The sequence below is a fragment of the Sphaeramia orbicularis genome, chromosome 17, assembly GCF_902148855.1.
Source record: "Sphaeramia orbicularis chromosome 17, fSphaOr1.1, whole genome shotgun sequence".
NCBI classification, from domain to species: Eukaryota; Metazoa; Chordata; class Actinopteri; order Kurtiformes; family Apogonidae; genus Sphaeramia; species Sphaeramia orbicularis.
In genome coordinates, this window is record NC_043973.1 from 14,403,009 (window position 1) to 14,547,187 (window position 144,179).

Sequence of the window (144,179 nt, forward strand, 5' to 3'; positions counted from 1 at the left end):
TTGATGGTTGGCTAACGTTAGCCATACTAGCCGGCTTTGAGCCTCCGAGGCTAACCAGGGCCTGTGTCTCACACTGACGCCTGGTGGTGGCGCTGTCGGGCTCCAGGCGGGTGTGTTGTGGATGGTTTAGGTAATTTTCGACTAATCCCTAATTTTGCTTTTCTGATTCATGCTGCTCTGTCAGTTGGCTTTTTGTGGAGTAGATTTTTTCCGTTTTTTCCTCCCGTGATGAAGAGTTTTTTTTTTTTTTCTTTCTGATTTTGGACTGCCAGTGCTGAAGGATACAATGCTGACATATAATTAAAGGCTTATCAATCTGAAAAAGAATGGTGGCTGTTTATCTGTATTAAACTCACCTTCACTTTTTAGGCCGCAGGTTGTAAGCCTTACATTATTATCCATATAGTAGATTGAATCTATTTTGTACAAAACATCCACATTCTCTACAACATAATGTGCATAAATACACTCATAAAAATGAACATGGCTTTTTCTTTTGACTTGGTGGAGATTAATTTTCTTATGTTTACACAATTTGATTATGATGCCAAACATCCTAATTGCAGAGGTTTTTGTTTTGGGTATGCAGATATACAAATATGATAGAGAAATCATACCCATCTTTTTATTCTAGGCTGCCCCTGTGTTTCTGAATTATAAGATAAATCCAAATGTCCCAAATCTAAATCACTTCATGATCAAGGTCAAGGCTCCGTCATTAAATTTTGCCTATGGAATTTAGTCTTGGACAACTCTCCTATAATTTTGCTTTTACATGCCTTTGCCCCACTTTGTTTTTGAGCAGTAACATGTTTTTGCAGCTCACTTAGTTCCATCACAAATTTGCCTAGCTTTTAATATATAAATGAACTCAGAGTTTATACAAACATATGTGGGGTACCTTGAGCCAAATCAGTATATATTTCTGCCCAGTCAAAGATGTGAATCTAATGATGTCCCACAGGCATACTGTCTGTTTGCACAATCCCTCACACATTAGGTAGGGTAGGTTTATTAGGATGCCCTGGAGACCCCTGCCTTTTAGAGCTGTGTTATTATGTTGTCCTCGTCACTGACTCTGTACACATTCCCACCAGGTAAGCCTTGGTACATATAACCCTGCTCAGCTTGACTGAGGTGTGTTTTCTGTCACCTCAGTATAAATCGCGAGGGGCGAAGGTGAAGGTCAAGACACCAGCCCAAACTGAACCCAGCCCACAGTGTCAAACATCAGACAGACGGCAACCCTGCACACAGACGCTATGGAGTGAGTGATGACTGTTCCAGCCCCCTGTCCGCCGGGGGTTACTGTTGATGCCACTACTGTTTTCATGTTTCTGTATCAGCACTCTGGGCTTTTATTCAATTCACTAGGTGCACTGACTGTAGGACCAGGATAGAAAAGTATATAATGGTGTCGGCACTTAAGTTATTCAAACTCAAGTGGCCTTTGTTCACTATGAAATGAATGGAGAGAATGGGACTGGGTATCGAATGGAGTTTGTATCGATTTAATATGAAGCTGTCTTGGTTTTAAAGGTTACAGCTTGACATAAACTGTAGACCTGTAGCCATTAAGCAAAACTGAGTTGATAAACTATAATTATAGTTGAATTATTTTACACTTTTTATAGTACCAATTGCAGCATTTGCACTAAAACAGTACACTTAAGTATTTGCATGTTGCCTTGCAAAAAAAGCCAATTTCATTATAAAGTCTTGGGCTATAAAAGCTAAATACTGCCAAATTTGGCTATTTTTAGACATAGGCAACCAAATATAATAATTATCGTGTGTTACATCTCTCTTTCATGTACAATATCCACTAAAACCATCTACTTTTTGGAAGCACCAACAGATAACAATTAAGTTATTATTGTTAAATAAAATTGTTCTCATCCTGATATTTATTGCCATACCATGCATAAAATTCTGAACAGCAGTACATTATTGTACAGGATGATTAAAATATAATCCTGACAATTCCCAGGCCTTATCTGTAATAAAGTATCAAAGATCTAACTGTTGACACGCTGTGTTTGTTGCATTGATGTTGGAGTGTAGGGGGTGTTGCATATTGATCAACTGAGGATTACTGAATGGTTTCTGGCAAACTCTGGGAAAAAGACCTTAAGACTTTTATGTATTTTTTTTATATATATATATAAACACACGCACATGTATATGGCTGGGCCTTACCCCTCTATTCTCAAGATCCTGATGCAAATCCATTAACATCCTGTGGGAAACATAAGTGATGGATATTCGTGTTGGTGCAGATTAGTAGGGATGTGATGATAAAACGGAGGCTGAACTGTAAGTGAGGATGTCTTACAGTTTCCATTTAAAACATAACCTGGTTTCTGTGGAGTGTCTGAATTAATCTAACAGACCACTGAACATGTGCTTTTGGTTTTCTTCATCAGGATGTGGTTTATTCTGCTGAAATAATTGTACACCCAAACATGAAGTTTACTTTTCATTTTTGAAAATTTAATTTACTTAAATTTACTTGCTGCTTTAGTTTTTCATATTTTTCTTTGTCTTAAGAATTTAAGCATAATAATTATGTGCAATAGGGTCATTTTAGTGGCAGTCCTGCTGTTTTACATGAATGTAAGTGATTTGTTATAGTCTCATGGAGTTTGTTATAATGATGCAAAATTAAGTTTAAGTTCAGCTGCTGTATTTGGTTTCAGTTGAATTTTCTTCTCCCCATTTTCATTAGACAAAGGAAATCCGTGGTCATTGAATTTGATGGGAGTATTATGTTTATGTAGCTGATATCAGTCTAGTCAAAGTGATACAGATTCAAAGTAAATTTTCAAGTGAAATCAACACAGTTTAAGTTATATGCCTCCTGCCGGTACATAAACAGGAAGTAGCCTTACATTAACCCATTACTTCCTGCTTTTGAGTGCTGTGTCAGCTGTGTGTTTTTTGATGTGAACCCTTTGATTTCCCAGGGTAAGCCTGCGGAGCATTTATGCAGCAGTAAGGGTCTCCACATGCTTCACAGATGAGTATTATTCACTGTGTCATCAAACATGAGGGTTGTGTATCTGTGTGTCTCCCCACCAGTCGCTCACCCACCACCTCCAGCCTCATGGCCAGCAGCAACGTCACCAACAAGACCGACCCACGCTCCCTCAACTCACGGGTCTTTATCGGCAACCTCAACACCCTGCTGGTCACCAAGGCAGATGTGGAAGCCATCTTCTCCAAATATGGGAAGATCGTAGGCTGCTCTGTCCACAAGGGCTATGCCTTCGTTCAGTACGCCAATGAGAGGAACGCCCGGTCCGCTGTATCCGGGGAGGACGGCCGCATGATTGTCGGACAAGTACTTGGTAAGAATTTAGATTGTACTCCCTGAAGTAGTTGTGGCAGCATTAAAACAAAGAGGAAGAACTTAGTGTCATTTACTGCTGAAAAATGTATTGAACTATGATGTTTCGGTCTGTCTGGCCTTTAATCTGAAATCAAAGCATCAGTTCATGATAAATAATGTGGAATCTTCTGATATCCACTTTAAGAACGGCCTTTAATATTAAGGACATTGGTCAGCTTTTTTTTTTTTTTACCAGTTTTAAGAGCAGGAAAAGTGTCCTGGTCGGTTGTAAAGACCTGTGATGTGTTTCTGGACAGATATCAACTTGGCTGGAGAACCCAAACCCCACAGGTCAAAAACTACCAAACGCTCAGCTGGAGACATGTACAGGTCAGTTATGGTGATGGCGGCACTAGGAACGGAAGTATTGTGAAAATAAAAACATTAATGCGTCAGCTGACTTTAATAACGAGGAAGAGTTTCAGAGTGCAGGAAACATTCCATTGTTTTCTCATACGAATGCTTTGTTTTTCTTCAGCAGTTCCTCATTTGACCTCGACTATGACTTTCAGAGAGATTATTATGACAGGTGAGTCACATTCTTTCATTCTTCTCAAAACACACTCATTGACGATGAGATAAATTGCCTTTTGTCTGTCTTTTGCCCCCTTTTTATTGCTTTCCCGTTGCAAAATATTTCTTTTACACTGTCTCTTTGCCTGTGTTTGATGTAACAGCTGTAAAAATGAACGCCTAAGTATATTATCTTTTTAAACTTCTGAATTGTATTAAAAGGTCCATACTTGAGCACAAACCAGAGACGGGTTCTAAATATTTTTCTGCTCTCCTTGTGTCTGATCCCAGAATGTACTCGTACCCGTCCCGCGTCCCTGCTCCGCCTCCCCCCTTGTCGCGGGCCGTGATCCCGTCTAAGCGCCCGCGGGTCAGTCTGAGCGGCGGAGGAAGCAGCCGGCGAACCAAGAGCAGCTTCTCCTCTTCCTCTAAGAGCAGCCAGAGGACTTCATCATCCAGAACAAGTAAGGGGAGGGTCTAAACGGGTATCCGTCTGGTAGGGTAAATTAGGGTGGTCCAGGTTTACCCTGTGCCTTTCTGTTGATGAAAAAGAGAATATTGTTTTAGTGTCGGATTTAAACTGAAGTCATTATTTAAATGGAAAATACACTTGCGTGTCTTCTCAGCTGCCACACAGGCTGCAGAAGGATTTAGTTGTTCCTCTTTTACTGATGACTACTATAACTAGAGTGGAAATAGTTAATTTTACAAACATTCTCAGCATTGAAATAGTTTGATTCTGATAACAACAAATATTAGGCTTCTCATCTGGAATTGTTGACTTGAAGTGAAAATAACAGGATTGTTTCCACATTAATTGATTCATGATATTGAATTTGATGGTGTGATTAGACCTATGTATTTGTTGATTTACGTATATATTACTTGTACATTTTTTAGTTCAATCATCTAATTTCTGACACAGCTAAAAATGGTACATTTCCTTTTTTTTTTTTTTTTTTTTTTTCCATGCGTGACAACAGGTACATCTGCTGTCAGGTTTTTGATGGAAACTGTATGTGACTATCTGGTGCATATCTGACTGCATTTATTTGCATTAAAGTAATGAAAAGGTTTGAGATTTGTGTATCAGTGCAGGTACCCAAGAGCTGCCACTGATGTTTGTATTCAAATGACTTTGACTTCTTTGTGAAGAAATCAAGTCTTAGTTCTCTGTTAATACCTCTCCTCTTTACTTTTCACCTTGCAGTGAAAGTGGACGAGCTGCAAAGCATCAAACGGGAGTTGTCCCAAATTAAAAGCAAAGTGGATGACCTGTTGGACAGTCTGGAACGCATGGAGAAGGACCACAGCAAGAAATCAGGTAGGAGGGCACGAGTCATACACCAGAGATGAACCACATCTAGAGTTACTGGTTTTATTTATCCATAATCACAACTTAGGTTCAATTTTTTGGTTAAACACAGCGTTACACATGTGTATATTATATATTTAATAGAAAAGATACAAAAAAACACACCACACTGAAAAATTACTTTGAACTGCTTTAGAGTTGTTGTTTTTTTTTTTTTTAACGTGTGCATTTGTGTCTGGCAGAGGCTAAGAGTTCAAAGACTGAGCCAGGAGAGGTGACCTCACCTCCACACTCCAGCAACAAGAAGGATGATGGCATGAAGAGGGAGAGAGAAAGCCAAGACTCAGATGAAGAGGAGGAGGAAGAGGAGGGAGACCTGCTGGAGGAGGAGGAGGTGAAATGGGGTTAAAGGCTCATTCATGCTCACTTTACATACGTAAATACAGGGTTCCTGTGAGGTCTTAAAAGGCTAGAATTAGCACTTAATTCCTTAAAAAAGTCTTTAAAAGGTATTAAATTTGGTATGGTAGGTCTTAAGTTATGTTGCTATAAACTGGTTGGCTGTATTGTGTTTAAACGTGTCTGGGAAATGTCCAAACTGCAAAGAAAGTAACGTTAGTCAACTCAGTTCCACCCGTTCCAACCCAACAATTTATACTGAATTTAGGAACCAGTTATCGCTAACTTTACAGCCCCCAGTGAGAAATGACTCAGAACGGTGGGAATCAAGGCATTGGTGTAAATAAATACATTTTCGTAAATTCTAGGAGTCATGAATTGTTGCCCAGTAAAGCTTTGAAATGGGCATTAAATTCTGTTCTAAGTAGTCTTAAAAAGGTCTTAAATTTAACTTGTAGGAACCCTGTAAATAGGTATGTCCTTTTCAAACAGTGTCAAGCGTCACTGCCTGAAAACTCAGATGCATCCATTGAGTTGGAATGAGTGTTTATTAATCAATCCACCAGAGGGCGCAGCTTTTGATTAACATACTGGCCATATAACACAAGGAAGAGGAATGTTTGTTTTTTTTTTTTTAGAAGAAACGGAAGAAGTAGGAAGTCAATAACAAACATGGCGACGACAGAGGAGGTTTTACTATTGTGGAAAATAATGTGGACACTGAGAAGGGTACTTGTCATAAATATGTCAGTAGTTTTTCACTAACTCACACAGTTGCTCTTTGAAAAGTTCTGCCATTTCTGGTAATTCTTCTCTTCAAATCTCAGCGCTGCCTCCACAGTTCTTGGTAGTACTGTTCTGTATTCTCTGTTGGGGTTCACGTCTGCAAACTTCCAGGGAACGGACAGAATTATGGACATAATGAACGCAGAGGACAGACAGAGCGCTACATCCGTATATATCTGCATCTAACGTAGAGCATAAATGGGCCTTAAGTCTAACTAAAACCACCAGCAAATATCTTTAAAACGCCATCCAAATGAGTGAAAGACAGTTTATATACATACTGGATTAGTGATTTGTTGACTTTTTCACTATTATTTTCAGATGGGAGGATTTGTTACTGCTTGTTGTTCTGTTTTTAGATGACATCATTGGATTTTGTGTTGTCACCACGATGGTTTGTTCCTAGAAAAGTACTCAGCAGCTTTTACCAGTTCATCATTTCCAGACTTTTCACAAACAAACGAAGATTATGAGCAGGTTGACGGCTTTTAATGGTAGCCTGTTCAAACACTGCAGCTCCATCTTTTTTCACTAGCACTGGAAAAATATGAGCGCAGTCTTCAAAATGAGTGCCTTCATATCGTTGTAGATGTGAGCTTTGATGTCATGGTGGCTCATTTTCCACTAATGTTGCCTAGGCTTACAGTAACAGCCATCAAGCTGGTGTCTGGCGGTACATTTTGTTCCTGCTCAGCCCTCATTCATTGTTTTTTTTTTTTTTTTTTTTGCTCTGTTTTATCACCACATTATGATTTTCTTATGCTGCAGGTAAAGAGTCAAGAGAGGGAGGAGGAGGAGGAGGAAGAGGAAGAGGAGGAAGGTGAGCATGTGGAAGGAGATGACGATGCTGACAGTGTCAACGGTGAAGAGGACTCCTAGGCATTGGCGAGACGGACGCATGCGGCGTACTCACAGCTTCCATAGGGAACTCGGACTTCTGTTTTAACACTCACATTGTAGATACGAATCATAAACATGTGCGCACACAAACTCACAAAGCATGGTGCCCCGACTCTGTTGTCCATTGTCCCACAAACCGCTGTTTTTGTCATTTCGGCCAGTTGTCCGGTATCACTGTAACAGGAATAACTAGCTGTAGATTTCGGTTTGTGTTTTTTACCACGTCGTTACTTGTCTTCACAAGTAGGCAGAAACATGGACTGGAATGTTCTCAGAGACGACAGCTCGACGGACATGTCTTAAAATAAGGATGAAATTGAGTTACAGAAGACGGAGTACGTTTTTAGGTTACATGTATTTGTTTTCCTCATTGGTGAGTTTGTTTGACCTTGTGTGTCTGTATGTTAATGTCAGTTTTTTATACTTTTCAGTTTAACTGTAAAGGATTAAATTGCAATAAAATATTAAAATTGGATTCTGTGCTTTGTTTTTCTTTCTTTTTTCGGGGGGGGGGGGTGAGAAAACAATTGATTTTACCAGTGTTGTTAAGTCTTGTACTACTTCAGTTCCTACTTCATGAGTTCTCCTTAGCCCTCAAAGATCTAGAACTAGTTTGGTCACTTCCAAATGATTTTCCTGCTACACAAACTTTTCTAAATGATTCATCACTATTATTTTTATCCTTTGCATTTTGCAGTGAAAATCAGTTATTTTCCTATGAATAATTTCTTAATGTAGATGTTCCTAAAGGCATAAAGGTTATATCAAAAATGAAGCTAAAACAGGGGTGTCAAACTCATTTTAGTTCAGGGGCCACATTCAGCTAAATTAGATCTGCAGTGGGCCGAACCAGTAAAATAATATATAAAATGTCAACTCTGAACTTTACTCTGTTTAAGAGTGAAAAAAGTTAATTTACATTATGAAAAGGTTTACGTCTACAAACTATCCTTTCAAACAATGTAACATTAACTGAGAAAAATAAGTGTAATTTTAACAATATTCTGCCTCAGTTTATCATTTACACATGTGCATTATAACTTACAGATCACAGTGGATCTACAAATACACAAAACATTTAACAGGCAGAATCTTGTTAAAATTGTATTTACTTCTCTTGAGATGTTTCAGGTTCATATTTGTTTAGGTTATTTACATTTTTTGTGAAATTATACTTTGTTTTAGTGTAAATACATGAAAATGTTTACATTTACGAAGATAAAAATTTGGAGTTGGTATTATTTATATGTTATTATGGTGGTATTTTACTGGTCCTGCCCACTTGAGATTGAATTAGTCTGAATGTGGAACCTGAACTAAAAGGATTGTTAACATCTTAGTGTAATTTTTGCATTTCACAAATTCATCCCCGGGGCCAGACTGGACCCTTTGGCGGGCTGGATTTGCCCCCGGGCCGAATGTTTGACACCTGTGAGCTAAAATGACTTTCAACAAAAATATATCATTAACCAAATGTAAAAACAAACATTTGCAACATCTTAAATTGGTAAATCTACATGGCTTTTATCAATGAATTATTACTGCAGAAAAGGATGTGTGTCCATGTTCACAACAGAGCATCTGAATGTCCTAATAAGACACACCTGATGTCAGTGGGAAAAATGAGAATCTGCATTTTACCTGAATTATTTAAGAAGTATTGATACCATTAGTGGCTCTAAAGTTATGGATTATTTCAGATCAGTAGATGCTTTTGGGTGCTGGCAACAGTTTAGATCTTTGAGAGTTCATAAACTGGATAATCTGAATTTTGGTTCTGGACAGTAATGTGGTGACTTCCACTGGACTGCAGAGCTGTTTATCTCTAGGAACTGGACCTGGTTAGTGACCTCATTTGTTATATGTGATATAATAAGATGACTTTTGTTCTTGATTAAATTAAATATTGTTTGCATGTAACACAAATAAGGTTCCAAACTTAAAAAAAAAACTGACTAGAATATTAACCCTTCATGCATAAATTATGAGAACCTTGGCCAATATTTTTTTCTTGAGTGTTTTTATTCCTCTTTAGGCATGAAAAAAACAATGCAATTGAAATTTTTTTTATGAACCTATTTTTCATGGAGTTACCAAAATGTCCACTCAACTGGACACCATGCGTTTAATTTTTGAAGCAAAGAAACATGTATTTAAAACTCATCATCAGAAAGTGATATACTGTGTGAAAACTATGAAATAAAAACATTTTTAATGCAGCTAATCTGATGTTTTCTCACATTTTATCATACTCTAATACTAGTTGTTACTCATTTCATGAAGATAATATCCTCCTGAGACCCAGGAAATTGACAATTTTAGCTTTTTTACACTAAAAAAATTATCTTGTTTGGAAACTGCATAATGCAACAGTTTTTTCAGATACATTTTTAAAATCATTTTTATTTATTGATTGATTTTTTTAATAGAATGTCCTTTGCAATGGGCAGCATTTAAGTTAAACTGTCAAACTTTTGTCCCCTATAGAGGACAAAATGCATTGCTGGGTCTCAGGAGGATATGCAAAAAAACCCCAAAAAAACAACTTTTTGTTACAGTACTTTTAATTACAGTCTAATAACCATTAGCAATTGATTTACACTCAAACATGTTACTGCAGATCAGGTTTATCAAGGACAGCAAAGTTACAGTAATTGTATGAATTGCAGTGTTTGAGATGATGCATAAGTGTCCACTGTGTTGGCTGATATGAAACTAAAATAACAAAATCCATGAATATACAAGAGAACAGTTGTAGAATAACTGTCCACTGTAGTGACCAGTATGCATGAAAGGGTTAAAGAAAACTCAGAGGATTAAAGCTTGAAGATGTAAATGAAAAAAAAAGTGAATGATAAACACAAAATAACTAGTAATTGTATTTTTTCATACATATTTATATGAACTCAAACATAGTTGACGGGGATAGGAGGTGATTTTAGTCACATACACTTGAATAGAAAAAAACATGAAAAAAAAAACAAAAAACCTAAAGGTAGGAGTACTTGAGTACCTTAACTAAGCAGAGTTCATGAATTTCTTTAATCTTTGCATAAAGTTTTAACAGAAAATCATATTCATACCAAGTTTTCCAACATTTGTTACATTTTTCTTGTTCCAGTCTTAGAATCAATATTAGTTTCTCCCAAACAACAAAAATATCATGACTCACTTCAATCCAGTCCTCAACTGTAGGATTTTCAAATGTCATCCATTTCCTTGTCAGTGCTTTCTTACTTGCTATCGAGAGTAGATTAACCCTTTCATACATTGATTATTAATAAACTAGTGACATTTTTGACATAAAACATAGACTTACGGATTTCTACACTGCTATTCATTTTAGTGAATTCGATGCATCATCAGTTTAACATGTAATTTTTTTTATGCATTAACACATCCATAAAACTCTGTCCAGAAACAGAATATATCACTGATTTAAGAAAACATATCATTTCAGTGTAAAATATAACTGTCCTCAGTGATCATATTCTGGGAAACTTCAGTCACTGAAACAAAATGACAAAAACCATTAGGATTAAACTGTGAACAAACTATTGCCTAAACTGCAGAAAAAGAAATATTAGAAAACACAATGGCATAATTAAGAATTAGAATCATTAATGTAAATAATGTAGCTTTAATTAAAGACTGAATATCTGTCCACTGCAGTGATGTCATGCATGAAAGGGTTAAAAATGTATCCCTTCTAGTGTCAGGTCTCAAAACCAAGTAAAAGTGTCATTTCAGGTAAAATAAACCACATGGAGAGTCAATTAAATAATACCAAAGACAAGAGTTAAATATAGTAGACAGTTTATTTATCAAAGTATAACAGCATATAATCATATAATCAAAGTATTTTTCCCTGCACCATTAAATATTACATTCACAGATTATTAACAAAAGAATATGGTTTAGTTGCTGCATGCTAAGATGTTGTACGTAACACTTTTGCCTGTTTGTATTTAATTGCTTTTGGAGAAACTGGTGCTAACCAGTGTTGGGAGTACTGTGTTCCAAAAGTAATGCTTTACAGTAATGAATTACTTTTTGCTGTAATGAAGTAGTGTAAGGCAATACAAATCAATTTTCAGTAATATTTTACTTGATGCATGTTCAATAGTGCTTGCGTTACAACACACTTTTCGGCCATAATTTAATTGCTCAAATGAAAAAAACAAACAAAAAAACCCCATCAAGACTGCAAGACCATAACAAATCACAAAAGTTCTAGGCTATTTCCTGTTGGTGGCCAGCCACTGGGTAAATATGACAGAGGACAGTACATTTAGAGATAAGGACAGGAAGAATGTAATAGTCAAATGCAACCTTTGACTAAAACTAAAAGAACTATCGACGTCGAGAAATAGCACTAGCAATTAAAAAGCAACATCCATCTGGTACAGTGTCATGTGACCACTCCACTGACTGAGAAGAGAAAGAAAACAGACGACGACGACAGCGATCAGATAAAGCGACAGAAATTCAGTTTGTCTTTCATCCTTTCTTTCATTGCCTTGAGCCTTGACTTTGCCAAAAATAAACTACAGTATATTGTTAGAACCTGGATAGAACACAGTCATTATGCTTCACCATGTCATCCTCTACTTGATCTAAAATGCCCTGAAGTACATCTTGTCATTTTAGAATGTTCAGTTGTTAAGTTGCTGTAGATATTATGGTGAAAGTAACTCAAAAGTAATACAGGAATCATATAACGCATCACAGTTCTGAGACAGTAATATTGTAAGGTAAGGAAATACTTTTAAATAACAGCAACAAGTAATCTGTAATGTATTACAGTTTGGAAGTAACTTGCACAAACAACACTGGCGGAGTAGAGCAGCAGCACTAAACCATTCCTGTTGTTCCAGGCCAGACTGGTAAATTCCCAGTGTTAGAGTGCATCTCAGGTACGAACTGTAGTGTAAAGTTCTATTAAAAAAATATGTCATTCCATTTTTATTGACACTCCTACATGTGTAAATCCAGTGCATTATTAGTCTTCATTGTGTCCGTCAGACCTTAAATGTTGCCTGGAGTCTTTTTAGTTCCTCAACATGATGGACAGTACGAGGACACTGAGCAGGAGCAGAGCTGGAAGGAAACACATGAGGCATTTATTAGAAAATGTCCTAGTCTGCACATGTAAACAATACATATTTTTACTGTGGGAATGTAATAGAATAGCTTTGTTTAATACTCAGTGTCTCTAACCTGCTAAGTTGTAAATTTGTAGAACTTTTATAATGCATCACTTTTTCATTTCACATCTTCATTCGGACTCACTCCCAAAAAGTCTATTCTTACCGGCTAAGCGTACAACATAACCTGCTTAGCAACATTTTTTAGTACCACACCTTACTCTTCTGTTGGCTCTGAAACAAACAACTGTAGAAGAATTTAATCTTTTTCCTTGTTCCTTATTGGAAATGGAAACTTAACCCTTTTATGCATGAATTATGAGAACCTTAATCAAGTTTTTTTTTTTTCCTGAGTGTTTTTATTCCTCTTTAGGCATAAAAAAAAAAAAAACAATGTGATTTTTTTTTTTTTTTTTTTTTTTTTGAACGTATTTTTCATGACACTACAAAAATGTCCACTCAGCTGAACACTATGCGTTTAATTTTTGAAGTAAAGAAACATGCATTTACTAACATACTGTGTGAAAACTATGAAATAAAAACATTTTATCCTCCTGAGACCCAGCAATGCATTTTTGTCCTCTGCAGGGGACAAAAGTATTACAGTTTCACTTAAAAAATAAATAAATAAATAAATAAATAAATGTATTTGAGAAGACAAAAAAAAACTGTTGCATTATGCAGTTTCCAATCAAGACAATTGTTTAATGGAAAAAAGCTAAAATGTTCACTTTCCTGGGTCTCAGGAGGTTAATGCTGCTAAACTGATGTTTTCTCACATTTGAACTTACTATAATACTAGTTATTACTTGCTCAGATAATATGCAAAAAAAAAAAACTCTGTAAATTACAGTCTAATAACAATTAGCAGTTGATTTAGATAAAAGAACAGCAAAGTTACTGTAATGGTATGAATGTCAGTGTATGAGATGATGCATTAGTGTCCACTGTGTTGGCTGATATGGAACTAAAACAACAAAACCCATGAATATAGAAGAGAACAGCTGTAGAATAACTGTCCACTGGAGTGACCACTGTGCATGAAAGGGTTAAGCACATTTCGAAAGTCAGAACCTGAATCTAATCTGGATCAAGAGAGTAACATGAACAGCCGGACGTTATTGTTAAATAATTCTTTACCATGGTAACTGTGTGAGAAAGCAGTGGACCATAGCTATATTTAGTGTTATGAACTGGGATACGTGGAGGAAATGTGCAAACCTTTGCATGTGTGCAATTTGTGGAGCAGAACCATTTATGTGACAAGATACTGTTGGCAAAAGTGCAGAAAACCCACTAAGGACCAGTTTATAAAGCATCGCAAAATGCAAAGTTCCTGAAGGGCAATAATCCTCTAAATTTCCACATTATAGCTACAATAATTGCCCCAAATAAACGTTAATTTTAGACACGATTTAGACTATATAATGTAAATTTTTATTCATAAGTTTAAATTTTTTTTATAAATTATCAGAAATTTCAGGCAACCCCAGACATTCAAAACAGAGACATTTTTTTTTGGCTAAAATTAATTTGTTTTTGATCGCGTAATAGTTTGCTTTAATATGTTGCAAATAAATATTAATTTTAGACAACATTTAGACTATATATTGTAAATTTTTATTAGTAAGTTTTATTTATTTATTTATTTATTGAAATTATTAGAAATTTCAGGCGACCCCAGACATTCAAAACAGAGACATTTTATTTGCTAAAATTAATTTGTTTTTGATCATGTAATAGTTTGCTATAATATGTTGCAAATAAACAATAATTTTAGGCAATATTTAAGCAACATTTAGGCTATATAATGGAAATTTTTATTAGTAAATTTTAATTTTTTATCAATTACTAGAAATTTCAGGCGATCCTATTTGAATTCCGGGCGACCCCACGTGGGGTCCCGACTCCAAGGTTGAAAAACACTGGGCTATAATATTTCCTTTTATAGATAAACTCAATGAGAGGCAAAATTGGGAATGGAAAAGTGAAATGTGAGTGTTCAACAGCTGTGTGTTACCATGAGGATAGGAGGACTCAGCGCCACATGTAGTGGGAGGAACCTGTGTGGTGACGTTGCTCGGCGCTGGTGTGGTCTGTGTGTCGTTGCTGCCCTGGGTGGGGTCTGCCAGGTTCAGAGTTCTGTTCAGGGCGACATTGAAGGTACCGAGGGTACCTAAAGAAGAAAACCAGGGAACAGCAAGTTTCTACAAGACACTGAGGGAAAAGTACATAATGATGTATGATGACTGTACATAAAGTCTGTGTTCACTTACTGCCGTTGACAGATCCACTTCCAAGGAGAACAGTGAAGGTAGTGTCAGCGTTCCTTCGCCGGGCGGTGGAGTTGACATTAGGGACCGTGAAGACACATCTGATGACATTACCAGTCACCTCACCTCGGGTGTTACTCACAGGCTGGAAAGAGAAGATCAAATAAGTCCAACAAGATCCTTTGGTTTCAAGGATGTGTTTTAGTACATTAGTTATTGGAAAATGGATAATAAATGACAGAACAGAAGGGAAAACACAGCAACATATACTGTATATTTCATGTTAAATTAAATGTTTAAATATAAACTTGAACATGAACAATAGTGACCATTTTTGAAGCAACACATTAACAGTATGTGTGCAATTCAAACAAGAGGACTTTATGCTGATTATGCAGTCAAATAAAAAGAACATACTAAGATTAAAAGAAAATTAATGCTTTGAGCTGAATTTATTCACACTGACGGTCCAGCTTATTTTTCAATTTGAAATTTAGAATCGGAGTTTGCATCTCATATTTTACACTTGACTTTGAGTTTGGAATGTTGCAAAAAAAAAAAAAAAAAAAACTAAAAAAGTATGGATTTGATTTTCTGAATTTATAGTGTTGAATTGGGAATTTTATTGTTAGAAGTGAATTTGAATTAGGAATGTTGCATTGGAATATGGATTTAAAAAAAATTGAATTTTGAATTTCGATAGAACTTTTGCATTTAAAGCCTGGATATGTGCTTTTATATCAAACCACAATTCAAATTTTGCTAATTTAAATCTTTTATACAGGCCCTCCAAAATAATTTGGACTCATTTTGTCACTGTGCTATAGAGTGTCTATGGATGTGAATTTAGAATGTTGTTGTTAGATTAGAATCTGGAATTTTACACTGGAACTGGAATTTACATTTCACATTTTAAATCTGAATTTGGATTGTTGTAATGGAATTTGGGATTGAATTTTTGAATGAAAATCTTCGGATTTATGCAACCACTAGAGGGAGTACTGAGTCACTTTATCAGTCTCTGATGATGAGGAACCCCCCCCCCCCCCCCCCCCCGAGGCCTATGACAATAGTAACAGAAAGTGACAACATGGGATGAGAACCGCTAAGAGCACTGTTGTTGTTTTCACCACTGGGACACAGCCCTAAATGAAAACTACTGGAGTTTTTTTTTTTCCCCGAAACATCTGCATTTCATCTATGAAGGTATGAAGTTATTATGTGATGTTATCTTTGCTAAGTTGCCATTTGTTGATCCATGGTTCGGACTAAACTATGACAGTTCTGACCTTGTTTGGATGATTCCAACAGATCTTTAGTTCAGCTACTGACAACACAAACCGTCCAGAAATCAGAGGTGATTTATGGTTTTATTAACCAGCCTATAATGTAACATATTGTCTAATGCAGTAACACACCTAAAAATGATAAGATACAGTATTACCTTGCAAGGTTATAATAGTTTTGAATTTTTCATTATACTTTAGTTTTATTTAGTTTTGACTTTTTCCTCTCTAATTCAGTTCGCTTTAATTTGTTTTTAGAGCAGGTTTGCTAGTTTTTATTAGTGTTCATTTTTTTTCTAAATGCTTAGTTTTAGTTTAGTTTTTTTCATATCTTTTCTCTTCTTCTTCGTCATATTCAAATAAATCCCAGACAGGACTCTGTTGCTTTCTCCCAACTTTAGTCTCCATGTTTCCAGGTAGAGTGGGGACCAGAAGACGACTGGAAACCACAAGTGACGGGCTGTTAAGTGTCACATGGTGCTGCTAGACAAAACTGCTAGGGCGAAATAAATCGATTTCGTATCAATCCGACATTGACAAAGACAAAAACGAAGGGAATTTTATCCAGCATTTTTATCCGTTTTAGTTAGTTTTGTAAACACACAATACAGTTTCAGTTAGTTATCGTTTTTTTCTTTTAATTGTAGTTTTTATGTATTTCAGTTAACGAAAATGTTTTTTCAATTCTAGTTTTCATCATTTCGTTAGTTTTTGTTAACGATAATAACCTTGTTACCTTGATTGTCTCTCAAAATAACTAGTTTTGAGTTTTAGTCTGAAGAAGAAAATTTGATGATACGATAATACAGAGTACATAATTACAGAGTAAATCTGAGGCCTCACCCTGTCTACTGCAGCAAGTGCAGCACTGGGGTTAGTGTTGTTTCTCTGAAATGTGCCGAAGAAGAAGCTTCCATTGTTGGAGCTGTTCTGAGCACAGACGAAAACCATGGCCGTTTCCTGAAGAAAGAAACAGTGGTCAAAGTGAACACAGTGACGAGTCATGGAGGTGATGTGACAGTCAGACAACTGCAGTGACCAAGTATGTGTGTTACCTTCATATTCCTCTTTTACTGATCAAACATTGATTTCATTCTAACAATATTCTCAATCATTATAGTATGAACTCACGTTTGCTTAATAACACCTGTTTGTCCAGCCACACTAAGAAAACATCATATAATAAGTCAGAATTCAGGAGTTGAATCCTCTAAAGCAGGGGTGTCAAACTCATTTTAGTTCAGGGGCCAAATTCAGCCCAATATGATCTCCAGTGGGCCGGACCAGTAAAATAATAAGTGAAAAAAGTAAAATTAAATTATGATAATTTTAACATCTATGAAAATCTGAATAAGATGAACAACTGGAAACGTCTTAAGAAAAACAAGTGCAATTTTAACAATATTATGCCTCAGATTATCAGTTTATCATTTACACATGTGCGTTACAACTTACATTACAATTACAAATGCACAAAACATTTAATAACAGGCAGAATATTGGTAAAATTACATTTACTTATCTTAAGATATTTCAGGTTATTCCCATTTTTTTGTAAAGCAACAGTTTTTTAATATAAATATTTTCATGTAATTTTACTTTTTTACACTAAAACAAAGATAAAATGTGCTGTTTTCATTATTTATAGGTTTAATATGATAGTATTTTACTGGTCTGACCTACATGATATCTAATTGGTCTGTATGTGGAATCTGAATTAATATGATTTTGGCATCCTCAATTGTCATTATCTTCAGTGTAATTTTTGCATCGACAAATTCATCCCATGGGCCAGATTGGATCCTTTGGTGGGCCGGTTTTGGCCCCTGGGCTGCATGTTTGACACCTGTGCTCTAAAGTCTGTATTACCGGAGATGCAGTCGAAGTAAGTCCCAGTGCTATGTATCCTTCGGAGTCTCCTCGCAGTTCGATCAACAGATTAACTCCATTGGGAGGCATTGAGTTGTTGACGATGAAAGACGTGAACAGACACATGCTGTTTCCAGCTGGATTACAGTTACCTGGTGTCTCCACACACAGTTTATTTGTTCCACAGCCAGTACGAGCGATGATCAACTGGTCAACAAACACAGACATGAACACGTTTAACAGTGTGAATTTCAGGTTCATGAAATATTGTACACAGTGAAAATGAAAAAGTTAAAGAATAATACAGCTGGTGTGGGGGTAGTTGTTGGTGCTGGGGTGGTGGGGTTGCTGCTTCCAAGAGCGGGGTTGGCCAGGTTCAGAGATCTGTTCAGGGCGACATTGAAGGTACCGATAGTACCTAAAGAAGAAAACCAGGGAACAGCAAGTTTCTACAAGACACTGAGGGAAAAGTACATAATGATGTATGATGACTGTACATAGAGTCTGTGTTCACTTACCACCACTGATAGATCCACTTCCAAGGAGAACAGCGAAGGTAGTGTCAGCGTTCCTTCGCCGGGCGGTGGAGTTGACATTAGGGACCGTGAAGACACATCTGATGACATTACCAGTCACCTCACCTCGGGTGTTACTCACAGTCTGGAAAGAGAAGATCAAATAAGTCCAACAAGATCCTTTGGTTTCAAGGATGTGTTTTAGTACGTTAGTTATTGGAAAATGGATAAGAAATGACATAACACAAGGGAAAACACTGCAACATATACTGTATATTTCATGTGAAAAAAGGTAAAATGTCATTTAAATTAAAGGATTGAAAGGGACTGATAATGGACAATTTTGAAGCAACACAGTATTTGTGCAATTAAAACAACAAGAGGATGTCTTGTTGATTGTATAGTCGAATGAATTAAAAGAAATACAAGAAAGAATTAAAAGAAAAACAAATAAACCAAACAGAAATGTAAAATGTACAATGTTAGGACTGGTTAGGTAATTAATGCATAGGCTTTCAACTAAACTGATCTAATTACTAAAATCTATTCATAAAAGTCATTTTAGAACAGTGATTATCAAATGGTTGTGACCCAAAAGTGGGTCATAAACCTGTTTTCAGTGGGTCATGAGCCTTTGTCTGGGCAAACAATAATGTTAAGAAACCAATCTTGTGCTTTATTTTTTAAGGAGCTGAGCACCATCCATTCACACTCCCCAACAGTAGGTGACAACAATGTGCTGTAATGCTAATTAACACCAGACATTTTACAAACCCAATCATGGTGAACCAACCTATAATGTAACATATTGTCTACTGCAGTAACATACCTAAAAATGATAAGACACAGTGTTACCTTGATTGTCTCTCAAAATAACTAACTATGAGTTTTAGTTTGAAGAAGAAAACTTGATGATACGATAATACAGAGTACATAATTACAGAGTAAATCTGAGGCCTCACCCTGTCTACTGCAGCAAGTGGAGCGCTGGGGTTAGTGTTGTTTCTCTGAAATGTGCCGAAGAAGAAGCTTCCATTGTTGGAGCTGTTCTGAGCACAGACGAAAACCATGGCCGTTTCCTGAAGAAAGAAACAGTGGTCAAAGTGAACACAGTGACGAGTCATGGAGGTGATGTGACAGTCAGACAACTGCAGTGACCAAGTATGTGTGGGACTCTTTGGGTGGTTTTCCTTTTCTTCTGACCTGCAACTTTGACCTCACAAAATTACCAGCAAAGTTGTCTAAGTTTTACCAGCAAGCTCTCTTGGCCTGGAAATGATGTTATAATCACAATTTTTCGCCTCATAAGACTATTATTTGGAATAATGGAGACATTTCTGTTGGGAAGAAATCTATTTTCAAGCAAAAGTGGTTTGATAAAGGTATTATTTATGTGTGTGATCTTTTCGACAACAATGGCTTAATTATTTGTTATGAACTTCTTCTTCTTACTGAATATTTTCTTATAACAAATAAGGAATTTAGTCGGGTAGCCAAAGCCATCCCTCATGGGCTGCGCTTTCTTATGAGAAGTCAGAAGAATAGAGTCTTGTTTAATGATTAATGATATTGACATTTTGGATTCTAAATGCAAGAATAAACATATAAGAAACACATTCTATGAAAGGTGGAAAAAAACTCCAAGAGAGAAGGCTTTTTGGGACAATATATTTTTACATATTGATTAGCAAAGAGCATGGCTGTTATCATACAAATATTGCATTAACAATAAGATAAGAGAGATTCATGTCAAGATTTCACACAATATATATACCACTAATGCATATCTTTCAAAATTTTTATATCTAGAAAATAAATGTAACTCATCTGATAATGAGCCTGAAACTTTAATACACTTATTTTATCAATGCACCCACTCTATTACCCTCTGGACTAAATTGGAAAGATACATATTGTGTAAAGTCAGACACCCCATTTTAATTGATTGTAAGTCTGTTATTATATGTTTTATTCACCAAGAGAGCAGCATTAAGTACATTGTTAATGTATTAATATTGTTTGGTAAATTCCATATCCATAAATGTAAAATGTTGAAAATGACCCCCAGTTTTCAGACTCCTAGCTGAATTTGAAGAGTACATTTGCAGTATTAAACTTATAGACTCCCCCAAATGTGATAAGTCTCAAATTATATGAAGAACTTTTTACAGAAAATAATGTTTAAGAATTATTTGTGTATTTGTTTTTGTTTGTATGTTAAGAATGTCGCAAGTTCTTATGGCCTTGTTGATTGTATGTTTGATCTTTGCTAACTTTAATCTTTGAAATAAAGGTTTAAAAAAAAAAAAAGCATGTGTGTTACCCTCATATCCCTCTTTTACTGATCAAACATTGATTTCATTCTAATAATTTTCTCAATCATTACAGTATGAACTCATGTTTGCTTAATAACACCTGTTTGTCCAGCCACACTAAGAAAACATCATATAATAAGTCAGAATTCAGGAGTTGAATCCTCTAAAGTCTGTATTACCGGAGATGCAGTCGAAGTAAGTCCCAGTGCTATGTATCCTTGGGAGTCTCCTCGCAGTTCGATCATCAGATTAACTCCATTGGGAGGCATTGGGCTGCTGACGACTACAGATGTGAACAGACACATGCCGCTTCCAGCTGGATCACAGTTACCTGGTGTCTCCACACACAGTTTTCTTGTTCCACAGCCATCACGAGTGATGGTCAACTGGTCAACAAACACAGACATGAACACGTTTAACAGTGTGAATTTCAGGTTCATGAAATATTGTACACAGTGAAAATGAAAAAGTTAATGAATAATACAGGTGGTGTGGGGGTAGTTGTTGGTGCTGGGGCTGGGGCGGTAGTTGGTGGTGGGCTAGTGGGGTTGCTGCTGCCCCTAGTGGGGTCTGTCAGGTTTAGTGGACCTCTTGTCAGCCTCACGTCGAAGCGATCGAGGGAACCTGAAGGAGAAAACCAGATAGAAGGGCAAGTTAAGACTTCCTTGGACAAGCCCTCAGTGACTGATAAAAGAATAAAATGGTGTTTTCTGACCAATTGTTTGGATTTTTTTTTTTGTCTTAATTTTCTCAACACTGACCAACAAGTAACTTCTTCAGTATCTTTGAAGGCATTTTGAACTTGTCATTGTGGTGAGTTTCATTTTTTTCCTATGGGGTCAGAATAAATGTTTGACGCCTGTGGTCTCCTGTCCAAAATGTACAGTTTATGAAAATTATCAGATGGGAAAAGAGGTTGTTTTAAGTCATGTTTCACCACTTTAATTTCAAATGAAACAATTCACAAATCTTTTTCCCAGACAACTCATCCTGATTACTTTTGTCATCATTAAAACTACTTCACTGGGTTTACATTTGATGTTTTTTAACCAAATACATAAACTGAACTCAGGACATTTACATCAGCCACAGTTTTTATTTTTGTGCCATCATTACCAGTGGAAGCTGCTCATCTTTCAGACAGGAGAAGCTCACTGTCGGCTTACATCAAAAAATTGTCAAGTTATTCAAACATAAATTCAGCCCTCCGTTCCTTGTGATTTGTATATTTGTGTATTTACAGTGCAAGAAATGAACAAGTAATTTCGTAGTGGTTTCTCTCTCGATTTCACAGCAGAATGCGCGACGGTATTAAACTGAACTCTGTCAGTGAAGGAGTAGATCTCAAAATAGCTGTCAATCAAACGGGATTCAGCCTTTCAACCGATCCTCCAATCAGCACGTGGAAGCCCAGTGTCCAGCCCGGCCGAGCTCCACCCACAGCTCCATTCACCCCCAGAGATGCTGAGCGTCCGGGGGTGGGACAACATCGTGGCATTTATCCAATTACCGTCCAGTTTTGAGGCAATGAAAAAAACTGTTCCACTCAGTCCCACTGAAGTGCATGGACGCCGAGCGTCTACGGGCAAATGCACTGAGCAGAGATTGAATGAGAAAACAGTGCAACGGGAATGTATGAGAAGTGAACAACATCAAGTCTGTTGATTTGTGATAAAGCTGATTCTTTTTTGTCTTTGAGATGAACGTGTTCTAACACATGTGTAGTCAATGAAATGTCAACACAACCGTACATATTTGACCATTTAATTTTCATAATTTTAGGGGAAACCGGGCTTCCCTTGCTGTCTGTGAGAAATCACCTTTGATCATTACATGTGTCCAGATCTGTAAATTTTGGTTCAGTTTTGTAAGAATCCACATTCCTAGAAACACTGAGCTCTCCATAAATTCCATCTAAACTCTGTGTGCTTGAGGGAAAACAATCAGCCTAGCAAGAAGAAAGTCACACACCATAATATTTTTTTGGGCCACCTTTAGCTTTGCTTATAGCACAGATCCATCGAACATTGTTGCTATAACCTTATGCAACATCAGAACATTTATCATTTTCTGGACACATAATGTTGCTGAACCTAGAATTAACCAAATGAACCAACCCCAGATTATAACACTGCCCCTACAGACTTGGACTGTAGGCACTAGGCATGATGGGTAATCACTTCATCCACCTCTCTCCTCACCTTGATGTTCCCATCACTCTGGAACAGGGTCAGTCTGGATTCATCAGACCACATGACCTTTTTCCATTAAAACACAAACTGATGGTTGTTTCAGAAATGAGAAGGTTTTGTCTGCATCAGCAACACACGGGGATTTTCTTTTGGCCAGACTGTGTATGTCCATAATGACTGTATGTAAACTGTTTGTGTCCACTTACCTTCGGTCACATTCCCGACTCCAAGAAGAACAGTGTAATTAATGTTGGTGAAGTTCAAGTCAGGGACATTGAACTCGCATCTGATGATGTTGCCATTCACCACGCCTCTGATTTCTGTCGTATTCTGGATAGAAAAATTTAAAAAACATGCAATGAGGTAATGTGATGAAAAGCAGCAAAAATAATATACTTTGAATTTATGCCAGCCAGCCAGCCAGCCAGATAGATAGATAGATAGATAGATAGATAGATAGATAGATAGATAGATAGATAGATAGATAGATAGATAGATAGATGGTCTGAGGTCTCACCCTTTCTGTCGGCATGGGCGGATCGTTGACGCCAGTCCTCATTGCCGTGCGGAAGAAAAAACTCCCATTGTTTGAGCTGTTTTGAGCGCATGCAAAAATCATGGCCCTAGGCTGAGGAAAGAATCGGCAATGAAGCACGAAAAGGTGAAAGGACAGTGAGTCAGTAAAGGGATGTGATTGTCTGACAACACTTCTGTCTCCAGATCTTGTTGGTTCAACTGTAATGAGTAATGTTTCTGAAATTACCTTGATTGTGTTTGGGTGTTTTTCATGTTTATCTCAGTAATACACAACAATGTGTTCACTTTGTTTTTTTCTTATCCCACACCAAACAAAAAAAAACAAAACAAAACAAAAAAAAAACAGCAATAGACTTTCATTAACAAAATAGTTTGATGGACCATTTACCATTTTGCAGGTATTGTCAGTTATACATACTGAATGGAAATATATCTAGTGCATTGATCTGTGGGGATCCACGGGTTCTAGATGTGGTAGTTTTTACGCTGTTGTGTATTCATGCATGCAGTACCACATTTGTCCAGCAGTCACCGCCAAAGTGTTCTAGGCATAGCAACGTGTTTGTAAGGCTAATGTATTCCAAAATGACTAATTTATCCCAAAATACTGGTCCTATCAACTTGCCATTTTCGCTGCTGTCTTCCTTGGCCAAAATACCTAAATAAGCCAAACTGCAGCAGTCAGCTTTTTACGGGTTTTGTGTGATTCCCAAGACACACACGCATGCACATAGAGGCCACTTGGCTTTTACCCTTTATCTATAGAAATACTAAAGCAGTGCTTCCACATTTCCCATTATGAGACTTGAGGTCCAGCACCCCAAAAATGTATTTAAAATCAACATGGCTACCTTTAAAACCAAAATCCACTCTAAATTTAATCATTGCACTTGGATTTCTTCTTATTATTTATTATCTGCACAAGTTTTTTCTACAATTTTGTATGCAGATATTTGTTACTTGCTACACTTGCTACTTGTCTTTTTCTATACACTGATGCCAGTGGATGTGTGTTACCTGTGATGCGTTCATGGTCAGTCCCATTGCGATGTAACCCTCTGAGTATCCTCTCAGTTCGAAGGTCAGTATAGAGTCATTGGTAGATGTTAAAACAATGAGGTCAGAGGACATGAACAGGCACATGGAGCTGTTTAGAGTGGGATCACAGCCGTTTGGTTCATCCAAACACAGTTTTTCAGTTCCGCAGCCATTACGTGTAATGTCCACCTGGTAGGCAAACACATAAAGCAGACCAGAACACATTTAATTTCCTGAGCCAAAGTTATAGAAATGTTGTGCACCTGTTCATTTTCTTTTGTCAGTTTATTTGTTTATTGATTCAGGAATGGAACACAAGGAACACAACAATATTGTGAATGTAATAAGATAGGTGATTGAAATGAACACTAAATGATGAACCCAGAGCCACCAAAATGGATTGAAAGAGTCAGGGAAATCTATTATACGGAACAAATGACATATAATATTTCCCTAAAGATGGGCCCCCACGTTTGCCTCATTAATACAACGAATCCTTCTTGCCTTTTATATCATTAAATTAAACACACACACATATACACGCACACACACACTTCCAGAACAACACACTATCTCTCAATATATTGATTGTGTAAAATCATCTGCTTCCTTGACTGTGACTATGTTATTTGAAGTTAAAATCGCACCTATTGTTCTTCTCTGTGCTCAACATTAAATGAATCTAGTAGAGCAAGGTGTTTTTTTTTTAAGGAAGTTACTCTGATAAGGATCATACCTTGCGGGAAAAGTTATAAAACAGGTTTAATAAGATTCACAACAACTTCTCAAACAACTCGTCTACAAACACCCAAACCCTGCCAAATGTGGATTCTTATCATTCCAATAGTGTGAGCAGGCGAGTCTTTTGGGGGTAAAATTAAGTTCGCCAGAGATGATCATGTAAAATATCCCAAGGTCACAACTTATGTTAAAAAGTGTGAATGTCAGAGAAGGATTTAAGGATTTAAGAAGGCAAATCCAACCTGGCTTCTGTTGGTGGCGAATGACAGATGATGAGTTCCAGTGACTGCAGGAAGAAAAAGCATCAAGGCAGCAAGGGACAGGAACAATTTTCCTTTCATGTCTACAGGGAAGTAGGGAGAATAAATGGACAAAGAAGAATTTATGTTAGAAAAATCTAATAGAAAAGAAAACAAAAAGGAGGAGAAGTAACATGATACATTTACCCACTTAGATTATTTTTTATGTTACTTATCTGCTGTTCCTTATGTTTTTACCACTGTACACAGCATGTTATATTTCTTTGTATATACACGATGTACATATTATAGCGTGATGATATTTTATCTTGTTTTTTTGTATTTAACTTGCACTTTACCTGTAAACTACCTGTCTAAATTTCGTTATGTGTACACAAAATTACAATAAAAATTCTTGGATCTTCAGAAGTTAACTTTAATTTTCCAAGCAGAAAAACCACAGGTTGTCAAACTCTGTCACAAGTCTGCCTTTATCTGACATTGAGAATCTTTGTGTCTGTTGATGTAGTTTATTGCCTAATTCTTTCAGCCACATGTTAGATGTTGGGGGCTTCTTAGTTTTCTGGCTTCATACTGATCTGTCACTAAATCTGTCTGGACCACCACACTGATCAGCCCCATTCGAGGTGCACAGGGGGAAGAGAAAAGCCAAATATATGATCCCAAAGGGTCTGATCCTGTAGCAAAAAAAAAGAGTTCTTTGTGTCTCTGAATGTTTCCACACAGAGCGATGAAGTATCCGTGTAATTAAAGTAAAATTTTGAATGTTTTATATCACTTCATCTGTAGTATCAGCATCATTTCCTTGTGCAGGTCTTATCTCGTCTGCATTTTACGACAGTTTCTGTTATAAAATCCGAACGTATGACATCAAAGTTGCTCTGAACATCATTCAGCAAATAGTTTCTTTATTTACTGTAAGTATTTCATAAATTAAAGCATAATCATAACAATATTTGAATTCCAGTTTTTCTGAAAAAAAAAAAAAAAAGTCATGGAAAATGTTCATTGTACAAAAATAGAATTCATGAATGACCTCTTTTGTCTAATTTGAGACTAAAAAATTAACAGACACCAATTATATAAATCAAACAAAATACACTGACACCCATAAAGTTGGAATCATTTTGTTTACAGGCACATTCCTTTTTTTATTTCTATTTCTACACATCAGGATTCACCTGCAATAATCACCCAGTTACACTTTATCACTTTATCAAGAATAAATCCCATCAATAATCCTTTCATAAAATGAGGTAAAAACATTTTAATCTAACTTTATAGGCAACAGTGTACATTCAGACCAGTTAGTTGAGAGCGACTTACCTGAGCTGTGATAGTAAGATCTTAAAGGAATAGAAATGTCCACTGTGCTGGTGTTTGTACTCCTCTTTGTGTGTGTGTCGATCCTTGCAGAAACCGTTTAAATCAGCCAACGTCAGCAGTGATGCTCCCGCAGCATCCTGCATAGGGTGGAGCTTAGACACATTCACCTGATGGGAAGGTGTACATTTCATCTCAGTCTTGTCCCCTTTTGTCAACAATGTCATAGCAAACAGCTGTGTCATTGTTAAGGGGAAATACATGTTGAAAGAAACATTTTGTTGCTTCTTTTTGCTTCTTCAGTGTCTTACTTCAAAATAAAATGTATAAGATTACACACAGATTTCAATGAGGATTGCTACAAGAACACTGATATCTATTATTATTAAAGTTAATGATATGTTTCAGGTCTGTTCTTTGTGTCTACATCCAGAAAACACACACACACAATTAAAACAACACTAAAACCTCCAATGACAAATACATGTAAAATAGAGACACACAATAGCAGTATATGTACAGAGTAGTACATACAGTACATCATGTAGTTGTATACAGTCTTGCAAAATTCTCCAAATTCAACAAAGTATAGCATGTTGAGAGTAAAATTCTTCACTTATAGGTCTACATTTTAGGTTGAACATTTGTTTTATACAGTGTAAGACATAATGCATCTGCCATATCTTAGTAAATAAGTTTTGTTTCACTAAGGCCATTTCTCAGACTAGGGTTGGAGATAATTAAGTGATAAAATGTGGTGAAACCAGATTGTGGCATAACACTCCTATCAGCGCACATTTATTGTTGTTTTTTTTTTCCGTCTCCAGTTCTTGTAAGGAAGTTTCGATGAGTTTGATCTGTAATCTGTTACCCAATACATGACCATGTAAAACACCGGGAAAATGAGACATGCAACAGCTTTTTAATCTTCATTCAGTAGTTTTTTTTTTATCCTGCTTTCTTCTGTTGATTTCTCTATTATTTCCTTTACATAGAAGTGACCATTTTTATTAGTATCACCAAAACTGACTCTTGTATCTTGCACAGAAATGCCAGAATTCATTCTCTCGCTCATAATTTCACTCCGGTTTCTGAAACTGTGTTCAGACCTCTTGGGATCTGAAACTTTTCATAGTGTGACCCTCACCGATCAGATTTCCTTTGTTGTAGCCAGGTCGTTAAAGGCAGGGTGGTACGTGAGGTTCAGTAACAGGAGACACTGTGTAAAATGAACACTTAATTGTTCCAAAACTTCCCCCGAAAAAGATAAATTCGTGTTTCAGGCACTCAGGCAAAGATGGAGATCAGGCATTTTGTACTGTCACACTGAGTTAACCCTGAAAGGCCCAGACCGGTGTTTTGGACCTCTGCCTCTCTGCTTCTTCTGTACTTTTCTAATTTTGTCCCAGTTGACATCATGTGCGAACCCAATGATTCACTGTTAAAAAAAAATCCTGTTGTTTTTACAGGAAAAAAACTAGCAACTGTGGTTTCCAGAACAATACTGTAAAAAACACATCCAACAGTAAACATATTTATGGAGTAACATGTAGATTTAACATTTTAAACATGTAGATTTAACTGGTAAATGAACTGCACTTATTTAGCACATTTTCTCCACCTTAATGGTGTCCAAAGCACTTTCCAAAACCACCAGGTCCAACTGGGACCAGTTTAGGGTTCAGTGTCTTCCATGGACACTTTGACATATGAACAGTCTGAGCCAGGATTCAAACCACCAACCCTTTGGTTACTGGACGAGCCGCTCTACCAACTCTACCAACCCATTAATTTACAAGTTTAAAATGTCACATTGTTAAATGTTTACTTATATATATATATATATATATATATATATATATATATATATATATATATATATATATATATATATATATATATATATATATATATATATATATATACATATATATATATATATACAGGGTGGGGAAGCAAAATTTACAATGAACATTTAGTTGTTTTTTCTCAGCAGGCACTACGTCAGTTGTTTTGAAACCAAACATATATTGATGTCATAATCATACCTAACACTATTATCCATACATTTTCAGAAACTTTTGCCCATATGAGTAATCAGGAAAGCAAACGTCAAAGAGTGTGTGATTTGTTGAATGCACTCGTCACACCAAAGGAGATTTCAAAAATAGTTGGAGTGTCCATAAAGACTGTTTATAATGGAAAGAAGAGAATGACTATGAGCAAAACTATTACGAGAAAGTCTGGAAGATACTATTAAAGAAGAATGGGAGAAGTTGTCACCTGAATATTTGAGGAACACTTGTGCAAGTTTCAGGAAGCGTGTGAAGGCAGTTATTGAGAAAGAAGGAGGACACATAGAATAAAAACATTTCCTATTATGTCAATTTTCTTGTGGCAAATAAATTCTCATGACTTTCAATAAACTAATTGGTCATACACTGTCTTTCAATCCCTGCCTCAAAATATTATAAATTTTGCTTCCCCACCCTGTATATATATATATATATATATATATATATATATATATATATATATATATATATATATATATATATATATATATATATATAAATAAAACAAATACGCCGTTATTTCAACATTATGGTCTTGCAGTTTAAACAGCACCACATTGTATTTCAATTTACAGTTTTATTTTCTAAAAACAATAGAAATACATAATTTCTACATACAAATCTAGTTTTGTTCACATACTCTTCCTGTAAAAACTACAGCTATATTTGATTCAATCGTTAACACAAAAATCTTTTCAAATAAACAACTTCGCATTGTATTGTCACTTGTTTTTTTATGTTGCAATTTTACAACTTTTTGGTGTTAATTCTACAGTCATTTTTTACAGTGTTCATCTGGTTTTTCCGTCCACATGTTACATATTCTTTGTCTGAGAATGGAGAATTTTATGTAAATTCCTAAAACATAAATACAAAGATAAGTCGTTTTTATTGTGAACTGTGACAGAACCTCAGGACATTTGTGTGTTTTTTTGTCAGTATTTTCAGCTTCCAAATATTTTTGCTCATCCACATAAAAAACATTATCATAAATGACATTATTGTGGTTGTTTTTCAAGGTATTTATTTATATTAATCCCCTGGCAATGTACATGTGCCCAAAACGAATTATATTATTAATTGAACAAATTCAAACAATGACAACAAATTATCATTTTTTATTTATTTATTGATTTATTACACACATTTAATGACTTTACAAAACACATTGATATGATTAGGGTTCAGTTCAGCAGTTATTTTACAGGAAAATATATGATCATTTCCAGCTTCTGAGGGTTAATACAGGAGACACTGTGTCAAATAAACATTTAATTGTCCTAAAACTTCCCCCGACAAAGATAAATGCGTGTTTTAGGCACTCAGGCAAAGATGGAGATCAGGCATTTTGTACTGTTACACTGAGTTAACCCTTAAAGGCCCAGACCGGTGTTTTGGACCTCTGCTTCTCTGCTTCTTCTGTACTTCTCTAATTTTGCCCCAGTTGACATCATGTGTGGACCCAATGACTCATCTGGTTCTTTTTCCGTCCACGTTACATATTTTTTGTCTGAAAGTGGAGAATTTTATGCAAATTTCTAAAACATAAACACAAAGATAAGTCATTTTTACTGTGAACTGTGACAGAACCTCATGATGTTTGTGTGTTTTTTATCAGTATTTTCAGCTTCCAAATTTTTTTGCTCATCCACATAAAAAACATTATCATAAATGACATTATTGTGGTTGTTTATCAAGGTATTTATTTATATTAATCCCCTGGCAATGTACATGTGCCCCCAGCTCTTCCGAGAGCACCTTCTGTCCTAGCACTTTCAAACATTCCATTTTACATATATTATTATGGCTATTCTGTCGTTTTACTTGGTATTTTTATTTCACTGTTTTAATTGTACAGCTGTTTTTATGTCTTCTTAACCTATTCTTGTATTTTTAGTCTATAATTTTTGCTTTTTAATCTTCTATACGACACTGTTTTTAATTGTACAGCTGTTTTATGTCTTTAATCTATTCTTGTATTTTATTTTATTTTATTTTTATTATTATTATTATTTTTTTAATTTTGGTTTTCCCTTGTAAGTCGCTTTGGAAAAAAGCATCTGCCAAATGCATAAATGTAACGTAAATGTAAAAAGACTTATATTATCAGTTGAACAAATTCAAACAATGACAAAAAATTATTATCTTTTTTTTATTTATTACACACATTTGATGACTTTACAAAATGCATTGATATGATTAGGGTTCAGCGCCAGCAGTTATTTATTAAAATATATGATCATTTCCAGCTTCTGAGGGTTAATACAGTCGAAGAGGCACGATAAGATGCTGCGCACTTTTAATACTCCTCGGCCAAATAGAGTGTAAGATTCTGTTGAAAGTTACTGCCCTATTCAGGTTTTGCACATACGTCACATGATCACGTGGTTTTCTGTTTACAACGCCATATTGGTAGGCAAGCTTTCCTTGGATCGTACAACTGGCCATTGTCGGTGATATTTATCTGTCTCTTGTGTAGATCTACAATAACATAAAGCTTTAAGCAGTGTGATCATGGTAACCACATGTGTTGTGGTTGGTTGCAATAATCGGCAAGAAAAAAACACGGGTAAATCCTTCAATAGATTTCCGAAGGATCCAGAATGGAGGGGCTGTGGATTGCAGCCATAAAACGTGAAGGCAGGCAACCATCCAGCACCAGCCGAGTATGCAGCGACCACTTTATTGAGGGCAAGTGAATGCATTAAAACACAAATTAGTTTATTGCTACATAGACATTACCAGTATTTAGTTCAATAAACATGTACTATAGGCACCCCACCCCCACCCCCTACCGTTCTAAGTTTGGGTTTATTTTTAGATGTTTGTTCAGATGTTTAGACTTCCTTTATTCTTGTTCCAGGAAAAAAGTGGCAATCCTATGTCCCCTGATTACGTGCCTTTGTTGTTTTCATACCTGATATACCAGATAGTTGTAAATATCTGAGTAGCTAACTACCGGGTACCTCTGAGCACTGACAATAGCACAGAGTTTATCCAAGGTCAAGCTATAGCAGTGGCGGCTGCTCGTCTTTCAGAGAGGGGAAGCTGATGTCGGCTTACATCAAAAAAATTGTCAAGTTATTTAAACATACATTTGGCCCTCCGTTCCTTTTTAAGAAAATGGTCAGTGGCCTTATCATACCAAGTAGGCGTCTTTTCCAGGGAACTGATAGCTAGTTCACTCCGACCGACAGTATGATTGATTTAACTATCTACAAAACGATATTAAACTCGAACAAGAAATGATTAAATTATGTAACTGAAACAAGAAAACGTTGAAATTATGTAAAATTGAAACAAGGAAGTAAAATGAGTGTGTTTTATTTACAGTGCAAGAAATGAACGAGTAATTTCATAGTGGTTTCTCTCATGATTTCACAGCAGAATGTGTGACGGTATTAAACTGAACTGTGTCAGTGAAGGAGGAGATCTCAAAATAGCTGTCAATCAAACGGGATTCAGCCTTTCAACTGATCCTCCAATCAGCACGTGGAAGCCCAGTGTCCAGCCCGGCCGAGCTCTGCCCACATCTCCATTCACCCCCAGAGACGCCAGGCGTCCGGGGGCGGGACAACATTGTGGCATTTATCCAATTACCGTCCAGTTTTGAGGCAATGAAAAAAACTGTTCCACTCAGTCCCACTGAAGTGCATGGACGCCGAGCGTCTACGGGCAAATGCACTGAGCAGAGATGGATGAGAAAACAGCACAACAGGAATGTATGAGAAGTGAACAACATCGCATCCATTGATTTGTGATAAAGCTGATTCTGAACGAACTCGTCTGTGAGATGAACGTGTTCTAACACATTTGTAGTCAATGAAATGTCAACACAACCGAACATATTTGACCATTTAATTTTCATAATTTTAGTGGAAGCCGGGCCTCCCTTGCAGTCTATGAGAAATCGCCTCTGAGCTGTAGGGGTCCACGGCAATAGATCTTATCTTTTCCACATAACGAACCTTGGAGGTGCTATCAAGGGCTCTGGCAATATCGGACAGCACAATGGTGCCTTTATCACAAGCAGACACACTCGCAAATAACAAAACACACAAACACGAGTCCAAAGAAAAACATGATATAAAGCAACAGTTCTGACTTTCTGGGTCCAGATAGCGTGCCTACCAATATAGCGGTGTAAACAACAATCACATGACCAGTGACGTCAGCTGCAAGTCCTGAATTGGTCCTACCTGTTCACCTAACACTGGTGATTCCAATAATTATCCATCTACCTGGATGAGGAGTTAGGCTCATCAACATGGACTGGTTCAGTGAATGGTTGGAACAAAATATGTTGGACTCTCTGGAGAGAGATTCAAGAGAGGTGGGTACCTCTGCTCCAGAGAGAAGAAGTCCTACCCACATATTTGTTCCAACCAAATAGTTCACCTATTTTCAACAGGCTTCTGGTCCATGCAAAGATGCATCCACTGTGTAAATTTGGTGCAGATCTCTCAATGCATTCTTCAGATAATGCGATTACATTGTTGAATGGACAGACAAACAGACGACTAAACAATAACAATAGTAAAAACTCAAGCTAGTTAAAGTATAATAGTAGCTTTGATTATTTAAGATCTGATCCATATAAATTATGTTTAATAATATTAATCAGTCAGACTGGTCTCCTGACTGCTGTTGGAGATGTTGGATGGTTACTGGAGAAAACAGCAGGCTTGTGATCAAAAGCTCATGAAATTAGATGTTTCTTTTATGTATATTACATTGGTTTATAAACAAAATGCTTCCAGAAAAAGTTGTGAAACTTGGCCAAATTTGGGTCACTTTCCATGATAAAGTATAAGATCAAAATGTGAAATTGGATGAATTAATGAGAATATGAGATTTATTCAAAAGGAGCGTCTCTAACAAATAAATAACAACTACAGTAGAAGCACTCGGAGAGCGCAGACCTCTGCCAAGGCAGATCAGTGCCCCGGATTTGGATGAAAATTTCAGGAAATGTTGATACTGGCACAAGGAACAAATGATTAAATTTTGGTGGTGATTGGGGGGGGGTCACTGATCTGCCTTGGTGGAGGTCTGTCCTGTCTTGTAGAAAAGCACTCAGAGAGCACAGACCTCCGCCAAGGGAGGTCAGGTCTATACTTTTACAAAAAATGTGAATAACCTGAACAAATATGAACAAACAGAAAAGTCTTAAGAAAAGTAGATGCAATTTTACCAATATTCTGCCTTGTACTAAATGTTTTGTGCAGTTGTAACGCTCATGTGTAAATGATAAACTGATAAACCGAGGCAGAATATTGTTAAAATTGCACTTGTTTTTCTTAAGACAATTCAAGTTGTTCATATTATTCAGATTTGTAAGGAAACTTTGTAGATGTAAACCTAATCATAATATAATTTTACTTTTTTCACTGTTATTATTTTACTGGTCTGGCCCACTTGAGATCAAATTGGGCTGAATATGGCCCCTGAACTATAATGAGTTTGACACCCCTGTTGTAAACAGTGCAGAGAGGCATGGTTAAGTCCAACATACAGTGTTGCAGTAGTCCAATCATGAGTTTATAAAGGCATGAATAGTTTTCTCAAGGTCACAGCGGCTGATGAAAGGTTTCACTTTTGCTAAAAGGCAGAGTGGAACAAAAGCTTGCCCTGACAGCTGAGTTGATTTGTTTGTTCTAGAATGTGGTGAAACCGGCAGACAGATTTGAAGGTCATCTGCATAGAGATGGAAGGAGATATTGTGTCTGGAAATCACCGAACCTAAGGTCCAACATTAAAATACATTCGCTTCACAGATTTACATATGTATAAATGTACATAATCCTATTTATATATTAATCAATACTTTATCATAGCATCTCTCAAACATCAGCAAACCTGTACTTTTGCAGTTTGTTTTCCAATTCCTCTTACTAAAGTATGTAAGTCTGTAAACATGTAGCCTTCCTGCTGTAAACAACAGGAACAAACTGCCTGTAGAACTCAGACTGGACCAAATACAGACATTTTTACATCCAGGATGAAAACATTTCTCTTTCCATGTTCCCAGGAAGGAACTCTAAAGCTTATACTTTACTGTTAGCGTACATTTTTTTGTACTTTATTTTTTATTGTTTTAATATAAGGCACAAAACAAACAGAGATGGTCACAGGTACATTCAGACATTTACATACTGTTTACTGCCCACAGATTGAATGAAAAAGTCCTATTTTTTTCCAGTATTTCACACCCTTGTGCTGTTGTAGGTGGAGATTGTATGTCATCATTTCCATTAAATGGATTTGGTTGACAATTTTTATCACCAAAGAGATTGAGGGATGGCCCTTTTTAAGCCAATATTTGGTGATGGCTTTTTTCCCTGTGGCAAGCAGTATTCTGAATAGTCACATAATTCCTCTGGGGGAATGCTAAAAAACAAAGTTGCCAATGGCACATTCTAGAACAAACAAATCGACTCAGCTGCCAGGGCAAGCTTTTGTTCCACTCTGCCTTTTAGCAAAAGTGAAACCTTTCATCAGCCGCTGTGAATGTAGAAATTTTTAAAACCAGGCTCAAGACCCACCTTTTTAATTTGGCTTTTAACTAATGCCTCTGTTTTATCCACTCAAAGGTTTTATAGTTATATTTAATATATACAGGGTGGGGAAGCAAAATTTACAATGAACATTTAGTTGTTTTTTCTCAGCAGGCACTTCGTCAATTGTTTTGAAACCAAACATATATTGATGTCATAATCATACCTAACACTATTATCCATACCTTTTCAGAAACTTTTGCCCATATGAGTAATCAGGAAAGCAAACGTCAAAGAGTGTGTGATTTGCTGAATGCACTCGTCACACCAAAGGAGATTTCAAAAATAGTTGGAGTGTCCATAAAGACTGTTTATAATGGAAAGAAGAGAATGACTATGAGCAAAACTATTACGAGAAAGTCTGGAAGATACTATTAAAGAAGAATGGGAGAAGTTGTCACCCGAATATTTGAGGAACACTTGCGCAAGTTTCAGGAAGCGTGTGAAGGCAGTTATTGAGAAAGAAGGAGGACACATAGAATAAAAACATTTTCTATTATGTCAATTTTCTTGTTGCAAATAAATTCTCATGACTTTCAATAAACTAATTGGTCATACACTGTCTTTCAATCCCTGCCTCAAAATATTGTAAATTTTGCTTCCCCACCCTGTATATATATATATATATATATATATATATATATATATATATATATATAAGCAAGTAGGCTTTTATTTCAACATTATGGTCTTGCAATTTAAACGGCACCACATTGTATTTCAATTTACAGTTTTGTTTTCTAAAAACAATAGAAATACATCATTTCTTCCTGTAAGAACTACTGCTATATTTGATTTAATCGTTAACACAAAAATCTTTTCAAATAAACAACTTTGCATTGTGTTGTCACTTACAGTTTTTTTATGTTGCAATTTTTCAACTTTTTGGTGTTAATTCTACAGTCATTTTTTACAGTGTACTGAAGAAAAGGAACACGAACACAAACTCACAGCAGTTTCTATGACACTTATACAGACATGAATTCACAGCAGCCCATTTCATGGAATAATGTCTCGGGGGTTAGAGGGTTAAAAAAAACACAGCAACACCGATTAGTCATACTGTCCGAGATACATCACAGATAGATGGGCTTGACTGATAGTGTCTGCAAAACAGGCTTTTTTCATTTCTGAATGATACGAATGTAACCTTATTTACAGTGAAGTCAAACCTGTTTGCTCAGTTCTTTGTGACTTGGTGGCTTCAGTCTGGTAAATGAAAAGATTCTCAACTGACAAATGTGACCAACAAGTTAATCAGGATGCTGGCAAGAATTTATGAAACATACTTAAGATAAATCTGTTACCGGCGAGAAACTGATTTGTATCAGTGCTGATGACGGAGAGGTGAACAATGGAAAAATCTTAAGCTCTTTTTGGATGCACTTCCTGTAGTGGAAAACAATACACTGTAATAAACAAACTGCACGCCTCCTTAAAGACAGATTTACAGTAAACCTAAACCACTGGTTGAATGCTCATGTGAACGCTCAAACAGGTTTGTATGTTATTGATTTTGTGACTCATCTGGGTTGGTCACATGAATCGTCACCTTGTGGTAAAGTTTAGACAAATGTAGACCACTGTGATCTGAATCAGACACAAAAATTGAGGAAGTTTTCATACACTGATGTAATGTTGGAGCGACAGAATCACAAAGGGGACATTTTGCACTTTGAAACTTTCATGGGAATGTGTGTCGTACTTGAGTTTGGCAGCCAGGTCTTTGGTGTATTTTATCATCCAATTCCAAATAATTTGATGGTTGATGCCAAAAGAAGGAGTGATTAGAATAAGTAAAACTATTTTCACAGATGATGGGTTCATAATATTGGATCATAGAGTTTTCAATTAGACATTAATGAATTTTATATCTGTGTCTTTGGGACTTTTAAGCAACACTTTTGAGTCACACCTGGATGTGGAACATTGAACTTTATGTCCTGTCATATATCATTGTGTTTTAAAAATAGATAGAATTCAGTTTGATCAATTTTGATGCATAAAATATACTGTATTTATATCTATATAAACAGAAACACAGTAAAAATTTAACAGCATACAAATCTGACTACACTAGACTTACAGATTGTTTTTTTTTTTTTGTGGTCCTGTGTTGTTGAACTTTGACCTTTTGACCCCCCCCCCCATTGTCACCTTGATTACCTTCCCTTTACTTTTACTCCGACTGGATCAGTGTGTCTAGTCTAAGGTTTTGATTACCTCCGCCAAGGAGGTTATGTTTTTGCCAGGGTTTGTTTGTTTGTCTGTCTGTTTGTCTGTCCGTTAGTATGCAACATAACTCAAAAAAGTTATGGACAGATTTTGATGAAATTTTCAGGGTTTGTTGGAAATGGGATAAGGAAGAAATGATTAAATTTTGGTGGTGATCGGGGGTGGGGGGGCCCACGGGGGGGGCGCAGACCAGAAAATTTCATCAAAATCTGTCCATAACTTTTTGAGTTATGTTGCACACTAACGGACAGACAAACAGACAGACAGACAAACAAACCCTGGCAAAAACATAACCTCCTTGGCGTGGGGGGGGCCCACGGGGGGGGCCACTGATCAGCCTTGGCGGAGGTCTGCGCTCTCCGAGTGCTTCTAGTGTTTAATATTTGATTTAATTCCTTCTTATTTTTCTATAACTTTACCTATTTATTGCCTTCGACATCGATGTTGACCTAAAAAAGCAGTAATAATTTCGTTCTCCTTTTTTTCTGTCTTTTTTGTCCCTATGGCCTCCACTGCTGTGTTATTTCCACCCAGGTGTGGAATGCTGAGACACAAAAACAGATATTAACGTCATAGTGGAGACACAGTTACAGGAATGTGACCACAAACATCCATTCTTTTCCCACACATTTGTTCCTCATTCTGATAGATGAAGATGTTCCTTAGCTGCGCTCACATGAACGTATGTTGTCGGCCATGACGAATACCTGAAAGTATTTCAAAAACAAAGTCACTTGCGACATTTCATTTACTTTTTTTTTTTTTTTGAACAGTCTATTTAAATTGAGGCAAATGGGGTTTTACGTGACGAAAACATTTCTAATTGTGTATTGGATCAAATATTTTCCGCAAAAGACAAATCTAATACAAATACTTAAAATAATACTTAAAGAGGTGCCGATCTGTGTTCTTAAAACAGTACTCATGACAATACACTGCCACTAGTCTGCAAAATTATAAAGTGTTTTATTCTTCTACACCACAACATCTTAAAGACAATTATTAGACTTTTTTTTTTTTTTTTACAGAGCAGAACTTTTACTTGTAAAGGACTATGTTCATTTTGCTACTAATAGTTTTGTTTTTTAACAGGTGGAATGTTTTATTTTGTTTGAACACTGGTCTTTTTCCTGTTGTGCTTTAAGAACATTTGTATAGTGTGTTGATACGGTGCATTATGTAGCAATGAATAGTTTAAAAGCATTTTCAGGGATCTTTGTTGAATCCATTTAGATATATGATCACTAAGAACACCTCCTGCCCCCCCCTTTTACCACCCCAGTATAAAACTTCCTTCATCCACCACTGTATGTGAAAGACCCACAGTTTGCCAAAGCACGTTCAACTGGAATTAGTCCCGTACAAAAGTTTGGGAATGACAAAACTTTTGTTGTTTTTTTTCGTTGTTGTTTTTTTTTAATTTTCCATGTGTTTCTGAGGTACACCGAAGAGCAATTGAAAGCATTATATAGGTTTCAAAGACTGTTTTTGACAAATAAATCACATTTAAGGGAAGAATGCATTTGTATCATTCCTTGTGGAAGAACATACTAATGTATTGAACAAATAAGCTGTACTTGAATACATTAATCAATCAATGACAAGTAGCATAAAAAAGTAAAATCAACCTAGGCACAACTTTTTAACACCAGAATGTCATTAGGTCAGTGTTTTTCAACCTTGGGGTCGAGACCCCACGTGGGGTCACCCGGAATTCAAATGGGGTCGCCTGAAATTTTTGGTAATTGATAAAAATAAAAGAAAACACTTACTAATAAAAAATATATGGTGAGTTGAGAGAGACAATCCCAATACATAAAAGACATGACTAACTCTAAAGGTGAAACTGAAGCACTGTGGTTCTGTTTATCTTTCAAATGTTCATTGTGGTCAGTTTCAGATGCTGCAGCTCTTTCAGAATTCATAGTTTGAGTTATTGTTTGTTCAGTATTAATTGTCAGCCTTGTAAATCCAAGCTGGACTGACTGTACATCAGTGACGTGCAGTGGGGTTCATGGCTGGGGAGGCACTGACTCTTTCAGAGCCAGATCTACAAATATATGGTGGCCTGAGAAACTGGAATAGAGAGAGTGAGCAAAAGGAATGGCCTGGGTATATGGGCTGTGCATCAAGTCAGCATAGGTAGACTGGCAGGAACTCAACAGGAAACCTTCAAAAAGAGCCATTTCAGACTAAAAATAAAAAAAGTTTATGGTCTTACCTTTATTTGTACATGAAATCCATGCGCCGATCCTGGTGAATTAAAGTGTATAAAATAGAACGAAGAAGATTATAAGCGCATGAATCTGTGGACTCACAGGCGCCATCTATCATGAGGCAGGGGTACTGTTTGCCTCCCCTAGTGACTTTTTCACTGCGGTTTTATGATTAGTCTGCGAGCCTAAACACATTACAGAAATACATTCCATACGTTATGCTGATTATGGAAGGATAGAGCATATAATCAGAGTGTTTGAAAGCATTTTAACTGCGATATACAGAGGGACAGCGACACAATATTTTCATCGGGTACCAGCAGAGTTCATGAGGGGAGGAGACAGTTCTCCTGGAGGCACAGCACAGCGCTGCCTCACGGCGCATCTCCTCCCTGTATTTGAACGGAGCATGCGGAAATTCTGCTATTCTAATTGACAAAAAATAATAATAATAACAATATTGGATTCGAACGGAAAATGGTTTATAGGACATACCAGCTGACAACTATCAACATTTATTATATTTTATAGTCAAGTTTTTTTTCTTTTCAAGATTGACAAGGGAGGCTCTGCCTCCCCTGCCTCCTCTGACTGGATGTCACTGCTGTACATATCCTGACCAAGGAAAATAAAATTCTCACTTTGTGCAGTAATCTACACCTGTCTTTTCTGCCTCCGTCCATAATAATATACATTATATAGACTACATGTTGTCTAAAATTAATGTTTATTTGCAACATAGTATAGCAAACTATTACATGATCAAAAACAAATGAATTTTAGCAAAACAAAAAAGGCTCTGTTTTGAACGTCTGGGGTCGCCAGAAATTTGTGATGTTAAAATGGGGTCATGAGTCAAAAAAGGTTGGGAATTAGGCGGTGGTTCCCAACATTTTAACATCACAGATTTCTGGCGACTTTAGTTATATCTATTTTTTTTTTTTTTTTGGCCAAAATTAATTTATTTCTGAACATGTAATAGTTTGCTATACTATGTTGCACATAAACGTTATTTTTAGACAACATGTAGTCTATATACTGTATATTATTATGGACGGAGGCAGAAGAGCCAGGTGCAGATTACTGCACAAAGTGAGAATCTGATTTTCCTTGGTCAGGATATGTACAGTCAGTCCAGCTTGGATTTACAAGGCTGACAATTAATACTGAACAAACAAGAACTCAAACTATGAATTATGAAAGAGCTGCAGCATCTGAAACTGACCACAATGAACATTTGACAGATAAACAGTACCACAGTGCTTCAGTTTCAGCTGCAGAGTTTGTCATATCTTTTATGTATCAGGATTGTCTCTGTCAACTCACTATAATATGTTGCAAATAAATGTTAATTTTAGGCAACATTTAGGCTATATAATGGAAATTTTTATTAGTAAGTTTTTATTTTTATCAATTACTAGAAATTTCAGGTGACCCCGCGTGGGGTCCCGACCCCAACACTAAAAAACACTGTCATAAGGTCATATACTGAAGGGCTGTTGTGTTAAAAATCCTGAAGCTCATGAGAATAAATAGAAATGGAACTCAGATGTTTGTGTTGTCAGGTCTTGAGTACTAGCTGTTAAACAAATCTAAAATAATAACCTATGACCAGATAACAAAAGATAAAGCTCTTTAGATAAGAGACCTTGAAGAGCTATTTTTGGCTGTTCTCAGACTGTCAGGAATATACCTGCAACATTACAGTGTCCACTGGAACTTGGAATGATAATCGCTAAGAGACTGATATTAAAAGAATGGAAGTCCCCAAACCCTCCATCTTTCCAAGTGTGGGTCAATAATATATTGTCATTAATACAGATGGAAAAGCTCAGGTCTTTGAGGACCTGTTCTGTGAACACTTTTTCAGATGCTTGGACTCTGTTTCTCACATACTTGAAGGAAGTTAAATTGGACGAGGGAGTATATCTGTGTACCAGTGACTGTCTTCAGCCTCTGCCCCTCTTTGTTTCTTTGAACAAGAACTGACTTGTTAATTAATTGATCAGTTGTTACACACATCTGAGCCTTTGTGTCTTTTTTTTCTTTGTGTATGTTTTATAATTGAAAGCTGAAAAATAAAATATCATTTAAAAAAAGATAAGATCACTGCTTCACTGTAGTCAGTCATAACACACTGCTCTTTTTATTTATTTTTTTTATTAGTGATAGTTAACAAGACAATGTGGACAGAAAAACAACAACAACACACTGTAAGCCCAGAATCTGTATTTACTAAAATGCTTTAATTACAATGCACTTAAATGATTTCAGTTTTATGATGTTACTATAAAATGTTTAGTATATTCTACTAATTTGTAGACATAGTTGAAAGTACGAAAAAGTTTAAGTTGAATGGAATTAAATCACTAAGTTTTAGTCATGACCACACCTTTTTATCTTCGCATTGCATTGTGGGTATTGGGCATGTTGTTGATAATGTGTTATTTTTCTGTGCAGGGGTTCAGCGGGGTTGTGGTGTTAGTGTTAATTTGGATTTAATGTCTGTATGGCAGTGTTTATTGGCCTTTTTGTGTTTGTTTTTGTATTTCTGTAGAGCTGCACCATGAGTCAGAGCCAGAGGAAGAACAATGGCTTTCCTGTTCATCCAAAACTGTTGTCATTAAATGGAAATTTCTGTGTTTTATAAAATTAAAAGCATTTCCTGTACTGGACAGTGAGCTAACTTCCATTCATGCTACAATATAATAAGTTGAGTAATTTCATAGCTATGACAGTCAGGAATAAGATTTTGAGTTTGAATAACTTAAAAAAAGTTTTTTTTTTTTATCAATGATGAATTAATCTGGCTGCAATTGAGAAAATTAGTCAGTCTAACCTAAAATGCTGAGTTGAATGGTTGGATAGTGGGATTGATTTTACAACAGATTTAAAGTACAAATAACTTGTCTTTTAGTGTTTTCTACTTAATAGTTTAAGTTCAATACTTTTAGCATTAAAGTTGAACGTATTTAAACCAATTGATAAGTCGATCATTACTCAAATCATTTAAGTGCAATCACTTGCCTCAAATTTTTTGAGTAAACTCTATTTATCCGGGCTTACAGTGCACATAAACAAAGGGAAACTCAAACAAATAAACAAACAAACCAAAAACAACAACAATGACAGAGTACTGACAAACAACAACGACAACGTCATGTTACAATGAAAAAGATCATAAATGTAAATAGCAACTAAATGATAGCTTGGTTAGGGGCGATAGGGAAAAGGGGAAGAGGGGGGTGTGAATGAAAGTGAGAAAGAGAGAGGGGGGAGTGAGGGGGAAAATAATAATTGTTGTAATAATACAAAAATACATAATATTAATACCAGTAGCCTCATTTGCTAGTATTATTGTGGCGGCGGTAGTGGTGGAGGCAGTCACAATACAATGAGTTAAATAATTTAATATTTGTAATAATGTATTTGCATCAGTTACTATCTGTTTTGAGTTTACATGAATCAATTTAAATTAATATGGCTATGGGGGTGGGGTGGGGTGGGGGGGTGGAGAACACCGCTCTTCTGTTTTTCAACAGTCCATTAATTTTCTTACATTTGAGTCTGAACTGAGTGTCGAAGTCTGTACATTTAAAATTAGTCAGGGATCATTATTATTATTATTATTATTATTATTATTATTATTATTATTATTATTATTATTATTATTATTATTATTACACTGGTCAACAACAAATTCATTGTTTAAGTTTTTTAGCTGATTTAGGATAATTTTGGTGTGCTGAATCCAAAAATCACATTAATTTTGCTCAATCTGGTCAACTTTCTGAACTATGCTACATATTGGCTTTTTAACATTTTTGCTTACATTTATGGGCATATTCACATCATATGATACAAAATTCTTTCATATTTCTTGTAATAAACAAGTTCTGAAGATTTTACTTTTGCCAATTTATGATTAATGTTTTTTTTTTAATATTACAGGTGAATGAAATGGCTTCGACTAGAAGATCTTGCAAAAATAAGCCTGACGTATTCTGCTACATCTCCGGTGAATACACCATTGTACCTAACAGGAATCAAGTCACAAGTTTCATAAAGTGTGCTTACCAATCTGATTTTGGTCTTAATTATTATATTTTGTGAGAAGATCAAATTTTTCAAAATCAAATTAGCAAAAAAACCTGACCTGATTGAGAAAAACAGATGTCATTTTAGGATTTAGCGGTGCAAAATGGTCCTAATTCAGTTGAAAAAACCTAGACAACTTGCAAAAAACATTTTTTTGTAACCCAGTGTTATTCTTATTATTTTACTATAATTATTCTTTACAGAGAGTGGGTATTTATCTAAATCTGTAAATAGTCATGTATATTTGGACAGAGACAGTAATTTCTAATTTCCCCTCTGCACACCACCACAATGGATCTGAGATGAAAGCATCAAAATGTGATTGAAATGTGAGCATACAGTCAGCTCCCAGTCTGCTATTGTATTGATTTTAAAATTTTAATGTTTGTTTTTAAAGCTTTAAATGGTCGAGCGCCTCCCTATTTATCTGAGATTTTAACAGTTCACCGCCCCAGCAGAGCCCTCCGATCGTCCTCTCAGATGGCTTTGGATGTCCCCAGGTCCTGATATAAACAGTGGGGTGATCATTCATTTGTTGCTGCTGCTTCAAAACTGTGGAACTCGTTGCCTCCTGACTTGCGAGTCCTCGCTGACCTGCCCCTGTTCAAGTCCAGGTTAAAGACTCACCTGTTTAGACTGGCTTTGAACCCTTAGCACTGCGACACTATTAGGTTTGAATCTGTGGTCTCTTTTATCAGTGTGTGTTGTGTCCTATTATTTTATACATATTTTTACCTCCACCAAGGAGGTTATGTTTTTGCCAGGGTTTGTTTGTTTGTTTGTCTGTTAGTGTGCAACATAACTCAAAAAGTTATGGACAGATTTGGATGAAATTTTCAGGGTTTGTTGGAAATGGGATGAGGAAGAAATGATTAAATTTTGGTGGTGATCGGGGGTGGGGGGGCCCACGGGGGGGGGCCACTGATCAGCCTTGGCGGAGGTCTGCGCTCTCCGAGTGCTTCTAGTTATGGTATTTGATTAACCTGTTTTTATCTTATAATTTAATCATGCTTTTAGAGAGTAAAGCACTTTGGGCTTCGTTATGTTGTTGTAAAGTGCTATAGAAAAAAAACTTTGATTTGATTTGATTTCAGCTTTAATTCAAGAGGTTTAACAAACACATCGCATTAACCATTTAGGGATTTTAACCATTTTAAACCAGGCCCCTCCATTTTCAGAGGCTCAGACGCACAGTGGACATAAAAAGTCTACACACTCCTGTTCAAATGCAAGGTTTTTGTGATGGAAAATAATGAAACCAAAATAAACCATTTCAAAACTTTCTCCACCATTAATGAGACCCATAACCTGTACAAGTCAACTGAAAAACAAACTGAAATCTTTTCAAGGGAAAAATAAAAAATAAAAAACTTACAATAACTTAGTTGCATAAATATGCACACCCTTAACCCTTTCATGCATGACTTATGAGAACCCTAATTGAGATTTTTTTTGTTTTGTTTTCCTGAGTGTTTTTATTCCTCTTTAGGCATGAAAAAAATAATGCGATTAAAATATTTTTTTATGAACCTATTTGTCATGGAGTTGCAAAAATGTCTACTCAGCTGTACACCATGTGTTTAATTTTTGCAGCAAAGAAACATGTTTTTACTGATACACTGTCTGAAATCTATGAAATAATTTTTTAAATGTTGTTTATCTGATGTTTTGTCACATTTTAACAAACTCTAATACTAGTTATTACTCACTTTATGGGGATTATATGAAAAAAAAAAAAAAAAAATGTTAATGACAGTCTAACAACAATAACAAGCACCTGATTTACACTCAAACATGTTAGTGCAGATCAGGTTTATCAACAGCAAAGTCACAGTAACGGTATGAATGTCAGTGTATGGGATGATGCTTAAGTGTCCACTGTGTTGGCTGATATGGAACTAAAATAATAAAATCCTTGAAAATACGATAAGAGAACAGCTGTAGAATAACTGTCCACTGTAGTGACCACTATACGTGAAAGGGTTAAACTAATACTTTGTTGTAGCCCCTTTGGCTTTTATTACTGCACTCGTGATGTGGCCATATTTGCCCACTCGTCTATAAAAATGCTCAGAATCTGTCAGACTGTGAGGACATCTCCAGTGCACAGCCCTCATCAGATCACCCCACAGATGTTTAATCGGACTCAGGTCTGGACTCTGGTGGGGTCCAGTGGTGTAGTTGAGGGTATACAGGGGTATACGGAGTATACCTACTTATTTTTCAGTCAGTATTGGGTATACCCACTTCTAAATCCCCCTGATGTGCACCATTCAGTAGTATCTGACCCAAATTGGAACTTCCATGGAATACATAATTCTGAGGTGAGTTTTAAGGTGGTTTCAGAATGAGTCACTGTTTGAAACTATTGGTCATATGACTGCACGTTTAGAGAAGAGATTTTGTCATCAATAGTTCAACTGTGTGAGTAGGCTAATGTTATCCTATGTTTGCCTCATGTTGAATACATTTCAGCTAAAATTTACTTAGGGGGTCAAATAAGTGGCCATTTTTGTCAAAAAAAAAAAAGTTGTAAGAAATGCATAGAACTGTGTTGAAATAATGCTGATACATTTGTGCTCAGACTACTGATATTATTTGACAGTGGAAGCTATATTTTCAGAAATATTGGATTTTGAATAGCACGTGTATGTGAAAACTTTTGCTGGTGGACAGACGTGACATTACCCATGATGATCTGGTCAGTACCAGTACTTTATTAGTAATAAACTTGTATACTTACTATTGCTAATTCTTCTCTTATTCATAAATGTTAGTATTGTGGATCTAAAACAATAACAGCTGACACAAAAACACAAAATGTTTCAGTGGACGGATGTGACATGGTTGTTACAGATCCCATCATACTGATGCTCGGCAGCCATGTCACCGTTTCCACAAATGATCCCTGTGCAAAAACTAGTATCAGAATTATTTATTGTATCGTTTATCATCATATTAAAGAGTAAATAACAATATAGAATTGTTATTTCTTTATAAAAATGCTTATTATTAGAAAACTTGATTTAAAAAGTGACGTGTGACATTCTTAATGTATGTAATGGCATAACATAAGCAGGATGGATCAGCACCATACTCCATATTGCAACCTGTAAAAATAAAACATGTGATATGTAGGATAGAATCTTGGAAGAAAAAGAGGGGAATCTAAAAGGACAGAATATTTGTTTTCCAGGTAAATTCAGTTAAAATATAACTTGGCCATTTGTGACATGAAAATATAGCATTAATTGTGATGAAATTGGACATTTTTGACCTGAAAACATAGTTCATATGAGCATCAACATGTGGCAACAGAACTTAAATCCTGTAAATTTACATAACTTGCATTTACCAACACAAAGTTCCTTTGGGGATTCACTTAGATTGATTTCTTATGCACAAAGACAGAAATAAGACCTCTAAGCAAATTTTAGCCGATTTCCATTCATGCAGCTGCTTGTGTGACCAGTAAAACCTACTAACTGCTCCTGATCAAGTCATGATAATTTTACAATAGTGAGCAAATACTACTGATGGATTTTTGGGTAAAGTAAATAGAGTAGTCTGACATGTCACTGTTTCTAAAACGGCGTTTTTCTGGACTACTTTAAAAAGAAAAAAAAAGGGAGGGGGGGGGTTAAAAATTGAGAGTATACCCACTTCACCAGGGACCATTACACCATTGGCGGGGTCATTCCAAAACCTTCATCTTCTTCTGGTGAAGCCACTCTTTTGTTGATTTTGGATGTAGGCTTTGGATCACTGTTGTGGTAAAACATGACGTTCATTTTCAGCTTTCTGGCAGAAGTCTGAAGGTTTTGTGCCAACACTAACTGGTATTTGGAACTGTTCACAATTCCTTTCACCTTGATCAAGGCCCCAGTTCCAGCTGAAGAAAAACAGCCCCAAAGCATGATGCTGTCACCACCATGTGTCACTGCAGGTGTGGTGTTCTTTTGGTGATGAGCAATGTTGGGTTTTGTGCCAAATATACCTTCTGGAATCATGGCCAAAAAATTCAACCTTGGTTTCATCTGACAAAAACACATTTTCCCACATGCATTTGGGAGATTTAAAATGTGTTTGTAAAAATTTAGATGGGTTTTGGTACTTTTCTTCACAGGATAAGGCACAGGTGTCAAACATGCGGCCCGGGGGCTAAATCTGTCCCGCCAAATTTATAAAATGCAAAAATTACACTGAAGATATTAACGATCAAAGATGTTAAAATCATTTTGGGGCAATTCAATCTAAAGTGGATCAGACCAGTAAAATACTATCATAAAAACCTATAAATAATGAAAACTGCTAATTTTCTCTTTGTTTTAGTGTAAAAAAGTTACATTTTACAAAGATGTTTATATTTACAGACTAGCCTTTTAGAAAAAATGTGAATAACCTGAAATGTCTTAATAGACATCTGTGGAATTTTAAAAATATTCTCCCTGTTATTAAATGATTTGTGTATTTGTAGATAAACTGTGATCTGTACGTTGTGAGGCACATGTAAAAATGATAAACTAAGGCGTAATACTGTTAACATTGCACTTTGAATTTTCAGGTTGTTCATATTTGTTCATGTTATGTTCAAGTACAGTTCGCGGCTTTAAACATTTTCATTACAGAATTTTACTTTTTTCACTTAGAAGTTCTTATACTATTATATACATTATTTTACTGGTCTGGCCCACTTTATATCATATTAGACCAGGGGTGTCAAACTCATTTTAGCTCAGGGACCACATTAAGCCCGAACTGATCTCAAGTGGACCGGACCAGTAAAACAACAGCATAATAATCTGTAAATAATGACGACTCCAATTTTTTCTCTTTGTTTTAGTGCAGTCAAAATGAAATCATGAAAGTATGTACATTTACAAACTATCCAAACAAAAATGATGTGAATAACCTAAAAAAAAAAAGTGATTTCTTGAGGAAAAATTAGTGCAATTTTAACAATATTACACCTCAACTTACCATTTATACATGTGTATGATGGATTGGATCTACAAAAGGCGCAAACTATTTAATAACAGGAAGTATAATGTTTAAATTTTACTTACAAAAATTTCAGGTTTTTCACATTTTATTGTTAAAGGATAGTTTGTAAATGTTAATATTTTCAGAATTTAGTGTAAGTTTTTACACTAAAACAAAGAGAAAAATGTGGAGTTGTCATTATTTATAGGTGTAATGTAATACTATGTTTTTCACAATAAACTAAGAAAATTTGGAGTCATTATTTATAGGTTATTATGCAGTTATTTTAGTTGAGATCACATTGTCTTGTATGTGGAACCTCAACTAAAACGAGTTCGACATCCTTGATTGTTAATATCTGAAGTGTAATTTTTGCAAATTCATCCCGCGGGCTGGACTGGAACCTTTGGCGGGCTGGTTTTGGCCTCCAGACCACATGTTTGACACCCCTGTAATAGACTAAAATGAGTCTGACACCCCTGTGATAAGGCTTTCATCATGCTCCCCTACCCCATAGCCCAGACATGTCAGACTGTTGTCATACAGGGGTTGGACAAAATAATGGAAACACCTTCACCTCAAGATGATAATGCCCCAATCCATACAGCTAGAACTGTTAAAGAATGGCATGAGGAACATTCTAATGAAGTTGAGCATCTCGTATGGCCGGCACAGTCCCCAGACCTCAACATTATTGAGCATTTATGGTCAGTTTTAGAGATTCAAGTAAGACGTCGATTTCCACCGCCATCGTCTCTAAAAGAGTTGGAGGGTATTCTAACTGAAGAATGGCTTAAAATTCCTTTGGAAACAATTCACAAGTTGTATGAATCAACACCGCGGAGAATTGAGGCTGTAATTGCCGCAAAAGGCGGACCTACACCATATTAAATTATATTTTGTTGATTTTTTAAGGTGTTTCCATTATTTTGTCCAACCCCTGTATGCACTACATCATAAGTATTTGCTAGAAATTGTTGCATCTCCTTCAGTGTTGCCGTCAGCCTCTTGACAGCCTCTCTAACCAGTTTTCTTCTCATCTTTTCATCAGTTTTGGAGGGATATCCAGTTGTCGGAAATGTCACTCTTGTCCCATATTTTCTCCACTTGATGATGACTGTCTTCGCTGACTTCTATGGTATATTTAACCCTTTCATGCACAGTGGACAGTTCTTCTCCAGCTGTTCTCTTGTATATTCATGGGTTTTGTTATTTTAGTTCCATATCAGCCAACACAGTGGACACTGATGCATCATCCCAAACACTGCAATTCCTACAATTACTGTAACTTTGCTGTCCTTGATAAACCTGATCTGCACTAACATGTTTTAGTGTAAATCAATTGCTAATTGTTATGAGACTGTAATTAACAGTTTTCTGAAACAAAAAGTTTGTTTTGCTTTTTTTGCATATCCTCCTGAGACCCAGCAATGCATTTTGTCCTCTATAGGGGACAAAAGTTTGACAGTTTAACTTAAATGCTGCCCATTGCAAAGGACATTCCATTAAAAAATCCAAACATAAATAAAAATGATTTTAAAAATGTATCTGAAAAAACTGTTGCATTATGCAGTTTCCAATCAAGACAATATTTTAGTGTAAAAAAGCTAAAATTGTCAAATGCCTGGGTCTCAGGTGGATATTATCTCCATGAAATGAGTAATAACTAGTATTAGAGTATGATAAAATGTGAGAAAACATCAGATTAGCTGCATGAAGATGAGTTTTAAATACATGTTTCTTTGCTTCAAAAGTCATACAGGGGTTGGACAAAATAATGGAAACACCTTAAAAAATCAACAAAATATAATTTAATATGGTGTAGGTCCGCCTTTTGCGGCAATTACAGCCTCAATTCTCCGAGGTATTGATTCATACAACTTGTGAATTGTTTCCAAAGGAATTTTAAGCCATTCTTCAGTTAGAATACCCTCCAACTCTTTTAGAGACGATGGCGGTGGAAATCGACGTCTTACTTGAATCTCTAAAACTGACCATAAATGCTCAATAATGTTGAGGTCTGGGGACTGTGCCGGCCATACGAGATGCTCAACTTCATTAGAATGTTCCTCATGTCATTCTTTAACAATTCTAGCTGTATGGATTGGGGCATTATCATCTTGAGGTGAAGGTGTTTCCATTATTTTGTCCAACCCCTGTATGTATGGTGTCCAGCTGAGTGGACATTTTTGTAACTCCATGATAAATAGGGTCATAAAAAAATTTCAATTGCATTGTTTTTTTTTCATGCCTAAAGAGGAATAAAAACACTCAAGAAAAAAATATTGACTAAGGTTCTCATAATTCATGCATGAAAGGGTTAATGCCTTGGAAATTCTTTTGTACCCTTCTTCTGACTGAAACCTTTGAACACTGAGATCCCACTGATGCTTTGGAAGTTCTCTGAGGACCATGGCTTATGCTGTAAGATGTCACTACAGAAACATCAGGAAGAGCCTACTAGAGCAGTCCGAGTTATTTGGGGTTAATCAGAGGCTCTTAGAATGGTGTCAGGAGTGTGTTGACTTCCATTTAACATGAGTTTAAATATGACTGGTTAATTCTGAACACAACCACATCCGCGGTTATAAGAGGGTGTGCCCACTTGTGCAATCACATGATCTTAGTTGTTTATCAGTACTTCCCCTCCCTAAAAGATTTTAGTTTGTTTTTCAGTTGAGTTGTGGAGGTTATAGGTTACATTAACCCTTTCATGCATAGCGGTCACTATTGTGGGCAACTATTCTACAGCTGTTCTATTGTATATTCATGGGTTTTGTTGTTTTAGTTCCATATCAGCCAACACAGAGGACACTTATGCACCATCCCATACACTGACATTCATACCATTACTGTAACTTTGCTGTTCTTGATGAACCTGATCTGCACTAACATGTTTGAGTGTAAATCAGTTGTTGATTGTTAGACTGTAATTCCCCTTTTTTTTTTTTTTTTTTTGGCTTTTTACCTCCATGAAGTGAGTAATAACTAATAACTAGTATTAGAATATGTTACAATGTGAGAAAACATCAGATTAGCTGCATTAAAAATGTAAGTAAGTAAGTAAAGCTTTATTTAAATAGTACTTTTTAAAACATGTTTCAAAGTGCTTGACATAAAGGGGAGATAGATCAAATCAAATCAAAAAAGTCTTAATTTCATTGTTTTCATATCACTTTCTGCTATTGGGTCAAAACACTGTATTCGAAATCTCTCTGACGGGACATTTTAGAGACAATCTGACAAATTAGTGTTGTTAAATGACCCACATTTTTACTTTTAAATTCATTTTTGCTTTAGCTGGACCATAAGGGATTATCCAAAACAAGGAGCTCCTTTACATTGAAATAAATATTGGAATGGTGATCAATTAAAGTTTGCTCTCTGGTGGGACATTACTGTGTTTTGACCCTAGTGGGTTTTAAATACATGTTTCTTTACTTCAAAAATTAAACGCATTGTGTAGCTGAGTGGACATTTTTGTAACGATTATGAAAAAAGAAAAACTCGATCACATTGGTTTTTTTATGCCTAAGGAGGAATAAAAACACTCTAGACAAAAAATCTTGAAGGTTCTCATAATTGATGCATGAAAGGGTTAATGGTGGAAAAAGTTTTGAAATTATTTATCTTGGTCAAATTTTTTTTACATCACAACAACCTGACATTTTAACAAGGGTGTATAGACTTTTTTATATCCACTGTAGTTGGTTGTAATTCCTCTATAGTTTACGCAATATATTTTTTAACCCATGAAGACTCAGTGGTACTTTTTTGGAAGTTCCCAAATTATTTTTTCTCTCTATTTAAATATTCCTAATTGATTTATCACCATTTATTCTAATATTATCCTCTGTATTTTGCATTTTCTACTGTATTGTACTCATGCATTTTCCTATATTTAATTTACTGATCACATAGGTGTTTATAAAAGCTCAGATTAAACTTGAAGGTTATTAAATCAAACACAGAAAAAAATGAAAAAAGTGACTTTTTCAGCAAAAATATCATTAACTGAACATAAACATTTTATTAATATCTGGTTGGAAATGTTATAAATGGGTATTATCATATTAATGTATATGGAAAAAGGATGGTTGATATTGTTATACCAGTATTGTTGTCGTTGTTGTTGTTGTTGTTATTATTATTATTATTATTATTATTATTATTATTATTATTATTATTATCATTATTATTATTATTATTATTCATACAAAATAATAATTGCTATATAATGATCATAAGGAATAGAAATTGGGGGTAGGAGTACATACATTTTTACTTCTTCCTACTCCTTTTCGAGCATGTATAATTTCATTTCATTTGTTTTTATTATTATTATTATTATTATTATTATTATTATTATTATTATTATTATTATTTACTATTACTGTTATTTATTTATTTATTTATGTTGTTGTTTGCTCATCAGTCATTTTTGTACCAGCACTAATATTTTGTTGGTTGATTCTTGTTTTGATTTCACTGTTTACATGCTCGAAATAAAGATTTCATTCATTCATTCATTCATAAACCAAGTGTCTCCATCCACTGTCATTTATCAAACTCCATGGGTTTTACTGGTTTTACATGGGTTAAATTCATTTTAGGTCATTTCAGTCTAAAGTGGATCAGACCAGTAAAATACTATCAGAATAACCTATAAATAATGAAAACTGTAAATTTGTCTCTTTGTTTTAGTGTAAAAAAAGTAAAATTGCACAAATGTTTACATTTACAGATGAGCCTTTTACAAAAAATGGGAATAACCTGAACAAAAATTTCTCAAGTATGTGGAATTTTACCAATATTCTGCCTGTTACTTAGAAAAGATTGAACTGCGACTGTTTGAAGGCCGTCCAGGTTCTATATAGTCCATAGTAACCTGGCAACAGCAGAACTCTAATGTTATTTGTTGACAGACTCCATGCTTTTCAGGGTTGTTTATCTATGTCATCATCTATATCACAGGTGGCAAACATGCGGCCCGGGGGCCAAATCCGTCCCGCCAAAGGGTTCAATCCGGCCCGTGGGATGAATTTGTGAAATGCAAAAATTACACTGAAAATATTAATAATCAATGGTGTTAAAATCAGTTTGGGTCATTTCAGTCTAAAGTGGATCAGAGCAGTAAAATACTAAAAGAATTATCTATAAATAATGAAAACTGTAAATTTGTCTCTTTGTTTTAGTGTAAAAAAAATTAAATTACACAAAAATGTTTACATTTACAGACAAGCTTTTTACAAAAAAATGTGAATATCTGAAATGTCTTAAGAGAAGTATGCGGAATTTTAATAATATTCTCCCTGTTAATTAATGTTTTGTGTATTTGTAGATCCACTGTGATCTCTAAGTTGTGATTCACATGTATAAATGATAAACTGAGGTGTAATATTGTTAACATTGCACTTATTTTACAAACAAATTTTCAGGTTGTTCATATTTGTTCATGTTATGTTCAAGTACAATTCGTAGATGTAAACATTTTCATTACAGAATTTACTTTTTTCACTCAAAAGTTCTTATCCTATTATTTATATTATTTTACTGGTCCGGCCCACGTTAGATCATAATAAGCATATGTAGCCCCTGAACTAAAATGAGTTTGACAGCCCTGGTCTATACTGTTCACGGTAGTGCGCAATTTGATGTTTCTTATTCATCAATTGCAGCAAAATGCCAGGAAAGGAAAGAGTAAAGAAACTGTGGGAAAGAGACTTGCAGCAGGCAGCCCAGGGTACCAGGTCTCCTCTGTCCTGGATCAAGCCAAATGTCAGTCCTTCTGCACAGTTGTGTCAGTGTGCAGTCCTAGATTGGTTCTATGATACTGGTTTGTTCAGGCTGATAAAGGTTGTCCAGTAAATTAGTGATTGTCATGGTTATGTGACTCAGTTTTGGCTTTGTAGATTTTTACACGGTTGGGTGGTTCATAATCCTCCTCTAGTCATTTTTTTTGCTCCTGGACTCGTAAGTCCTATGCTCATTGTACTTTACAAGTAGAATGTTTTTTGTTTGTTTTTTTTTCTAGTTATTTGGTGTGAAAAGTGTAAGGCCATTGCAGTAGCAGTACATTGTCTTGTAGAATGCTAACATATGTGTAATACTGAATAAACAGTGATGGCAAGTTATTGCGGACCAATGTTTATGAAAACGCTGCAGATCAGGATTGTCGGGCTCGGGAGAGGGGTGCCCTTTTTCGTTGGCTGAGGACCTGCCCCTCTAAATGTCTGTGCACGCCACTGAATATTGTACCTGTTACTCAATGTTGTGTGTATCTGTAGATCCACTGTGATCTGTAAGTTGTGATGCACATGTATAAAAGATAAACTAAGGCAATGTAATATTGTTAAAATTGCAATTATTTTTCTTCAGAACTTTTCTTGTTGTTCATATTTGCTCATGTTATGTTCAAGTGCAGTTAGTAAACCTTTCCAGTAATGAATTTTGCTTTTTTTTCACTCAAAAAACATAGAGAAAACTTTGGATTTGACTTTATTTATCAGTTCTTATCCTATTATTTATATTATTTTACTGGTTCGGACCACTTCAGATCATATTAGGCTACATGTGGCCCCTGAACTAAAATGAGTTTGACACCCCTGTGCTAAACTGTGAAAATGTGCTGGTTTTTTCTACTGTCTTTGAAACCTAGTGCGTTGTGTGGACAAAATGTGAAAAAAAAAAAAAAAAAAGTAAACTGTTTCTGAGGTTGTAGATGTTGCATGAATCATTTAATTGCATTTAATCAGGAGATAAACTGCTCATTAGAACATACTTTTGAAACATCCAACTTTCCGTCAGCTGTTCTGGAATAAATCATTCATTCTTACAGTGATCCGCATGGACTTCTGTGGAACTAAACCAGCTGTGCAGACTAGTGGGTGTGTGGAGATTCACATTTCCTTCTTGTTCATGTTGTATTGCACCAGCATAAGGTGACCTGAATTTGGCAAATTTTGGGAACAGAGCCCAGGAACTTCAAACAGGATCATGTGACGTCGTTTTGTATGACCTTAAAAAAAGCTCTTCAGTCCAAAAACAAAGGCTGCACAAATGGTGGCTGTTAAAGAGGTAGCATGAATTTGAATTGTGAGGCTACATATATTTGCATTAATATGAACCCTTTCATGCATAGTGGACACTACAGTGGACAGCTATTCTACAATGTAATTTAAGCTGAACTTCTGTAACAGTACCTGAATAATATCTGCATGAGTGAATATAAAAGCTAGGAAATAAAATGTTATTAATATTTAACCCATAAAGACCCAGTGGTTTTTTGATGGCAGTTCCCAAATGATTTTTTCTCTCTATTTAACCTTTCTTAACCTTCCTCTTGTGTTAGGGTCAGCACCGACCCTTTTTAGGTTTTAAATGCATAAATGAACCACATAAAATGTATTTATTGCATCAAGGCTTTTTGACTTTGTCAGGAACCTCTATTTCAACAAAAATAATACAAAACATTTTTTTTTCCACTAAATTATGAAATGCTGTGGTTAAAATGATGACCTTTGTGTTGTTAGGGTCAGTTTCGACCCAGTTATAAAAACAAGATTATGAAGCAATAATTAGAGCCAAAACTGAAATCATAAGTGCACTGTCGGCCAACACATTGACAGCCAGCTCCTCTCTCAATCATGTGAGCTTTTGGGATATCTCATTTTGCCTTCTTATCCATTATTCCTGCACAAAAACAAAACAAGCAAAGATGTCCAGTATGGAGCTGGTGACTTGCAGAGTGCACATGGAGGGTATACTGACAAAAAAAAAGGTCCAGAGGCTCACACCAAAAATATTAAAACCAATATTTTCATGAATAAGGAAGCCTAACAAAGTAACCAAGAGATGGGAAACAAACTGGATGATAGATAATTGTTTTTAGTGTATTTTACAGCTGATTTAAGACATGAGTCAAAACTGACCTGTTAACATAAGAGACGGTAACAATAAGCTAGCACAAGAGGAAGGTTAAGTATTTATTACCATTTATTCTTATATTATCTTCTGTATTTAGCGTTTTTCAGTGTAAAGTAGGTATTTTATTATATTTAATCTGTTGATCATGTTGATGTTTATTAAAACTCAGAGTAAATTCAGAGGTTATTAAATCAGAAACAGTGAAAACAGAAAAAAAAAAAGTGACTTTTTCAGCAAATTTATCATTAATCAAGTGTCTCCATCCACTGTCATTGATCAAACTCCATGGGTTTTACTGGTGAATCAATGTTGTAGAACAGGGGTGTCAAACTCATTTTAGTTCAGGGGCCACATGCAGCCCAATCTGATCTCAAATGGGGCAGACCAGTAAAATAATAACAGTATAAAAAGTAAAATTATATTATGATCAGGTTTACATCTACAAAGTTTCCTTAAAAATCTGAATAGCATGAACAACTTGAATTGTCTTAAGAAAAACAAGTGCAATTTTAACAATATTCAGCCTCAGTTTATCATTTACACATGTTACAACCGCACAAATCATTTAGTAACAGGCAGAATATTGGTAAAATTAAATTTACTTTTCTTGAGACATTTCCGTTTGTTCATATTTGTTCAGGTTATTCATATTTTTTTGTAAAAGTATAGTTTGGTAACGTAAACATGTTCATGTAATTTTACTTTTTTACAGCAAAAAAAAAAAAAATGGGGGTTGTCATTATTTATAGGTTATTATGATAATATTTTACTGGTTCTGACCCATTTGAAATCTCATTGGACTGTATGTGTCTGTATGTGGAACCTGCATTAAAATGATTTTGACACCATTGATTGTTAATATCTTCAGTGTAATTTTTGCATTTCACAAATTCATCTCGCGGGCCAGATTGGACCCTTTGGCGGGCCAGATTTGGCCCCCAGGTCGCATGTTTGACACCTGTGTTATAGAAGATGATGGTGTTTCCACGGTAACTACAGAGCCTCTGAACATCCAAATGGGTCATATCGGATGACCATGAAAAGATGAAAAACTGTATTTGACACTAATTATTTACATTTTCATGGTTAAAAAAATGTCCAGCTGAGTGGACATTTTTTTAACTCCATGAAAAATAGGTTCATACAAAAAATTTAATTGCATTGTTTTTTTTCATGCCTAAAGAGGAATAAAATCACTCAAGAAAAAAATATTGGCTAAGGTTCTTATAATTCATGCATCAAAGGGTTAAATGAAAAACGTAACCAAGACTACTGATGAATCAGACCAAAAAAAAATTAACATTTGGATTTGTGTATTATAAAATTATTTGTCCCAGATCGTCAGAATAAATGTAATATATACTTTTGAGTATTAAAGCATTATTTTATCACATTATGGTTAAGAAATAAATCAATTTTGATTAAAATTTCTAGTTGGAATTAAGACATCAAAACAATATTATATTTACGTAATTTCAATAATTTATTTGTTCAATAAGAAATCCCCACCATAGAAAAGACCTACAACAAAATATATAAAGTCAAATTATAAAACACAAGGCAACAGTGACATAACATTGCACAATATTAAACAAAGAGTAAGAAGAAGGTCATATTTGGTTAAAGTGCACAGAGTGATGAGTGTTTGTAACAGGTTATGATGAGTGGCATGAGTTCATTATGAAACTGGCTATTATTTTGCAACCATTTAGCAAAATGTTGTGCTTGTAAAACACCATAAAACTGAATAAGCACAACAACTGCATGATATAAATTACGACGCGATAGTTTTTTCCTGTGAAGGTTCACACTCAGGCAACACTTAACTGTGTAGTAAAATAAAACAAAACACACAGACACACAAAGATAATTGTAGTCTAAAACCATGTCTAAACAGTCCTGATAAGCGTCCAGTATTCCCACAAAGCAAACGTGATGATTTAAAACTAAAATTAAACCCCACAGCAGCAAAAAGACATGTTCAGACACGATAAGTAAAAAACAGTGTAACCTTCAACATTTCATGACCTGAACAGTAATAAACAAGGTTACAGACTTAACAAGTGTTTCAATACGCACAGTATCTAAAGGTTTTACAAAAGAGTTATGTTTATTACAGTGTCGTAAGGCAGTCCGTGAACAACAGGACGCAAAGGACCAAGGCTTTGTGTTACAGCAGAGGTGTCAAACATGCGGCCCGGGGGCCAAATCCGGCCCACCAAAGGGTCCAGTCTGGCCCATGGGATGAATTTGTGAAATGCAAAAATTACACTGAAGATATTAATCATTTTAGTTTAGGTTCCACATACAGACCAATTCAATATCAAGTGGTTTGGATCAATAAAATACTACCATAATAATCTATAAATACTCATAACTCTAAATTTTTCTCTTTGTAAATGTAAGCATTTTCATGTCGTGCTACTGTATTTACACTAAAACAAACTATCATTTCACAAAAATGCAAATAATCTGAATAAATATGAACATTTTGAAACATCTGAAGTGCAAGTTTACCAATATTCTGCATATTATTAAATGTTTTGTGTATTTGCAGATCCACTGTGATCTATAAGTTGTAATTATACATGTGTAAATGATAAACTGAGACATAATACTGTTAAAATTGCACTTAGTTTTCTTAAGAAATGTCAGTTTGTTCATGTTATTCACATTGTTTTAAAGGATAGTTGGTGGATGTAAACATGTTCATTTTCAATTCAATTTTGCTTTTTTTTTTTTTTTTGCTCTAAAACATAGAGGAACGTTTGGAGTAGACATTATTTACATATTATTTTGTTATTAATTTACTGGTCCGGCCCACTTCAGATCAAATTTGGCTTAGTGTGGCCCCTGAGCTAAAATGAGTTTGACACCCCTGTGTTACAGCGTTGGCTTTAGTGGTTAAACAGATGGCAGCTTTTAAATGTTGGCTGTGATGAGTCTTTGGCGCCTCCTAGTGGAAATACGAAAAAATACAACCTGCTCCAACTCACCCAACAAATAAAGCCAACTGAGTATCAGGATAATTAGTGTAAGTGAAGGCAGCACATCAACACAATACACCATCAGACTCAATAAAGTACACAACTGATGATTCAGGGACTTCATCCATTTTTTAATCAAATCAAACCCTGACTGTCACGATTTAAGGACTGACTTGGATTTTACCGACTTAAGCCTTGGTCCTGTTTGGAAATTAACCCATAAAGACCCAGTGCTACTTTTGTAGTAATTCCCAATTTTTTTTTTTTTTTCTATATTTAGCCTTTTTTGTGTGATTTATCACCATTTATTGTCACATTATCCTGTGTATTTCATGTTTGTTCCAGTGAAAATCAGGTCTTTTCCTATATTTAGTTCACTGATCATGTAGATCAGGGGTGTCAAACTCATTTTAGTTCAGGGGCCACATTCAGCCCAATTCGATTTCAAGCGGGCCAAACCATTAACATACTAGCTTAAAAACCTATAAATAATGACAACTCCAAGTTTTTATCTGCGTCTTAGTGCAATAAAAAACATTAAATTATGAAAATATTTACATTTACAAACTATCATTTCACGAAAAAGATGCAAATAACCAGAAAAAATTAAATTTCTTAAAAAAAAAAAAAAAAAGCACAATTTTAACAATAATATGCCTCAACTTATCACTTGTACATGTCGATTACACACAGTGTTACACCAACTTTTGGTAAGAGGCATAATATTGAAATTTGGAAGTTTGGAATGTGGAACTAAAATAAGAATAATGTCTACAATATTATGTCTCAACTTATGAACACAACTTACAAATCGGATCTACAAATCCACAAAACGTTTAGTAACACACAGAATATTGTTAAAATTGTACTTTATTTTCATGTTGTTCACATTTTATTATAAGGGTTATTAGACTGTTATTTTACTTTAGATCACATTGGGCTAAAACGAGTTCAACACCCTTAACTGTTAATATCTTCAGTGTAATTTTAGCGCTCCATGAAATCATGCTGCGGCCCGGATTGGAACCTTCGGAGGGCTGGTTTTGGCCCCTGGGCCGCATGTTTGACACCTGTGATGTAGATGTTCATAAAAGCTCAGTTTAAACTTGAGGGTTATAATATTAGAAACAGAGACAACTGAAAAAAAGTGACTTTTTCAGCAAAAATATCAATAACTGAACATAAACCCAGTGTCTCCATCCACTCATTGATCCAATTCCATGGGTCTTACTGGTGAATCGAAATTGTAAAAGATGATGTTGTTTCCACGGTAACTACGGAGCCTCTGAACGTCCAAATGGGTCATACAGGGGTTGGACAAAATAATGGAAACACCTTCACCTCAAGATGATAATGCCCCAATCCATACAGCTAGAATTGTTAAAGAATGGCATGAGGAACATTCTAATGAAGTTGAGCATCTCGTATGGCCGGCACAGTCCCCAGACCTCAACATTATTGAGCATTTATGGTCAGTTTTAGAGATTCAAGTAAGACGTCGATTTCCACCGCCATCGTCTCTAAAAGAGTTGGAGGGTATTCTAACTGAAGAATGGCTTAAAATTCCTTTGGAAACAATTCACAAGTTGTATGAATCAACACCTCGGAGAATTGAGGCTGTAATTGCCGCAAAAGGCGGACCTACACCATATTAAATTATATTTTGTTGATTTTTTAAGGTGTTTCCATTATTTTGTCCAACCCCTGTATCTGATGACCATGAAAAGACGACAAACTGCATTTTACATCGATTATTTAAATGTGTTGATCGGATTAGTGGATCAACAGGTATTAAACAATCATTAGATGGTTTTGGTGGACAGTGGGCATTTATGGGTTAAAAGATCCTTGTGATCAGAACAGAGCCGAAGTATAAAGTATGATAAAAACATCCCCGCTCCTTTCGGGTTCTAGTTCAGACTTAAGACCCGCCGAGGTTCTTTAGTCCACGTCGTAGTAAAACAGACCAGAACAGACTAAATATACAGTCCATCCTCCAGCAGAGCGTTGGAACGTGGGCGGGACCCTCGGCGTGAGTGTCCATGCCCTCTGTCTCGGTCACTCTCTCTCCTCTCTCTGTGACTCCTCCTACTCTCCCCCTCCTCCTCCTCCTCCTTTACCCTACTCCCTCTCTCCTCGTGTCCTCTCCTGGAGTGACTCCTCCGACTCTCCCCCTCCTCCCTTCTCTTCCCCCTCTCCTCCTCCTCCTCCTTTACCCTACTCCCTCTCTCCTCGTGTCCTCTCCTGGAGTGACTCCTCCGACTCTCCCCCTCCTCCCTTCTCTTCCCCCTCTCCTCCTCCTCCTCCTTTACCCTACTCCCTCTCTCCTCGTGTCCTCTCCTGGAGTGACTCCTCTTTGCGTCCGCCTCCTCCCTGCTGCTCCTCCTCTCCCTGTCTGAATGCTCCCTCCTTGTTGGCGCCTCGTGGCTTCGGTGCGACCCTTTGGACCTCTCCGTCTCTCTCTTCGGTTCTCTTCCTTCCTCTCTCCCTCTTCTCTCCTCTTTACTTTTCGTCATCTCTGCTCTCCAGTCCTTCACTCCCCTCTCCTCCTCTGCTCTTGGTTCATGTTTGCTCCATCTTTGACTCCTGTCACTTGCTTTTTCTTTGTCGCTCCTGCTGCTGCTGTCCCTCCTCGTACTCCCCACTTCTGCCTCTTTCTTCTCTGGTTTCAACTCGTGCTTTCCTCTCGTCCCTCTTTCATCCTCCCTGCTGCTCTTGCTCGTCTCTCTCTCACTCTTCACCTTTTCTGAACTGACCGTTTTAGTCCACTCCACATACTTTGAGTCAGCTGAATGACTTTTACTTTCCAGCTGTTCTTTTCCGCTTTTATTGCCCTCTTCCTTCTTGTCACCTGTCTTTCTGTTTGGAACATTGCCTTGCTCATATTTTTCCTTCCCAGCTGTAATCTGGTTCTCCATTTCTTTATCTTTTTTAGTTCCTTTATGAGACCGTTCTTTTAAAACCTCTTCTTTGGCTGCTTTGCCCGTTAAAATGTTTTGCTGCTTTTCTTCATCTGAAAGCTTCTCTGACTTAGATTCAGCCTTACCCTCTTTTTCACTTTCCTCCTTTCGGCTGTCATTTCCCCCCTCTTTCTTCACATCATTCCCTCCCGTCTCCCCCTCTTTCTCCTCCTCTTTATCAGTCTTTTCCTCTGACTCTGCTTTGTCTTCCAAACTCTTCTCTGTATCCTTCATATTTGCCTCTTCTGCCTCTTCATTCTTCTTCTCTTCCTCCTTGACCCTCTTCCTTTCCTCTTCAGCTTTCTTCTTCTCCTCCTCCTCGATCCTCTTCCTTTCCTCTTCAGCTTTCTTCCTCTCCTCTTCAACCTTCCTGTCCAGTTTCTCCTCCATTAGATCCAGTTCTTGTTCCAGTTCAGCCAGCTTCACTGGGTCTGACTCCAAATCATCATCAACCTCCACCTCTACTTCCTCGATCTCCTCGTACTCCTCCACTTCGATGCCGTCCATGGTTTTCTGCAGTTGTGTCTTTACCTTGTTCAACTCCAAAAGGCCGTCTTGAAGGTCTCTACATACCTCCCTGATTTTGGTGGCAAACTTGGTTTTGGCGCCCTTGCGTAGCTCGTGGGAGTCCTTAGCCAAGAAAAAAACATCCAGGGCCAGGAAGAGGGCCGACATGACTCCAGTGGTGACGCTGATGGCCTGTGCTGCTTTGGCTGCACCTCCTGCGGCACCCAACACCTGCACAGTGCTGATGAGCTTATCGGTGTTGACCATGAGAGCTTTCCCAGCTCGGCCTCCTTCCTTCATCACATGCTTGATGTTGTGGTTCAGAGCCTTTCTGGCGGCGCTCTGTGAGTATTTGTCAAAGTCCAATTCCTGCAGGGTGTCCATACCTTCCTACAAAGATCAAAATAAAACCTGTTGTTAAAACATATTAAAATATCTTAATCAAATGTAATGGTGAAGTTGAAACGTAACTCAACTCACACAAAGGATCATCTGAATACATGCATTTATAAATTTCCTAGCTTTAGTGTTAAAACCTAACAGTACTAAAACACTCTACTACAGTAGTATCAAACAAGTGAAAAATATACCCCCATCTGGTCACACAACACTTTGCCCCTCCTGTTAACTGATACCCTGCCTACCCAGGGATTCATTTGGAGTCTTAACTTTCAATCTTTTTAAAAACTTTGCAAAAATGTATTAAAAAAAAAAAAAAAAAAGAGTTGATCTCAATGATTTAGAAGAACTCAAGTGTACTAAGAGCGATAAATGTAAAGAAGACTATCTAGAAAATGGTTGAAAAGAGACATACCCACTATAATGACTGGACTGATGTAGTGTACAATATGTATGCCATGGAGAGAATCACATTTAATTTAAGATGTAAAACTGATATTTTTACTGAAAATTGGTCAAAGTGGCTCACTTATATTGTAACTGTGAGATTGGACTTTGTATAATTTCAAATGACCCTCAAACTTTACTGTGAAGGAAAAAAAAAACAATATGGGTATGCGAGTATATTGATGCATGTGTGTGATGTATGTATATGTGGACTAGATGCTGCTCTATAGTTGGACTCTCCCCCCTGTTGTTGTCTGTTTTGTATTGTTTTGTTAGTGTAAGTATTTGTGTTATGGTTTTCTCAAAAACAAAATAAAAATTAAAAAAAAAAAAAAAAGGCAAAAACAGAGAAAAGCACATGTAAAGAACATATGTGAAATTTGAAAAGAATCGGGTGAATAGTGTCCAAGAAATCGTTTGGACAAATTGTCTAAGTTGATATTGTCAAAACTTCATTAAAAAAAAAAAAAAAAAATCAAAAATTTTTAATTCAGCCATGAAACTGTGCACTGCACCTCTTGTAGTGTCAGAGAAATTGGATGGACAAAAATCTCAGACAGACAGACTGAACTGCTGGAATATTTACCATACCATAATAATAAAATATGCTCTTTGTCATTAAATTCCTCTCCATTTACCTGTGAACAGTGCAAAAACAAGTGTTGGTTTAGCATCTTAAGCTAACTGAACTCCACTATAACTCATAACGTTACACAGTAAATAAGTCAAATTAGACTATGGACTGATTTATATTTCAGTCTCTCAAAAAAACAAAAATGCAGTAAGCAAACATTTTTACCCAGCTCCTGTAAAATGTGCACATCCAACTGTTTATTTGATGTTTTATATTATTTGAATGAAGATGCAGGCTCACACAGCATGTCTGATAAGGGACTTTTCCCATTTTATGATACTGCATATAACATTTTTCATCAGTTAAGTGAAAAAATAAATGATCTATCAGGCACAGTGTAGATGGTATTTTCTGGAGTCTTCATTATATTTTCATAAATTTTTATTTTTTGTTTTTTAGTGTTTCTGTGCATCTAAATGGTGCTAAAACCTGAGTAGCTTTAATTACAATGAAAGATCTACGCACCTGAACAAACTCTAAACACTCCCGGATGTCTTTGATCTCTTCTTGGTAGCCTTGGATCATCTTCTCCACCTTCTTACGGTCCATGTTGGAGTGAACGGTATCTGTAATGTTAGCCGTCGCCGAGGTGATGCTCCCCGCTGTCGCCACACCGATACCCACTGCTGTGACAATAATAGAGGCGCCAAAAGTAAAAGGTGCCAGAATGAGCCCCGTGATAGTGGCCACACTGCCGCAAACACTGGCCACCCCTCCACCCACGGCAGCAGTTACTGTTTTTTTGTGGAATTGATCTGCGGCATCGGCCAGAGCCAAAAGCTCCAGGATTCGCTGCTGTAAGGACGCCCCCCGCTGGTTAAAAAGACGCACAAACAGACGAGCTGCCATGTAGATACGGTCAGCTGCCTGTTCCATCGCCCTGGAAAGACACATTGGAATTTTAACCACTTTAATCCCATATTACTGATTTATATACAATTTCTTTCTTATTAAAGGCAATGAAACAAAACCACACAAGACTACATAACATATTTGCATTTCACATTTGAAATAGAGGATGAAAAAATTTAACTTAAATATTCATTGCCATAAAAAAAAATGTTAATGTAAATGTTAATCTGCTTACTCTTCCTCATCCTCCTCCTGGAAATTGGAAGACTCATTCCATTCAGCCCACCCTGGAAATTTGCAAGAAAAAGAAATTCACTCATTTCTTTTTTTTTTTTTTTACATTTTGAAGGAAAGAACAAAAACATACACAAAACAGGGAAGTGCTTTCTGGAAAAATGAATTGAAACACACTCACCTTCTACTGTATTCCACCAGTCCAACAAACCATCGTTCTCCTGAAAAAGGATTAAAAAAATGTAAAAATATAGTTGTAGACGTTATACACAGAATCGCCTGTGTGTGACTGTCCATGTATTTGCACTACTGATATGCAACTTGTCTAAAAAACTACACAAACCTCCTCAGAATCCAGTGGGTTTCCTTCAGTAGGATACGCTGCCATCTCCACATTCTGCATCTCTACAGTACCCTCCTGTAAAACACATGAAAAGTATTGATCAAAACTAATTTGAATGTTTCAAGGTTTAAATAAAGTCTGTATAGAGGGTGTGCACATATGTCACTTCCTCCCTGGGCCACGCCCCTCTAAGTCAGACTGAGTGGCAAAAACCAACCAGGCTCAAGACCGGGAAAATGTGAAATATGAAATTAAATTAAGGACAATTGGACTGGACATGGATCTGTACGAGCTACCAAAGAAGAAGTGGTCCACAAACATTGACATGTGGCCCGAAATCACGTTTCCTGACATCCAGGGTGTAGAGGATCATCGCTACTTTTACCTGAAACAAATGTACGTGGTTTCATCATTACTAACAACCAGGGTCCAAAACTAGGCAGAGAACCAACTGATCCAAAGTCCATTTATAGCAGACCATGTACTGACCCCAGTGAATATATGGATGATCTACTGGTACTGAGGAGATTTACGTCTAGTTCATATCAAACACTTTATACAACACAGATACTACTGCTGTGGACCAGCAGGGTACAACTTTATTCTTGTAAATTATGATATTTTTCCCACCTGCTTTTAAATTGCGACATTATTCTCGTAATATTATGGCTTTATTGTCAAAATATGACGACTTTAATCTCATAAACTAATGACATTTTTGTTAAATTATGAGTTTTTTTATAACTACAACTTTATTCTCATTACATTGTGATTCCTTTTTGTATTCGACTTTATTATCATAAAATTGCGGGTTTTATATCGATAATTTATGACTTTATACTTGTAGTGACAAGCGTCTCTATTTTCTTATGTGGCCCTAATACACCATCGTAGCTTTATGCTCAAGTACCCCCGTATTTGAAACACTAGGTTAGCCTCAATTTCAATATCAATATCAATATCAACCTTTATTTATAAAGCGCTTTTCATGCACAGATGCAACACAAAGTGCTTTACAGAATTAAAAACAATTACACAATAAAAACAGAATAACAATTACAAAGAAAACCCCTCCCTCCCACCCTCCATACTAGACATGCACACACACACACACACACACACACACACACACACGCCCACACACTTACACACGCACACACATGCACACGCACACAACAGGGAGACATGGCATGGCAATTTAAGTTAGTTTACAAATCATCTAGGAGCACAAGGTTCACAATCACAAAATGAAGACAAAAACCATGAAAGCTCTGATCATGAAACCAAGAACTTTACTAAGAAGTAATGTTAGCCAAAACAATACGGAATTTAAGGTATGATTTTACCAAAAAAATACAGCATAAATTGTTACCTGACATGAAACAGGATCCACAAATCTAGGTTTGGTTTCCTGGATTTGTGGATCCATCTACTTCTCTTTTCTTTGTCTTTCGGTGTCTGTAAAATGATAGCTCTGACTGCTTTTCAAACCTGTTCATACAATCAATCGTACAACAGCTCTTCCCCATTTTTTTATTAAATATTGTTCTAAAATTTAGATGTTATGGAAACCAACGCTGCCACTCATCTCCCTCTTTCTGGCACTCAGTGGGCGTAACCGCAATGACTTCCGCTAGCGGTGACGTCATGTGCAGACCCTCTATAGTTTGACATCATATTCATCATAGCCACAACCACGTCACTGATCACTGGTCGTCATCATGTTGCTGTTTTACTTTGTCTTCAGTCATTTTAGCTTAAGGTTATATTAAAGAAAAGCTTCCGTTAGCCTTTTAAATGTAGGTATTAGAGTCGGTAATTAATGGTTTAGTAATAGAGACATGTTGTTGAAATGTTGCGTACAAACCCACAAACCTGCACTGGGATCACCTCCTGCAGCTCCACACTCTCCTCAATTTTAGGCATCTTTTCTGCACTCTGTGAAGAGGTGAAGAAAAATAATTATCATTGACCTACTTTCAACACACAAAGGTTTTGATAGTAAAACACAGGTATAACAAGGCTTACGCTGTTGGAGGTCAACAGTAAGGGTATATCTCCGAAATCCCCCCAATCCTCCGCTATGTTTAATCTATCCACGATAATTGTTAGATAATCGATATGAACTCAGTTTGCGCTACATCAACCTGATAGTGGCAGAATAAGGGTCAGAGAACCAATTTTTCCCCACAAAACTTCAGCTAGTGAATGAAAATGACAACATATGAACTCTGGATGGTAGACACAAAATGAAAATTTGTAAGACCATCAATATGAACCAAATTTTTTCTCAATCGGCCTATTATTGGTTGATCTATGTCCAAAAACTGATATTGAACTAAAGCACCTCCATTTGGATGACTTATACTCATATGATTACTGTATACTCATAGAGAAGCTGAAATCTATAGGGCTCTTCCACTAGGGGTCCCCTATGTTGGTTATGAAGGGAGAAAAAATTCAACCAAATCTGTCCCAGTTATTGCGTTCACATGAAGGATATCCTGCGGTGGTGGATCCTGGCAGCGGTGTTCAGGGTAAAACCATTATATCACCGAAACTCAATTTTGGTGATATAATAATGAGCAAAACAAATACGCAAGTAGTAAAGAAAAAATCTGAGTCGTACCTGTGATGTGAGGTTAAGTTTTGGTATTCTGGGAAGAGTTTTTTTAACTCTGAATGACACGACCTGAGGAAAACAAAGAACAAACACAGGTTTACTTGTTCAAAATGATCATGATTGCTACAGCATGTAATACCATTCCCTTAAGTAACTGAAAACTCACTCGTCTTTTCTTTTTGATGGTCCTCCTGCGTCTCAGCCCACCTCCCGTTAATGGCTCCATGTCCTCACTGTCCTGTCAAAACACCCAAACTCACAGGTTAAATACTATTTCACGCTGCAATAGTCACACTTTCATGTCTTTAGTACGCCATAAAAAACATGTACAATGACATCAAACATAGTACATAAAATGCAGTATGATAGAAACATTTTGCAGTATGTAAACTAGCATGCTTTTCAGGCTATTCCTATACACCAGGGTCAATGTCCAAGGAGCAATATTATGACAAAGTACTACATTCCAATTCCGTGCATATTACATACTGTAACATGCACTTTGCAAGGGCAGATGAAACACAAATAAAGGTAAAGCATGTGACTTGGTTAACCGATGTGGCACTTTCTCATCACATACACATTAGAGAATATTGTTTTTGTGACCAGAATTAAGTAAAACATCCACTCTACCTGTATTTTTTAAAAGTTTTTATTAATTTAATCTTATATGTTTGGCTTACCATTTCTAAATGAGCAATGTGAGTAATGCATTTTCCTTGGGTTTTAGTCAAATCAGAAGTCACAATCACATCCAGACTATTATTTCTATTCCATCTACTGTTGCATCATACCTGTTTTTCAACTGGTTTAGGTGTCCGCCGAAACATGCCAGAGAAACCTGTTTTTTTCTCCTGTTACACAAAAACAAGTATATTATAAATAAGCTACAAAATGTTAAAATATGCCCATAGAATTAAACTAAATAAATCAGTCCTAACCTTTGTAGTGTCAGAAAGATTTTCATTACTGGCTGACAGCTCTTCTCCCCCTGAAAGATCCTCCTTCAGAAAATAAATGGAATACATTCATCAGCTTAGGGTTAAACAAACACTTTATGGATAAATAATGTGAATTTTAGTTAATAAGTATTGAAAATGAAGTGTAAAGGCAAACTTGGGTGCAAAATAAACACAAATCCTAAACAGAAAACCAGTGAAGAATGATGCTAGAGTTTTCCAAACCACACTGAGGTGAGTCTAAGGATACGTTCAGATAGCAGGTCTTAATGCACGATTCGGATTTTTTTGTAAAATTCAACTTTTTTGTGTACTCGTTCATATTACAAATTAAATGCGACTTCTATCAGCTCTCAGTATGAACTGAATGTGACCCTGAAGTTACCCGCATGTGTAAAAGTCCTGTCGTAATACGTGAATACGCAGCATGCACTGTGTTTACAGAAGTAAATATGGAGGTATCTCGTATCGGCATGTGTGTGGCACTGATAAAGTTTCTCTACAACCGAAGTAAGCACCATTACAGTCAAATAATTTTAAGTAGAAGATTAAAAAAGAGGACAGCCAGTTTTTTTTTGCTATGGCCTTTTGTGGTGCAATGGCTGCTACGTCTGTACAACGGAGTATTTGGATGTGGAGTCAGAGTAAGGAGTGGTGGGATAGTGATGTTAGCGGCTTCACTGACACAGACTTCATTCATACTTTTTGAATGACAAGAACATTTAAATATATCTGTGACTGCCTCTCCATAACACTCTCACGACAAGACACTCATCTCCGGCGACCTATATCTGTTCGCAAGTGTGTTACAGTCAGGCTGTATTGGCATTTAAATGATGTAAAGGTCGGATAAATGCAACCTGGCCGTTCAGACTGATGTCGCATTGCAAAATATCTGATATGTATCGGATTTAGGACCACATATGAAAGTGGCCTGGGTCGAATTTGAAAAAATCATATTTGTGCCATTCAAACTGTCTTTAACAGGTCAGATACAGGTCAAATAGCGGCAAAAAATTGGATTTGGGCCACATTTGGCTGCAGTTTGAACGTAGCCTTAGTTGGATGTAGTCTTTTCAGGCAGCCCTCACCTTGCCAATGTCTGGAATGCTGTCGCAGCTGCCATACAGTTCCTTTGTGTCACTAAGAGGATCCTGAAATATGGAAAAAAACCATTATCATCAGGCACTTAGTTATAATTTTGCAGCTGTGACCATTTTGAATAGCAGATTACTTAGTACCCCCATTTGATTAGAAACAGGAGCTCTTCATTTCTAAATATCTTAAAAACACAAACATTAGTTTGGTCACCTTTGTTGTGACAGACCGTGGGGCAGGTTTAGGAGACTTCCTGAAGATCCCTGCCAATCCTCCTGCCTTCTCCTAAAATATTTTAACATTCGTATATTAAGAGAATAATATAAAAACAGAAGAAAAATGACCTGAAATAGAGATCTTTTAATACATTTTGTACCTTTGACGTTGTAACTGAAAGGTTTTCAGCACTGGAAGACAACATTTTATTTTCATCTGCATTGGAGTCCTGAACACACACACACACACACACACACAAAGAAACAAATCAGAATTCCATTTGGTTGAAAAATTAAATACTTTGGAGTCTTTGTGTCATTTACTGCACCTGATCAGCAGGTTTCCCTTCAGAAGATTTATTGGTTTTCTTAAACATGCCACTGAAAATATTCTTCTCCTGAAAAAATAAATAAATAAACAAGTCACAAATACAACCTTAATGGTATGATTTACATTGTAGAATTAATAACCAGTTCATGTGACCGTGACACTGACCTCACTGTCAAGCAAGTTCTCAGTGCTGGCTGATCTTTTAAATATTCCAGCCAGGCCGCCTTTCCTCTCCTAAAGCAAACACTCCAGTTATTCCTTTCCTTTTTGTTGGATTTTTCATAAACTAATACACCCACATCCAGAACATTTAATAAAATGTGTTCAGCTTCTTGCAGATGGAAAAATGTGTATTTTTCATTTAATGCGGTTAAATGTTGTAAAGGTTCAATATGTGTGTTAAAGTCTAAAGAAGGCTAAAATCCAATCATCTGATTATTGATAATGCAGGCATTAGAGAAAGATGAGTCACTGTGTGAAAGATTCAGCCTGAAAATGTGGTATGAATCATCAGGGTACCCCCTTAAATATAATTTCTGACTTCATTATAAAGTTAAAATGAGTTTCATAAAGTTCAATAACTTTAGTCTATTTTGGGGGAATGAATGAATGAATGAATGAATGAGTCATACTATAACATGACTCCATGATGCACATTATTTGTTTAGTATTTTGTTGTGGCCTGTTGTAATGAACAAATGTGAAGTCCACTGCACCATGGGAAAGAAAATGATCAAATTAAGAATTTTGGTGATGCTTCAATGTGAACAAAAAGCAACAATTTCTGATGCAATATTGAGAATATTTCCTTGCACTGACGAGCTCTTAACCGGCGAAAAATGTGTTAACTTGTTGAAACACTGTTATCGTCTTTTTCTCATAAATAACTCTTTGAAAATGACTGAAAGCAGATGGAATCATCGCAAACACAGAGAAAAAAATGAAGCAACAGTTTTAAATTACCTTTGGGGCTGTGGCTTCAAAAATATTCTCATTGCTTCCAGAAAACAGACTTTCATTATTTTCCTCCAGCTCCTGAATTCAAAGCAGAAAATAGTAAATCAATCTCTATTTTAACCTTAAACACAGATTTAAACAACACTGGAGTCTGTTACAGTACCTGATCTTGTGCAGCATCCCCTGCTGATTTATGAGGCTTCTTAAAAAGGTTGCTGAAAATATTTTTCTCCTAAAAATGATGAGATATCAATGAATGATCCCTTTGAAGACAACTTATCTGCAAGAGTTTGCTTCATATTTCTAACTTTAGTACAGTGACAAATACTTTCTAGGTGCACCCAGAGGCAGCATTTTAAATATTTACAAATGAATGATCATTTTGTCGAAAAGTCACTTTTTGAGTTTTGAGTTAATTCTGACCTGTTTGTTCTCAGATAAATTCTCTCTGCTAGTTGATTGCTCCTTCTCAAAATCATCCTGTAAAAATGATCAGAGGACTTAAAGGCAGAAATAACATACAAACATCACCAGTTGTCTTGATTATTTCAGGATTTTTAGGGCTATCAGTGACATGAAATGCTTTCACATGATGAATAAATTCCAGAATGTTAAGTAATTCAACAACAAAAGTCAAATGTAACAGTTATATGTGATCATAATAACTGTGAAACAATTCCTTTAGTTTTACATCAACACTTTTACCTCCTCAGTTTCAGCAGCTTCTGCAGGTTTAGGAGACTTCTTAAAGATCCCTGCCAGTCCTCCTGTCTTCTCCTAAAGCATTTCAATATACACAGATTTATAATCAATAATGTCAAGAAGAAAAGAAAAAAAAAAATACCTGAGACTTTAGACACAATCTGTACCTTTGAGGTGGCTGTTTCTGAAAGATTCTCAGAACTGGACAAAAACACTTTATCTTCACTTGTATTTGAGTCCTGAACACACACACAAAAGGAAATAAACGTATCAGAATCTGTACCAAAACAAAATCCTCTCTGACCGCAGAGAAACATGTAATATAGTGGAAACTTTCTGTCAGTTACTGAACCTCCTCTGCAGGTTTCCCTTCAGACATTTTATTAGTTTTCTTAAACATGCCGCTGAAAATATTCTTGTCCTGCAAAGAACACATAACAAATATAATCTAAAAGGTTACAGTTTGCACACACACATATGGAACCATGTGAACGCAGCACTGACCTCACTGTCAAGCACATTTTCAATGCTGGTTGATCTTTTAAATATTCCAGCCAGGCCGCTTTTCTTCTCCTAAAACAGTTCACAGTTAATCCTTTTTTGATTATTCACAGGCTACTGTATCCATAAGACAAAAGGATGATGGATGGATAAAGTGGAAATGTATTTTTTGCACAATGCAGTGCAATTTCTTCCATGACAGGCCTTTAATTTGAGGTAGAACTGAAAGCAGACTGTTGCATTAAAGAAGACCCAACAAACTGAAAAGGGTAAAAAAAGAGCAGTATTTTCAAGACTAGATTACCTTTGGGGCTGTGGCCTCAACAATATTCTCATTGCTTCCAGATAACTGACTTTCATTATTCTCCTCCAGTTCCTGAATTCAAAGCAGAAAAACAGTAACAGTCTCTACTTCAGCCTCTTTTAACACAGATTTAAATAACCCTGGATTCAGTCACAGTACCTTATCTACTGCCGTGTCCTCTGATGATTTATGAGGCTTCTTAAAAAGGTTGCTGAAAATATTCTTCTCCTAACAAAATAAAATGACAGTGAATGATCTCCTTAGAATTCTTTGTCCACAGGTATGTGTGCTTCATCATACTCACCTTGGTAGTATTACTCTCAGACAGATCCTCATTGCTGGCTGACAGCTCTTTTTGGGTTTCTCTGTCCTAAAACAGAGAAATTATTAAAAACATGTGATTCTGTAAAAGCACAGAAACGTTCTCCAGAGTTGATAAAGTTAAGTCACCGGTGACTCTGTCTTTTCTCCAGATGTTTTAGGGGTCTTTTTGAGCCGGACGCCAAATATCGCTCCCTTCTCCTAATACAAAAATACAAGAAAAATGCTTTAGGAACAGTTGAGCCTGATCATTATTTTATAGGAAAGTAACTCCGGATTTTGGTTTAATTCTAACCTGTTTGCTCTCAGTTAAATTCTCACTGCTGGTTGACAACTCTTTGTTAAGATCATCCTGTAACAAACATCACTGGTTACCTACATTATTTTTACCATTAATACTCAAACATAAAGGCTGTCTGTGACGCCATGCTCACTCACAAAATACATGTAACATATTAGAATGTGAAGAATAGAATATCATATTTATATAGTTAATATCATAGTATATAATATAGGGGGCAGCCTTGGCCTAGAAGGCTGGAGAATCGGCTGTGACCAAAGGGTCGCCAGTTTGATTTCCCAGACTGGCAGAAAGGTGCTGGCTGATGTGCCCTTGAGCAAGGCACTCAACCCCCCATTTGCTCCCGAGCCGCTTGATATAGCACACCCACTGCTCCTAGTCTGCAGTGTGTGGTGTGTTCTTGTGATGGGTTAAATGCAGAGGGTCAATTTCAGTGTGTGGTGCATGTCTACATGTGTGATCTATTTACTGACAAATAAGGAATGTTAATCTTAATAACATAATCATAGTACCCAAACCACCACAGATTCACTGATACAGGTCATATAATTCGTAACGAGACTTTCACCTCCTCAGTTTGAGCAGCCTCTGCTGGTTTAGGAGGCTTCTTAAAGATTCCACCAAATATTCCTCCTTTTTCCTGAAACACACAACCCCAAAGACTGAGCCACCCCTCTTATAAACAATGGAAGTTAATTCAGAAGAGCTAAAGCATAAAAACTTACTTTGGGCTTGTCTTCAGACAGACTATCACTGCCTGTCGAGAGCTCATCATCAGTCACCTGCTTTTCCTAGAAAAATTAAGACAGTAATTTCAATAACTAAGAAGCCATAGGTTTTATTTCATAACTTGAGTCTAATGATTAAAGGTATTTCTGTGTGAATTTTTCTATGTTGTCATTGCACTAATTTTGTCCAGACTAAAAGATTATACTTCCATGAACACTACACTACACTAATATTCAGTCAAGACATCTTTGAATTTAGTACTATTTTGACTTTGTTCTAAAGTTAACATATTGGCTTTCAGTGAAATATCTAAACACATCTTGTATGAGTTGATAAACTTTGTCAAAATTTAGCTCAGACCTAGTTGAACATTCTTTCAAAGTGGATTGCATCAACCATGGTGAGCAGCTGGCTTATTTATAAAAATGCTTGGTGAATTTGTTTTTTATCACGTCGTCCCAGGCATTTCAGCAACATTTCACTTTGAGCTGATTTATTATTTACAAGGTCTAAATATTTGGGTGCAGTGGGCAGGACAGACACTACTTACTTCCTCTGTAGGAGGATCATCTGCAAGTTTAGACAACTTTTTGAACATTCCAGTGAATACACCTCCTCTGTCCTGAAACATAAGGAAGGACCTGGTTATTTTTTTTTAAATATTTAAACTCCTTCTTAATCACAAAGTGTAAATACAGCCAAGAAATAATTTGTAATTAGTAAAAAAACAAAAAAACATTAAATTCAAGATAAAAAAATAAAAGATAAATAACTATCTGGATCAAAGGGAGAAACAATGCACTATATAAAACATGTACACTGAGCAAAAATATAAATGCCCCATGTGACACTTTACATTTTAACAGCATTTGGTGTTGCGCAATATATTAAATCATACTCAATTTATTTCATTGATGTGGTACAGATTACTGTCCGTTAGAACACGATAGCGGTGTCTGGCATTCAGGGACATTCATGTGGACACACTGGGGGCCGGCTGAAAGACATCACCATTCAATATCTTGTATGTCTATTGACTTCCTCTAGAGCAGGGGTGTCAAACTCTGGTCCTCGAGGGCCGGTATCCTGCATGTTTTAGATATTTCCCTCTCCCAGCACACCTGGAAGCCATTACATCATTATCAGGCTTCTGCAGAGCATGATGATGAGCTGATCATTAATTGAACCAGGTGTGCTGGAAGAGGGACATATCTAAAACATGCAGGATACCGGCCCTCGAGGACCGAAGCTTGACACCTGTGCTCTAGAGCAACACATCATCTTCTCTTCGAGTTGACATGGTTGTCACTTGTGGTCTGTGGAATGTTACTCCACTCTTCTTCGAGGGCATCATCTCTTCATCAAGCATGCCCATAGCTTGTTCCCACATGATTTGCAACATCTGCGGCATGGTGACATCTGATGAAATGTGACATTTTGAGGTGTTCTTTTACTGTCCCCAGTATAAGTAGTGTCTGAATAACTTTTAATGCTGTTTGAACAGCATCTGGACATGAAACACCTTTGTTGTTGGTGGAATTACTGGATCACTGGGCAAGTGCTCTTGCAGAGATGGACACAAAGTTAGTTTACAAATCAAGAGCTCATTTTGCAACGTCTCCTGTTACACAAATGCAGTAAATGGGGTGTTTATGTTTTTGCTCAATGTATATAAAATGCATTCCTATCGAAATAAAAAGTTATGACAGATTTCTACTGATAATGGAGAGTTACTGACCTTAGTGTTGCCAGCTTCAGATAGACTGTCATTGCTGGCAGAAAGATTATTCTTTTCTGCCATATCATCCTGAAAGACAGACACAGAAAAACAGAAATAATCAACATTTCTGCCTCATAACTTTCACTGCATGATTCTTCTGTTGTGTTTTTTTTTTTTTTTCTGCTCCCCTAGAATTAAAACATTTGAACTACAAATTGTGCGCAGAACAAAAATGCAAAAAAGTTTTTTTCAGAAATAGGATCTGTACCTCTCCAGGTGTTTTGGAAGTCTTTTTGAGGAGTCCACTGAACAAACCACCTTTTTCCTACAGAGAACACAAAACAAAGAAAATTTATTTATATCCCTAGACATCTAAGGAACTTTATTTTTGGAGCTTCAGGTACATAAGTCATTCAGGGTTTCATATGAGTCATGTTGAGTCATGTGGTTTCAGTGGCAGAGTGTGGAGGATGTGTCAGATCTGTCAATAAGACTCACCTTTTTTTGTAACAGGTTGTCGGTGCTGATTGAGAGCTCACTCTGTAATGACTCTTCACCCTAAAAAGGTAAAAAAAATGTTACCAAACCAGTTGGACTGCGAACATGACTCCATAAACATGCACACATGAAATCAGGTTACTGAAGAAATGGAACATTTTTAGATGATGAAAGAACCTTTTCATGTGCTGCAAGAATTATTATTTTTTTAATAAAATCCTATTTGATATAACCAGATTTCTCTTGATACAATGTGTTATTTAATTCTGTTTAATTAAATTGAGTAAAATCTTATTCACTTTAAAACTACAGGAGGTGAAAATAAGAAGATACACATACACATCTTCCATCTGCAGCACTCAGAAAACTGATACAAATACAAAGATAGATATAATGTTTCATACTTCTATGGAAAGTAAACACACAATTTTACTTCTGAGCCCCAAAGGAGTATTAAGTTGCTGTTGATGGAATCTTATCACATACCATTGATTAAAGCTGTCATTCACATATTTTATTCCCTGCCTCCCCTATGGCCTGTCCAAACTAACTGGTATTTTGCTCTTAAAAAAAAAGTGTGTCAACATGACATTCATTTTACACAATAACAACACAAAAACTCTTTAAACTGTGGATACTGTGGACTCTACTGTGTTCAGGCTTTAGTAGAAGTTCTTTAAATGATCTAGTTTTCGCCATGACGCTGCTACATGTGTCCACCTACAAATGTGTCCACATGTTGACTGCAAACTAATGCAAGTAACGCAGTGACTTAAATACCTACATGGCCTATATTTAATGTTTCACACACAGGTTCACTGCATAAAGCAAGAACAGGCATGAGCAACTTGGGATGTAATGTCAGTGATTTATTTTCCTTGTCCACATGGATATATACAAGCTGGAATTTTAAAAAATCTTTCTTTGGAAGGTTTTTCAAAAAAATATTTTAGTGACCTATAGCACCTTCTACATGTGGACCACAAGCCCAAACATGACAAAAATATTTTACAAAAAAAAATATCTTGCTAAATATCCACATTGATAGAATAGACTAGAATAGACTAGACTCGACTAGAATAGAATAGAACTTTACTGTCACTGTCAAAGGAACAATGAAAATTCGTTTAGCAGCTCTGTTCTGTTTAGCAGCAAAAACAATTAGTGCAAAAAAGGACTGTGCAAGAATATCGCAAAAATACTGCAATGTACAAAAGCTACAAGATAAAATATTAGCAATACATATACTACTAAGTACTACAAAAACTACCGATATATACAAAAAGCTAACTGTTCTACAGATGGGAAATATGTACAACAAATAAGGATATATACAGGCAATATAGGATATATACAAGGTAAGATTAAGAAAAAAGGTGCATGGGTTGTGACTATTGCACTGAGGTAGGGTAAGTATTGCACTGTCTATTAGACTGGGGGTGATGGCTGTTCAGTCGGAGTGTATGTGTGTGGTGGGGTACATTTACCACTTGTGGGTAAAAACTGTGCTTGAGTCTGTAATATGTGTAACGGGCAATAAAACACCTGGTCATCTATGCTGAACACTCTGTAATCGTCTTTCAAAGGCTACATTTTCTACAGCCTAGAGGAGCTGCCAAAGCTTTGCTTTCCTTCACACTGCTTGAATTAAAATGTGCTGAATTCAAGATAAATGTGGATTTTTCACCCAGTGATTTAAAAAAAATGTCACACTGAAGATTTATAGAAATAAAGTCTTAACATAACTAAACGTTTGTCAAAGCTGTACACCCATAAAAGGATTCAAGTTATTAAAAGTGACAGTCTATACCAACCTGTCAGCAACAAGTCAACAACCCTGGTCCTGGAGAGCCACTATCCTGCATGTTTTAGATGTATCCCTCTTCCAACACCTGATTCAAATGATAAGCCTATCATCAAGCTCTGCAGAAGCCTGATAATGACCGTCAGGTGTGTTGGAAGAGGGAAACATCTAAAACATGCAGGATAGTGGCTCTCTAGGACGAGGGTTGCTGACCCCTGGTCTATACCTTACCTCTTCTAGCTGAGACCCTTCTGATAGTTTCGGAGATTTCTTGAATACTCCACCAAACACACCTCCTTTTTCCTGCAACACAAAGAATAAATGTGGTTTGTCAAAGTTTGATGATGTCAGTTATTGGTTGTCCCAGGATAAATTCCACAGAACGATGTTGCTTCATGGGTAGAATGTATAGATCAGAAAGGATGACGTGTAATGCTGAAATACTATCAATAAACTAGAAGCACTCGGAGAGTGCAGACCTCCGCCAAGGCTGATCAGTGGGCCCCCCCACCCCCGATCACCCCCAAAAGTTAATCATTTCTTCCTTATCCCATTTCCAACAAACCCTGAAAATTTCATCAAAATCTGTCCATAACTTTTTGAGTTATGTTGCACACTAACGGACACACAAACAGACAAACAAACCCTGGCAAAAACATAACCTCCTTGGCGGAGGTAAATATGTTAATTAAGTCTACTACAGCCACAAGAAATTTAAAGTAAGCTGGTCTTACTTTATTGGTGTTGTCAGACAGATTCTCATCTCTGTCTGAGCGTTCAATCTGTTGTTTCTCCTAAAACAGAAAAGGCACATCATGCTACACACCTCCAGTAATTTTAACAAACACTAAAACTTCTGTCTGTCATACATTACCTGCCTAGGTGTTTCCTCTCCAGGGGGTTTCGGAGACTTTCGGAGGATCCCGCTGAAAAGTCCTCCCTTGTCCTGGTGACATCAGACCAGGTCAGAAAGTACACTGTCAGTGACTGTTACGTAATGATGTGCATGATGATGCTGCACTCATAATCCACTCACTTCCAGATGAATACAGGGTTATTCAAAAAGAATGAACCGATTTCATTGTGCAATATTTTAATAAGGAAAAGCAATAGAAAACTCCAGCCAAGTCACAAGTATTGTACTCACAATCAACTTTTATTTCCTGTCTTACAAGTGTTCAATGCGGCCACCACCTGCAGCACGGACAACATCAGTGCGATAAGAGAATTCCTCCCAGATGCGTATCAGCATATCACGATCCACTGAGTTGATCGCTGTTGTTATTCGATGTTTAAGGTCATCGAGGTTAGTGGGTAGCAATGGAACATAAACTTAGAAAACTCATCTGTCAACTGGTCACTGGCTCATTCCATGATGATGCTTGAGAACTGAAGCAATGCGTCATTAAATCGGTTCATTCTTTTTGAATAACCCTGTATGTAAGAACTCACCTTTGAGTTTTCACAGAGATTATCAGTGCTGTTTGATAGATCACCATGTAGAGACTGTTGGTCCTGAAACATAAAACGCACCACTTCATTGTGGTTATCTTGAAACTGGACTAGACCGATGATATTGGCTTTGTTTGATAATTGAATAAACAAATGTGTTTGTTAAAATCAAAGCCCAAATCACTTAGTTTTAAGATAAGAAATCTGTAAAGCTAATTTGGAAAGCTGTCAGTTATCACAGGCAAAATACATTACCTCATCAGTCTGAGCAGTTTCTGCTGTTTTAGGAGACTTCTTGAACATCCCACTGAAAAATCCTGTTTTTTCCTGAAACACACATCAGAACAGTACCAGCATGGTCAGTTTCATTTGGTCAAGGTCAAGGACAACATGATTTAATCCCGGGTTTGCTTTGTTGCTATGTTAAATAGAGATTACACGTCAAATAGAGATAAGTTTGTGTTGTAACACATGTAACACTTAAATGCTCACCTTGTTGTTTGCAGAGAGACTGTCACTGCTGCCTGAAAGCTTGCTACGAGCACTCAGATCACCCTTAAACATACAAAAAAAAAAAAAAAAGAGACCAAAAACCCTCAGAATGCATATTGTTAGCCTCATAGCATAATTGCCCAAATCATATTTTTGGTCAAATTGTGATATCTATGCAACTTTACTTTCCTGACTGCTGATTCACTTCGTATAGATATCACAAGTTGGCCAAAAATACGACTTGGTCAATTATATTATGTGGCTAATGATATGTAGAATACATGCTGTGTATTTTTGTAAAGAGGAAGAGAGGGGAGACAGAGATCTGATATTTGTGGTTAAGACCTACAAGGGAACCTTCAGATGTTTGTTCTTCTGCATCTTCAGAGTCACTGTCTGCCTTTGTGACCTGAAAATAAAAACAGCAAGTTCAGCAAAAGTCACTGAAAGTGAACATTTCTGATCAGAACATCAGGAAGACCTTGCTGTTACCGTAAGTATAGGAGAAGACGTTTTCTCTTTGTGTGTTTTTTTGAACATTCCAGTGAGCAGACCACCTTTGTCCTGAAGAAAAAGAAAAGCGTTGTTTCCCAATCTTTCCTTTAGAAACATTTTAATGAGAATTCCGCACATTTATAGTGCAGTGCAATCCATTTACTTTAATAAAGCTACTAACTGTGCCACAGAATTTGTGTTTTTAATGGAATTTAACATAAAGACAGCATTATGTAGGTATTTTTTCCATTTTAATTAAATACATTTATACTTTGATGTGTTCTGTCTGTAATATAGCACTAAACAGATGCGAACTGTGCTGTTGTTTACCACAGATTAGCATACTAATATTGTAACTGAACACTTACCTGTTTTGGTTCTGCATTCTTTTGCTGCTTGTTTTTCTCCATGGATTGTTCCTTTTCTGTGGATGGTTCCACAGAGCTAGGATCCGGACTTGGCTCTCTACTGGTCTAAAAAAAAAAAAAAAAAGACAACAGTTTTCAGCACAATATCATCATTCTGAGTTTTACCAACACAACCAGATAAAAGGGAAAAGTATAAATATAAGTAACAGCTCATTTTATGTCAGAAGTTACTCTGCTGTGACGAACTACACACTTGTATTTCTTGGCATCCAAGTGAGGTTGATGTAGGTAAAAACATTTTCTCTTAAGTCAAATGACTGATTTTGAGCAACATTAGTGGGAATAATTCAGTGTTTTATATATCTGTGACATGGAAAGAGTTACTAGTTGTTTCCAAACAAGTAATAAAAATGTATAAATGTATATTTCAAACTATGGGTAATACATATAATGTTTTTGAAAAGAAGGAAACCTAAGATCCATTAAAACATTACAAACTAAAGCCCCATTGCCATCAATACCATCACCAAACAAGCACCAGACTTTATTTCAGAATGTTTCTGTATCGGACGGACAGTGTGAGGCTGTAAAAAACCATCCACCACCAGCAGAAAACACCACATTAGACGGTGCTTCATACCTTTGGTGATGACTTGAATTGTAAGCCTTTCATAACTCCCTTCAGAACACCCTGACGACCAGAGTCACATGTCAAACAGGCTGAAAACATCAACAGTATGACACATGTGTAGACGCACACACACACATACCTGTTTGTTTGCAGGAGCCTGTTTGGCTGGGGTGTCGTCTGTTTTCTCTTCCTCGTTGGAGTCAATCACATAACTCTGAGGAAAAAAGAAATCAGGTGAACCCTTTGACTCTATTCTGAGGCATGATTTCAAAGACAAAATCCATCTACTATAATGGACAGACCAGCGTTATACTTATATAAGAAGCATATATATGTAACACTCACCATATTATACATATTTATACTTCATGTGTCTGTTTTTTTATTTTTAACAAATGAGAATTATGACATTTTGTTATGAGTTTTCTCTGACCTGCTCAAAGTAATATGAATTGTTCCATATACGTACTGATACACACCTACTGTATGTCAATAAACTCCTGTTACATGCACAGTCACACCCAAACACTCCTCTCTGCTGCTTCCCTTCTCTCAATTCTTATTAAATTATGAGTGTGATGTTCAGTTGATTTAACATACCATGCATCATTTTCTTATTCTTTGAGTTTGTCAGTCTGTTTTTGGCAAAAATGATGCGATGAAGATGTATTGTAAAATCATAAGGCCGATACATTTATCAGTAAAATATTATACCATGTGTCGTGCTGTGTGTGTGACCTATAATATACTGTGCTGTAGTTGCTTACAGTGAATGAAGGTGGTCTCTCTTTTTGGCTTTTCCAAAACATTCCAGTCAGGACTGATGTATTAGCCTACAGTAAAACATATGGGAGGGTAAAGAGAAGAAGCTCTACACTGTTTGTTCAGTAAAATGCCAGAGCTGGGAGTCAGAGTGAAATACCACGGAATGAAATACCTGTTTAAAGTCTGCTTCATCTTTGGGGACTTCAGCCTGGACTGACTGATCAGTTTCTCTGGAGGCCTGATGAGAAAAAGGAAACATATTGAATCTGTGTTTTGTAGAAATCCAGAGGAATGTGATATTTTATTGTGTGAAGGTGCATACCCGAGTTTCCTCTGGCTTTTCTCTTTTGCGGTAACTGTACCTCTTTGGATCATTCAGTTCCTGCTCAAACACACAAAATTCTCAGTGGAGAACCATAACAAAAGATATTTTGAACAGGAAACATGACACGTCGAGTAGCTCAGAGTGATTCTTTACTGTAAACATTTCTCAAACATCAAATCAACCTAACTGTTTTTCAGTTCCAGTAATATTTTGGTGTTGCCAATACAGTCAATTAATGTATTTCCAAAGCATCTTCAACTCTGACCTGATTTCCTTTGCAGAGGATTAACTACACATGGAGTATTATTACTATTAGTCAAACTATTGTACTGTACCTTTTCTGTCGGTCTGGGTGGAACCACTGGAGTTTCAGTCTTTTTTCTTTTTTCGATTGTCTCTTGTTCCGGGTTTTCTTTGACCTGACAATGGGGAAAAAGGCAGCCAGTAATTATTATTTTTTTAATAGATTATGATTTATTGTTTTTAAACTTCAAGGAAATGTTTTGGCATCATGAAGAAGGACATCAGTAAAAATTACAGTATAGAGTAATGCTAAAAATTGTTTTTAATTAATAATATTGCTTTGACATAAGATTTAGCACATGTAAACTTAAAAATGTTCAGTCCATTTAACTGCCTGATATTAGTCTGACAACAAACTGTACTATTTCTATACTATACCATATTAAACTCTAGGAAAGTTTAGTGAATTTGAGTCAGCCTCAGCAACAGCTTAAATGACCCTGGGTTGTCACATACGAGTTCATTCTACTTTACACATTGGTTTGTAACAAAACATGTGTAATAAAACAGAATTATTAACATTAACCAAACTACTTTACAGCCACAATGTAAATACCTCTTTGCTTGATCTCTTCATCCTGTACTGTGTGTGAGTCAGCTCCTGAACAAAGGCCAGAAAAACCTGGTTAAACTTTCTTAGTCTCATAAAATATTAAAATAATTGCAAAATTCCTGCAAATATTACAAACTACTTTGCATACTTTTAACAAGAACCAACCAGTTATGATATCAAATACTGAATAAAATCATAAGGGATTTGGCAGAATTACTCATGAACCCTTAATGTTTCAGAACTTTTAATGGTCAGATAATAAACACTGGAGGAAAAGTTAATTCATCAGGACTTACAGCGTCTGCAGGACGTTGAGGTACCACAGGAGTTGGTTTCTCCACCATGCCACTATCAGGTCTTTTTATCTGGGAAGAGGGATTCAAATTTTAAAATAATCTATTTGGATTTTTTAAAATATATTTTGACATTCTCATGACTGACTACTGCAATGAAAGTTTTGGCTTTGTTACAGTACCTCGGGGGGCTTTGGAGGAGGTTTTGGCTGTTAACAGAGAAAAAATGGGGGTGATGAGACACACAATCACTTCATCAGTTATATACTGTGTTGATTTCTGAGATAAGGCTCAATGATAAAACAATAATGATAATTATTGTGACAGAAGTACTGATTTGAAAATTATTGTGATAATTAGCAGAATCAAGTGATGCAAAAATTGCTATCACTATACAATTTTTAACCATATTGCCCAGGCCTACTTAAAAAGTTTATTATTATGATGAATATAGTGAATATCAATACTAAATGTTTGTGAGGTGGTTGTGGCGTTCTCACCGGCCTGGGTTTCTTTTTGACTTCTGGTTTTACCATACACGCCTCCATCCTGCCTGTTTCTGTAACACAGAGACATTTAGTCTGAACTCAATCCATGTTTGAACATGTGTGTGTAGGTTTATGGTCAGAGTATTGCCACTGTGAACACATCTTTGACACCGCACAAACAAGGACCCTTTTCCAGAAAATGTGTGAAAAATGTGAAAATTCAGGATCCATTAACTCAGAGTTGAAGAAAACTGAGGGTTTGAGTTTAACTACGAGTTCAGTTTAACTTGGATTCAGTTACAATGACAACACACTCCAGACAGATGATGTCATAGGGCAAACTACAAACGTAGTTTAGGAGATAAAGATCACATATGCTTTTAGAAGTTGTTAAGTTTAAGCCTGTTGACCAACTTACAACCTAGTACTTCACCATTTTAATGTGCCTATTGTGATCTATTTGAAGTGCAATCTCAAGCCTTGCATTCACACATTAAATATAAAAAACACAATCTAGATTCAGAATAATACCTCAAAATTTTCATTTTCGTTTCATTAAAGGTATTTATGTTACATTGTGCACATCTGACACTATACATGTTTCTTAATATAGCCTAATTTGAATCTCTGTTAAATATTGAATAATACAAAAATACAATACCGCAGACATGTGCTCAGTAAATAAATATCTCTGCCATGACATGCAGAATCACACTAAGAAATAATTATGTAAAAATATGTTAATATAAGTAAGCATGCTTAAATGTATCTTAAATTAACATGAGAGGCCCAAATTATATTCAATATGAACATGACACTCTTTTAACTGCAAGTTACTAAAATCATATGAGCCTGCATAGCCTTCTGGTGTTTTTTGAGGCTTGGTTATACCTGAATGTTCAGCCTCTGACCATTTATAGCAATCCTTTAATGAAGGAATGGCCAGCAAATAAGTTAGTAGTGGAGTTTGCATGTCCTTTCTGTGTTTCTGTGGGTAATCTCTAGGTACTCTTTACCCTAAAAAATGCCCATAGGTTTGAATGTGAGATTGATTAGTTGTTTGTCTTTATACGTCATCTCTGTGATGAACTGGCGATGTCTGGCATGACCAGGGTGTACCCCGCCTTTGCCCAAAACACAGGATTGAGAAGATGAAAGAATGAATGATAATAAATGTTTACTGCTGCATAAGGGCTCCTTGCTTTTTGAGAAAAATACACATGCAGTCCAAACACTAATGATGTCTGTCTTTTTTCCATTTACCAGGCACATGCTTGATTCCGAATTAATATAATCAGAGTTAACTGAACCAACTCGCATCAGCTGTTTTGAAATCAAACACTCAAGGTTGAAATTCTGCTTTCAGAAACACTGTTCCTGTTATAACATTTAAACATGGCATAAAGCACAGGTTTAACTAGTCAGTGGAATTAATAAAAGCTGAGTTCCTCTTTAACATATGGCATTTTAAGGACCAGATGCTGTGTACAACTTCATGCCCCTAAGTTAAAACGAGCTATAATAAATATAAAAATAGCTACAATCAGCTGTAATGTTTTGCAGCTGTGAGTGGCTCCTTCATTTACTTTGTGTATCGCAGTGTTAGACAGCACACACTTTTACAGGCTTTAATCTGCATACACACTCTTTTTTTGGCTCACTATTAAAGTACTAAAAAGGAGCAATGTTATCCTTAACCCACAAAGACCCGAAAAGCCACTGATGACCAAAACTATCTACTGATGTAAAATGTTTACTGCCTGTTGATCCATTAATCCTATCAATCCATGCAAATTACTGATGTAAAATACAGTTTGTCGTCTTTTCATGGCCATCAGATATGACCCATTTGGACGTTCAGAGGCTCTGTAGTGAATGTGCAAAACACCGTCATCCTCTACAACACAGGTGTTAAACATGCGGCCCAGGGGCCAAACCTGGTCCGCCAAAGGTTCCAATCTGGCCCACAGGATGAAAGTGCAACAATGAACCTTAACAGTCAAGGTTGTCAAATTCATTTTGGTTCAGGTTCCACATACAGACCAATGTGATCTACAGTAAAAATAAAAACACAATAACCCATAAATATTGACAACTACAAATTTTCTTTGTGAACAATTATGTGGAAAAAATTTAAGCGAAAAAAAAAAAAAAAACTACATTACACTGTGAAAATATTCACATTTACAAAACTCTTCTTTCACAATAAAATTCAAAGAAGTACATAAATAAAAACAACCCGAAATGTGCAATTTGAACAATATTCTGCCTGTTACCAAATGTTTTGTGCATTTATGGATCCACTGTGATCTGTAGTTGTGCTAATAATAAGAGATGGAATATTGTAGAAATTGTTCTTATTTTAATTCCAAACTCCAAAATTTTAACAATATTCTGCCTGTTACCAAAAGTTTATGCAACATTGTGTGCAATGTACATGTATAAATAATAAGTTGAGGCATAATGTTGTTAAAATTGCACTAATTTTTCAATTGAAATTTCTGTTTTTTCAGGTTGTTCACATCTTTTTTGTAAAATGTAAATATTTTCTTAATTTAATTGGGGTTTTTTTTGTACTAAAACAAAAAGAAAAGCTTGGATTTGTCATTATTTATAGGTTATTAAGTCATTATTTTACTGGTCTGGCCCGCTTGAGATCAAATTGGGCTGAATGTGGCCCCTGAACTACAATGAGTTTGACACCCCTGATCTACACGATCAATGAATTAAATATAGGAAAATACCAGATTTTCACCGGAACAAACACGAAATACAGAGGATAATATGACAATAAATGGTGATAAATCACACAAGAAAGGCTAAATATAGAAAAAAAATCATTTGGGAATTGCCACAAAAGTAGCACTGGGTCTTTATGGGTTAATTTCCAAACAGGACCAAGGCTTAAGTTGGTAAAATCCAAGTCAGTCCTTAAATCATGACAGTCAGGGTTTGATTTGATTAAAAAGTGGATGCAGTCCCTGAATAAACAGTTCTGTACTTTATTGAGTCTGATGGTGTAAAACCCATGGAGTTAGGTCAATACTAATGGATGGACACACTTGTTTTATGCTTAGTTATTAATATATTTGTGGAAAATATCACTTTTTCTTCAATTTTCTCTGTTTTTGATTTAAGATCCTTTAGATGTACTCTGACTTTTAATGAACATCAACATGATCTGCAGATTAAATATAAGAAAATACCTAATTTACACTGATAAATCACTTAAGATAAGTTAAATAGAGAGAAAAATATATTTGAGAATTGCCACCAAAGTAGCATTGGGTCTTTATGGGTTAATAGGATTAGGTCTACTTGTAAATTAGGTTCATTTGTTATCAAGAGGAAATACAGGTGTACAAAAGATGATAATGGGGTTAAAAACAGAACAATTACAGCATGTTCCTAAATTTTTTTTTTTTTTTTTGTTTCTTTGCTCTTGTGCATCATGTATTAATGTCACAGACTTGAAGACACTTAGTTTATGTACAACAATGTGCTTTGCTGAAAAATGCACTGATAGAAGTACATCATAATTACACGTTCTCAAACTTTTTTTTTTTTTTTAACCTTTATTTACCCAGGCAAGCAATTAAGAACAGATTCTTATTTACAAATGCAGCCTGGTACTTATTTTTCGTGCAAAGTTTTTAAATGACTTATGGCTATACAAACTATTAACGCAAATTGATTAAAATGTACGAAATGTAGTGTTCACTGGCGTTACTACAACGGATTATAGCACTTGTCACTTCAATAGTATGGTATTAAAACACGTCCTGTATTTACACTAGCCACTAGTATTCACACATTTCCTAAAACTTCATTCTGGTGTTTTTAAGTCATCATTTATCCAACTTATTGACATAAAGTTAGCTTACAGAGCGAAAAATTTAAGCTAGCAAACTGTTAAAAGCTGATAAAAACACGACATATGAAGCTAAACTGAGTCGAAATTATGACATATAAACTTCTCTGCTGCTATATAAATAATGTCACGTTGTTTTCAGACCGAATGTTTCACCTACCGATAGTTGGAAGATACTTCTTATTCACTTTACAACTAATAAAAACGTATGTACAAGTCCTCGCGTCTCCTTCACTGTCCACTCAATCCCAGGAGTTTTTAACTTCACCACCCGCACAAAAACATCTGCACGAATGAGGCGTTCATGGCCTTCCTAACAGGCTCCGAAATGTGTGCTCCAAACGGTCACCTCCCAGTTTACAGCAGCCAAGTTCTTATACCAAGCCTAAATTCAGATTGGATTCATTCAAATTACTCAGACAACAACTGATTATTTTTATCTTTTAATTTTTTTTAATTGATTTGATATGATATAGTATTTTGTAAAACCTGAGTTTAACTAATCTGCTTTTACATCAAGAAAAAATATTATTAGTACAGTATCACCGGTTATTTTTGTAAATTCACATGGGGATTAATAATAACTTTTCAGGACAAAACACAGTGTCATTGACTCCTTTAATAGCCTAATGCATTTTTAGCTTTGAATACCGGCAACGTGTTTGTTAATATGTCAAATTATTTACGCAAACCTACAGAAAAAGGTCTTCTTAAAGTATGAAAAATAATCAGAATGAATCATTACTAACCATGCCTCTCAACCTGAAAAGCACACAAACCCAGTTGCTAATTCTGTTCATAATTAGCAAACAACTGACACGCTTTGACAAAGTTTCCGACACCATTTAAAGGCAACACGGTCAACTCAAACAAAGCATCTCAGAGCAGAGCACACCTTCAGAGCTTCTGTATTCAAACATCCTCCAAGATAAATGATAAACTGGTACATAAAAAGGTGGCTCCTGAATTTACCACCCCTCCATTTGATAAGAGTTAAAAAGGAGTAAGAGGTAACATCAAAGTTCACCACCTCACCTGCCCGTCGGAGCCGGAGATAAGAAGATTTCCTGTACTTGATGGTTTCCACAGAACGCACCTGGGAACGGGGCGTGGCTTCTTTAAGGTGTACCTGTGGGAGATAATAGGGATGACTTTCCCAAAGGATTCCTTAAGGCAGGGGTGTCAAACTCATTTTAGTTCAGGGGCCACATTCACCCCAATATGATCTCAAGTGGGCCGGACCAGTAAAATAATACCAGTGAAAAAAGTAAAATTATATTAAGATAATGTTTACATCTACAACATTTCCTTAAAAATCTGAATAATATGAACAACTTGAAATATCTTAAGAAAAAAACAAGTGCAGTTTTAACAATATTCTGTCTCAGTTTATCATTTACACACGTGGATTACAAGTTACATTACAATTACAAATACACAAAACATTTAGTAACACAGGGGTGTCAAACTCATTTTAGTTCAGGGGCCACATTCAGCTAAATTTGATCTCCAGTGGGCCGGACTAGTAAAAAAACAAAACAAAACATAATAATATATAAATAATGACAATTCCAAATTTTTACCTCCGCCAAGGAGGTTATGTTTTTGCCAGGGTTTGTTTGTTTGTTTGTTTGTTTGTTTGTTTGTCTGTCCGTTAGTGTGCAACATAACTCAAAAAGTTATGGACAGATTTGGATGAAATTTTCAGGATTTGTTGGAAATGGGATAAGGAAGAAATGATTAAATTTTGGTGGTGATCAGGGGGGGGGGGGGCACTGATCAGCCTTGGCGGAGGTCTGCGCTGTCCGAGTGCTTCTAGTTGTCTTTGTTTTAGGGTAAAAAAACAACCAAACAAACAAAAAAAAAAACCCATTAAATTATGAAAATACTTACTTTTATCAACTATCCAAACAAAAAAGGTGTGAATAACCTGAAAAAACTGAAATTTCTTGAGAAAAATGAGTGCAATTTTAACTATATTAAGCCACAACTTATCATTTCTACATGTGCATTATGGATCAAATCTACAAAGACACTAACACTGAAGAACAGGCAGAAAATACTTAAAATTGTGCTTAATTTTCTTTAGACATTTCAGGTTGTTCATATTTGTTCAGGTTATTCACATTTTATTGTTACAGGATAGTTTGTAAATGTAAATATTTTCATAATTTAATGCTTTTTTTTGCACTAAAACAAAGAAGCAAATTTGAAGTTGTTAATTCAAGATTTTTTGCTAAATTTAAGATTTTGGTTTTTTTTTACTTAATTGAATGTTTTGGGTTTTTTTGCTTAATTCAAGCTAATTTTTTTTTTTTTTTCTTAATTCAATTCAAGACTGGAATTTTTGACTTTGCATAAAGATCCAAAGGGCTGGACTGGACCCTTTGGCGGACCGCATTTGGCCCCCGGGCCACATGTTTGACACCCCTGTAGTAACAGGTATAATATTGATAAAATTGCATTTACTTTTCTCAAGACATTCCACATTGTTCATATTTGTTCAGGTTATTCACATTTTTTGTAAAAGGATAGTTTGTTACTGTAAACATTTTCATGTAATTTTATTTTTTTTCTTGTAGTAAAACAAAGATAAAATCTGCAGTTGTCATTATTTATAGGTTATTATGGCAGTATTTTTCTGGTCTGACCCAAATGAGATCTAATTGGTCTATATGTGTCTGTATGGAACCTGAATTAAAATGGTTTTTACACCATTCATTGTTAATATCTTCAGCGTAATTTTTGCATTTCACAAATTCATCCCACAGGCCGGACTGGACCCTTTGGTGGGCTGAATTTGGCCCTCGGGCCGCATGTTTGACAGCTGTGCCTTAAGGTTTCACAAACATCAACAACCAGCCTTTTGCTTTAGCTGGCATGTTAAAAATAAAATAGTGAATAAGCAAGAGGAAAATAGAAGAGAGCAGTAATTATGTTGGCTGTTGTCAGGACACACAGAGTAATGGAAATCCAGTCCACATGCTGCACATGTCAGTACAATACTGTGGCATGGGATTAAATTCACCCAGAGATCATTAATTTATTGTTTCATTAGGATTTTTTTTTAAAGAGAGAAAATATCTCAGATGGAGAGAATCAACGTTTCTTTAATTTAACAAAATGGCAATGGAAACGAAATTTAATAGATATTTTTATTGATTTTTTTTTTTCCAATTTTATACAACACTAACATTAAAAAAAGTGAACCCTTCTCTCATAACTGGTAAAACATTAAAAGTTTGAAATCATTTATTATGGCAACAACCTCCATGTAGGTCTACATTAGTCATGAAAATTTTAAGGAGACAGGCTGAAGGACAATTTGCTGAACAAGTTTACCCAGGTTATCAACTAAGCAAACACCACTTCAGCAGCGCACAGAAGGAGCACAGGTAAACGTAGTGTTTCCTCACCTGCAACAAAGGCCTTTAAAATTGCATAGATTGGCAAAATATGTCTTTGACCTTTAACAATAGTTTCCCATTTACATTTATTAAACAGAGGTCTATGGCCGATATATTTTAATATTGCACATATAACTGAATAAATAAACCCACCCGGAACAGACGTGAAAAATAAATAAGAGGTTTGTTAAACAAATCTCAGAGTGTGCAGACTTATCAAATCTACAAAATAGTGATCTGAGGAAAGGAAATGAGAAACAGCTTGACAAACTCCTGCTGGTTCTTATCTTTGAGATTTGCTTTGTCTTTTAGTGTTATAGCTTTATATATTTAGAGAGATTTATGTTCCTTCGTATAATAACAAATATTTTCCCATCTGAACTACAGAAAACACCTGGTAGGACAGAATATAAATACAACTTTTCCAATTAATTATCACAGCATAGAACTAATAAAGTGGAATTAAAGCCTATTTTTTTCTACTGGTTAATTTTTCTGCCACTTGTCATTTTATTTAGATTTAAAAAAAAAACACTATCTACTTTAACTGTCAGATCAAGATCTTCATTGAAGCATATCTCATAGCAGTTAACATTTCCTAACTCTAAAGGTGAGGTCATGGAGGAAAGATTTGGTTAATCAGCCATGAAACACAGAAAAACAACATGTGGAAACAACCTAATGCTATAATGCATCGTACTGTATCTATAAGGCATCATCATTAAAAAAAAAAAAAAAGGCACTCCACCATATCCCCTTTATGTGCAGTTCGTATTTAAACCAGGTCAGTAAAAGTCAGAGTGTTTCAATATAACTCACTTTTAAGTCTAGAAGAAACTCTACTTTTCATATCTCATCAGTAGTATTTGTTTAAATCTCTGTCCACAAACACAACATGGCAGTTTTCCTCTTTGGAACAGTCACCAGAGAAGCAGATATGAAACCTTTTCTACCACAGTTACTTCCAGTAGTGTAATGCTGATCAGATTCAGGAAGACATCTCCCTAAATAAAATGTCTAGTAGGTTTACAAACTATCTATGTCAACACATATGAACTAATCGGTTAAAAATCACCTTATCCTATGTGATCCTTTCTAAATGAATATAATTGTTAAAAATGCATCAGTTTTCAGGTATTTTCAGACATGAGGGAAAACATTTTGCTCGGGGATGTGACTGTCTGAATGTTCCCTTGAAACCTTGACAATACAATGCAGCACAGTTTAAGGCCTTTTCCAGTTAAGCTTTTGTTCAAACATATTCTCTGCTCTCTATGTCCTTTTTGATGGCTTTTTTAATGCGGTCGATTTCATCTTCTTCTGAACTGTCATATTTGTCCTCTTTGTCTTTCTTGTCTTTGTCTGGAGCCTGGTCCTCGTTTTCTGGCGTTGTGGTGGCCTGGAGCTCCTCTCGGATGCTGTTGAGCTCCACCAGACCCTCATGCAGCTGTGTAGCCACTTCCCTGATTTTGGCAGCAAACTCTGACTTTGCACCTTTCTTAAGTTCTTTAGAGTCTTTGGCTACGAAGTAGATGTCCATACCTACGAAGAGTCCAGTGAGCACACCAGTGGCCATACTGGCGATCTGAACAGCCCTGGCTGCTGTGCTACCTGCAACATTGGCGATCTGCACCACACGCATGATCTCATTGGCGTTGATGAGGATTGCCTTTCCTACCATGGCGCCATCCTCATAAAAGCTGGCAGTGAGCGCAGGAAAGTCCCGGTTATAGGCGTGTTTCCTCATCTTAATCAGGTCGAACCTGCGCAGATTTTCGATACCCTGCTTGATAAATTTGAGACACTTGTTCAAGTCGATCATCTTCTCCTGGTAATCTTCCACTATCTTCTCCACCTTCTTACGGTCCATTGAATTGTTGACCTGGTTGGAGATGCCAGCTCCTGCTGAGGTCAGACCACCCGCTGTGGCAACCCCAAGGCCCACTGCTGTCACTATCAGTGAAGTACCCATAGTGACAGGGGCCAGAGCCAGGCCAGCGATGGTGGCCACACCCCCAATGGCGCTGGTGGAGCCGCCAGTGATCTGAGCAATCTTCGTGTTCTTGTTGAACTTGTCCAGGCCATCAGCGATGGAGTTGAGGTCGATGACATGCTGCCACAGACTCTCTGCACGTTCTGAGAACAGCTTATTAAAGACACGGATGCCCTTCTGCAGCTTCTCAGCCGTCACAGCAAACGCCCTGAGAGAGGAAAGGTCGCAGATGTGTTCATTTGTAAATCAAACAAATAATTAGATGGCGCAGGGTACTTTCTTTTATGTGCAAGTGCTGTATCAGAAGAGATAAAAATTAATAAAAACTGCCTCAATTTTGTTAAATAAAATACATATTTTTACACTTTGTTGAGGTGTTTTTTTTTAAGACTTACTGTGCTTAATGGGACAGGGAAATACCTCTTCTGACTAAGTACTAGAATAGCTAACTTAATTTTCATGACTCACTGGCTGCTTCTATTTCTAAAGAAGAAGGTGGAGAAGGGGATGAAGCTATTTCTGTCATTATCCCGGATTGTGTCACAAACCAAGAATGCAACACAAGTGGTTTATATAATGGGAGGTAACGGTATCTATCATGTCCATCATACAATCTATGCTCCAAAACAGATGGAAACATGCCTGCTTAGCCTTTTCTTTTTTGTGTTACTTGTCACTTACCTGTAAATATCACTGAAGTCTCTTCAAAAATGCATGTTTTAAAGATTATCTAGACTCAAGTCCTTAAATTATTTATTTCAGTGTTTTGAGCAGCACAAACAAAATCTCTGCCTTAGAAAGAATTTTTAAAACAATTTTAATTTAAGTGTGCACCATATAGTGCTTTGTGTGAAATGACTCTTTAAACCCCACATTCAGGCCTTTACTTACTTGGCTTCCTCTTTTTCTGTCATGTCATCAATTTGTGGCGTGTCTTCCCATGCTGAGGAAATTTAAGTATGAAGAAATTATTGTCAATTTGTCTCATCATTCATTGATAAAAATGTGGATGTCTAATGTGGCATCTCAATAAAGCATCCATCTATCTATCTATCTATCTATCTATCTATCTATCTATCTATCTATCTATCTATCTATCTATCTATCTATCTATCTATCTATCTATCTATCTATCTATCTATCTATCTATCTATCCATCTATCTATCTATCTATCATTCAGGGATTTAGTTTATGCACAAGGACAACTCAGGGAACAGGAATGAGTACACCGAAGGTAACTCAATAGTATGTAATCACTGGGTGCTGGACTTACACTCCACCGTGTTCCACCACTCCATGAGATTTTCCATATCCTAAAAGAAAGCATTAGATTGTTTATGGGTTTGCGTGTTAATGGTGGATCATTAATTACATAGTCTTTGTCAAAAACCAACCTCATTGTTTTCAGGCTGTGCAGAGTTAATGCGGTAGTCCTCCAGCTGGTCAAACAAAGTCCTCCTAGGACCTTCATTCTAATGAAAGAGAAGTATTACAGATTAAAGTTCATGTGTCAATAGCAGGGAACTTTTTGTCTGAAAGAAACAAGTTTTTATTAAGTAATATAGGAAGCATCAGTTTCACTTTTTGTAAAAAATTGGAGGAAGTATTGGTGAGAGGGATTCTGAGTCTGTTTTCTGCTGTTTTTGCAGAAGTAAAAGGGCCAAAATCTACCATGGACATGTTGAAAAAGGAACCAAAAACAGGTCTGGGCACATAGCAGTCTAATCTCATCTCGTCTTTCCATGCAAAGGACAGACACAAACACAGTGCGATGGTGTTGATGGGGTGGGGTTTGGGTAAAGGGGGCAGAAAAACAGAGCAGGAAGTAAACACATGTTGGCTGTAATAGTCTCTGCTGGGAGATGAACAAACGCCCAGAGGGAAACTCTGCAAGTGACTGTAAGAGGTTTGTTTTCAGGGTGGAGTCACATGACTGAAACAGGCCTTTTGTAATCCCGCACTGCGATGAGTAAGACTGCATGTCGACACACGCAAAACATGCCTGACATGTAGAGATAAAGACAGAAAGAGAGACAGACAGAGAGAAAGAAAGAAATAAGACAGTCCCCAAGGAAAAAAAGAAAGAAATGAAGAAAGAAAATGCAAATCTTCTGCTTAAACAAAAAAAAGAAACAAAGAACAAGGCGTGTTTAATTTTGCTACCTCTGCGGCTCCGTCCTGTGCCGATCTCTGTATAACTTTGGCCTGAAACCAATAAACACAAACACACCCAAACACATTTAAGACTCAAACCTGTATCTTGCAAAAGTAAAAATGCACTGAATGGTATAATTATGTCATAGGCTACAATCTATGTTGGGCCGATAAGGATCGATACACCTTTATATATTCACACTGAATGTTAGCACACCATGTACATATCATATACTTCAGTAATTTCAACAAAGTGGTCTAAATGGTCAGTTCAAAGTCGTATACGTGATGCAGAAGCAAAGACTATGATATAAATCAAAATACAATGCGAGAAAAAGAGTTTCCTGTTTGGATATATACATATGAAAAACATATGCATCACAAATTGAGCCCTATCTTAAGTATAACACTACACATATTTCTACTTATTGCCATGTTTTTGTACCGTGTTAAATTTTACACTCATTTATATTATATATTCTATCCATAGTGTACATTTACTATCCTTAGTTCCTGCTTATTTAGATTAGTACTGTTAACTGTTTTTTAGGTCACTTTACAGAGATGTAAACAAAATCTCATTGCAATATACCATTTGTATTTTTCAATGACAATAAACCTATTCTATTCTATTCTATAAATAGGTTTTTCTGAGAATTCTGATTCAGTTGTTTTCAACACAGACAGACTGATTAAAAGAGTATAATGAAAGGCTTTCCTTTCTTGTCTAATGAAATAAAACTGGATTGTTTGACATGTTTATATACTAAGATGGTTTCCTTTAGGGCAGATATGAATGTGATATTGAGTACACAGAATGATCACAAAAATTTAAGGGATGCGTGTGTGTATATATGTTCGCAGTAAAATTAATTGCAATAAAGCATTACATTGTACAAGTTACACATTTCAATGTTACCTTGATTCGAGGCTATGAAGGGGTTGTGTCTCTTAGGTTTCTTGACTTTGGTCTGAAAAGCATAAACCAGAATCAGAGTTACTCTGCGCATACTCACTTCTGAAATCGTCCTCAGCAGAAAACTGCATTAAAACATTGATTTTTTTTTTTTTTTTACTGCTGACTACGACAAGGCAGTATATGCCATGTGAAGTCAGTCTACTTCATCAATAAATAAAACAGGAACAGAAGAACTTAGTCGGAAACCTCTGCTTTGTCCGTGCCTTTCATTGTCTTTCTTTTCCTCTTTGGATGAAGACACTTCTTCTTCGTCTTTCAGCCCTTCATCATCAGATGGAGTCTGAAAAAAACAAAAACAAATTGTGTGATAGAAAATACATTGTCAGCATTATAATGAAGATGGAAAAAAGAGGGAGAACAGAAAAATGTGAATTTGTGATTGGATAATTAGTCGTGTCCATCACGACAATATATAAGTCACTGTACCGCTCAGCTCCACTATGACCACATCTAAACCTAAATGAACACCTGTGGCACATTCAGGACCAATACGGTATACTACAAAGATCAGCTACAAAACAAGAGGAGGAAGAACTTTGGTTAAAAATGATAACCCTTTCATGCATACTGGTCACCTCCAGTGGACAGTTCTTCTCCAGCTGTTCTCTTGTATATTCATGAATTTTGTTGTTTTAGTTCCATATCAGCCAACACAGTGGACACTTATGCACCATCCCATTCACTACAGTTCAGACCATTACTGTAACTTTGCTGTTCTTAATAAAACCTGATCTGCACTAACATGTTTTAGGGTAAATCATTGTTAATTGTTAGACTGCAATTACCAGTTTTGTTTAGTTTTTTTTTTTTTTTTTTTTTTTAAACAAAAAGTTTGGTTTTTTGCATGTTATCTCCATGAAGTGAGTAATAACTAGTATTAGAATATGTTAAAATGTGAGAAAACATCACATTAGCAGCATTAAAATATTTTAATGTCAATCTTTTCATATCACGTTCTGCTATTGGGTCAAAACACTGTATTTGAAATCTCTCTGACAGGACATTTTAGAGATAATCTGACAAATTAGTGTTGCTAAATGACCCACATTTTTACTTTTAAATTAATTTTTGCTTTAGTTGGACCATAAGGGATTATCCAAAACAAGGAGCTACTTTACATTGAAATAAATGTTGGAATGGTGATCAATTAAAGTTGGCTCTCTGACGTGACGTGACTGTGTTTGGACCCTATTGGGTTTTAAATACATGCTTCTGTGCTTCAAAAATTAAATGCATGGTGTAGCTGAGTGGACATTTTTGTAACTACATAAAAAAAAGAACTCAATCACATTGTTTTTCATGCCTAAGGAGGAATAAAAACACTTTAGACAAAAAAATCTTGATGAAGGTTCTCATAATTCATGCGTGAAAGGGTTAATCTTCCATTAGAGCTCAGAAATATATGTCAGATTTTACAACCCATCTGTAGTACAGTATTCGTTTCTCAAAGTCTTATCTTTCAAGCCATTTTCTTGGTTTCTGGTGGGTGGTCTTTTACGAATCATCTAAAAACAAACCTAGAAACACTGATAACAAGCATGGGTAGCCACATGTGACAGTGTCTTGCTATTCAAATCATTGTAAAAAAAACAAAAAAAAACAACAACAATGAACAGATTATCATTTATCCTGATGTACAAATGGAGCAGACCAAGTGTTTGTGTGACTTTAACATTCTGAAATGATGTAAATGACCAGCTCTACCAGTATTTTAATATCATGGTTTCAGTATAAATCTCCTTAAGTTGCATGTCAGTGTCAGTGATACCTTGGGTCGGGCATGAAGGGATTGTGTCTCTTAGGTTTCTTGACTTTGGTCTAAACAGAACAAACACAGTGTCACTCAGAAGATAACACACCCTCAAATCTGAAATGTGCTCTTAGCAGCAATCAGTAGTTGTTCTGCTGACTTTCATGCCAGGGATGTGTTGTCAAACTTTTCTAAAATCAGCTAATTGATCAGTAAATATAAACAGGAAGAGACGAAACATGAAAACCTCTGCTTTGTCCTCGTTTTCATCTTCTTTCTTTTCTTTGGCTGAGGACTCATCCCCTTCTTCTTCTTTCAGCCCTTCATCATCAGATTGAGCCTTCAATAACAGCAAAATTTTGGGGGTGAAATGTGTTAATATGACAATCAAAGAAAAAAAAACAACTATTTTCTAAAATGAAACAAAAGTTCCAACTGGGTCAACAATGTGCATGAAGTGAACTCATTTAGTTGTTAGTCAATAACAATGCAGATTTCCATATACCTTGGCTGCAGGGCGTGGCATAAACGGATTGTGATGCTTGTGTTTTTTCACCTTAGTGTGGAAAAAAAAAAAACAGAGCACCGTGCCAATGTGTTAGATGACATAGCAAAGTAGAACTGGAAAAACTAGATTTCAGCTGCAGATAATGTTGCATAAAAAACAGCATGTGTGCTAAAATGCACTGCTACACAAGTTGCTCTCATGGTAAAAGAACAACTTTGGTAAACTACAATAAATAAATATATTAATGAATAAATAATGATTTTGCAGATACAAATTATCATGTCTGTTTCTTGTGTATCAAAGTGGCCTGCCAGCAGCTGAGTCACTCAGACTCACACTGTGCAGCCAAAAACTGTCATTCTAAATTCTGGTGTGATCCCAAAGTTGGCAAATTATTTAAAAGAATTGTACAGGAAAGGTGTAAAAGCTGATTCATGGGGCATTTGGAATAAGCCAGTCTGTAGAAAAAGTATAACCATAAAAAAAACAACAAAAAAACATCAAATTTGTCATTGGGAATTTTAACTTGATTAAAACAAACTAAACGCAGAACATGCTGCAAATAACAGAGTAGAATAAGATCATTAAACAAAATGTAAATTACTTCAGGCTGAACAGAAGTAGTGGAGGTGATACATGTTATTTGCATGTTTTTGGAGTGAGAACCTCTGATAAGAAGGAAGCAGGAACTAGAACTATTACATCCTGTTCCATTAAATACCACAAGTGCTTTTTGTTTGGTTTTAATTTCATAGGAGATGTTGGAATACAAAACATTAGAGACAAAACCAGTTCCTATGAAAATGGCTCTTTCAACAGGCCTGCATGAACTTGGTAATATGGTGAAAAATATATTCAGTAAAATGTGGTGACACTGTTGCCAACTACTGTTACTGACCTTGTCTCCCTCCCTGGTTTCAGCAGATTTGTCATCTTTGAGGCCCTCATCATCTGACTGGCTCTGTAAAAATCCGACTGTTTCATTAGGATTGTAAAGGCAATGCTTTTAGAACTTACAAAAAAAAACAGAACTGTTAAAATATTTGATTAAAGTTGCTTGTTAGCAAACATTATGTGCAGATATTCAGGTAAGTCTTCCAGGTTTAAAGGGGTCATATTTTGCTAAACACACTTTTATTAGTCTTTGGTACATTTATTTGTGTATTTGGACCCTAACAGTTAAAAAAACTTTTAATTTGAACCCTCCACATGCTGCAAAGCTATTTTTATATTAATTCTGGCAAAAATCGAGTGGATTTCTACAACCTGTTTTAACTCCTGCTTAATTGTTACGTCTATAACTAGTTATGTCATGACATTTGCAAATATATGGTCAAGACTTGCGATGAACATTTCTCTGAGTACGCCATAATTATTAGTCAGCAGCAGCGGTTGTAGTCATACTGGAAATATGTCTAAACTTCAAGCTGATTATGTAAAATGTTCAGTTGTTGTTTGAACGGGACAGAGCAGCACAGCCAACAACCTGGAGGGGGTGGGGCGTGAAGTGGCTCATGTGCATTTAAAGGGCCAGCGCTCAAAATGACCTTTCTGATGTCATTATTCAGAGATAGGGTTGAAGATGGACCTGTGGAGCTGAATTAATGAAGAATTCAGACCCAAGTACAGCATTTACAGTTTATGTAGACCACAGGGAAATGTTTTAAAATGCAGAATTCCATTTTAAAAAAGCAAAATATCACTCCTTTAAAGTCAGTTCTTTAAAGTCATGACATTTTTGCACCAGAAAAGAGCAACTTTTAAACCGAAGTGTTTCAGATCTAAAAGCAGAAATGAGGGAATAATAATCATGTTGTTGTTTTTTTCTTAATTTTTATATTATAATGAGCACCTTATCTACATAGAGAGTAGTTCCCTTCCATGTTTCTGTCGTAGCTCTAAACAGACTCTGCTTCCTCTCCTTCTCCCCTATTTTATAGATTTGTCATGGTACATACTCCCACTGGCTATGTGTGTGTGGATTACAGTTAATATCCCTGTAACTAAAAAACCCGAACAAATGCTAGGTCTAACAGGGCTTTTGTGTTTTTTCTTGTTCTCATAACCATCATAGACTAGTGAGAGGTGACAGACATTCAGACTGCAACCTATTACTTCACAACTAGATGCCATTAAATATCACAAACTGAACACTTACATTTTAAGTCTGATCAAACCAACCATCAAACCACAAGGTCAAGATCAAACAGATTAGCATGAATTTTTAACCACTTAACTCAAACAAAAACTTACGTGTTTCTGTAATAAACACTTAAGACCAATTTTCATTGACTTTATTTTCTTTAAAGCAGCGTATGACTTTCATCACATTTTTTTTTTTTTTTTTTTTTAAATCTGTAAACCCCAGTGATAGTCTAATTATCACTAAACCATTAGTCTTTCCGTGCTTACACAGCTGAATCATTTCCCTCACAGTGAACAACTTCGAAGATGACTCCATCATAAATACAGTCCGCTTGTTTACATAACAAACTGAAACATCACTCGGGCCTTTTCGAAAATTTTGTCTCAAAGTGCATTGCAGTAAGTGAAAGCCGTTTCTCACAGATTTGGCAAGAAACAAGCCAGATCGTTACACATAAAATTCTCCAGTCCACCAGTGTTTTAAAGAATGAGTACAGTTGGTGGATGGAGGTAAAGGCCACATTTGGGTTCAGCACTCACCAAGAGACAGCAAAATTGCTGCTGCGTGGAATTCCCATTCCCACAATACACTTCACAACAAAATTTTCCAAACAGGCCCAAGTGACGTTTCGGTTTGTTAAGTAAACAAGCAGACTGTGTTTATGATGGAGTCATCTTCGAAGTTGTTCACCATGAGGGAAGTGATTCAGGCGCGTAAGCATGGACACACTAATAGATTAGTGATAATTAGGCTATCACTGGGGTTAAACAAATTTGACAAAAAAAATTTGATTAAAGTCATACACTGTTTTAAAGAAATTACTTCAATCAGAGGCTATAGCTAAATAACCATGAAGAATGCTTCTGAATATCAGCAAATATAGTCTTGTCAGTGAACCATGAACAGATAAATACCTGATGGCTCTTTCTCTGCTTCATCCCCTAAAAATTCAATCATCAAAATGTCATTATCTCTCAAGGGTTCAGTAAACATCTCAAAGATATATATACACTGATACACAAACACCCCAGACTGACACAGCTGTTTACCTCTTCTGATGGTCTAGGAGGCATGAGTGGAGTTTTTGCAGGTTGTGCTTTTTTCTCTACAGACGTCATGTCTTTGTTATCCTTCAAAGGACAGATATTGTTGTAAAATTATACCCTTAAGTGTACAACATGTGGAATTTTACCATCAGTCTTGTAGGTAACACAGAGTTGCTACTCTAATGTATTAAATCACTTATCAAGTTTTGACATACAAGGATTAATTTGCACTCTAGTGGGTAACTCTGAATAACAACAGATTGCATGCTTACAAAAATATACAGACAACCTGCAGAAAATGTGGTAAATTATAGAAGTTTAAGCCATACCTGTTTATCTCCAGTTCCTTTAAGTTTTATTCTGTCATATGCTGATGTTTCTTCATCTCCTGCAGAAAGACAATGCAGTTTAAAAAGGCAATAAGTGTCAGAAAAACTGACTGTAAAGTGGGAATAGTGTCACATGGAGTAGACGACAGTAGGCGGCTGACTGCAACCTCTTCAGGTCGGTCTGGGTGGGACTGGTGGCGTTTCACTTCTTTCCTTCCTCTCTCGCTGGATCATGTTGCCTTTGACCTGACAAGGACACACACAGAGTCACACAGTGCACTGGAGTGGGACGACCGGGGCGTTTGACGAGCAGCGGCGAGATTTGAAGGGCGGTAAGGGGATGATGAGGATGTGGTGGAGGTACGGAACAGGAGGCGGACAGACGGTGATCAGCTGTGTGTTCATTCGTTGGTGTGTGTGTGGTCACTGGTGACTCCGAGTGATGCAAAAAATAGACTGACCGGTTTCGGTTTCTCCTCCAGTTGCTTCTCGTTCTCCTTGAGCGTATCTGGGTCTTCAGTGTCTTTCTGTAAAAACGACGGTAAATCGCAGCGGTTGGACTCTTAGTTAACAAATTTCCAAGTTTAGCCTCATGAAACGCAGATCAGTTTTTTCAGACTTCTACAAAGAAATAAGCTGTGCACTCATGTAACACCAATATATGCACACTGGTTAGCTCTGATGAAAACCCTTACTGTCTGTAGGAATAAGGCTAAAACACATGAAACCACTGGTAACCTCATTCAGGACACAGCACAATCTAACACCAACTCCATGCCAGCTCCACCATCACAGACACACAGACTTTGGCATAACGGCCTTTTCCTACCATGCTCCATGGTCATGGAATAATCTTCAAAAAATCCTCTTATTATTTATTTACCTTTATTTGACCAGGAAAACCTCATTGAGATTAAAAATCTCTTTTCCAAGAGTGTCCTAGCCAAGATGGGCAGCAGTACATTAAATAGTTACAGACACAAACTTTCATACATTAAAAAAAAAACAAGTATTTAATACATAAAGAAGTACAAAATCAATCAAGTCTTAAATTACAAACATTCATCTCTGTTAATGATTTTAAAAGTATCATTGAAAATGCAGTGACGGAGGAATGTCACTGTTTTTCCTGAGAGGCCTTTTATGGTTGAGTAAGTGTTATTCTGTTTTATTGTTCATTGTGTATCATGTATGTGTTTTATATAGTTGCGACTTTGTATAGCTGCTACCTTGGCCAGGTCTCCCTTGCAAAAGAGACCTGGCCTAGATAGCCAGGCTAATCTCAATGGGACTTCCTGTTTAAATAAAGGTAAATAATCACCATTAATATCATCCCAGTCAGCTACAGTAAAAAATCATCCCACCACCGTCACCAAACACATCCAACAGTGTAGTTACTTTATTAGCAGATCGGTGAACAAACAGTTTGTTCATGGCTCCAACCACACCACCCTAAGAGGGAGGGACACAGTGCAGGACTTAACACAGGAAACATTCCGGTTCACTGTACAATAAACTCACCTCAGTCTGATGTGAAAACTCCAGTCATAATGTCATTGTCAATGTCACTCACTTGTACACTTATTACTTTACAATTATTATTATAAGTACCTTTATGGTTTTTTTTTTTTTTTGGTTACTTCAACCAATTTTTATATTTTTGCATTTTTTAATTTTTCTGTTGCATTTAATACACATTGTCTTGTGCCACTGTACATTTGAATTTCCCCCTTGGGGGATCAATAAAGTATATCTTATCTTATAACCATATTTCCACTTTGTGCTTTACACTTATTTATGCACTGTACTGAAAAATTTCATTTTACTTTGCACATTACAGTTATTGTTACACCTTACTGTTTGATTGTCCAGATTTCTTTTTGTTTTATACTTCCAATTTATTATGTATGCTCTGTGTTTGCTCTTGTGTTCTACTTTTTGTTCTTACATTGTATTTTTACTGTTTGTCATGCTGCTGCACTACAGTTTCCCAGTTTTGGATACATGGGGGTTCGGTCTATAACTAATGTAATAACTAACGCTGGCGTGAAATGAAAGTGAAACTTTACATCCTTTCAACTCCTTTACAACTTCCAACTCCCGGGTTCTATTCCTCTATTATACAGCTTGTTTGTGTGTGTGTGTGTGGTGTGGGGGGGGGGATATAGTGTCAGTGTTTTAGAACTACCGTAGTTCCTAGGGGCCAAACAACATCTGTCTTATAGTGTCTCTTTCCTCGTTGTTGTCTTTCACCTGAGCCCGTACTGACGGAACTTGCACGGATTTAAAGCTCCGGATCGAACGACGCCTTTTCGTTCCTTTTTCTTTTCTCAACATTCTGTGCCGTTTCGGTACAGCTGTGTACCGAACCAAACAGGTGTGTACCGAAACGGTTCGGTATGTGTACCGTTACAGGCCTACTTATCAGTTTACATTAGACGACAATAACCAGTGACAGCATGAATGTGAAGAAGTAAACTTCTCTTTGACTAACAACAAATAAAAAAAAATCCCATCAATGTGAAAAACATGTAGCCATCGTTGACTAAAAGAAGAACAAGTAAATATCACAGTACCTGTTGTTGCCTGATGGCTTTTCACTGACTGAAGGTGGATTCTCAGTGTTTGAGTCAGTCTGCTTCTCGTACAAACCACATACAAAAAAAAGGTACAATTTTAAAACAAACATTAACTTGCTTGTCGTTAACGTGCATTAAATTTGAATACAAGTGATTTTTTAAGCTCCATGTAACTATCAAATACATCTTTACCTTGTTTGCTGATTTAAATGGATTCAACTTTGTCATCGCTCCTGCAAGTTTACTCTGAATAAAGGACAAAATAAAATAAAAATAATTTAAGAACAGATGCAACTGAATTAAACCAAGGAACAGAAGAGAAAACCTGAAAAACCTCACAAACCTGCTTATTAGCATGATGGCTGTCTCCATCATCCACATTCTCCTCGCTGTCGGAGTCTGAGCTCCTTTCCTACATAAAGAGAAAACATTTGATGCATAATAACATAGTACAGTAGTAGTGGTAATTAATACATGTAGGATTTGATCATATTTGTTTGACTACTTTAGAAAATACAATCACTGTATGAATACATGTCACCTCTTACATGTGTGTCTGAGTAGAAAGTACTCTTCATCATGGCACTCCAACCGTTCTGAAAAGACAAGCGTTCTGCTGTTTAAGCTGATGATATGCACAAATGGATGTAAAGACATTAAGGTTAGTTAAAGTTGTATACATTTTGTCCAGAGGCGAAAGATTTCCCTTTATGAACTAAGAAACAAGGTTATAATAGTTTTTGGATTTTTCATTATAGTTTAGTTTTATTTAGTTTTTGACTTTTTTTTTCTCTAATTCAGTTAGTTTTAATTTGTTTTTAGAGCAGGTTTGCTAGTTTTTATTAGTTTAAATTTTTTCTAAATGCTTAGTTTTAATTTAGTTTTAGTATTAATTTTAGTTTTGTCATATCTTTATCTTCTTTGCCGTCGTATTCAAATAAATCCCAGACAGGACTCTGCTGCTTTCTCCCAACTTTAGTCTCCATGTTTCTCGTCTCCCACTCATGGAGACGAGAAGAAGTAAACGACAAGTGACGGACCGTGAAGTGTCGTACGGGCCGCTAGCTAAAATTGCTGGAGTGAAATAAATCGCTTTCGTATCAACCCGATGTTGACAAAGACGAAAACTAAGGGAATTTATCCGTAATTTTTATACGTTTTAGTTAGTTTTGCAAGCACACAATACAGTTTCAGTTAGTTATTGTTTTTTTCTTTTAATAATAATTTTTATTTATTTCAGTTGATGAAAATATTTTTACAATTCTAGTTTTCGTCATTCCATTAGTATTCGTTAACGATAATAACCTTGCTAAGAAAGAGTGTGCTTTGTTCATTTTTTTACACTTTCAACAAATTACAAACGCTTCATCATCAATGGAAGAAAATTTGAGCTTAAATAATCTTTTCTTCTTTAATGTTTTTTTGTTTATTTGGTTCAGAAACTAAGACAAACTGAGCAGATTCACTTAGAAAAACTCACCTGTTTAGCTTTTGGCTTCTCAGTAAGATGGGTATTTTCATTTGAACTTGCAGATGATTCAGTTTTGTCTTTATCCTAATGTAACATAAATCGCCGTAAGTACTAATTGCAAAACAATCTCAAAACCACATCAAAAGATTACAGTGGTGACAGGTTTGATTACTTCATATGTTTGACTTGGTGTGAGAAAAACTTTACCTGAGCTGATGACGTGAAAGGGTTCTTCAGGATCTTTCCCGCTACTCCACCCTATGGGGGATTAACAGAAATGTAAACACTCAAAGGGATCAACTACTACCTGAACTCAGATTCAGGACTAAATCAAAGCCTGAAACGAAATCAAGTGAACCTCATGTCTGACCTTTGAAGACTTCTCCACCAGACTGTCACTGCTGGCAGAGAGATCGGCATTCTCTGACAAATCATCCTAAAAAGACAACACAACAGACATCAACAAAATCTCAATAAAATATCATCAAGGTCCTCTAGCTTTAATGGGAACGGTTTACAGACAATTCCACATTTGTCATTAATTATGTTGAGTATGATGTTTAATTGAGTTAGATTTATTATTTAGGTATTTATTACTTTGATTAGATGTTCTGATCAACAGTTATACTAATATAAAGTACCGTGCATGGTTTGTAAAAGGGGGTGCAACAGGGCTCGTGACTGCGACTGAATTACGGTCGCATGCGCCTGAGAATTTCGGTAGTGCGACTGTTTTGAGATACGATCGCACGGTGCGCCAATAAAAAAATGAGCGAAAATTAATACGTGCGCCTAGAATAATGGCTGCAGAAGTAACTCGTCAGCTGAAAATAAACAAGCTCCACGCCCCGCTGACTGAAGCGGAAAATCTAGTCCCCGCCCCCTCGCGTGCGTATCTCTGCAGATGGTCCAACACTGCATGACTTCGATGCACTGCCAGCGGTCAGGAAGTACCTACACTCTGGCACCAGGTCAAGGAGGCCTGACTTCAGGCGTCGTGGTGCAGACCACAGTGACTAAGGGGCAACCAGGTCAAGGAGACCCTGACTTCAGGCGTGGTGTAGACCACAGTGACTAAGGGGCCTTTAGGCCATGAAATAAAAAAGTTGGTTGTTGCAAATAATGGTGTGATTCGTCTTTCTTCTCCAAGAACCAAACTAAAGTATATACCACACATTGACAATTGTTTTGCACCTGTGTCAATGTAAGCTTTTCTTTCATACTCTATTCAAATACTTTATTCTAGGTTGTTAACATTGCTTAAATACATATAGGAATATTACTTGGTATGGCCAGAGGTTTGCTTGTTCTCCAAATTTTTTATATAATAGTGGTGCGCCTAGATTTTAGCCTGTGCTCCTAACTTTTTAGGGTTAGGAGCACAGTGCTCCTAGGTCAAAAAGTTAATTTTGAGCCCTGGTGCAAGGATATCAGCTGATTAATTGGCTATCACTATTCTCTGATACAACAATCTTTTTTTTAATAAGCATTTAAAAATCATAATTGGTCAACTCTATTTCAGCTTTTTAGCAAAAAGAGCAGATTGAGAATTTACAGGTGAAACAAAAATCATTAGAACCAAAACAGAATTATAAAAGCTTCACATAGCATGCAATAACACATAAAAACACACATAAATTACAGTAATACAATATTAAAAGTATTTAATGAATATGTTGAACAGATGGTAAAAACAGAGGGAGCAATTCAATAAAAGTATGGTTTATAGATAAACTTAAAGGACGTCACTGAGCAAAACAGGTTAAAGTCAAGTTCATGTCATTGCATTTAGAATTAATAAAAAAAATGGGCCAAACTAATTTTAAAAAAAAGAAAAAAAAAAAGAATAACTAAACCAGGGGTTATACAAAGTGGATATGCATATTCCCAGGGGACTTGGAAGAAGCCAGAGGGTGCTTGAATTTTTTGGGAAAATACATAAAATAAGTCTCCATGTACGAATACATAAGAAATAATGAGAATTAATGCTGAAATATAAATACAATAAATACATTCATAAATTAGTTTTATTGTCAATCATCTTGTTTAAGCTTGGTAACATTTTAAGAACATTTCTATTTTATATTATTCAAAATTACTTTATTTGAGTAGCTAAGTAATTATTTTTTGTTGATGAAAGGTTCATTAATAATTAATGAACAATTTATTTATTTCTTATCAATGAAAGGGGGCACTTTTTATTTTATATTTTGCACAAAATTTACTTTAAAATTTTATTGTACTTTTATATATTACAGTTAAATATAGTTGTTTGTTAACATAGTTCTGAAAATATAACAGATACCTTTGGCACAGGAACAAAGTTTGCCTAATTTTTTTTTTCAATCAAAATGCTGAAGCGAGAGTTGGGAGTACTTGGGCTAAAAAATATATTTCGGGGGTATTCCACTGTAAAAATTTGAGAACCACTGAAATAACAAATCAAAAACTAAGTGTCTTACCGAGACTGAGATTTAGCACCAAGGGGCTTTGATTTCTTAAAGACACCAACCAGAAATCCTCCTTTCCTCCTGAGAAGCACATGAAGTCATCATTTAATACAGGATTATTTATATGGTTATGAGTTACAATATGAGTAAGGAGGAGGTTAAGCTTTATCAGTTGTACCTTAGGGTTATTCTCTGATACATTAGCTGGCGTCTGAGACCTCGTGGGTGCAGACAGATCATCCTAAATGAGAGATGTAAAAGGTGCTTTAGGGCGAAGTCAGGGAGGTTACATCTGATCAAAAAATGTATTACAGTAATGTACACCAACATATTTTTTGGGTAGGTAATTAATTGTATTCAGGACAATGTATTTTGAAATGAGAAAAAAAATGTGGAAAAACAATGTGAGGAGTTTTATGAGTGTGAATGTTTGGAAATGACACAGTTTTTCCTGCCGTCATTCGGGTTCATTTTTATAAACTCTCATAAATAAACTAAATTTATTCCAAATACATTGATTTTTGACTATTATATTATTTATGTCATATTCTAAATACACAGTGGTTAAAATTAATACATTCATATACCTATGCAACATACGTTTGACTATAATGGTAATATTATTTGTATGTTGTAAATATTGTAAAAAAAAAAAAAAAAAAAAAAAGTATATGATATTGAAAATTTAAATAAAAAATGTTTGATATTTACTTTTGTTGTCCATCTGTGACACTGCCATTTGTCAAAGCTCTTGCTATTTAGGTATGATAAAATAGTTCCTTCCTCTAACCAGTTATTAGGTTGTAAAATAGAGGGTTTAGGGTATACACTGAATAAATTTTAGGATGAAAATGTCAGAGGAAACTTCATTTTTGAGAAATTTGTAATTCTTGCAAAAAACGGACATACATTTTTTCTGTTTGACACAGTAGTTTTTGATATTTTTTCATTTAAAATATTTGAAACTAAATTTTGCCCTTTGAGTGTTTTAAATGACATTTATACCTTTCCACTTATGTGTAATATTTGTCTTAAACTTGTTTGGTTCAAAAAGTTATGAATCAAAAAGTAGTGGGCTGTCCATCTGTGACATTCACAGAACAACAGAAAAAAAACATAATAATGAGTGGAAGGATAAGAATTCCTTTATATCAAACTTATCAAATACAAAGTTGCCCAGTCTTTCTAATAAGCAAAACAAACAAGCAATAAAACAGGACAACGTCAGGTCACTAATAACACATTCTGAACTTAACTCCAAAAATAAATACAAAGGGAAAAGAGACCCTGACAAATACCAGTTACACTGGTCATTCTCATTCCATCTGAGAACATGCTGACATTTTTAAAATCATAAATAAATGAATAAATGGTAGTAGGAAAAAAAAAGAAAGTCCCTTACCTGAGACTGAGACCTGGCAGCTAGAGGCTTGGTTTTTTAAAGACACCCACTGAGAAGTCCTCCTTTTTCCTAAGGGGGTATTAATATTGTATTATTTATGCTCATAGCTGCGGTACTACAGTGAGTTAGAGGGAGGAGGTTAGTGCTAATCAATATCACCTAGTGTTATTCTCTGATGCAGTATCTTGGCTGTCTGAAACCTCACTGGGAGCAGACAGATCGTCCTAAATGACAGAAGGAAAAGGTGTTTTAGAAAATCATACAAACAGTCACCAGGTTAGACAGAAAGTTACAGGAAGTGAGAGTCAATTACAGCAGTTTCCATGAGTTTTACCTGAGAATTAGCCCTGGCAAAGAGCTTTGGGGACTTTTAAACATTCCACTGAACACGCCGCCAGACTCCTGTAAGAATAAGTCAAATAAAAAGTATATGTTTGAGATGGTTTTTCATGGAACGGGAATTTAGAGAGACATTTCTAGTCAGGTGGATGGGCAGGGATTAAGTGCTTCCCACAGCGGCCACATGAACTGCTGATGCATGCTGGTGGCATTGGGAACAAACAAAAACAAAAACCCTCGCTCATACACTGGTGCTGAATAGGAGACTGCACCAAAACAGGAAAGCATACTTGAAATAGTCAGCTGCACTTGTATCGACAATGTAAATGAAACACATGTAAAGCATTTTACTAGTTTTACCCTCCCTTAGTGTTGCTATTCACATTAAGACTGTCTTGGCTGCCTGAGAGCTCACTGGGCGCCGACAATCATCCTAAGGGAAGACAACAATAGTCCTTAATCACTTACTTATGATCATATCATTATTATTTAAAGAAAGGGGAGGTGAGTGAGATGTACAACTTTACCTGAGACTGGGTCCTCTTTGGGGCTTTTTAAAGAGTCCACTGAACATCCCCCCACGTCTCCTACAAAAAGAACAAAATCATAACCATACTTATTTGCCATTGTGGTGGATTACATATTATTCTGGGTATTATCCCATTCTTTGCTGCCTCTGTTAGATAATGAAATACATATTCTTTGGAAATTTGAACTGATATTTCTATCAGGTGAATATACAGGACTTTAATTGCCTCATGCTGCAGCCCTTCACTCTTCCAACGTCCCAAATCCATAGCATGTTAAATCCTGGACTATATGTTTGTTGTCAGAAACATTTAAGTGTAACATAAAACAAATGGGTAGCTGAAAGCATACGTTTAATTTGTGTAAAACTAAGTTATGACCAGAAAACAACAAAAACAAGACAAAATGTGAAAATCATTGCATCATAATGCAACTTTTATTTTTGTTCGTTTTTAGGTTCGGTCAGTGACTTTCATCGGTAGAGAAGTAATACTTGTACTACTGGAGCTGCATAGTGTTATCTTAGTGCTGCAAAGCTGTTGCATTGGTCACTACAACTAAAGCTACTTTCAGTCATTCTCTTTGGCCCAGTTCAAACCAGGGATTTTACACTGACACAGAAAATGCTTAACAATGGTGCATTTGGTGTGATGTGATGTGGCCCATCTTGGCTGATTAAGCTTGTGAATCATCAGTGCTGGACTTTAAAAAGTCACTTGTTTCAGCTAAATTCAAGGCAGTCTCAGTCCTGTACCGACGCCTGAGGGACTCAGAGCTGCTTCTACTCTGTACGTTAAAGAGAAATGGGAGAGGGAACTGAATGTAAACATTACTCTGGAAGAACGGCATGGTATGTGTGCAACACGACACAAAACTACAAATTCTAGAATATGGAGGGAATTTAGATGGAAAAACCAGACCTGTTACTTCATTATACCTAAACTGAAGAGCAAACAAACTGGTTCCCACATACATGTTGATGGCTATGTGGAGAGAGAGAAGCAAACCACACACACATCTTCTGGGAGTGTCATAAACTGAACTCGTTCTAGGAAAGTGTACATAACATTATGAAAGACATTGTGAGTCGATGGCCAAAAACAAAACCTCCTATCTGCAAATTTTAGATTTTGAGTTTTCACATTAAATGGTGAGAACAAGGATGACTCAACATTTTCAGTCTATCTGCAAGATAATCCCGCCCTTTCTTATGACATGAAGGTCACCTGACAACAACAACAAAGACCATACTATAATAAAACTAAACCATCAATCAATCAATCAAATTTTATTTATATAGCGCCAAATCATAACCAAAGTTATCTCATGACACTTTACATATAGAGTTGGTCAAAAGCAGACTCTAAGCCAATTTACAGAAATCCAACGGAATCCTCCTGGATCCACGTTTTTTTTGTTTCCTGAAAAAAAGTGATTTTTTCAGATAGGAGGTTTTGTATTTTGGCCATCAATATGTGAAACCCAGGGAATATAAGTTATGTATCTTGGAAGTCTGAATAACTGTGTTTCAGAAAAAGATAAATATTTAACCAAAATATTATTGGTAACATGTAAAAAAAAACAATAACGAGGAACTGGTGTAAGGCTTAACCACCCACTACAACTCAGTGGCTAGAGATCATAAGAGAAGTCTACACCATGGAGAAAATAACCCATCGGCTTAGAATGAGAGAAAGTGTCCTTGTGACTAAGTGGGAGAAATGGACGAAGTATGACACAGTGAACGATGCTTAAGGACTGACAGACTCGAATGTATGTACCTTATTTTGGCGATAGATATCGGTACCCATGACTGTTACTTCTTCTGTTTTTGTTTCTTTATTTAACACATCTGTTTTATTTCTATAACTCTACAACAGAATAAGTCATTTGAATATGTATCTCTGTTAAAATGTGAAAAACCTCAATAAAATTGTGAGTATCAAAAATAAAATAAAAAAGTCACCTGTTTCAACAACCAATCAGATTGCACCAAAGTCAGCTGGATGAAATAGATTTTTCGATGAAAAAAAGATCACTTTGTCAATTTGCCTTATAACTTGCATGAGCCCAGTGTGTATTCTGGTGAAGTTTTTATGAAAAGAGGTGATCGACACGGACATCCAGTAAATGAAAGGTGTGCAGAATCCCAAAAAAGGAGATGAAAAAATGAAATAAGGTCCGCACAACCTGGGAGCTCACAGGTTGTGTGGACTTCATTTCATTTTTTATTCTGGTGAAGTAGACATAGATGGTATAAAATTCATAACCCTGTCATTTATTTTTTCACCATTTCATCAAAACTGGAAATGCAAAGTAATTAGCTACGACTATCCTCCTTCATATTTAAAATGCAACAAATCCATCTACAAAAAACCTGAAAACCTGGCAGCTGAGCTCAGTGCTCAATTCAGATTTATTAGTCACACTTTTTTTGTTTGGCTGTACGTATTATGCAATAAATGTGGCCAATATCAGATTCCAGTCTGAACTGGTCATGGTCCTGAACTGAACACATATGCACAGGAGTAATAACGAAGAAGTCACACATTGTCATACTGAAGTAAACATGGAGGCCACAGATGTCAGTGTTTACAGTTTCATTACTACACTGATGTATGATGGAAGGCAGTGAATTAAGGAGCAGATGATAACAAGGAGGAGGAAGACGGAAAATAAGGCCAGTTTTTCCGAGCGACTCCCGCCAACACAGCATTGAAACAAATTTTGATCTAAAGTGATGTAAAAGTCAGATGAATTCAGACTTCACAACAAACATCCAACCTGTATCTGAACAAGGGTGACAAAGGAAAGTGGTCCAAATCAGACTGGAAAAGATCAGATTCCGGGTGATTTGTGCAACTTACACTGTTACGAAAAAAGAAAAAAAAAAAAAAAACCTTCTCAGAGTGGGGAGGGGAGGAGGCGCTGTGGACGCTACAGGCAGACAAAGTGGCTCAGGTCACAAAAACATCACATTTTAACCACTTCTGCTTGAGCCTGAAAATGGAAATGCTAAACCATCTCATCTAGTTGCAGTGCTGTGAACTGACAGGTTTTCAGAATAATACGAACAAGCACTTTGCATGTAAATGCAAATATTTTGTATTGTTACTGTAAGTTGAAAGTATGCAAGTATGTTGATATCAGGAACATGTACTGGAACTGGAACTGCAGAAACACAACCTTCCTTTTATACTTCCAGCATACACAACTAAAACTTAAAAAAAACAACAGAACAACAGCTGTGCCCTTACTGTTGATGCTGAAACTCACCTTTGTTGAGTTGTTCTCAGACAGATTTTCATTACTGGCTGAGTCATCGATGTCCAAATTATCCTGAAACAAATAAGACGATGAGTAAAACACTTCTTTTTCTTCTCTTTTTTTTAAAATAACACAACTTCAATCTTCAGTGTACATTGTATTCTTTGGTGATCAATTGTTGTTGTTGTTTTTTAGGTCTATGTAACATAAGACTGCTCTTCACCTGTGAAGGCCTCCTGTCACGCCCAGGCCTGGGAGATCGTTTGAGTATCCCACCCCACGCTCCTGCTTTGTCCTGAAGAAAAGACGAGAGAAAGGTTCCATGTCAAATAACACTTGGACATTGTGTGTGTGTGTGTGTGTGTGCGTGCATGCGTAAAAACCAGAAATACAACACAGCAGAAAGTCATTACCTTTGAAGTCTTGTTGTCTGCTAAGCTATCACTACTGGCAGACAGTTCAGGATTTGGAAGGGAAATGGTTGCCTGAAAAAAACAAAAAGAAAAACCCACAAACAAACAAAATCACATTAGAGATGTTCTAATTTATGAAGTTCAGTGTATTAACACTCAGAAGGCCTCGACAAACCTGTGACGACTCATCTTTGGCAGTTTTCGTGGTCTTCTTAAAAATTCCTTTAAAAACACCTCCTTTTTCCTGAAATCACAAGTGAATAACTATCAGCTTACCTGCAGATTAAAAAAAAAAACTGGACTTGGACTTAACAATACTTCCCAGTTGACAGTGAACTCACCTTGTTGTTGTTGTCTGTCAGACTGTCATTGCTCTGTGAAAGTTCACTGCTGACTGACAAATTGTCCTGTAACAAAACCACAGAGCCCATATGAGAATATACTATAGAAATCCAAACCTGTAGTAAACACTGAAGACTAAATATATCAATGTCAAATGTCACAAATCAAGAAAAAAAAAAGGTTGCTGTATTTTTTTGTGCTCCATACTTCAACAGCACAATTATACTCAGGGTTGTTTTTTGTTTGTTTTTTTGTTTTTATAGGATTCCGACTTAATTGTCTTATATTTCAGGAACCATATTTACTTTCTTTATCAAGTTCAACTAAGTCAGTAGCATTTAAAAAAAATCATTTTAGAGAAAAAAAAACAAACAACCCAAACTTAACCTTCAGTTTAAACAGTATAGAAATACAATGACTAGCAGAGCTTACAGCACAGTAGCTTTTAGTTTGAAAACAGTGAAAGTGAACATGTTAAAAGATATCACCTGTGATTGTACAGACGGTTCAGCAGACTTGGTCGATTTCTTAAACATCCCACCGAATAATGACGCTCTTTGCTGAGGACGGAGCAAAAAATTATGTTAATTTGATTTAATTAAAATATTAACATTATGAGAGATGAAATCAACTGAACGACAATAAACCCCAAGAATAAGATGTAATTTGCAGCTGAATATTTTAAGAGCTTGAATTTGTATGTCCGAAATATTTATGTTACTCAATTTTGTCATTTTATTCTCAAAAAAGACATGAGAAAACTAAACTACAATTAGTCTGATCACAGTATGATTTCTTCAGCGTATTAGTAATTATATTTTATATTAGATGTTTGAATTTTTACAGGTAGGTATAATAACAGTAGTTTCTAACAGGAAACAATCAGTTGATATCATCACCCTTCACAAAATGCTTAACTAAACCTCTACATCAAAGTAAAAAACACCTTAATGGAAAAAAAAAAAATTAAGCAAAAAATAAATTTGGAACTTCACTAACAACTAACTGTAAAATATCTGGCCAGTTCAAGTTGCAATTTTTTATTTTTTGCATAACTGTTGTCGTTAAAAGACACAAATTCTAGTTGAGAAATCTAGCTAATAACAGCCAGTATCATCAGCCATGTTTAACTATTCTCTCAATAAACATAATGAACATTTCGACACCAGACACCACACATTGTGTTTAATCTTAAAATCGCTGCTTGGTTTCTCCTACATTTCTCAGACTTCTTTGTGTTCAGAGTGGTGATGAGTATGACACAACTCTGTATGATGTGAAAATGTACTTTAAAGTGAATTAACCAAAATAAGCCATTATGGTTTAGGTAAATTACATCTCCAGAGCTACTCAATGTGGCCAGTAACAGTTACAGTAACAGTTCTTATGCATTTTGATAATTTTTAGTAAATAATAATTGCGTTTATTTTGATACATTTTGTAATATCTGTTTTTTTTTTTTTTTTTCTTTTGGACACATTTTAGAAGCTAGTTTCCAATGTAACTGAGTCCATCTCTGCCCACTGTCTCTTTCATCACTGATACTGACAATGTTTGAATGAGTAATGCAGGGTAAACATCCAACGTCAGGACTGTGAGTCAGCACATTAAGTCTATCTCACTGATTGAAAGCCCTCTATGTAAAACAGAAACTAATCAAAGCCAGTTTCCTGATCATTTTAAGGATCCAACTGCTTTATTTTTTTGATCACACAGTCCAGGCTGAATAAAAGGTCAAACCTGAAATTGAAGTCATAACCAGACTCGGGGGTGATTCAGTGTGGATGTGCTGACATGTGTCATGTAGCTCAGTGGAAATCAATAACTAATAAAGGAACTGATAATTAACTGTTGTTCAAATCTATTCAAAAACATCAGTGAGAAAGAAGACAAATGGTGTATTAGCCCCATACACTATCCTGCTATGCAAACATGACAATATTAAATACTAAACACTGTACTTTGACCAGTATTTTTAAAGATCAAGATCTGTTATTAGATAATACCATGTTCAGTAGGTAATGGATGAAGTTGGTGCCACTTAAAAAGCCCAGAGGGGGACTTAAAATAGACAGAATTGGCAGTGGTTTTTTTTTTCTTCAAAGTGATATAGCTGGAATAGAAAACGGGGCTTAACATCATTATTTTTGAGTAATTCTGTTGTGAAAGCAATGTGTTAATTGATCCAGTGAAATGGGAAGGTTTTGGGTTAAACATACATTAAAAATCTGGAACCAGATTCGAAAACATTTAAAAGGAAAAGTGTCCCTCTGTTGAGCCATGTCCATCAGTGGGAATATTGAGTTCCTTCCATCTCTATCAGACAGTGGTTTGATCGGTGGGCCGAGAGGAACTTATCATTATCAATCAGTTGTTTGAGGGAAACATATTTAAAACTTTTGACCAACTAAAAGCAAATTTAACCTACCATCAAGTGACCACTATAGGTACTTACAAATAAGAAATTACATAATTGAACATGCTGACTGGGATCACATCAGAAGAGAACCAACAAACATAGAAGGACATTTTTATCAATTTGATTGAAAATGATGGTGTAATGAAAAAACAAGTGTCCTTGATATATCAGAAGCTGTTGTTAGATTTTTCAGATAATACACAGCACATAAAACAACAATGGGAACTGGAATTAAACGTAATATTGGATGAGGATATCTGGGGAAATGTTTGCTCTGGTTGTCACAGGGGGGTGGGGAGTCAGCTTTGGAAGGAATTTGACTGGAAGGTTAAAATACAATTTTTTCAGAACCCCATTAAAATCTTCTCTCTCTAAAAGTGGTGTTAGCAACAAGTGTTGGAGAAACTGTGGTCTTGTCAGTGATCAGACAGCCATATTTTGGGAGTGCCCCATTGTGAAACACTTCTGGACTAATGGAAAAGGCATATTGGATAGTTTACTTCAAGTGAACCTCTCTATGGACCCATTATTATTTTTACTGGACATACTCCCTGATGGTCTGTCCCACGACCAAAAATTCATACAACCATCTTCTTCTGATGACTGCGAGAAAAATGATAACAATGCTATGGCTGAAACCTGAATTACCTACAATTGGACAATGGATACAAAAAATTAAACAAGTTTGTCTAATGGAACAGTTAACAGCACAGCTACAGCTGAAGACTCCAACCTTTGAAGAAGATGGAGACCAGTATTCAGTCTTATTGGAATTGATATTTAACCCTTTCATGCACGAATTATGAGAACCTTAGTCAAGATTTTTTTCTTCAGTGTTTAGCCATGAAAAAAACAATGCGACTGAGGTTTTTTTTTTCTATGGAATCACAAAAATATCCATGCATTTAATTTTTGAAGTAAAGAAACATGTGTTTAAAAACCCAATATCAGAAAATGATATGAAAACAATGAAATAAAAACATTTTAATGCTGCTAATCTGATGTCTTCTCACATTTTAACATATTCTAATGCTAGTAATTACTCACTTCATGGAGATAATATGCAAAAAAAAAACCTTCTTGTCTAACAAATAACAATTGATTTTTAACTCAAACATGTTACTGCAGATCACGTTTATCAAGAACAGTAAAGTTACAGTAATGATCTGAATTACAGTGTATGGGATGGTGCATAAGCGTCCACTGTGTTGGCTGATATGGAACTAAAACAACAAAACCCATTAATACACAAGAGAACAGCTGGAGAAGAACTGTCCACTGGAGTGGACAGTGCATGAAAGGGTTAAGCCTGGATTTTTTTTTTTTGTTTGTTTGTTTTTTCTCTCTCCTTTTCTTCATTGTAACCAAATACTTTATATTGTAATCTTGGGCTCAATCTCAGGACAAACGTTCTTACTCTGTACATTGTTTTGTTTTTGTTTTGTTTTTTTAACTTTGTTTTCTTCAATAAAAGTTCAAAAACAGAAATGGGAAGGTTTCTGCCCTGGGCACCTATAGCAGGTTAGAGTCTAATGTCACAAAAACATTTAACTTCATGAAAATGTCCAAGTATTCGTATAGTCTGAGTATATAGTGCATGTTCAGCCCCAGTGTACAGTAGCTAGCGTTAGCTCTAAGGTACTACTAATAGATGAATAAGCCTGAGGACAAACACTGAACGAAACTAAATTGCCAAACAATGTTACTCACAGCAACTCCTCCTCCGTCACACTCCAAATCCAACTCCAGGCTATCATACCGTTCCTGTCAAACACATTTCCAACCTTAAAAAATGCTAATGAAACAGTTTGAATACTTAGCATAATCTTAGCTAGCAAACAATCACTGATCATAATAACCAACTCCATTTTCACTTGAACTGACTTGACATTAGTGTTCACCTTGTAAAAACAAACGTAAACAGTTACTTTCGTCAACTCACCATTACTCTGCGTCTGTCCTGTTTAGTGTTCGGTTAAATTGACGTTTTATAACGAACTTCAAGGATTTGAGTCCAAATGTTTGACTTCTTAACAAGTGTGTCTGTCTCCTCTGCGTCAGTAACGTAGAGTGTTTTCGCTGTAAAGTTACGGATCCTCGGCTTCAGTGGAAAATAAAGGAGGAAAGAGTGAGAAAGAAAATAGACTTGAGATGGCACACTTCCTGGAGATCCTTATTTTGTTTTCTGCGGGTTTTGTCGGTGCTCGGCACTTGAAACCGGGGACTGCCAGTTCTTCACCTGTGTGTTGATGTCCGGGGAGGGGCGGGCCTCCTCATCTGGGAGACAGAGGCTGCTTTCAAGTGCGGCTCGGAAAATACTACCGACCCTATGAAGACTTCTGTTGTTATAAAAATAACACTGGTCAACAACAAATTTATTAAGTTTTTTGAGCTGATTTAGGATAATTTTGGGTGTGCTGAATCCAAAATCACATTAATTTTGCTCAATCAGGTCAACTTTCTGAACTATGCTACATATTGGCTTTTTAACATTTTTGCTTACATTATGGGCATTTTCACATCATATGATACAAATTCCTTTCATATTTCTTGCAATAAACGAGTTCTGAAGATTTTACTTTTGCCAATTTATGATTACCCTTTCATGCATACTGGTCACTAAAGTGGACAGTTCTTCTCCAGCTGTTCTCTTGTATATTCATGTTTTTTTTTGTTTTTTTTTTTTGTTTTTTTTTTTACACGTCTTTAATAAAGTTTTGAGACACTACATATCTTTTCTGACATGAATTGGTAACATTATGCAGATCTCTCCTGAGCATAAACCCCCCAGAATCACAAGCCCTCCCCATAGTTGTCACACAATTTATCAGTACATAAATAAATAAATTTAAAAAACTAATAAATGTTTCTGTGAGTCAAAAATTACACGTGTGGTGTCCAGCTGAGTGGACATTTTTGCAACTTCATGAAAAATAGGTTCATAAGAATTTCTTTTTCGTTATTATTTTTTTCTGTTTTTTTTTTTTTTTTTTTTTTTAATTATTATTATTTTTATTTTATTTATTTTTTAAATGTATTTTTCAGAAGAAATTTTTCAATCACATTGCTTTTTTTTTTTTTTTTTCCATGCCTAAAGAGGAATAAAAACACTCAGGAAAAATTTTGATTAAGGTTCTCATAATTCGTGCATGAAAGGGTTAATGGTTTTTTTAATGTTACAGGTTGAATAGATAAGCTTTATTACAGACTCATGGTCCCACATTAAAAAGCAAAAGACAGAAATACAGATACAATTAAAAAAAAAAAATAATAATAATAAATTAAAAAAAAAAAAAAAAAAAACTCTATACTTTCAAGAGGCAGTCATACCAGTGTTTCCAGAGCAGAATTAGAAATGGCTGAAATGCCTAGAAATGGCCTCGACTAGAAGATCTTGCAAAAATAAGCCTGACTTATTCTGCTACATCTGCGCTGAATACACCATTGTACCTAACAGGAATCAAGTCACAAGTTTCATAAAGTGTGCTTACCAATCTTATTTTGGTATTAATTATTATATTTTGTGAGGAGATCAAATTTTTCAAAATCAAATTAGCAAAAAAAAACCCTGACCTGATTGAGAAAAACAGATGTAATTTTTGGATTTAGCGGTGCAAAATGGTCCTAATTCAGTTGAAAAAACCTGGACAACTTGCAAAAAACATTTTTTGTAACCCAGTGTAATATTACGTAAGTACTTAATATAAGTACAAATTACTTATAATATAAGTAATTGGTGTTCAAAGTAAAATGAGCCTTTGATTTACAGCCATTTCCCTTTAGTGACAATCAGGCATCCTATATGGTAGACTTACTTTCCCCTCCAAATGCTAAAAATATTGGTTTCAAATATCTTAAAACTGTGTTGTGCCAATGTTTACATTTTGATGAATCAGAAATTATTAGCTTTAAAAATTTAGTGTGAGCAGTTATTCAGTTTTATTTATTTAACGCATTTTATGGCAACTTGAGAGGCAATTTAACACAGATAACAGAGCTGTAAAAGCATTAGATGATAAGGTTTGTTTACTTGACTGACAATCTGTGAAACATTTCATGGTTGGATCTGATTTATTACAGATATGTTTTTTATTAAGCACAATGTTACGTTTTCTTTTTCTGATTGTTATAAAATTAGAAATAGGTCATGCATTGGTTATTCCAAAACTTTTTAGCTCAACATCCAAATAAGTAATTTCTGGAGTAATTTCAGGGTCCAAACTTCCAAAAACACATAATAAATTGCAATAAGGCTATATTTTTACTGAGTCCTACAATGTCAAACCAGCATTTTTGTGTCTTTTTTTTTTGGTCTTTTTCAGTCTTGTGTGAAATTTTAATCTTGTGTCTTGTACATCTCTTTTTTTGTATCACTGTAACTTTACATTATTTGCTTCTTCTCTGTCATTTTAATCATTTTATAGTTTTGACAGCATTTTGTCTTGTTACGTCTTTTACAACCTGACTTTTTTTTGTTTTTTTAATTTATTTATTTCAAATATGGAAATGGTACAAGCTTCCTGATTGCTACTAATTGACTTCTTTACACAGCATAATAGAGAAATGAAAATTCAAGGAAGCAAAAAATAATAATACACACACAAAAAAAGAATAAGTGTCATATTCAAAAAGGAGTGAGAAGAAGCATAGTTTATTAGCTCTCACCCACCAGCAATATATTTACACATATACAATCATATAAATAATAATAATAATAATAATAATAATAATAATAATAATAATAATACATGTACAAAAACATATATACACTGATACATCCATACACATATACATTCACACAGGCTTCTCTGCCTCTAATCCCTATGCCATACCAATGAGTAAATGACAATAGTCAGTTAAGATAATCATCAATTGTAACTGCTAAACAAAATATTTTTGTACATTTTCTTAAATTGGTTAATATTTGGACTTTGCTTGAGTTCCTCACTTACATTGTTCCATAACTTGACTTGTTGCTCTGTTTTTGATTTTGAAGTTATGTTCCCTTCTTCATTGTTAACCTCCCTCCCGATTGCTAAACATTTTTTGGATATTTTTTAATAATTGACTGTTTTTTTGCCTTGTACATGATTATTGCTGTTTGGCAAGATATGAATGTCAGTGAATTTCAGTAGTTTTGATTGTCTAAAAAGTAGATTTGTATGTTCCAAGTGCTGAACCTTTGTGAACAGTTTTTCTTGCTCTTTCTGCAGGATGGTAAGTGATTGTAATGATGTTTTATAAGTATTTCTCCAAACCTCAGCACAGTAATGTAAATACGGCAAGACCAGTAAATGGTAAAGTTTGCGAAGATAACTATTATCCAATAATTGTTTTGCCTTGTATATGACTGCAATACTTTTTGAAACTTTGGACTGTACATGTTTGATATGTGATTTCCAGTTCAGCCTGTCATCTACTATAACCCCAAGAAATGTATTTTCATGTACCCTTTCAATTTCAACCCCGTCTACTTCTATTCTCACCTTTGTGTTCACTGTGCCTTTGCCAAATAACATAAATTTAGTCTTCCTTACTTTTAATAATAATTTATTCAGGTCAAACCATGTTTTTAAGTTTTTCAATTCCTCATTTACAGGGTGGGGAAGCAAAATTTACAATGAACATTTAGTTGTTTTTTCTCAGCAGGCACTACGTCAACTGTTTTGAAACCAAACATATATTGATGTCATAATCATACCTAACACTATTATCCATACCTTTTCAGAAACTTTTGCCCATATGAGTAATCAGGAAAGCAAACATCAAAGAGTGTGTGATTTGCTGAATGCACTCGTCACACCAAAGGAGATTTCAAAAATAGTTGGAGTGTCCATAAAGACTGTTTATAATGGAAAGAAGAGAATGACTATGAGCAAAACTATTACGAGAAAGTCTGGAAGATACTATTAAAGAAGAATGGGAGAAGTTGTCACCCGAATATTTGAGGAACCTTGCGCAAGTTTCAGGAAGCGTGTGAAGGCAGTTATTGAGAAAGAAGGAGGACACATACAGTAGAATAAAAACATTTTCTATTATGTAAATTTCTTGTGGCAAATAAATTCTCATGACTTTCAATAAACTAATTGGTCATACACTGTCTTTCAATCCCTGCCTCAAAATATTGTAAATTTTGCTTCCCCACCCTGTATAACTGCTTCCACATGTTCTGTTTCCTCCTGAATTAAAAATATTTGTGTCATCCGCGAAATTGACCAATTTTTAGCACTTAAGACACTTTACACATGTCATTGATATATAAAATAAACTATTTGGGGCCCAATATGGACCCCTGTGGGACACCACAAACAATGTCCAAATATCCAGAACAATGATTACCCAACTTTACAAACTGTTGCTGTCCTTTCAAATAACTCCTTACCCAGTCTAATACCAGTCCCCTTATCCCATATTTTTCTAGTTTTTGAATTGCATGTTATGGTCAGTTGCATCAAATGCTTTTTTGAAATCGATAAATACTCCTATTGTATGTCTTTTATTGTCTATTGCATCTGTGATTCCCTCAATTGATTCCAATATCACCTGTGATGTTGATCTTTAAACCCTAAACCCAGGCTATTCAATTGGCGGCCCCTAAGGAATTTTGTACTGGCCCTTAGTGTAGTGTAATTATTACATATGGATAGTCTCATACAGCACATGACTACAGCTAATTCTACATTCTCTCGTGCAGAAGGAGGTGGTATGAGCACGTTTAAGTGATAGTTCAAAAAACAGATCCACCTGTTTCAGCCGGACATACATTTTGAGGGACAGCAGATGACCAATGAAGTCGCCATTGGCGCTCTAGTGGAGCTACGCTCTGACTTGTGTCTTTCAAGCATGAAGGTTGGCAAACAAGACAAACTGTCTCTCTCTACCTTAAAAAAAAAGAAATTTGACTCAGAGAACAGCAGTTCAACAATGAATGGACAGAGAAATATGCGTTTGTTGCTGTTAATGCGAATCCTGTGTGCTTAATCTGCAACGAGTGCCTCGCCGTGTGTAAAAAGTACAATTTGAGAAGGCATTTCAACATAACACATGCTAACTTCAATGCTACTTTCTAGAGCCCGACCGATTATAGTGTATCACCAGTTAATCAACATCGGCCAATATGTAGCTGATGTGGCCGATATATTAACTTTTTTTTTGCTGCGTGGAGATTCTGCCACTCGCTGCTCCTGTGTGTGTGTGTGTACCGAATTCACGAGGTACTTATTGGGAAAATAAATTTTATTCATCATTGAATTTAGTCTTAAAGCCTATTTCAGATGAAAAAACAAAAGACTTTTGTAGCTTGGAATGGATTTTTGAGTATGATTACTCCAAAAGTACACAGTAAAAGTAGCTCATAGTATTTGTGTTATTAGTATATGAAGCACTTATACCAAATATACCAAAATCATGAGGTACTTATTGGGAAAATAAATTTTATTCATCATTGAATTTAGTCTTAAAGCCTATTTCAGATGAAAAAACAGGCACTTTTGTAGCTTGGAAGGGAATCTTGAGTATGATTACTCCAAAATTACACAGTAATAGTAGTTCATAGTATTTGTGCTAATAGTATATGAAGTACTAATACCAAATATACCAAATTCATGAGGTACTTATTGGGAAAATTAATGTTATTCATCATTGAATTTATATGACAGGCTGTATAGTTGCTTGCTTCAAAATATTTTAATTATTAAAAGTTATAATGTGAAAGAATACAATGAATGTGCACTTATCACTACTGTTCGCATGAATATATTTCTACCTGTTCGTTTCTTCCACTTCGTACTAGCTGCCATTGTGACATAATCTGACAGATATGTAATGCACATGTGTAGATGAGATCTGGGACATGACCGTAGACGAAAGGGCCAACCGCGCCAGCGCTGGAGCCAGGTCAGACCCACCAATAGAAACTCTTCTGTCATCCATCAGTGTAGGCCCCGCCCATTAGTGTAGTTTAATTCACATGCAAAATTTTTGAAGTAGCTAGCAAAAGGTTTAAGTCACAAGCAAAGAGGACGGATTAGAAGCAAATGATTTTTTTTTGAGTGCCACTTACGGTCTTTTGCTGTCAAATCTCTTTTTGGTTGCAAATCGATTCTTTTAACTGCAAATCCATTCTTTTTGATTGATGAATAAAAAAACAAATTTCTCTCTCTATATAAATTGTCATGTTCAGTCCTGTGTAAAAGTCTATGGTCCACGTCCATGTCAATATAAAACTAAATGAGGGCCCTTCTATTTCTTCCTAATCCATGTGTTACACCAGTAAGCTTAGTCAGGTCATCAAGTAACGTGAATGTGAAAAAGTCATACAGTGATATTACTATAAAGCCCTTTCAAATAAATATTTAAGGTATGCATTTTTTTTCGGTTACTTTGGATTTCAATACATAACAAAATGAGGGCCATTATATTTCTTCCTAATCTGTGTGTTACACCACTAAGTTTATACAAACTTTGCACAATTTAGGACCAACTTCTACAAAAACTCTGCTTCCCATTTTATTAACTCTACTGCTTCTAGAACTCGTGGATTGCTACAGGTCAACGCACTAGTATAATATGTAAGAACATAAGAATTTGAGAAAAAAAATAAAGCAATATATAGTATGACCTTTCTTTCAAACGTCCTGTCTAGTTCTTGCACTAATCATCTGGTCTTTCATTCACACATGTATTTGTCGCATTGGAAACATGTTCTTTGTACTATGTAGAATAATCCCCTGTATTTACGTGTATTCTAATAAACAAATAGATACAGTGGCGGCTGCTCGTCTTTCAGACAGGGGAAGTTCATTGTCGGCTTACATCAAAACAAAACAAACAACAAACAAAAAAAAGTCAAGTTATTTAAACATACATTCGGCCCTCTGTTCCTTTTTAAGAAAATGGTCAGTAACCTTATCCTACCAAGTAGGCGTCTTTTCCAGGGACTGGACCAGTGTCCGCTCTGCTTAGACGGCCTTGGCCATTGTGTTGTGGGTGTAAGACTTCAGCCTTCTTAAACTACAGATGCTCCTTTCACTCCGACCTAGCTGACAGTATGATTGATTTAACTATCTACAAAACGATATTAAACTCGAACAAGAAATGATTAAATTATGTAACAAACAAGAAAACAGTGAAATTATGTTAAAATGAAACAAGGAAGTCCAATGAGTGGGTTTTATTTACAGTGCAAGAAATGAACGAGTAATTTGGTAGTGGTTTCTCTCTTGATTTCACAGCAAAATGCGTGACGATATTAAACTGAACTGTCAGTGAAGGAGTAGATCTGAAAACAGCTGTCAATCAAACGGGATTCAGCCTTTCGACTGATCCGCCAATCAGCACGTGGGATTCTGGCGTCCAGCTTGGCCGAGCTCCGCCCACAGCTCCATTCACCCCCAGAGACGCCCGGCGTCCGGGGGCGGGACAACATCGTGGCATTTATCCAATTACCGTCCAGTTTTGAGGCAATGAAAAAAACTGTTCCACTCAGTCCCTTTGAAGCCCAGAGACGCCCGCAGTCTACGGACAAATGCACTGAGCAGAGATGGATGAGAAAACAGCGCAACAGGAATGGATGAGAAGTGAACAACATCGTGTCCGTTGATTTGTGATAAAGCTGATTTGAATGAACTCATCTTTAAGATGAACGTGTTCTAACACATTTATAGTCAATAAAATGTCAACACAACCGTACACATTTAACCATTTAATTTTTGTAATTTTAGGGGAAGCCGGGCCTCCCTTGCAGTCTATGAGAAATCGCCACTGATGTAATTGTATAAAGACACATCACTTATTCAAACAAAGTAGCGTCTGTCCTTAAAACAGCTTCCTAATGAGAGACAGACAAAAAAAATCTAAGGTATGTGTAAAAACTATGAAGGCTGAGGTTGAAGGGCTGATTTGTGTTGGAATAATTAAAACTTCTTCATTGGCATACGGTCAGATATGATAACTGGTCAGGGATTCCGTTTATAATGCTTTATTTTTTCTTCAAGCAGATTATTTACAGGTGGAACAGTTCAGGTGATGACATGGGTAGGATGATTTGGATGAGATGATTTTAAATCTTAAACAAAGGGAAACAATAACTGTATTACTAAAACAATTCGAAACATGTTCAAGGATATTCAGCTAACAATAACACAAAATAACTCACTCAGGTATGCATCCATCCAGTCTGTGCATTTAAGTGATTCTTCTTCAGGCCGCATGCTCCACGTCAAACAAAGGGAAAAAGAGGATGGGCTGGGCCTGATCCTTCCTCTTTAAGGGTTGGGTGTGGCCTGATGGGCGAGGTGAGGTCCTGCCCCTCCCCAACCAGGAAGTGGAGTTTTTAACAGTATGAATGTCTGTGTAAATATATGTATGAATGTATGGACACATCACTTATTACAACAAAGTACTGTCTGTCGTTACACCAGCTTCCTACTGAAAACAAAACATCAATAAACTAGAAAAGCACTCTGAGAGCGCAGACCTCCGCCAAGGCAGATCAGTGGGCCCCCATGGCCCCCCCAACCCCAATCACCACCAAAATTTAATCATTTGTTCCTTGTGTCAGTATCAACATTTCCTGAAATTTTCATCCAAATCCGTCCATAACTTTTTGAGTTATCTTGCACACAGACGGACAAGCAGACAAACCAATGCCGGCAAAAACAGAACCTCCTTGGCGAAGGTAACAATGTACCACAATGGGGTATGCGTGGACAAAAACAAGTGGCAATAATCCCAACAAAGTATCCTTTCCCTTTACAATATCAACAATTGTTATAAAGAGCGTGAAGCAAAAAAACAACAGTCAGAGTAACACCAACACTTATGACGTCCAATTTGTAAGCACATGTAATTAACAAATATTACCAAAAACATACATGAAAGTAATGTGGCAATATGTGAGTTGCAACATTTCAGTCCAGTACTAGTGCAATAAACAGTCCATATTCCAACGGACTAACATGGTAGACTGGGGTTCAGAAGTGTTAAAGCTAAGCAATGCTCCACGCAAGGCTCCCCATTTTTAAACTAAATATGATGTAGCAAATATAAAGGCAGTGCAAGTGAGTTCTGTAAGTGCTCAAAGCATCATCAATGCAATCAAAGAGCAACAATATTCTGTATCCCAAGGAGCAAACATGGTGAACTGTTGTCTCACCCATGTCATATCTGGCAACAGCTCACTGATAGTTTGTTTTTGAGAACTTGGGCTTTCTTAGAGAGAGTGTCACTGTCGAGCTCCATCACAACTTTCTGGAGCACTTCAAAGGTATTACTTCAGTTCAGTGGGGTAGCTGAGGTTCAAAGCATACATTAAGCCCAACAACACTGCAACATTGTCCAGATCCTGCAGTACCATCTGACCTTCAAGGACAACCCCGATGTCCTCTGGTTTACTGGTGGCATCTCCCGGTCTGACAATGTATTATTCCTACCATGGTGTCCTCAATGGATCCTTGGAAGGCCTCGTCATCAGCCTGCAGAGTGAACAGTCACAAAAGGCACAAGATTAAATCAAATAAAACACATAAATATATGACTAGAAGTATTATGCTGTAGAATACTTGGTCAATTTTAGTCAGAAAACTTGTTTTGTGATTGGCCTGCATTAATCTTTTATTACTGCATTATGCTATTAAAACAAATTCAACACGTGTTTCAATTTAAAAAGCCCTCTACCTTAGTTTGTCAGTGGTAAGAATCCTAAATTCTTAACAGGGCTTTATTCTGGAACAGTTTATGGTCTGCACCTTAATTCATTCACACCTGAGGTGACGTACACGTGTATGTACATTTAAGATTGGATGAGACACATGAATTTCTCCCTTTAAAGCCAGATGCATTTTGATGCCTGTAGCTCCCGAGAAAGTTTATAAAGTTCAGTGACTCCAGTGCATTGTAGGCCTGGCAGGCCACCAGGCTTTTCTTGCCCCCCCACCAGGCTAAGCATCACTTGTTTATTTATTTTAAAGAAATTTATACACAGTACAAATTTGCGGTATAAATAAGCTTGTTTTTTATGAGAGGTACCTAAGGGATTGCAGATCTCAAAATCATCCACGTACAGATGCAGTGATATTCATAATTCCTCAGCATTTAAAAAGCTGTTTTCTTTCAAATGCAAACCATCTTCAGGGGACCCTAATTCATAAGAAGGGTCAAGTTTAATATCCTGGTGTCCTCTATGATTCTCAACAATCTTATCAAGAATGAATCTGCAATTCAATATTTGCTGCAAGGATTTAAGCAGTGGGACATACTGAAAAGTGTGTTTCTTTTTATGATCAAGTATGTAGGTAATTGGTTCCACAACACTGAATTTTTCCTTGTAATATTGTTTACGCTAATATGAAGTACTAAGAAGGCCACCTTTTTCAATTGCCCTTTGTACTGGGTTAGCTGAGCAAACTGATGTGGTGATTTCTGTAACTACACAGTCATCAAGCTGGAGATTGTGACGCTCAAGAATATCACTTACTAAACTTCTAGAGAATGGAACTGATGCAGAGTTTATCAAGTAGTTAAGTTCTTGTAAGAATTCATCAATAGCTGTACCTGGAACATGTACTAAATATTCCAACTTTAACAAGGCTGCTGCTAGCTGTTGCTGAATGACACCAGGAAGTCCCTTGTGTTGGCCTTTCCAATCTAAATAAGTAAGTAAGTAAATTTTATTTATAGAGCACTTTTCACAGACAGAGTCACAAAGTGCTTCATCAAATCAAATCAAATTTACAGAAACCCAACAGAATCCTCCAGGAGCAAACACTTGTGACTGGTGACAGTGGAAGGAAAAACTTCCCTTTAACAGCAGAAACCTGGAGCAGACCCAGACTCCTGAAGGATGGCTGTCTGCCTTGACCAGTTGGGGTGAAAGAGTGAGAGTAAAGGCGGCCATACACTGTGCGATTATTTCGATCATTGCACGCAGCTCCATCTCAAACTGTGCGAATCAATCGTCAAGTCAGGCTCACAATTCATGTTCTCACACTGTACGGACCGATGCTCGTATGCGACCTGACTGCTCACACTGTAGGACCATACACCAGAGGACGCACCACACGTTCCAGTGTTGTATCCGGAAATACAACGTTAAAATACCAAGGAATCCATAAGTGCATAGATGATTGTGTATTGGCGTGAGTCACGAATGGTAGTGCTAAACAAAAAACAACGAGCTGCTTTGGCAATATGTGCCATTATCTGCGGGGAATCAAAAAAGAAGAATAGACGACGATGTGTTTGGTGCAGGAATTGGTTGTCCAGACGTGGACAGTATGGGCTGTCAATCCTACAGCAAAGGGAACTAGAGGTAAGCTGCAAAAGCTAAACTGCACTAGGCCAATAGCCAGCTACTGTTAGCTTGTACGCTACTGTACGCTTCTGTGTTCGCGCATGCACAGTGTGAGAATTGGAGGCACATGGGCTTGTGGCACTGCTTTGACAGTGCGATACCCTCACGAGGAGCGAGCAGGATTTCAAACAGCTCCGTTTTCCTTGCGAATGCACAATTGCTGGTCGTGAGGTGGTTGTGAGGTGTTAATGTCTTCTCCTTACCCCATGTACACTGCACCAAGCCCCACACACCATTAAAGGCACATCTGGCCCCATCCCAGAAAGAGTCGCACGAGTAAGAAATCATCTCTAAAATCGCACAGTGTATGGCCGCCTTAAAGGAGGAGAAAAGAGAGAGCAATAGAGATATAGAGAGACTGGGGGAGAGGGGGGAGGTAGGGGGAGACACATGGAGTGCATGTAACACCGTAGGGCAGCAACTTTACATTGCGAAAAATGAATAAAACAGTACCAATAAAATACAATTAGAATACTTGTAAAACACAATAAAATACCATTAAAAACAGTTTAAAATATGATGAATACATAAAGTGCAATCAGTTTGTGGTGGCCTCACTCAGTTGGGAAATTAAAAAGCCTGTTTGAACAGGAGTGTTTTGAGGTGTTTTTTTAAAACTCTACAGAGTCCATGGACTGTAAGTCTAAAGGCAGGTCATTCCACAGACGTGGTGCTACAGCTTTAAAGGACCTGTCAGCCCGTGTGCTAAAACAGGTGTGTGGAACCATCAGCAGGTGCTGTTCTGAAGACCTCAGGCTACGAGCCCAGCTGTAGGGCTGAATCAGCGAAGCAATGTATGCAGGGGCCTGGCCATGTAGAGCCCAGAAAGTTAGCACCAGAATTTTGAAATGAAAACGATATAAAATAGGGAGCCACTGGAGTGAATCTGGTGATATATCAGAAACTTCCTCTTCCACGCACTCCTCATCCTGGCAATCAGAAAAAGAATCATGCAATGGTGGTGATGCTAATTTAGTTGTTTTCACAATACTTGGTATTGTTGTTCTTTTGTTACTCTCTACTGCACTCTTTTGTTTACCTTTTAGACTCTTCTATGTTATGGGGCCTTAGAGTCCAGTAATTTCGGTTCTCTCTGTATACAATGTACATGGCAGAACTGACAATAAAGATGACTTTGACTTGATTTTGACTAAAATCACTTAGGGTGTGAGGTGTATGTCTGCGACTCTTATGAGACTTAAACGTTCCATAAACATTGGTTTGAAAACTACAGCCAACAAACATGCAAGAAATATTTTCATTTCTCCTCAGATATGTGTTGATATGAACAAAGTACTCCCTTTCGTTAGCTAAATTCTTGCGTGCACATAAGTGACAGCTGAAAGAAGTCAATTCTTTTTCAAAGTGACTAACTTGTGTGGAATACATTCTACTTTGATGTACAATTAAAGCATTCCATGTCTTAAATGCGCATGGACATTTGAAATATTGTTAGAATAATTGTACATAAGTTATCACATTCATGCCAGTCTTATGATGTTATTATATGCTGTGTTGAATGAGGGCAAAGTGCTCTTAGAGTTCTTTTACAGGTTTTACAGAAGTGAAAGCACCTCAAAGGATGGGGACCATGCCTTGGAGACCAGTTGACCCATGTCGTCTGATCGAAAGCAGAAGTTCACACAAAGGCTACACAGATGTGTCGAGACGATTAAGTTTTGACTTTTAATAAGAGGAAAATAATCATGCACCCATGTACTAACAATGTGATCAATACGTAAACCCTCAGACTAAACACACCCATGTAACTAGGGAACACCCAAATGAAATAAATGAGGAGAGCAAGGGCAGGACCCTCAGAGTTAGTTGGGACATTGTGACTGAGCAGTGTTTTGTCAACTACTCTCTTCGCGAGCAAGAGATACTTGACTCCTGTGTGTTCTTGTGTCTTTCCTTGAATTTAGGTGGTCTAAACCTGACAAATATGTACATGGGTGGTGTGTCCAAAATGTGGATGTTTGAGTTTTCACCAACAGAGCCCTCCATCCCCCAGACAGCAACCAACCCCAAAAATCCCAGCCTGGTGTACTATATGCAGTGTTTTCCTCATGTAGGACTCGTCTAAGATGATCAAGTTGGTTGTGGACATCCGACATGTTGGCAGTAATATCAGGTACATAAGTACACCACTGGTCTCCAATTAGGTGACAGACACCTCCCTTTTCGGCCAACAGGAGATCTAAGGCTGCCCTATTCTGTAAAGAGATTGTGCGGAGGGCCTTCATCTCACTCGTAAGAGTATCAAACCCTTGTTCAACTGAAGCAGTGAGATTTTCCAACTCAACAGAAAGTTCTTCTATATACCAAGCTAAACGGGCAGGGTCGTACAGGGGAATGATACTGATCGCAAACTTATGGCCTCCTGAAATCCGGTCCCATTTAACACGGGTGTGAGGTGGTGACATTAATGGACTAATGGTCAATTTGGAAACAGCAGGAATCAGATAAGAGAGATGACACGTACCTGCCCACCGTGCCGGGAGGTACAGATATGAGTGTTGACCACACGTCCAGTCCACACCATATCTGTGGGACAGCCATACCCATAATCAGAAGGGGTGAGAGCTACGGTGGCATTATATGTGGTAGTAACATTAGTTTTAGCATCAAAGTGTGTCAGTGGGGATGGTGTAACTAGCAATGCAGTGATGTTATAGAGGACCAAAAATGGAGAAGGGGAGAATGTCCCTGTTGTAGGAAAGGTAAATTTATCAGTCCTATTTTCGCAATTTGCTAACCCACAGGCTACCTTAAGAGTAATGTTACACCCTGATGTGTGTCCCAGATGATACCGTGTGTGTTCTGTGACTGGGGAATGGAAGCACAGCTGTGGAATGAAAAAAGGATTAGAGAGATTTCTGAGCCAAAAAACAACATTTTTCTGTACCATAGAAGTATTAGTGTCTCTGGAAAAATTTCTTGGGTCTCTGAAGATCATGTTGGGTTTCCACCCCAGCCAGGGGTATATTGATGTGAAGTTCGGCCAATCTCCCACTGTCCACTTTATCAGTGTCAATAAAGTGTGATTGATCGGGAGCGGATAAGGAACAGAGTACCTTCGTGTGAGCTGTGTGGCATCAAACTGCACACATAGCATGACTGGTTAGTGACACGCCGTGTCAGATCACGTGTCACCCGCCACCACGTATTATCATTATATTCGTGGTGATCAATGATGTGGAGGTCACGTCTGTGACGTCTCCGAGGTTCTTCTGTCCCTTGCTGTCTTCTGACAGACCAGGGTACAACTGGAGTGTGATGCGTTGAAGAAGGATCAGATACCTGACAGAAAGTGCCATGGTACCATATGTACAGACACATGAAGATGACCGCTGACCCTTTGATCACCTCCATCGTCGTCGAATCAGTGTATGTGTGGGGCAGGGGTCTTCAGTCACTCGCCAGCAACCAGGCAAAGGACAGTGTGTATGAGACGTCACTGGGGTCGTTATCACCGCTAGGTTTCAACCAGTGAGTCTTGTGAGTGTGGGTGCGTGATGCAGGGTCTCCAGCTCCGGGGTCTACGCTGTCGATCAATGGTCCGGCCCGTCCTCGGCTGCAGCAGTTGGCGGTTCTCCCAGAAACCGCTTACAGGGGGTCGCGTGGAGCCACGTGGCACGTTCGGCAACCTTGGCTGCTGTGTGCGTCGTCAGAAGCACCTGGAAGGGGCCTCGCCGCCTGCGCTGCTTCCAGTGCTTCCGTCTGAAGTCCTGGACCAAGATCCAATCCCCCGGCTGTAATGGGTGAAGCGGCCCCTCTGCAGGAACCGGTAACGCTGATCTCACCAATACCTGTACTTGAGATAGTTCAGAGGAGAGTTTTTGCAATAAGACAACATGTCATGCTCCAACAACGATGTCAAGTTGGTGCTCGGTTGAGGGGCCTGGAGACCTGCACATGGGGGTCTCCCAAACATAATCTCAAACGGACTCAGCCCACTTCGACTCCTACGTCTCATTCTCATTTGCATGAGAACCAGAGGTAGGGCCTTGACCCAGTTAAGCCCTGTTTCCTCGCAGCACTTAGCCAGTTTTGATTTTAGGGTGCTATTTTCTCTTTCAACAGCCCCCCCTGATTGTGGATGGTATGCACAGTGTGTTTTGAGGTCAAAACCTAGCATATTGCCTAACTCAGTTAGTGCTGCTTTCACAAAGTGGGACCCATTGTCTGATGAGATCCTTTTTGGGATCCCCCAACGAGGCAAGATTTCAGTTACCAAAGCCTTAGCCACTGTGGAGCTGTCTGCATTTTAGCTGGAAAACATTCAACCCATTTTGACCACATATCTACCATCACCAGACAATACTTTTTACCCTCAGCTGGAGACAGTTCCATGAAGTCCATCATTAGAAGGTCAAACGGGAGGTTTGGTTGGTCATGACCTGCTGAGCGACAAGGGAAAGACTTTGCCATGTTGTGAGCGGCACAGATAAGACATTTCTTGCAAAATTTCTCTGCAACCACTGTAAACCCCTTTGTAAACCAGTGTTGTGCAATAGCCTCTAATATTCCTCCCTTAGCCACATGATCTACGCCATGTGTCAGCTTAGCAAACCAGGGGAAGAAATGTTTGGGCAGACAAGGTCGTCCATCAGCTGCCTGCCACGCAGAAGAAGAATCCACTGCACAGCCACAAGAAGCCCAGACGCGCCTTTCGTCAGGAGTGGCAAATGACTGCGTGTCGGGAAGGGAGGCGGGAGGAGCCCCAGACAACGGCTGAGACAAAAAGGAGGAGGCAGGCTCCATAGAAGCAGCAGCCCTGGCAGCTGCGTCCGCTCGGGAGTTCCCCTGTGTGACCTCAGAGTCATCCTTCTGATGTGCCTGACATTTCACAACTGCAATAGCAGAGGGAAGAAGAACAGCATCCAACAAATTTGCCACAAGAGATGCATTAAGGATCGGCTTACTGTCTGACTTCAAGAATTTGCGGTGTTTCCACAGGGCCCCAAAGTCATGAACCACGCCAAAGGCATACCTGGAATCAGTATAGATAGTGACAGAACAGCCCTCAGCCAGCTTACAGGCCTCAGTCAAAGCGACGAGCTCAGCCGCCTGTGCTTAATAATGTGAGGGCAGGAGGCCTGAGGAGACCGTGTCAACAGACGTGCACACCGCAAAACCAACCCTATTTGTTCCCCAAGTGTCCTTAAAAGCGGAACCATCTGTGAAGAAAACAAAGTCAGGGTTTGAAAGAGGAACATCAGTTTTATCAGGGCGGGGGGAAACATGTCTGTTCCAAAGCGGTCTCAGAACAATGACGGTGTCCATCCTCAGCAGTGGGAAGAAGTGTGGCGGGGTTGAGCGTGGTACAGCGCTTCACGGTGATGTTTGGCATGTCTAGAAGAACGGTGGTGTACCTACGCCACCGGGCCACGGACAGGTGCGAGGTCTTTTGCTCTAAAAGAATGATAGAGACAGAATGTGGAACCAACACAGTCAAAGGGTTATACCCGACAATGTCACGTGACACAGCCACAGCCTTTTCACATGCAGTGACGGCACGGAGACAAGAAGGAAGACCAGCAGCCACGGAGTCAAGTTTAGTGGAGAAATACGCCACCGGACGCCAGCGGTCACCGTGAGCCTGCAACAGAACAGAAGACATGAAACCTCGCTTTTCATCCACAGTCTGAGTGAAAGGTTTGGTTGGATCAGGGAGGGCCAAGGCAGGGGCAGAACACATGGCAAAAAATAAAATGCATGGTGTCCAGCTGAGTGGACATTTTTGTAACTCCATGAAAAGTAGGTTCATTAAAAAAAACAAATTCAATCACATTGTTTTTTTTTTTATTCATGCCTAAAGAAGAATAAAAACACTCTGGAAAAAAAAAATCTTGATTAAAATTCTCATAATTCATGCATGAAAGGGTTAAAAATCCAGAGGGCTCAGTGTTCTTCCTCCATGCTAACAGTCAGCTGGTCCATCCTCTCACTGTCAGTGAACGGTTTATGTCAGGGGTCAGCAACCCTGGTCCTACAGAGCCACTATCCTGCAGGTTCTAGATGGTTCCCTCTTCCAGCACACCTGACGGTCATTATCAGGCTTCAGCAGAGCTTGATGATAGGCTTATCATTTGAATCAGCTGTGTTGGAAGAGGGACACAACTAAAACATGCAGGATAGTGGCTCTCTAGGACCAGGGTTGCTGACCCCTGGTCTATGTCATGGCACAGCGACCTAACCTCCGGAAAAACGGAGAACTGACCCGCCAGCTTAACAGTAAATGGCTAAAATTTGCTTGGAGGTCTTATTTCTGTCTTTGTACATAAGAAATCAATATAAGTGAATCCCCAAAGGAACTTTGTGTTGGTAAATGCAAGTTATGCAAATGTACAGGATTTCAGTTCTGTTCAACATGTTGATGGTCATATGAACTATGTTTTCAACTCAAAAATGTCCAGTTCCATCACAATTAATGATATATTTTCATGTCACAAATGGCCAAGTTATATTTTAACTGAATTTACCTGAAAAACAAATATTCTATTCTTTTAGACACATTTAGTGTGTTTGTGTCAGCTGTTATTGTTTTAGATCCACAATACTAACATGTATGGATAAGAGGAGAATTAGCAATAGTAAGTCCGTAAGTTTATTACTAATAAAGTACTGGTAATGACCAGATCATCATGGGTAGTGTCACGTCCGTCCACCAGCAAAAGTTTTCACATACACCTGCTATTAAAATCCAATATTTATGAAGATATAGGTTCCACTGTCAAATAATATCAGTAGTCTGTGCATAAATGGATTAGCATTATTTCAACACAGTTCTACAGTAGGGACGAGATCTCACTGTGGCCTGTGGCACCGGTGCCTGAGGTGCTGCTGTAGTCTGTGGCACTTCTGGTGCCTGTGGCACCTCGTCTGCGGCACTTCTGGTGGCTGTGGCACCGCTGCCAGAGGTGCCGGTGCCTGTGGCTTATTTCCAGTGGCTGTGGTACCGCTGCCACTGTTCTATTGGTACAGAGCAGTTTACAGTGGCTAGCGCATCATACAACTATACGGACGTTCAAACCAGGCATGAAGTAAATGTGTTTGTTGGTTATGGAATGGGAGTCAGGCTAATAATGCAGACATAAATTTGTTCATGAATATAGACCAGATTTTGTTGAAACGAGTACTTTTGAGATTGAGTGAAGCAGACATTTTTTCAACTGAAATTTCGTTAGATTAAATTTTTTTTTTTAAAGATACGACTTTATTCCCTCAATATTATGACTTTTATTCTCAATATATTACGACTTTATTCTCATAAAATTATGACTCTTTTTGTATTCGACTTTATTCTGATGAAATTACGGGTTTCACCTCGATATTTTAAGACTTTACTCTCGACGTGTCAAGTGTTTTTCTTTTCTTATGTGGCCCTAATATGCCGTCGTAGTTAACAGGTTCTTCCAGTGTGGAATATTTAGCTGATTTCTGGTTTTCCAGTGGAGGACGACTGTCTTGGCGACAGTTAGGGCTGTGAATAATGTTGTTTTAATGAGAGAGAGGGAGAGAGAGAGAGAGAAAGAGAGAGAGAGAGAGAGAGAGAGAGAGAGAGAGAGAACGTTTGTTGGCACAATGTTGAAACATGTTAACCCTGCTTAGGACAGCGGACCTGAGTTGTGGCTGCCAGCTCGGCCAGACTCTGTTTAAAACGGATGTATACGTCCCATACGTCCGATAAGTTCAAGAATGTGGTGGACAAGGACATGAAACAAACATATCAATTCACTAGAATCCCGTTTCAAACCTGTTGACATTTCATACAATGATTAGCGCCTACACTGTTGAATTTTGACTACTGACTTTCAAGGCATTAAATAAATTAGTTTTATTTTATTAGACATACATATGCATATTTGTAAAGTGTCATGACATAACTTTTGTTATGATTTGGCGATATATAAATAAAATTTGATTTAATTTGACCAGTATCAATTATTTCTAATTTATTGTGTTCCTTCTGTCTTTATCTTCTTGTCATGCGCTCAACCATGGCTTATACCTTGTTCTTTTCATGACAAATGGCTCCTTATTCCCCCTCAAACATTTTCCATTGCATATCTATGACATTGGAGTGTATTAGGATTATACAGGCCCCAGTTTTCCAAAAGCTTTTATTATCACATTTTTGTTAAAGGTTTGCCAAAAAAAAAAAAAAAATAGTGGGAAGAATACAACAATCACCATGCAAACGCAACAACGAAGTCAGTGTTTATAATATGTGAATCTCTTTGTGCAAGTACGCCATGTGCTGGTAATGAGTTGGAACTCCTCTATGTAGCACTGACATTGTTCAAAACACCGCTCCGAACAAGGTGCTTCCTCAGCTCACAGTCCAATGGAACTGATAGGAACCCTTGGCATCATGCCATGGTATCGGGCCGTGGTACCGCAGCGCCTCGGCACCTGCCAACGAGCTGAGCCGTGGTACCGAGCCATGGTACGCGGTGCCGTGCTGGGGTGCCTGGCACCGCGGTGCCACGGCACCTGGTTGGCACCGAGCCGTGGTACCGCGGTGCCGGTGGGCCGGTGCCGCATGTATTTCTTACAGGTTTCTTTTGACAAAAATGGCCACTCTTTTGACCCCCTAAGGAAATTTCAGCCGTAATGTAAATGTAAAGAATGATGTTTACCGAGAACCATCATGTTAGCTCTCCTCTGCCAGGCCAAGCCACTGCACCGCTTCCAACTGCCTCTGCCCCACTAAACTAAGCTCAGTTGTCAACAGCCCTCTTGAAAGCACACACTTTAGACTGAAGTCGACACAAAACATACGCTGTGTGTACATTTCAATAAATATGACCGCATATAAAATAATACTCGCCAACAGTCGTGTAGCTAACGTAAGTGGTAGCTTAAGCTAACCTTAGCATTGACACTGACATATTCATGTTGCTCGGTGCTAATAGCATAGAACAGCTTGGCTCTGTGAAAACAGTGCATAAAGTAATTCTGAATAACGTTGCATAGGACTGAATTCATCCTTACCTTGTACAGAGTGGTCCAAAGCAGCATTATTCTTTGAGTCCCAGCGAAAAAATGTCCGACCGCAGATGAGGTTTTCCTCCTAAAGCAGGAGCCCAGGAGTGTTTCTAAGAAGTCAACATGACTGACATGTTAGGAGGAAGAATAGAATGAAATTGTGTTGTATATGCTATGAATTAAATTGTGCTGTATATGCCAAGTACATATTTGAAAAGTGAACAACCCTCCCTTTCCCATTTTTTCAGTGTGTTTACATTTGTTTCTGTTTCCTTCCTTCTGGAGGTTAAACTGACGTGGAAAACTCGTCCGTCAAGATCAGACCAAATCACTATATTCTAATACTAATTCACTGTAACTGAATACTAAGTCCTGTTCCTAATAGAAGTTAAAAAACTCACACTTGGAGTCAAAAAAGAAGAGTTGAGTCAGCCCGTCTTCAGCAGCCTTTTCCATGGGTTTCTTCATGAAGTAAACACACGGGTCGGTTCTCCAGAGAAGAGCCGACAAGCTTTTCTCCCCTTTTCCCATCCTTCTAGAAGGTTCGGGCTGTTTTTCCACTGGCAGAAATTATCTTATGATTTGTATCACCTTCAGAAGCTCTCGTTTTCTTATTCAAATTATCTTTGGTCAGGCACATCTGTGTTGTTTACCCTACTTGCTCCATACACACACTAGGTCATTTTCGGTCTTCTTGTCACTTATTTTGTTTTTTCTCAATTCGGTAGTGCAGCTAGCAGCGGACCAACGGCTAACAGCGGACCAGCGGCTAACAGCCGACCAGGGGCTAACAGCGGACCAGCGGCTAACAGCGGACCAGCGGCTAAGAGCGAACCTGCGGCTAACAGCGGACAAGGGGCTAACAGCTGTGCGGACACCTGCCGGGCAGACTGTGGGCATACATACCTTGGGAACACTGCCAACGGTTCCATAAACTGGCACCTGCAGGGCCCACTCCATGAAGAAAACAAACAGAACATGTACAAATGACTGAATATGGGAATCCCTGTGGCGGTGCATCCAGGAGGGCTAAAACTAGAGCTGCACAATTAATCAAACTTAAACTTACAAGAAATACTGCTTTGATATTTACCCTAAAAATTATTGACAACTTGGCATTTATGTCAGTCACAATATGTCAAATAACAAAATGTCAAGTTCTACAAGCTGTAGATGTGTCCTGATATTTTTATATGTCTATTTAAAAAAAAGGAAAAAGATATAAAAGAATTATTTAATATAATTATAAATTTAATATAATATAATTATAAATGTAATATAATATAATTATAAATTTAATATAATATAAATTTTATATTATTATAAATTTAATATAATTACAAATTTAAAATAACTATAAATTTAATAATATAATTATAAATATAATATAATTATAAATTTAATATAATATAATTATAAATTTAATATAATATAATTATAAATTTAATATAATATAATTTATTAGGTTTAAACATACAAAACATACCTCCCATGCAATCATCCATTCACCCCTATTAAGGTGTCTGTACAGCATAAAAAAAAAAAAAAAAGCATTCTCTATTTCTATTCTAGAATGTGACGTAATTTTGACGTACACCCAAAAGGGCAACACGCCAGCGCAGCGACCCTCACCCATGCTCACCCACGCACGCACGCAGGCACGCACACGCACAACCCCTACTTGGAGTCGACACGCCTCCAGGGGCGGATGAGTTCTGTCTTCCTACCAGCCAACCTCAACAGAACCCATTGGCCCCGCCCCCTTCGACGTATGCCCCTGGGGACGTACTGGCACGCACCCACCACCTCGCCTCTCACCGGCCACGCCTTGCCACCCGGCCAGCACAGCACTGGACCAGGGATGATTACGTTCTTCCAGACGTGGGCGGAGCTTATCACCCAACCACCCCCTCGATAAGTCCGTTGGCCCCACGCCCTTCCGCTCGCACCCTGAGCACCATGCCGACCAGGTGACGCAGCGCAGCTTTGCCCATTCCACAGCTAATGCCAGTACGTCTGACCATAGGGGTTCCCACCTGGACTCGTACCCACAACATTCGCTTCGCGAGACATGAGCTTAAACCACTGAACCAACGTGCTGCCCCACCCATAGTCAGCTCGACACTGTATTTAACCCTTATACAAATTACGTCACGCCTCACCCCTCCCACCCCCAAAATGCGTTCTAAAAGAACGTTCTAAAAAAAAAAAAAAAAAAAAAAAAAAAAAAAAAAAAACACCACTATTGACAGCCTGCCTTGGAAATGAGTAAACGTCTCAAATCAAGTCAAATAAAGATAATAATAATTAAAAATAAGTAAAATAAACAAAATAAATAAAGATTGAAGTAGCCAATCGCGGAAGAGCCTTTCTACCCAATCAGAGGCAAAGGTACGTGCAAATTCATGTCTTTGCAAACGGGAGGAAATACTGGATTTAGACCAAAGAAACTTTCTCATTTTAATCAACACTTTTATGTTGCTCCTCCATAACTTTTCCCCTCACAAATGTTATACAGGGTGTCCCATAAGTCTCCATACATAGGAAAAATAAACGTTTCTTGACATGAACCATTTTGATTTCTACAATATGCTCTATATGACTGCCATTTTGTCCCGAACACATTTCAATGCGTGTCCTCCACTGCTGAAGAACTAGAAAGAAGAAATTGAAAGAAATACATGTTAGAACCATGGAATGGATTATGTCTCCTATGTATGGAGACTTATGGGACACCCTGTACATGGAAAAACCAGAATATATGTTTCAAACGTAAGTCGTTGTTTTTAAAGAATTGGGTTGATTACTGAACACTGCTTGTCTGTCAGTTGTTTAACAGGGAAGGTCACTTATTTACTTACAGTGAATTTTGGTTGGAATATAAAACTCTGGTACTCACTACAGAATATGCAGTCCTTCTGGTTTAAAACCTTTGCTATCTTCTACTATTAGTCCT

The 144,179-nt window shown here is 36.8% G+C and overlaps 4 protein-coding genes across 7 annotated transcripts in view; 1 reads left to right on the top strand and 3 right to left on the bottom strand.

Annotated features, from left to right (window-relative positions):
* LOC115437177 (heterogeneous nuclear ribonucleoprotein C-like) overlaps positions 1 to 7,779 on the top strand; it is an 8,428-nt gene extending 649 nt beyond the window's left edge. The window contains exons 1-9 of one of the 4 annotated variants that reach the window (XM_030160345.1): positions 1 to 130; positions 1,159 to 1,267; positions 3,082 to 3,350; positions 3,649 to 3,721; positions 3,870 to 3,920; positions 4,196 to 4,368; positions 5,115 to 5,228; positions 5,462 to 5,613; positions 7,173 to 7,779. The exon at positions 1 to 130 is cut by the window's left edge and continues 640 nt beyond it. In XM_030160345.1, the coding sequence (XP_030016205.1) occupies positions 1,263 to 1,267; positions 3,082 to 3,350; positions 3,649 to 3,721; positions 3,870 to 3,920; positions 4,196 to 4,368; positions 5,115 to 5,228; positions 5,462 to 5,613; positions 7,173 to 7,283 (948 nt within the window). In that variant the 5' untranslated portion in view covers positions 1 to 130; positions 1,159 to 1,262 and the 3' untranslated portion in view covers positions 7,284 to 7,779. The remainder of the gene's footprint in view (positions 131 to 1,158; positions 1,268 to 3,081; positions 3,351 to 3,648; positions 3,722 to 3,869; positions 3,921 to 4,195; positions 4,369 to 5,114; positions 5,229 to 5,461; positions 5,614 to 7,172) is intronic. The other 3 variants (XM_030160344.1, XM_030160346.1, XM_030160348.1) reach the window with 3 other exon arrangements.
* A 3,324-nt stretch (positions 7,780 to 11,103) lies between these two features.
* On the bottom strand, positions 11,104 to 26,909 carry LOC115437995 (uncharacterized protein PB18E9.04c-like). Its single transcript, XM_030161422.1, has 15 exons — positions 26,804 to 26,909; positions 25,460 to 25,560; positions 24,456 to 24,665; positions 23,419 to 23,529; positions 23,108 to 23,231; positions 21,194 to 21,333; positions 20,889 to 21,095; positions 19,357 to 19,473; positions 18,398 to 18,539; positions 18,185 to 18,297; positions 17,880 to 18,086; positions 16,854 to 16,970; positions 14,728 to 14,869; positions 14,472 to 14,627; positions 11,104 to 12,404 (listed from the first exon to the last, which is right to left on the bottom strand). Exons 2-15 carry the CDS (start codon positions 25,556 to 25,558, stop codon positions 12,355 to 12,357), a joined length of 1,935 nt encoding a protein of 644 aa, XP_030017282.1. The 5' UTR covers positions 25,559 to 25,560; positions 26,804 to 26,909; the 3' UTR covers positions 11,104 to 12,354.
* LOC115436878 (myb-like protein X) lies at positions 26,655 to 92,626 on the bottom strand. Its single transcript, XM_030159851.1, has 56 exons — positions 92,621 to 92,626; positions 90,388 to 90,481; positions 85,494 to 85,552; positions 85,176 to 85,202; positions 84,997 to 85,065; positions 84,704 to 84,748; positions 84,180 to 84,263; positions 83,842 to 83,901; positions 83,692 to 83,757; positions 83,522 to 83,587; positions 82,894 to 82,968; positions 82,764 to 82,814; positions 82,124 to 82,228; positions 81,753 to 81,824; positions 81,610 to 81,669; positions 81,261 to 81,323; positions 81,024 to 81,095; positions 80,769 to 80,831; positions 80,191 to 80,262; positions 80,051 to 80,110; positions 79,548 to 79,619; positions 77,513 to 77,572; positions 77,283 to 77,339; positions 77,033 to 77,101; positions 75,845 to 75,916; positions 75,291 to 75,356; positions 75,134 to 75,205; positions 74,560 to 74,616; positions 74,394 to 74,465; positions 74,248 to 74,313; positions 74,103 to 74,171; positions 73,944 to 74,015; positions 73,643 to 73,711; positions 73,491 to 73,559; positions 73,306 to 73,377; positions 73,142 to 73,213; positions 72,860 to 72,916; positions 72,600 to 72,668; positions 72,443 to 72,514; positions 71,645 to 71,713; positions 71,478 to 71,546; positions 71,310 to 71,378; positions 71,147 to 71,218; positions 70,927 to 70,989; positions 69,818 to 69,880; positions 69,671 to 69,730; positions 69,043 to 69,114; positions 68,883 to 68,945; positions 68,129 to 68,191; positions 66,254 to 66,328; positions 66,092 to 66,131; positions 65,912 to 65,963; positions 65,290 to 65,704; positions 62,094 to 63,734; positions 26,804 to 26,940; positions 26,655 to 26,658 (listed from the first exon to the last, which is right to left on the bottom strand). Exons 1-56 carry the CDS (start codon positions 92,624 to 92,626, stop codon positions 26,655 to 26,657), a joined length of 5,580 nt encoding a protein of 1,859 aa, XP_030015711.1.
* Positions 92,502 to 103,911, bottom strand: apol1 (apolipoprotein L, 1). The gene is made up of 13 exons (XM_030161244.1): positions 103,833 to 103,911; positions 103,666 to 103,724; positions 103,340 to 103,420; positions 103,205 to 103,231; positions 101,043 to 101,105; positions 100,142 to 100,198; positions 99,884 to 99,976; positions 99,655 to 99,704; positions 96,917 to 96,941; positions 96,148 to 96,225; positions 96,027 to 96,066; positions 95,644 to 95,695; positions 92,502 to 94,960 (listed from the first exon to the last, which is right to left on the bottom strand). The coding sequence occupies exons 3-13, from the start codon at positions 103,406 to 103,408 to the stop codon at positions 94,012 to 94,014; spliced, it is 1,503 nt and encodes a 500-aa protein (XP_030017104.1). The 5' UTR covers positions 103,409 to 103,420; positions 103,666 to 103,724; positions 103,833 to 103,911; the 3' UTR covers positions 92,502 to 94,011.
* Between the last annotated feature and the right edge of the window lie 40,268 nt (positions 103,912 to 144,179).

Excerpts from the sequence above, each read along its gene's own strand:
- LOC115436878 (XM_030159851.1), bottom strand. Across the intron at positions 80,263-80,768 it reads ATCTCTGTGAAAACTCAAAG|GACAAGGGAGGACTTTTCAG; the intron begins GTGAGTTCTTAC and ends TGATGTCACCAG. Across the intron at positions 69,731-69,817 it reads ATCTTTCTGACACTACAAAG|GAGAAAAAAACAGGTTTCTC; the intron begins GTTAGGACTGAT and ends TTTGTGTAACAG.
- apol1 (XM_030161244.1), bottom strand. The coding sequence starts at position 103,408 with ATGACGTCTGTAGAGAAAAAAGCACAACCTGCAAAAACTCCACTCATG. Across the intron at positions 103,232-103,339 it reads CTCCTAGACCATCAGAAGAG|GGGATGAAGCAGAGAAAGAG; the intron begins GTAAACAGCTGT and ends TTGAATTTTTAG. Across the intron at positions 101,106-103,204 it reads AGCAGAGAAAGAGCCATCAG|AGCCAGTCAGATGATGAGGG; the intron begins GTATTTATCTGT and ends GGATTTTTACAG.
- LOC115437995 (XM_030161422.1), bottom strand. The coding sequence starts at position 25,558 with ATGAAAGGAAAATTGTTCCTGTCCCTTGCTGCCTTGATGCTTTTTCTT. Across the intron at positions 16,971-17,879 it reads TTACTTCGACTGCATCTCCG|GAAACGGCCATGGTTTTCGT; the intron begins GTAATACAGACT and ends TTCTTTCTTCAG. Across the intron at positions 14,870-16,853 it reads CACTTGCTGCAGTAGACAGG|CCTGTGAGTAACACCCGAGG; the intron begins GTGAGGCCTCAG and ends TTCTCTTTCCAG.